Source organism: Macaca nemestrina, chromosome 6, assembly GCF_043159975.1.
Source record: "Macaca nemestrina isolate mMacNem1 chromosome 6, mMacNem.hap1, whole genome shotgun sequence".
In the NCBI taxonomy this organism is placed as follows: Eukaryota; Metazoa; Chordata; class Mammalia; order Primates; family Cercopithecidae; genus Macaca; species Macaca nemestrina.
In genome coordinates, this window is record NC_092130.1 from 6422330 (window position 1) to 6566508 (window position 144179).

Genomic DNA, 144179 nt, shown 5'->3' on the forward strand with positions numbered 1-144179 from the left:
TCGTTAGGCACTGGCCAGCTGGGTTATTTGGGCAAGCCCTTTACCCTCTCTCTCTCCTTTTTCCTTTTTTTTTTTTTTTTTTTTTTTTTTTGAGATGGAGTCTCCCTCTGTCACCCAGGCTGGAGTGCAGTGGTGCGATCTCGGCTCACTGTAACCTCCACGACCCAGGTTCAAGCGGTTCTCCTGCCTCAGCCTCCCGAGTAGCTGGGATTACAAGGATGAGCCACCACACCCCACTTATTTTTGTATTTTTAGTAGAGATCAGGTTTCACCATGTTGGCCAGGCTGGTCTTGAACTCCTAACTTCAGGTGATCCGCCGGCCTTGGCCTCCCAAAGTGCTGGGATTACAGGTGTGAGCCACCGCGCCCAGCCGCTTTCCTTTTCTGAGCCTCCAGTGTCTTCAGATGTAAACTCAGGAGAACTGAGTTGTGAGGATGAATCAAAATAAGGTGTATATTCAGCATCTGGCACACAGCGAGAGATAGTTGTCCATTCAGGACATAACCTGTGAGGTGCATATTGTAATTTCTTTACATTTAAACTTTACAAATAGGTTTCCCACTAACCCTTTCTTCCCGCCCACCCCCCCCCCCCCCCCCGCCTTTGTCAGAGTCTTGCTCTTTCGCCAGTGCTGGAATCCAGTGCCAGGGCTGGAGTCCAGTGATGCAATCTTAGCTCATTGCAATCTCTGCCTCCCATGTTTAAGCGACTCACCTGCCTCAACCTCCGGAGACTGCAGGTGTGCACCACCACACCCAGCTAATTTTTGGCTTGGCTAATTTTTGTATTTTTAGTAGAAATAAGGTTTTGCTATGTTGGTCAAGCTGGTCTTGACCTCCTGGGCTCAAGCAATCTGCCAGCCTTGGCCTCCCAAAATGCTGAGATTAGAGGTGTGAACCACTGCGCCCACCTGACCATCTCTTTAAATTCATGTACCATTTTATGCCAGAGGAACTGGGACTCCAAAATGTGAAGTTACTTCCCCAAAGTAATAGGCAGTGACAGAAACATACTTTCTCAAACATTTGTTATTGAATTATATGCAGAAAGCTGCACAAATCATCACTATGGAGATGGCTGAATCTTTACACAGTGAATATACTTGTGTAAGATCCATCAAGGTTAAGAAATGGTGCACCACAGAAACACCTCATGTCCTCACCCAGTCACCATCCTTTTCCTTTTTTTGGTTTCAGATGTCATCAGTGGCCAGATGCCAGTAATACCAGGACTTTGGGAGGCTGAGGAGGGCGCTTCAGCTATAGAGGTCAAGGCTGCAGTGAGCCCTGATCACACCACATCACTCCCCCTGGGCAATGCAGCAAGACCCTTTCTCCAAAAAAAAAAAAAAAAAAAAAAAAAAAAAGTCGTCAGTTAGGTTTATCCATTTCATTTAGTTTTTTTTTTTTTTTTTGAGACGGAGTCTTGCTGTCGCACAAGCTGGAGTGCAGTGGCGCAATCTCGGCTCACTGCAACCTCCGCCTCCCAGGTTCATGCCATTCTCCTGCCTCAGCCTCCTGAGTAGCTGGTACTGTAGGCACCTGCCACCACGCCCGGCTAATTTTTTGTATTTTTTAGTAGAGACAGGTTTCACCATGATAGCCAGGATGGTCTCCATCTCCTGACCTCATGATCCGCATGCCTTAGCCTCCCAAAGTGCTGGGATTACAGCCGTGAGCCACCGCGCCTGGCCCTAATTTACTTCTTTCACTCAAGTTATGTCAGTGAGATACATGTTATTGTGAAACCGAGAACTAACCTGAATAAACTCACAAAACTTAACCTACCTTGCTTGCTTTACATTGCTTGCTTCTGGTTGTTCTTAAAACGAGGTGGGCAGATCACTTGAGGTCAGGAGTTCAAGATCAGACTGGCCAACATGGTGAAACCCCGTCTCTACTAAAAATACAAAAATTAGTCGGCGTGGTAGTGGGCACCTGTAATCCAAGCTACTCGGAAGGCCAAGGTGGGAGAACTGCTTAAACCCAGGAGGCAGAAGTTGCAGTGAGCCAAGATCATGCCACTGCACTCCAGCCTGAGAGACAGAGCAAGACTCTGTCTCAAAAAAGAACAACAACAACCAAAAAAAAGAAAAACAAAAAAAAACTAATGCTAGCTATGACCTGAGTCCATGGATGAGAAAGAAAAAAAAAAAATCCCACTATTAAGTCATGTAGCCAAACAATACATAACTAAACTCCTACAAGCTTCCTTATAGATAACATCTCTGGATGTTGGTCGCTATAGTAACAGGTGCTTAAAGGTTGTTTTTCAGGAACTGGAAGGTAGCTCTTGGTCATTTCCAGTAGGTTAAGACCACCAGCCCTTCAACTGGGCCTGCATGGATGCCCGAAGAATGACCTTTTGAAGTCAGAGACCCAAAAACCTCACCCTCAGATCATGCCAATGCAGCCATTTTCTGCACACGTGTGAAGAATGATGTAGCTTGATTACACTCTTGCAGAAACCCCAATTACCTAACCTTTCCTCCCTACCAATCATCTTTCCCCACACTTTAAACCACCCTGCTTTCTATTCCTTAAATACCCTCAAGCCCTGTATTTGGGGAGGTGGATTTCAGGTTTGTTCTCCTGTCTTCTCACACAGTAGCCTTGCAAATGAAATCTTTTCTCCCTTGCAAAACCCATCATCACCTCAGTGATTGGCTTGCTGCCTGAGGGCAGAATGAACTTGGTTAGTTAACAACTGTAGAAGTTTGCATATCATTTGACTATGTCACCATTTTTTATCCTTTCCACTTATTGATGGACATTTAGTTGTTTCCAGTTTGGTGCATTATTAGTGTGGCTAAGAAGAATCTCATACATACCTTTTGTGGAAACAGGTTATAGGCTATATATGTTAGTGTGGGGTTGCTTAGGGTGTTCATACATCCAGCTATAGGTGCTGCTGACAAAACAGGTATCCAAAATGGTTGTACCAATTTACACTCCTCCAGCCAAGTATGAGGGTTCCACTTGCTCCACTTGTTCACCCCCACTTGGCATTGTCGTCTTCATTTTAGCTATTCTCATGGATATGCGTATTAGGGTTTTCCAGAGAAGCAGAAGCAAAAGACTGTGTGAGAGAGAGAGAGAGAAACTACAAGGTACACCAGCAAACTAAGAGATCTAGGGAAGAATTGATGCTGCAGTTCCAGTCTAAAGGTCCTCTGCTGGCAGAATTCCCCCCTCTTCAAGTGAGCCCAGTCTGTTTCTTCCAGGCTGATATGGTTTGGTTGTGTCCCCACCCAGTCTCGTCTTGAATTGTTGTTCCCATGATCCCCACATTGTGGGAGAGACCCAGTGGGAAGTAATTCAACTGTGGGGGAAGTTATCCCCATGTTGCTTTTCTCATGATAGTGAGTGAGTTCTCACAAGATTCTGATGGTTTTATCAGGTGCTCTTCCACCTTTTGCTCAGCATTTCTCTTTGCTGCTGTAATGTGAAGAAGGACATGTTTGCTTCTGCTTCCACCATGATTGTAAGTTTTCTGAGGCCTCTCCAACCGTGCCAAACGGTGAGTCAATTAAACCTCTTTCTTTTACAAATTACGCAGTCTTGGATATGTCTTTATGAGCAGTATGAGAATGGACTAATACACAGGCCTTCCAATGATTGGATGAGGCTCACACATATTATGGAGGGTAATCTGCTTTACTCCAAGTCTACTAGCTTAAATGTTAATCTCACTAAGAAAAAAGAAATACCTCACAGAAACACACATCACTGTCTCGTTAGGGTTGGTAACTGGCACTTTGCTTTGTCTGTTTGAGAAGGTCATGGTTCCCTGTTTGCTGTTGTTTGTTGTGGATGTGCATCCATGTCTTTGCATGAAAGGTTATATTTTCCAGTCTTCACATCCAGCTTGTTTTTGTCTTTCTAGGGTATGTTTGCTTAGAGATTCTTTGTAGTCCACCTGTTGAATCCCGTTTCCACTAGGACACTGCCTCCTTTTCCACACTAGATGGCCCCTTAAGCCCAGGTTTGCCTCACTATCACAAGCATTAGTAGCGCTGCCAGACTGGGATGGAGGGTGATGGGTCCCAAATGAAACACCCCAGCCATGTGGGAAGGCTGGGAGGGGGGTCGTGCCCAGGGACCTGTGGAGCATGCCTCTCACAGGGTGGTGCTGCTGGAGAGCCACTGAACTGCCATCCTCCCCTCTTAGTCTCAAGCTGCCCTCAAGGGTTTTTCTCCCTTCAGGCACTCATGACACTTCCTATGGGTTGACACAGGAACCCAGGATAATGTGAAAGCTGCCATCTACTTCACTGTCACCGGTGGAGCAAAAGTGCATGATGTGAGTGTCCACATGCTGTTCGGTTCATCTGAGTGGCAGCTGCAAATTAATCCTGCCTTCTATCTGCCATTTTCCCCCAGTAGGTGTTTTTCTATGTGTCCTATAATAATATTGACAATAACTCTGATCAACATATTCTACAAAATATTCTGAAGAAATTCTGAAAGAGAAAACAGCAAAATGATTCTCAGGGCAATTTTCTGTGTGGTGACTGGCAGCTTGGGGCACAGTCATCAAGGATAAAGAAGTCCATTTCTCTTACCCCCCAGTTGGAGGTTTTTTCACTTCTCTGTGGCCTTGGGGATCATTTCTGCTTCATATTTAAGTTCTAGGATATTGCTGGTGATAACCTTTGCACTGATATTGGTTTTAGTTTTCTGTGGGGGAGAGGGAAGCCAGATTGCTTCTACTCTGCCATTTTGGTGACTCGACTCTCAACTTTTCTTCCTTCCTATGTTTTATGTAAGCGCATATAGAGTTTTTGGTAATTTTATAGCATATTCTAAGCATCATGAGACATCAGTATTACTATTGTTGTATGCGGTCAGGCTTCATTTAGGTTTACTGATATATTTACTCTTTCCATTGCTTTTCATTCTTTTTTTCATTTCATTCATTTTAAACTGTATATGTGTGTGTGTGTGTGTGTATACATACATACACACACATATATATATATATATTTCTGCTGGGTATTGAACTCGTGTTGCCAACTATTTTCTTTCAGCACTTTGAAGATATTCTATTGTCTTCTTGTTTCTAGTATTGCTTTTGAGAAGTCAGCTATTAGTCATATTACTGCCCTTTTCAAAGTAATGTGTCTTTTTTCCTCTGCATGTTTTTCAGATTTTCTTTTTTCATTGCTTTTCAACAGTTTCACCATGAAGTGACTAGGTGTGGAGTTTTTGTCTCTACTGTGTTTGGGCTTATTGGTGCTTCTTGAATATGCAACTTGATAGCACTTGTCAGCTTTGGTAAATTCTAGGCCATTTTTCTTCAGCTATTGCCTCTGTTCTATTCTTTGTCTTCTTTTCTGAGACTCCACTACACATACGTTAAATATGTTTACTCTGCTTCATAGATGTCTTCTGCTCTTCTGTAGTTTCCACACTTCTTTCTCTTAATCTTCTGTCTGATTATTTTCTACTGACTTATATACCAGTTCACTAATCTTCTCTTCAGCACTATCTAATCTGCTATTAAACCCTCTATTAAGTTCTTTTGTTTTGTTATGTTTTTGAGACAGGGTCTCACTCTGTCGCCTAGGCTGGCACGATCATGGCTCACTGCAGCCTTGAACTCCTGGGCTCAAGTAACCCTCCAATCCTGCCTCCTGTATAGTGGGACCACGGGCACGTGCCACCATACCTGGCTTAATTTTTGATTTTTTGTAGAAACAGGGTTTCACTTTGTTGCCAGGTTTGAACTCCTAGGCTCAAGTGGTCTCCTGCCTTTGCCTCCCAAAGTGCTGGGATTACAGGTGTGAGCCACCACACCTAGCCTAAGTTCTTACTTTCAGTTATATGTCCCACTGCTGGAATTTCCATTTCCATTTTGCTAAGTTTCTTTTTTTTTTTTTTTTTTTTTTTGAGACAGAGTCTCACTGTGTCGCCCAGGCTGGAGTGCGGTGGTGCAATCTCAGCTCACTGCAAGCTCCACCTCCCGGATTCATGCCATTCTCCTGTCTCAGCCTCCCCAACAGCTGGGACTACAGGCACCCGCCACCAAGCCCGGCTAATTTTTTTGTATTTTTAGTAGAGATGGGGTTTCACCGTGTTAGCCAGGATGGTCTCAATCTCCTGACCTTGTGATTTGCCTGCCTCAGCCTCCCAAAGTGCTGGGATTACAGGCATGAGCCACCGCGCCTGGCCCATTTTGCTGAGTTTCTTATTCATAATTCCTTCAGAATATTTTCTAGAATATATTGATCAGAGTTATTGTCAATACTATTATGGGACACACAGAAGAAGACCTACTGGGGAAAAAATGACAAGTAGGAGGCAGAACTAACTTGCAGCTCCCACTTAGATGAACAGAGCAGCATGTGGAGACTCACATCATGAACTTTTGCTCCAAGAACTACTGCAGGAACATACCAGGAAAACAGAATTCACAGATCCTTTGAAAGAAGCGCTAGCTGCTGCAAACTCTGTGAGACGGCTGAAAAGCTGTGAGTGCCCAACGTGTGAGAGGGGGAAAGTCCACTTCCAGACACACATCCTCACCGGGAAACCTGGAAATCCAGATCTCAGGAAAAGGATATAACCTTACCTAGAGCTGAAATGAGTTTAGGGAGCTGAGCAAAACTTAAAAGTAGAAGCAGCAGCAGAAAGAGCCCTCAAGGTACTCCTGGTTCCCCGGGAAGCCATTTCTGACTTTCTCTCATGGGGTCCTTGGGGAGGGCTGCCAGTGGAATTGGGGAAGGACCACAGGGAGAAGGAAACTTCCAGCTGAACTTTGTTATACTTTCGACCAAACATGAATCTTCCAGGGCAGAATCAAGCGGGGAGGAGGAGGGCGAATGGGAAGTGCAGATATGAGCACAGAAGCTGCAGCAAGCAGAGAGGGGTAAAGCCTCAAAGCCCTGCTTGTTTTCTTAGCAGAGAGGCTTGCAGTCTGGGGTAAGATCTCAGCCCTGCTCACTGGCCACCTGGATATAAACTTTGTGTGTTGTTGGTGGGGCAGGCAGGGAGTGACACTGGCCTTGCTGACTGCATGGGAGCTGAGTGAGGCCTGTCATGGCCAGCTTCCCCTGACTTCCCTGGCAACCTGGATGATGCAGTGGAGGCAGCCATAATCCCCCTGGGAACATAACTCCATTGGCCTGAGACCTACACCCAATCCCCACAGCAGCCACAGCAAGCCCCTGCCCAAGAAGAGCTCAGACACGCAGGCCCTGCCCCCACCTGATCGTCTTTCTCTACTCACCCTGGTAGCTGAAGACAAAAGACCTTAACTTGTGGGATCTCTTTGACTCCGCCCATTGCCTGAGAAAGCCGAATACTTATCCAGGTGACTTGAGGGCAAGCTTGCATTCCCCTATGCCACCTCCTGGCTGGTAGTCAAGCAACTCATGCTGTTATGGCAACTCATAAAAACCCTTCTCCAAGAAGAGAGAAGACAACAGCTAATTCTACTGTCTGCAACATACTGGATAACCAGAGGTCTTGAGTCTGTCCATGTGACAACTTCACTGCTAATACAACCAGCATTCAAGAGGGCTAGCACACTAAACGAAACTACAGCTAAGGATCCTCACCAAGGACCCTCACCAGAGCAGGAGCTGGTATCCACAGCTGAGAGACCTGAAGACGGATCACATCACGGGACTCTTTGCAGACACTGAGCCTGGCAGCTCAGCTGAGTGGCTAGACCCAGGAGAGCAAAAACAATTACTGCAGTGTGGCTCTCGGAAAGCCCCATCCCTAGGGGAGAGAATACCACATTAAGGGCCCGTGGGACAAAAGAGTCTGAACAGCAGTCCTTGAACCCCATATCTTTCCTCTGACATAGTCTATCCAAGTAAGAAGGAACCAGAAAAACAATTCTGGTCATATGACAAAACAAGGTTTTTTAATGCCCCCCAAAGATCACACTAACTCACCTGCAATGGATCCAAACCAAGAAGAAATCTCTGAATTGCCAGAAAAAGAATTCAGAAGGTCAATTACTGAGCTACTCAAGGAGGCACCAAAGAAAGGTGAAAAATAACTTAAAAATTTTTTTTAATAAATAATACAGGACATGGATATTAAAAACTCCAGAGAAATAAACAGCATAAATAAAAAACAATCACAACTTCTGGAAATGAAAGACACAGAGAAATGCAAAATCCACTGGAAAGTCTCAACATAGAATCAAACAAGTAGGAGAAAGAACTTCAGAACTTGAAGACAGGGCTTTCAAATTAACCCAATCTGACAAAGACAAAGAAAAAAGAATTTTTAAAAAATGGACAAAGCCTCCAAGAAGTTTGAGCTGATGTTAAATGACCAAATCTAAGAATAATTGGTGGTTCCAAGGAAGAAGAGTAATCTGAAAGTTTGGAAAACATGTTTGAGGGAATAATCAAGGAAAACTTCCCTGGCCTTGCCAGGGATCTAGACATCCAAATACAAGAAGCTTAAAGAACACTTGGGAAATTCATCACAAAAAGATCACATAGGCATATAATCATCAGGTTATCTAAAGTCATGATGAAGGAAACAATCTTAAGTGTTGTGAGGCAAAAAGCATCAGGTAGCCTACAAAGGGAAGCCTATCGGATTAACAGCAGATTTCTCAGCAGAAACCCTACAAGCTAGAAGGGATTGGGGTCCTTCCTATCTTTAGCCTCCTTAAACAAAACAAATATCAGCCAAGAATTTTGTATCCAGCAAAACTAAGCTTCATAAATGAAGGAAAAGTATTTCTCAGACAAACAAATGCAGGGAGAATTTGCTACTACCAAGCCAGCAGTACAAGAAATACAAAAAGGAGTTATAAATCTTGAAACAAAACCTCAAAATATGCCAAAATAGAACCTACTTAAAGCATAAATCTCACAGGGCCTATAAACAGTAACACAAAGAAAAACCAAGGTATTCAGGCAACAACTAGCATAATGAATAGAATAGTACCTCACACCCCCATATTAACATTGAATGTAAATGGCTTAAATGCTCCACTTAAAAGATACAAAATGGCAGAATGGGTAAGAATTCACCAACCAAGTATCTTCTGTCTTCAAGAGACTCACCTAATACATAAGGACTCATATAAACCTAAGGTAAAGGAGTGGAAAAAGATATTCCATGCAAATGGACACCAAAAGTCAGCAGGAGTAGCTATTCTTTTAGACAAAACAGACTTAAACAGTTAAAAAAGACAAAGAGGGAAATTATATACTAATAAAAGGACTAGTCCAAAAGGAAAATATCACAATTCTAGATATATATGCACCTAACACTGGAGCTCCCAAATTTATAAACAATTACTACTAGACCTAAGAAATGAGACAGACGGCAACACAACAATAGTGGGGCACTTGAATACTCCACTGATAGCACTAGACAGGTCATCAAGACAAAAAGTCACCAAAGAAACAACAGACTTAAACTATACCCTAGAACAAATGGACTTAACAGATATTTACAGAACATTCTTTCCAACAGCTGCAGAATATATATTATATTCATCAGCACATGGAACATTCTTCAGAATAGCCCATATGATTGCCCACAAAACGAGTCTCAATAAATTTAAGAAAGTCAAAATTATATCAAGTACTCTCTCAGACCACAGTGAAATAAAATTAGAAACTCCAAAGGGAACCCTCAAAACCGTGCAAATACATGGAAATTAAATAATCTGCTCCTGAATGATCACTGAGTCAACAGTCAAATGAAGATAGAAATTAAACATTTTTTTGCACTGAATGATAATAGTGACACAACCTATGAAATTGTCTGGGACTACAGCAAAAGTGGTGCTAAGACGAAAGTTCTTAGCATTAAATGCCTACATCAAAAAGTCTGAAAGGGCACAAATAGACAATCTAAGGTCACCTCAAGGAACTATAGAAACAAGAACAAACTAAACCCAAACCCAGCAGAAGAAAAGAAATAACAAAAATCAGAGCACAACTACATGAAATTGAAACAAAAAAAAATACAAAAGATAAATGAAACAAAAAGCTGGTTCTTTGAAAAGATAAACAGAATTGATAGACCATTAGTGACATTAACCAAGAAGAGAGAAGATCCAGATAAGTTCAATTACAAAAGAAGCAAATGATATTACAGCCTATACCACAGAAATACAAAAGATCATTCAAGGCTACTATGAACACCTTTACATGCACAAACTAGAAAACCTAGAGGAGATGGATAAATTCCTGGAATATACAACCCTACTGGATTAAACCAGGAGGAAATAAAAACTCTGAACAGGCCGGGCACACTGGCTCATGCCTGTAATCCCTGCACTTTGAGAGGCCAAGTCAGGCGGATCACTTGAGGTCAGGAGTTCAAGACCAGCCTGGCCAACATGGCTAAACCCTGTCTCTACTAAAAATACAAAAAATAGCCAGGCATGGTGGCAGGTGCATGTAATCCTAGCTACTTGGGAGGCTGAGGCAGGAGAATCACTTGAATCTGGGAGGCAGAGGTTGCAGTGAGCCAAGATGGCATCACTGCACTGCAGCCTGGGGGGCAGAGTGAGACTGTCTAAAACAAACAAACAAACAAAAAAAAACTGAACAGACTAATAACAAGCAGAAAAATTGAAATGGTAATTTTAAAATGGCCAAGAACAACAACAAAAAGTCCAGGAGCAGATAGTTTCACAACTGAATTCTATCAGACATTCAAAGAAGAATTGGTACCAATGCTATTGACACTTCCAAAACATAGAGAAAGAGGGAATGCTCCCTAAATCATTCTATGAGGCCAGTATTACCCTAACACCAAGACCAGAAAAGGACATAGTAAAAAAAGAAAACTACAGACCAATATTCCTGATAAACATAGATGCAAAAATCCTCAACAAAATACTAGCTAACCAAATCCAACAACATATCAACACGATAATCCACCATGATCAAGTGGGTTTCATACCAGGGATGCAGGGATAGTTTAACATACACAAGTCAATAAATGTGATGCACCACATAAACAGAATTAAAAACAAAAATCACACCATCATCTCAATAGACACAGAAAAAACATTTGACAAAATCCAGCATCACTTTATGATTAAAACCCTCAGCAAAACTGACATAGAAGGGACATACCTTAAGGTAATAAAAGCCATCTATGACAAACTTACAGCCAACATTATACTGAATGGGGGAAGTTGAAAGCATTCCCCTTAAGACCTGGAACAAGACAAGGATGCCCACTTTCACCACTTGTATTCAACATAGTACTAGAAGTCCTAGCCAGAGCAATCAGACAAGAGAAAGAAATAAAGGGCACACAAATTGGTAAAGAAGAAATCAAATTGTCACTGTTCGCCAATGATATGATCATATACCTAGAAAACCCTAAAGACTCATCCGACAAGAACCTAGATCTGATAAATGAATTCAGTAAAGTTTAAGGATATAAAACCAATGTACACAAATTAATAGCACCGCTATACACCAACAGCAACCAAGCTGAGAATCAGAACAAGAACTCAACCCCTTTTACAATTGCTGTAAAAAATAAGTAAAAAATACTTAGGAATACACCAAGGAGGCGAAAGACCTCTACGAGGAAAACTACAAAATGCTACTGAAAGAAATCATAGATGGCACAAACAAATGGAAACACATCACATGCTCATGGATGAGTAGAATCAATATTGTGAAAATGACCATACTGCCAAATTAAATGCAATTCCCATCAAAATACCATCATCATTCTTCACAGAACTAGAAAAAGCAATCCTAAAATTCATATGGAACCAAAAAAAAAAAAAAAAATCTGGAGGCATCACATTACCCAACTTCAAGCTATACTATAAGCGTATAGTTACCAAAACAATATGGTACTGGTAAAAAAAAAAAAGGTACATAGACCAACAGAACAGAATAGAGAACTCAGAAATAAAGTCGAATACAGCCCAGCTGATCTTTGACAAAGCAAACAAAAACATAAAGTGGGGAAAGGACACCCTATTCAACAAATGATGCTGGGATAATTGGCAAGCCACATGTAGAAGAAGGAAACTGGATGCTCATCTCTCACCTTATGCAAAAATCAACTCAAGATGGATCAAGGACTTAAATCTAAGACCTGAAACCATAAATATTCTAGAAGATAACATCGGGAAAAAACCTTGCTAGACATTAGCTTAAGCAAAGACTTCATGACCAAGAACCCTAAAACAAATGCATCAAAGATAAATAGATGGTACTTAAGTAAACTAAAAAGAAAGAAATAATCAGCAGAGTACACAGACAACCCACAGAGTGGGAGAAAATCTTTACAATCTATACTTCAAACAAAGGACTAATATCCGGAATCTACAAGCAACTCAATTCAGCAAGAAAAAATAAACAAATAATCCCATCAAAAAGTGGACTAAGGACATGAAGAAACAGTTGTCAAAAGAAGATGCACAAATGGCCAACAAACATGAAAACATGCTCAACATCACTAGTGATCAGGGAACTGCAAATCAAAACCACAGTGCGATACCACTGTAGTCCTGCAAGAATGGCCATAATTTAAAAATAAATAATGTTGCTGTGGATGTGGTGAAAAGGAAACCGTTTTACATTGCTGATGGGAATGTGAACTAGTACAACCACTATGGAAAACAGTGTGGTGATTTCTTAAAGAACCAAAAGTAGATCTACCATTTGATCCAGCAATCCCACTACTGTATATTTTCCAAAAAGAAAAGAAGTCATTTTATTTAAAAAAAAAAAAAAAAAGACACTTGCACATGCATGTTTATAGCCATACAATTTGCAATTGCAAAAATATGGAACCAGTCCAAATGTCCATTCAACAATGAGTGGGTAAAGAAAATGTGGAATATATATATACCATGGAATGCTACTCAGCCATAAAAAGGAATAAAATAATGGCATTCACGGCAACCTGGATGGAGTTGGAGACCATTATTCTAAGTGAAGTAACTCAGGAATGGAAAACCAAACATTACATATTCTCATTTAGAAATTGGAGCTAAATTATGAGGACAGAGGCATAACGATGATACAGTGCACTTTGGTAACTCAGGGGAAAGGGTGGGAGTGAGGGTGAGGGATAAAATACTACACATTGGGTAGTCTACTACACTGCTCCGGGGGTAGCAGCAACAGTGTACACTGCTTGGGTGATGGATGCACCAAAATCTCAGAAATCACCACTAAAGCACTTATTCATGTAACCAAACACCACCTGTTCCCCAAAAAAACTATTGAAATTTAAAAAATACCATTATGGTAACTGAAGCCGTTTGTTTCTCTTATTTTTTAGTCGTTGGATTTTGAATTCTGGTGTGCTAGAAAATTCTTTAAAATCAAATACCAGATGGTGTGTAATAAAAATTGTAGAGATTATTTGAAGCTCCAGATAATGTTACCGTTCTCCAGAGAGAATTTACTTTTGTTTCTAGTGGGCAGTTGAGGTAGAGGAAGTTCATCTTAATTCCCTATCTGGGATCAAGCTGATTTACAGCTGGGTTCAGACTTTACGAAGGCTAATGTATGTCTTGTTTGGTCTGACTCTCTAGACTCTAGCTCTTAAATGCCCCAATTTAAAGTCCAGGGTGTTTATCAGGGCCCTCTCTGGCCCTGGTCTTATTTTTGTCCCTCACACCCCATGAGGCCATGTCTTAGTCTCTAGGCTGCCACTCACAATCAGCCAATGTCTGGAGGAGAAGTCATGCTGAATATTGCATCACCCTGGTGCTTGTCTTCTGCCTAGACTTGTGCACCACCCGCCTCACGGTTTTACCACCTCAGTAGCTCTTCAGTCCTTTTGAGTATATATTTTTATACTCAAATATATATATTGAGTATATATATTTTATAAAATATCTATTTTTTAATCTAGTGTTCTTTTTTATCTTGGTAGGAGAGACATCAAATCTGATATAACTCTTTCCCTTTAGAAGAATAGGGAAGGAGGAGATGTAGGGAACAGAGGAAACTGAGGCTACTGTGCCTTAAAACCCTGTTTTGGCCGGTCCATGTGGAACAATCACAGCTGTCTCACCGTCCCTGTCACCTGGGGCCTTCCCTGTTCTCCAGTCAGCACGCGGGGCTGCTAACATCCCAGCAGGATGAGGCGAGAGCCTCATGAGCTTGGTGCACCCAGCTCACACCTTCTCACGATTCCGATCTCAGCCTAAAGGCCCCTCCTGGGAGCTGCCACCTTGGACCCGTCTCCAAAGCAGCTCTGTCCTGGCACCCTCCCTCACACATTGACTCTACCATGCTCTGAAATTCTCTCTTATTTACTGTTTACTTCTTTATTGTCACCTTCCCCCACCTCAGCCTCATATCAGCACCCACCCCCCGACCACCAGCCTCTTGGGACTCAAGTGTTCTGGTAAGAGGGGGAGAGGACCGTGGCTCATCTCAACACTTAGACATCATCTCCAGCATCTCCTTCACCTACAGCAAGGGGCCAACCCTCAGTGCCAGGTGCGCCACCTCCACTGTTTCCCCGAAGTCTGCCCACTCCCCAGGTGGGACAGCTCCTGCGGCACTGAATCCCATCCCAGAATATGCTTATTATAAATTCTAATCACCTGTGTTCAGGTCTCCCTCCCCAAGGAGACCACGGGGGCAGGCACCAGCCTTTTCTATTCTTCATTCAAGTGGTCATGCCTGTCTCCCTCACCTGATGAGGCGAGGAGGAATGTTTCTGCTCACTAGTTCTTCCCCCCACTCCCGCCCCCGTGGGCCGCAGAGCACCTGACACCATCCAGAGGTTCCCGTGGCTCCAGGCTTTATGCTACCAGCCAACTTCTGAGCCCTGTCTCTGAGCCAGACCCGTGCTCGGTGTGTACGTGGAGTGCGTCATTCCACCCTTACGACCTAGGAGACAGGGACTGCCATTCTGTGAGCCAGGAGCCGTGAGCCTCATTTTACAGATAAGAAGGACCAGGCACAAGAGAGGTTAAGTCGCTCAGCCAAAGTCACTGCATGGAAGTCCCGGGGCAGGGACTCAAACCCAGGCTGTGTGTGGCTGCAGCATCCACACCCGGAGCCCCTGTTCGAGAGCGCGCCTATCACAGCATCCATGACGCTGTGTGTGGCTGTTTCTCTTTTTCCCTCCCCCGAGCCTCTCCTGAAATGCAGGACGGCTGATTGGAAGGAGGGAGCCTTTGTCTTGCTCAGCTGACATCGTCCAGCAGGTGGCAGTCACAGCTCCCCGATAAAGTCGTCCCCTTTCATTCCCCGCTTCCCCTTTAAGAAGCAAACCCTTTTTTCCCCCCGACGCCGCCTCCCTGAATTTTTATTATTACCAAGAAATGAAGTGAGTAGCCTCAATTCAAAACACGGCTCCCTGCCTGAGCTTTTTGAAAACAGCACTTGGAGAAGGTACGTCTCCAACCCCTTTGAGCCGCGGCGCAAGCGGACCTTGCGGGTGCTTGGGGATGCGCAGCCCGGGAGCCCAGGATCCATGACGCGAGATGGAATTTCAGCCCACAAATGAGGTGACTGGCTCCTCCCTCGCGGCCCCTCATCAGACAGCTGCAGGAGCCCAGAGTTAACCAAACGGTGCATATTCCTAGTCATGAAATCCATTTGGCCAGCAGCAGGTCTGGGACATATGGTCGTCTGAGGACACCTCGGGGATGGCTGTCAGGAAAGGGCCTTCCCGCCTCATCTGCCTGAAACGCTGTTCCTTCACCCTCCGCTGGTTCTGCCACGGCTTCTGGCAGCTTCCAGTGTGTTCCCAAGAGTGGAAAGGGGACTGATTCCGGGGGGGTGGTGGGGAGCTGGAACACACCTTGCTCCTAAGTCCCCCAGCTTGCAAAATGCTAACCCCAGGACTGCTCTGTGAAGGAAGGAGCCCCAGGCCAATTCCATGGGTTGAGGGGAAGAGAGATTTCCTTTCTTATAATAAAGAAATTGAGGGCCGGGCGCGGTGGCTCACGCCTCTAAATCCCGGCACTCTGGGAGACCGAGGCAGGCGGATCACCTGAGGTCAAGAATTCGAGACCAGCCTGGCCAACATGGCGAAACTACGTCTCAACTAAAAATATAAAAATTAGCCAGGTGTGGTGGCACACGCCTGTAATCCCACCTGCTCAGGAGCCTGGGGCGGGAGAATCGCTTGAACCTGGGAGGCAGAGGTTGCAGTGACCCGAGATGGCGCCACTGCATTCCAACCTGGGCGACAGAACAAGGCTCCATCTCAAAACAAAAACAAAAACAAAAAAAAACCCAGAAATTGTGATATATTTTAAATGTGTATGTTAAACAAATAAATGCTATTAAGCCTCAAAGTACAATGTAACATCATTGTGCTCTTCTTGAGGATTAGGGGAAGACCGGATTCTTGGTGGGTTACCGGAGAAGGTGTGATAATGGTACCGCGTTTAAAGGTGTTCAGGGCTCAATTCTATGACACTAGGCAGTGGAGCTCTATGGCTATTGTTTAATGCAGATAATGTCAGCTGTCTCCATTTTCAGTCCTTTGTAATGAAAAGACTCTGGGCCCAGGGGACCTGGCTCAACCCTGAAGCAATGGGAGGGCCCCACCCCTACGGGGAACTGAGATACAATTCTCTAGACCTGGTAGCCGGAAAACTGAGTGCTTCCTCCCTCCCCCTGCTGCCTCCACACCACTAAACCAACACAGACACACACCTTGGCTCCTGGGTTTTGCGCCCAGTCTCTAAATTAATTAAATTGCCTGCATCATCACTTCTATCTCATTTTCCTTCCAGAACCGCCCGCCGCCCCCGCCACATTAGAGCAATGCTTGATCAGAATTAGAGTCTGTTTCATGCAACTCAGTGTGAATACCACTCCTTACTTGTTGAAGCAGGATCTCGTACCCTTTCAGATAAGCAAAGAATTTCAATGAGACTTCAGAGGACAGGGAGGGAACTGGGGTAACAGTCTCCCTTTGTAATCGATACCTTCCTTTTGAAGGTTCTGTGTGTCTAGGCAGGATTAGAACTGGCCTTGTTTCCTTCCGACTTCATGAAGGTTTTGCCTTTGCTGAAGTGTTCCCAGGGAACGAGATGAGTAAGCGTTGTAAATCGTGTTTCCTCCCAAAATAGTAGGGCATGTGGGACTTTGCCAACTCTCAAGTCACGCGCACGTGTCTTCCTCACTGCCCACGTTCTCTCTGACAGGAAGAGCTAACTTGGCCCGGTTCTGCTGCCATCCCCCACTGACACCAGCGACACCAGCGCCACTGCTACCCCCTCCTAAGGGTTTCTCCTGCCCCACTCGGACTCCTTTACAATCTATTCTTCCCACAGTTGTCCCAGTGATCGCAAATCAGTCCTATCCCTCCCCTTGCAGCTACTCTTCACTGACTCTCCCTCTATGTAATTAAAAATAAAATCTTAAGTCTCTACTGGGCTAACAAGGTCTTGTCTTGTGCAGCACCCCCCACCGCCACCCCCCACCCCGCCGCTGACCTCTCTGAGCTCAGCTCCTGGCGCCCCCCTGGCTCACTGTGCCGGGGCCACACTGCTCTTCCCTGCACATTTATCAAGCTCAGTCTTGCCCCAGGACACTTGCACGTGCTATTTCCTCTGTCCAGAATACTTTCCCCTCACACTTCAGCACGGCTTGTGTTTTCTCATTATTCAGATCTGTTTAAATCTCACCTGTCAGGGAGGTCTCCTCTAATCCCCCAGTTAACATAGCCCCACTTCTTCCTAGTCTGCACTGTATTCGCTGTTTTAATTTCCTCAAGGCTTAGCACTAATATTTTCCTACTTATGTACATGTTTACTTGGTGACCATCTGATGGGTTCCCTTTCCCAGGACATAAATGCCAAGGGAACAGGGACTTTGCTGGATTTGTCCCCACAACGTCCCCAGAGCCTGGGACAGTGCAGATACTTGTTGGATGAATGACTGAATGAATAAAGAAACTCCCTGATGCAATGCTCTTTTGCAGATCAACAACTTTGGGTAACAGTTATAAAGTTGGACATTCAGATGGGTGGTTCTATGCAGAACAGTAATGCCTTATCTTTTCAAGGCATTATTTCCCGAGATCTTCCCAATAACACCCATCACATTTCACTAAGGCCCCATTGCTGAAGCTGAAGTGACTCATCAAAATCAGACACAGCAACACACACACACACACACATATACACACACACACACATACACACACACACGCAACACACACACACACATACACACACATACACACACACACACACACACACATACTACACACACACACACACACACACACACATATATATATCCCAGGGCTCAAATCCAGGCCTTTGTTTCCAGGACACAAATGCCAAGAGGACAGAGCCTTTGCCTGTCTTGTCCCCACAGCATCCTCAGGGCCTAAGAATAACAAATACTGATTGAAGAAATAAATAGATGAATGAATGAGCAAACTCCTGATGGAATTCTTTGCCTGGGACTAAGGCAAATTCTAGAAAACAGATTCCAGCCTCATCCGGCTGGTCTGCTCAGGCATAGAGAGGAGCCAGCCCTTCCTTTGCTTTTGTCTTCCCTGCCCCTAGGGCCTGGGTCAGGCAGGAGGCCACCCACAACCCACTCAGGCTCTGCTCTCCCGGCCCCTGCACTCATTCTGACCAACCATGCTACTCCGAGGTCTGAAAGTTCACGGCTTTCTCAAGAACTGACTTCTATGGAGAAGCAGTAGCATGGAGCCCACTGGACAGCTTGTCAGAGATGTAGTCTCAGGCCCCCAGCGCTACTGACTCAGAACCTGTGTTTTGACAAGATCCCCAGGTGAACTTTTTGCCTGTACTTCTCTGAGTGCTCCAAGCTACCTTTATCAGGTATTCTGATCTCCATTTTCCTTGTGAAACATCCAGCCTTGGGGCCCCATAAGCTGTGGGCCTCTACTCCTGAAGCACAAAATTGCCCTCCTCTTAATGGCAATTTTGAAAGCCGGCCTAAGAAAGAGAGCTCACGTAGGGATCCTGTTAGTCACTCATTCAGCAAACATTTAGTAAGCGCTTACCAGGAGCAAGGCACATGATGGGCCCTGAGGACACAGGCAAGCTGGAGAATATGTGTCTCCTCCCCCAAGAAAGGCAAACAAATGATAGGCAGTGACAAGTACACGTAGTATTTAGTGCTGAGTCAGAAGGGGTGCTTCTGATAACAAATAAAAAATGATGACCAGGAGGACTTCAGAGAGACCCAGGAAGTCCTCTCAGAGGGAGGAGGTGGTGGTAACGTGCCAGCTGACTGCAGAAAGAGAAGCGAGGAGCAAGGAAAGGGGAGGGCAGGAGCAGGCAGACACTTTCCTAGGAGGGAGGTGAGAAGACCCTGCACCAGGGAAGGGGACCTACGTTACCAGAACGGTGGCCCAGGCAGAGTGGCAACCACCCATCATCAAGAAGGAGCAATAGAAGGGCAGGTTTTGAGCCAGAGCCAGATATTGCAAAGCCTTGGGGCAGATTTTATTTCCAGGGCAATGAGACGCAGCTGGGGGTGTTTCGCAAGGCAAGGGCAGAGGCAGTCAGGTTTCTGTTCCACCCTAGCTGCAGGGGGTGGAGGCTGGAGGCCACATCTCCATCTCTCGGAGAGGTGAGGGGACTTTCCTTAGGTGCAACAATGGTCAGGTCTGGAGCAATAATGTTTATGATACTGGGGGCCCCTAATGATTATGACTGAAGCACATTTTTCATGAATACCTTGTTGAATCCTAACTTCAAACCAGTGATGAAGATATTATTTGTCCCTTCTAATGCATGGGAAAGCCGATTCTTAGAGGTCACCTAATGTGGTCAAGGTCACTGGGTCAGTCAGCGGTAGTCCAAGGATAAAAACCCCATTGGTGTCACCCCAAAGCCAAGCCCCTAACCACAATGCTTCCTGTCTTTGGCATTTCAGCCCAGCTATGCCTAACTCCCAGACGCAAGTCAGGTCTACTATCCCACATGGTGTCTGGGCTCCCTCCACCCACCTTTTGCAGTTTATAAGGACAAAGGGGAAATAATCGCAGAACTAAAAATTCTGTTTCCTCAAAGGCAGTATCACTGAGTTATCGCTGAAGGACACAGGGCCTAATTTCCAACTCCTCTTCCCATCTCCTGATTCTTTCCCTAAAGGGAAAGATTTGGGGCTTATCCAAAGTTTCCAGAAGACCAGTCCCAGGACACAGCCCCTCTGGAGTTTATGTCCAGTTTGGTAGCACACGTTCAACCCCCTCTGGTGCCACTCATGACTCCCGGACATGGGAAGAATCCACCAGTTCCTAAGATGGAAAGAGGGAGACAGCGAGAGCTGGGCACTGCGGTAGCAGCAGGGCCTGGAGTCACAGAGCCTTCTCGGTCACCATGGCAACTGTTGTAGGCTGGATGGGGTGGGAGCCGGAGAATCCACAGGAGGAAAGGAACGTGGGAGAGGGGCATCCCGGGGTTCCTACTCCCTGCACTGGGCAGTGACCCTGCCACCCACCTCTGCCCTCAACTCAGCACTGGGACTGGCACTTTGTAAGTGGATAGATAACAGTAGCAAACAACAATGATGATGAGTTAACACTTACTGAGTGCTTACTCTGTACTAAACACAGTGCTATGTGCTACCAGAATCAGATGATGGACCCTGACTTCCAACCATTATGGAGCTCCACTCTCCATGTAGAATTCAAAGGAAAGAATATGACAAAACGTGTATAAGGAAAGCCAAGAAAAAATTCCAGTTTTTCCCCATTATGGGTGATAACTGTGCTAATGTAAAATTGCCCCACCCTGGGGAGAGCGATGAGGGTGTGATCAGAAGTGTGAGGAAGGCCTTAGATCCCTAGTTATGGGCCATGTGTATAGAGGGTGCTGTTGCCTCTTCTGGACACAAAATTGCATGCAGCAGTTAAATTCTGCTCCTCTCTCTTCTTGACCTCCTAATTCTCCCTACTCTCTCCCTTAAACTCCCCCTCCTCCCCCTCCGACACCCTTCACGGAGGGCTGCTGATCCTGACTTAAGTACCACACTTAGGAGACTAAATCTGATTTCCCAGGTGCATCTTCTCCAGCTTTAGAATTTCATGTTTGGTCTTTATAGGAGTTGAACTTTGGGAAGGGGCAAAGAAAAAGGAAGTTGCTGATGACTGTATTTGACCATGGTCTTAACGTCTCCTGAGAAGGGTGTTTGCTGCAAATCTAGGTTCAGAGATTCTAAGTTGATTCTTCCACGCTCTACAGCATCACATCTGCTCAAGAACAGCTGTTTAGGCTGCGGCAAGGATCAAAGCCATGCGTAATTCAAAGCTCCGGTGCGCTAAAAATGGCAGACACTGCCTCTCTTTACATATATATGCATACACACACACACACACACACACACACACACATATATAAAATTAGGAATATAAATTCTCCGTAGAAATCTATTTTGATGCTTCTGACATCCGAATCCAAAAGCAAAACGTTCAAGTGCTGTTTTGAAATTCACAAGGACACATCCCTAAGTCTCTCCCCCATTCCTTTGGATTTCAGGACTATTTTTGTGAGATTACATAGACTGTGCAGATATCAAAGGATCAGATGCATGAGAGGAGGCTTGATTTTCTATATAGAGCATGTTGGTCAATTATAGTTCTATAGAAAAAAGTAAAACCCTTTCTTCTTGGTGGGATTTTTCTTTGCATCTAAAAAATATATATCTGAGATGTATGTATATCTATATACACATAGATATGTAGATACACATATAGAGACCCTGTCTCTACAAGAAATAAAAAATTAGCTGGGTGTGGTGATGCTCGTCTGTGGTCCCAGCTACTCAGGAAGCTAAGGTGGGAGGATCACTTAAGCCCAGGAGGTCAAAGCTGCAGTGAGCCATGATGGTACCACTGCACTCCAGCCTGGGTGACAAAGTGAGACCCTGTCTCAAAAAAATATACATATATATATATATTTTTAATATATATATAAATATATATATTTAATATATATTTTTAAATATAAAAAATATATATATCCCTCCATCCACCTATCTATCTATCTGTTCATCCATTTAGCAAGCTGGATAGCCTTCCTCGGCACCCATGTGATTTTGGTTAGTTGGGCCACATCTTAGTCCTTTGATTATTTGGGGATGGTATAACTACAGCACAGATTAGCTGTCACATTTTTCCTTGGTGAGTTTTTAACCAATGCAGGGGGATAAATGAAATTTTAATAAAATTTCTCTTTAGGTTGGACATTTCTAAGGGCTGTGAAACAGGCAGGACCTGTGTGCCTGGATTTGAATCCTGGCTTTGCAGATGAGTTAACATTTTTGAACCTTGGTCACCTTAAAATGAGATACTGTATAATGACAGTATCTATGACATAGGATTGTGGGAAGGTAGAAAGGAGATCCCTATATCAAATGCCTCGCACTTGGAAAGCACTCCACCAGTGTTGTAGTTATTATTATTATTTTGAGATGGTGTCTTGCTCTGTCACCCAGGCTAGAGTGCAGTGGTGCGATCTCAGCTCACTGCAACCTCTGCCTCCTGGGTTCAAGAGATTCTCCTGCCTCAGCCTCCTGAGTAGCTGGGATTATAGGTGTATGCCACCACGCCCAGCTAATTTTTCATTTTTAGTAGACATGGGGTTTCACCATGTTGATCAGGCTGGTCTCGAACTCCTAACCTCGTGATCCACCCACCTTGGCCTCTCAAAGTGCTGGGATTACAGGTGTGAGCCATTGTCCCCAGCCTTATTATTATTATTATTATTATTCTCACTCCTAAAATCGTGTTTCTGGAATTCTTGGGTTTACAATACTAGAGAAAAGGGCCCTCCTTTTTCTTTGTTTCCTACCCCAAACTGATGCGTCTCTCTTGGTGGTTGGATCAAAGAGAAAGAATATGTACTAAGAAGCCTGTACTGTACTTCGTCAAAGTGAATAGAAATGTCATTTCAACTACCTTATCCCTACTCCTAAAACGTCATACCCAGTTCTGGCCTCTGAGCCATACTCATGGGCTTAATGGAGGCCAGTAAGGCAGACAAGAACTGCAGAGGTAGGCCTGCCTGAGCCATCTGAGCTTGACAGAGCTCAAGGGCTTCCCTCTGGCCTCCTTATCCGCCTTCCTACTAACTAATCACACGACCTCGAGCAACTCTCTTAGCTGAGAGGAAATGGCCACATTTTAGGACTCCCAATCAAAACTCACATTTGTTCTTACAAAGTTTTTTATTTTTTAAATTAGAGACAGGGTCTTGCCATGCTGCCCAAACTCGTCTAGAACTCCTAGCCTCAAGGGATCCTCCCAGCTTCCAAAGTTCTGGGATTACAGGCATGAGTCATTGTTCTCAGCCATTGTACAACTTTTGAGGTTTTTTTGGGTTTTCTTTTGTGGTGTTTTTGTTTTAGTTTTATCCCCCAAGACAGGGTCTCACTCTGTTGCTCAGGCTGGAGTGCCATGGTATGATTGTAGCTCACTGCAGCCTCAACCTGCAGCCTCAAGCGATCCTCCAGCAGCTGGAACTACAGGCACACACCACCATGCCCAGCTACGTTTTTTGTTTGTTCGTTTGTTTTTTTGTAGAGACGTGGTTTTGCCATGTTGCCCAGGTTGGTCTTGAACTCCTGGTCTCAACTGATCCTCGCACCTAGGCCTCCTGGAGTGTTGGGATGACAGGCGTGAGCCACCGTGCCCGGCCATCTTACAACTTTTGTTTTATCATCCTATCTCTATACTTTCAAATATGACACTTACATCCAGATTAAGTTTAGGAATGAAACTTCTGTTTTAAAAACAAAACCCAACTTAGATAAAAAGCCCTGATCCTGTTCATTGCTAATCCAGCGGCAAGAAGGTTTAAAGGAGAAGATTTGAGATTAGTAGATGAGAATTGGGACCTTGGCACATCCCAGCCTTGGTCAAATCACCCACCTTCTCCATGAGACAGCTCTATGATCTGTTCAATACCTCATGGAAGTATTATCCTTGCTAATATATGTAAGGCCTGATATGTAACAGGTGATCAGCATTTACTAGTTTCTTCTGAACCAAATCATTCCATCATTGTAGTCAGGAGTGCTGAGAGTCACGTGATGGATGTGACTATTCCACATTCCCACCCCACCCCACCCCACCCCACCCCACCCCACCCTACCCCACCCCACCCTACCCTACCCTCACTCCACCCCACCCCACCCCACCCTACCCTCACTCCACCCCACCCCACCCCACCCCACCCTACCCTCACTCCACCCTACCCCACCCCACCCCACCCTCACCCCACCCCACCCCACCCTCACCCCACCCCACCCTCACCCCACCCCACCCTCACCCCACCCCACGCAGCCTGCTGTTGGAACCAAACCTTCTATCACCAAACACGCAAGGGCCCACAGCACTTTTGCCCCAAACATGAAAGGGGAATTGTGCCTTTGAAGCGGCGTCGTTGTCTGGGGGAAATACCCCAGTTTCGTCATCTCACGCCAGGGAAATCAACAACGCAGACGTACAAGAAGTGAGTTTAACAGTGGAGGTTAAAGAGAATAGCTCGCTCTCTCACAAGCGAGAAGGGCTCCCGAGTGAAATGCGTGGGTTTTATACATGAGCTTGAGGAGGCGTGTCTGATTCACGTAGGGCCAGAGAGATTGGTCGGACCAGGTGTGACACTTGCATCACGCACAAAGAAGCTGGCCATCCCACCCTAATCTTGTATTATGCAGATGGGGTCTCTGCCTGGCCAACGCCATGTTGCCTGCCTTTCTACTGCACACATAGCGACAAAGAAAAGGAAGAGGGAGCCTCCGCGTTGAACATGCCTGGTCCCCAGCTAGCCTTTTCCTGCTGGCACAGCTGCCGGCATTTACCTATGCCGGCTTCCAGCTTGCTTATTTATGTCTGCAGCTCGATTTTACAGGCTGCTCTTTGTTAGAAAAGAAACGATTTTGGGGCTGCGTTTTGTTAAAAGGGAAGCCTTACTGAGGACTCTCTTACCCTCACTCACCGCCTAAATAATTTCCTTTCAGCTCCTGTATCACCTTCATTCCTCCAAATAAGGAAGCGCCGGGTCTTTCCTGGATCCTACCTAAAACATTCTTTGCAGCCTCACATATTTATTTTACCACCACCCCTCCTGGTTCTTTTCCTGGGTAACTTATTTCACGAGTTTAAAATGCTCTATTGCCTTTGGTGGGTTCTGGGGAGTCACTCCTAGGTCTCACAGGGAGGTGAGAGAAGAGTTGAAAATAATCTCTTTAAAATGGTGACATTTGCTTGATCACATTGACATTTTTATGGTATCAAAGCCGGGCTTCCTGAAATAGAACTCCGATGAAAAGGATAAAGAAAGCTCCAGCTTAGCTGCTGGCATTTGCATGCACTGATTCACCACCTCCAGCCCAGCTACCCACAGGCAGTTTTTCCCTGACACTGAATCAAATTACACGCAATACTAAAGGCTGGAGGTTTGCTCACATTCTGATTTGGGATGCTGCTGTTCATTTTTAACTTCCCTGAGACAATGTGTACTTTTCCAACTCTGGTCACCACGCTGAATCACAATAAGACACTTTTTCCAGACAGCCAACAATGACACCCAACTTGACTAGAGAAAGATAACTCAAAATATCCTGGGAAGACTCAAGGCACGGCAAAATAAAATGAGAACGACTGAATTGGTATTGCTAGATAAGAGTTCCGAGTGAGGCGCAAATGTTCATTTTCTAAATTCTTAGAATTTATTCTAAGCCAGTGGCCCCTATTCTCAAGAGAATCGGTGGGTGAGGGGTGCTGAGGGAAGTTTGCAGAAGAAAAATTTGAAGGAGGATATAGGAATAATGAGAAAGGGAGACACAGCAGATCATAGAATGGCAGATTCAAAGCACGAGCTGCTTGTCTGAAGTGGCATTTGAGGCACTCATGAGAAACAAGGGCTGGTCTGAGCCAGGGAAAAGCATAATCAAAATAGCTTTATTGTGCAAAGTAGCTTTTATTTTTCTTTCTTCTGGGATGGGAGTAGAGGGAGGACAGAATTAGGAGGATGCACTGGAACTAGGACAGGGGTTAGAAGCTAGGCAAATACCTAGAACTCCGGTAAAGTATGTGTGGGCAATGAAAACAGCTCTGAATGTGGCTCACAAGTGGCAGGGCCAAGCACCCTTCCAGAACACATGTATGGATGCCAAAAAACAAAATGGGGTTTCAAAGCTTCTTGAAACATACTAAAATGTTACAGTGGTATATCCCAAAGTATGTTCCAGGGGATCCTGTGTTACCCATAAACAGAATCTGTAGTCAGAGAAATTGGGGTAAGGGGGACACTTTCAACAAATAGGTTTCTGGTTGGGCACAGTGGCTCACGCCTGTAATCCCAACACTTTGGGAGGCCAAGGCAGGCGGATCACCTGAGGTCGGGAGTTTGAGACCCGCCTGACCAACATGGAGAAACCCCGTCTTTACTAAAAATACAATAATAATTAGCTGGGCATGGTGGTGTATGCCTGTAATTCCAGCCACTTGGGAGACTGAGGCAGGAGAATGGCTTGAACCCAGGAAGCAGAGGTTGCAGTGAGCCGAGATCGCACCATTGAACTCCAGCCTGGGCAACAAGAGCAAAGCTCCATCTCAAAAACAAAAACAAACAAACAAAAAAGGTTTCTTCATTGTAGAACTTCTCGAAGTCTTAATAAGCTAATGTGCAAATGTGCATTATTTTGACTTTGCAAGATACAAGGTGACCATTTTCTAAGTGTATGTAATGGTAAAACTTCTTATTTTTTGTCTTTTTCTTGTGGCAAGGACTATCCTAGTTCTCTGAAGATCACAGTATGAAATATTAGAGTTTCATCTTGTTTATTATTTGGTTATTACACATTTCAGAAAATAATTACTCCTTAAAAATTTCTAACTCACTTCATTGACACCTTCAATATTCTTCAATTTTTAAAATCAGAGATTACTTTCCCCATGACCTTTGATCAAACTGAGTATTTCCCAAACTTAAAAAAAACAAAAACAAAAACAAAAACCCTAGAAAAATTACTTTCTGACCTAGCTATGGACACAAACCAATTACCAAAAGGGGTTATGAAATAACTTGATTGTTAAGAATGTGGTAGAGAATTTCCATTGTTTATTCATCTGGTTAGATAGTAAAAACAAAAGGTAAAAATAAAAAGAATTTTTCTTGTTGGTAGGTTTAGGCAATCAGTGAATAAAGAAATATAGCCCAGGAAGCCTCTTATACCCTTTCCAGATGCACCATTCTGTGATTTAAAACACCCAACGCAATGCACCTATATAATTTCAAGATAGAGTTGTTATATCAAGCATCATTGATATCTCACTTACCTGAAATAAACATTTCCTAAAATAAATATGCTTGGGCTTTTTTTTTCTTAAAATAGTGAAACCATCCCAGAATGCCTAGGAATATTATAGACGTGGTAACCAAATGCCACCCATATCTCCAGTGTCCCATCCCTGGGGTTTCCTCAAGGCCCTTCATTGAATGCTCAACATAAGGTTTGGGAATTGCCGGATAAGAGAAAGAGGAAGTTGTCCAGCCTGCCCTTTCCCTCAGTAATCTCTACAGTTGGAAGAGCTGCATGTTGGGAAAGACAATTTAGAAGCAAAAGATCTCATAGTCCATTTCTCTCAGGACAAGAACCTCTTCTAGTCTTGAGAATACTATACTCAAGAACAGATACCAAATTAGACAAAACAGGATATTCTCAGTGTTATATTTTGTTACAATAAATCCTTATGTTAAAAGTTTGAGAATGCAGTTTAAAATATAAACACTAACACATTACAGTACTTGGTAGTCCACATGATTAATGGGTCAAATCAAAGATAATATTTTCAATTGACATGCCATAGAGATGATAATCCCGCACACCGTATCCTATGACACTAAGGTCTGGGGAGGAAATGGGAATTGGAAGTCAAAAGAGACGTGTTTTCAAGCCCTTTGGTAGTCTGGTCACAAATCAAGATTCATTGACAAAGACTCAAAACTGAACCTCCCGGATACGGACTTTCGTTATTAACTAAACATTGGGTTTTTCACTTTTGTTGGGCATTTGGCCTTCAACTGATGACTGAATGCTGAGATCCTGGGCTTACAGCCCGTATACATATTGAAGGCTACAAATAAAAAGAACTCTGCGGGGCAGGCAGCAGGTGCACTAACAGTACAGGCCAAAGACACAACCACCCACCAACACTTATAGGCTTACATAAGAATGCACAGTGGCCACAGTACTTATATGACTGAAGATTTTTTCATATTGGTTTGTGCTGCATTAGCTCAACAGTATAGTCCTAATAAAATGTTAATATTCCCAATCAAGAAGGTATAATCTACTTGTGTTAAAAAGAAATAAGTATATTAAAAGAAATCTGAGTTAAAAGTTTTATTCATTCAACATCTCACATTACAAATATTTAAAAATTATATGCATACTGGTATAAATAGTCATTTGCAAACTATTTAATAACATTAATTTTCCACTAGCACTTCAACAAATGAATTCTTTTAAAAAAGGAACTGTGTTATATAACTTAAGAGTAGAACATACAAAAATAGGAACTTAACGTGAAAATGACTTTAATAAAAAATGAATTACCCTTATTTAAAATGCTATAATAAATACTACAACCTCCCCATACACAGTAAAAACTATATGGAAATTCAGCCAAGTAGTACAATTAACTGACATACTTAAATAACTTTTCCTTCTGATAATATGAGCAATACACTGGAAAAAAAAATTAGGGATTAGTAAAAACTAGACAACCACTTGCTAAAAGTTTCACTTCCAAAAAATATAACAAAAATCTGATGAAAATTATAAAAACTAATTATACTTTAAATTTTAAAAATATAAAAAATAAAACAGTTGAATACAATATTGTCCCGATTCTTACAATGCTATCAATCACAGTAGCTTTAAAATAATAAAATAAAGCAAATGACCAAAACCTCTTTTATTCCATTTTTAAAAATAATCTCAAATTTACATTAGTAGAAAGATTGATTTCTGATTCTTTTCTTTAGAAACACCAGCAAGAAAGAGGATTACTCTTAACAGTAGAAAATGACATTTTTAAATGTCTGCAATTAAAAACAAAGAATTACACTGCAAAGATCTTTCAAAAGTTTGAAATAAGTATTGCACATAACTTGAAGTTAACTTGCCACAATTCATCACATTCAAGTTTTAAATCACCTTTTAACAGAAGATTCAACTCTTCAAAACAAAAGGGGTGAATTATCAAGTCTTTCCAACAGCACTCTCATAAAATGCTAAATTCATTCACTGCAAGTTTTATTTTGCATTCTGCAGAGGTCTGTGTATGGAGAAGTATATATATTATACCAAAGCGCGGGGACCAGAGGGGAAAGGAGAGGGTTCCTTTACATAGAAAATAATCAGAAACACTTTATTTTACATTGCAAAAATAACCATGTAATTACTCTGTAACTACATTGTAAGTACATGGCTGGTGCCATGCTAGTGCGCTAGAACTACATGCTTGGTGAATTGAAGTGATGCCCTAAAATCTGTAAACTAATTACATGTTAATTATGTTTGAGTTACATGGTAACTCCCAACTACAATCCCATGTAATCTGAAGAACATGTAATCAATAAAGTTCAGAGTAATAGATAATCATTGTTTATGCCCTGTAAATTGAAGTGTAACCAAATAATCTGTAAACACGCTTGTCACACAATCACAAGTAAATATTAGTAGAATAACAATTTCTTACATTAATCATGCATACTAACATTACAGACCTGTCCCAAGGCAGGCTATTTTTTTTTCCTTATATATAATTTAAAAGAGCAGACATCTCTGAATCAAACACTTAACATCAATTTATTAATATTAAAAATGGCTAAACATTCACCAAAAATGTCTGCGTTTTATGAATAATTTTAAAAACTTAGTAAGAAGCTGTAGACAATTTTGTTATTTTAAATTTCTACCCTATGCTTATGCATTTAGTTTTTTTTTTTTTTAAGGAACTACAGTGTTATCTGTCATTTTCATGCGAATTTTTTTTCATTAATTTGTGACTTTACATAGACTATTTCTTAAATTATAGGTACACCAATAGCTGGTGCTGGGGAAGGATGTTTAAGCAACATGCTTTCTCTTCTCTGCAGACTCTAAAATAGCATTGCCAGTGCACGACATTCATAATTTAAAATGTATGCAGAGCACTGAAATGTATAAAAAGCAGAATATAAGAAAATAAAATTTATTAAAATTATTTATATTAAAAAATGAAGTATATGAAGATCTCTCAGTAATAAAAGTACAAAAAGCTACTCTTTGCAATATGAAAAATTGAGGTATTGCATAAAGAGATATCCCGTCAGTGAAAAGTGTGCCTAAAAATGTTCACTGTTGGAAAAACAAGATATACAAAAGTAGTGCATAACAAATATACATTATGTGCATGACAAAATAAGTTAGCTACAAAAACACTGTACCGAAATTCAGCAGGTCATGTACAAAGGGAAAAATTATTATTCAAAGCTAGTTCTCAAACAGTGTTATTTCTTGTTAACTCATCACACCTGTTTACTGAGTAGGAACAGCACGATAGCACACCCCAAGCCACCTACAAGCATTTAAAAGAGTAAAAAGAGGCAAATGAACATTCCAATTAGAATCATGTAGTTCAGGAGAAAAGAAAAAAAAGTCCCTGACCAGCTACACAAGAGCACCCTCCATTCGCATGACTGCTTTCAATATTTGCAGGGAATTCTTTAAAAGCAGCTCCCTTTCTATGTTTGAATATTAGACAGCAAATGCCTCCATTTTGACCTTTGGAACTTAACAGGTATAGTTCATTAAAGCCTGTATTAAAAATAAAGGGCTGCTTTTCCTAAAGATCGTCCATAGGGGTCATAAGCCAGGTGGTTCCACAGCAGTGCTGGGGCAAGTCTTTGGTTTTGAAGGATCCAAGATGGTACTGTTAGGTAGCACAACTAGCAAGATTGCCATTCGATCATTTTATTTCATGTTTTGCCCACTGATAATAATCCTTTTAATGATGGATAGGGCATTTAATAAGAGAATGTCAATTAAAATAAAAGTTACTTCCATGACTAGGGCTTCAAGAGACTATTTTAAATTTACCCCTGAAGCATACTGTTCAACACATAACGCCTTTCAAAGCTAGAATTTTACTTATAATAAAGCATGCATTACTTGATGAAGTTGGCACTTCAAACACTGACTATGTCCCATGCTAAATTCTGAAACTGTATTGTTATTTTAGTTTATAGGAAGAGTAAGATAAACATACGTACCTTTGCACAGATTTACACAGTTACTTAGTTCAACAGTGCAAAACACTTTGCAACTACTTTTTTTAAACTTTTTTTTTTTTCATTTTCTATGTTACAACTAAATTACAGGATACCCAAAGTAACTTTAAATCTAAAAGTAAGCCAATCAGCAGCCAAATTATATATTGGTTTTGTCTTCCAGTTTTGGCTACAAGTGTACTGTAACACAAAATCAAAAATTATATCCTTGAGGTATCTCTAGATCTGTTGTTTTTTAACGTCAAAATGGAGAGCAAAGGCTGACACCTGATGAGTGTTAGTAAATTAGGATATAGAGTTTATATATAAACATCAAAAATAAAATTTATACATTTGTTCTTCAGGAGAGGAAATGCTAGGTTTCCCACCAGTTGTCATTAATTCTAGCTTTGGTAGGTTTCCTGGGGCTTTGACCAGATAAGTAAATTAAATAAATAAGTGCACTCCTCTCAGTAGTAAATTTACCCAATTTTTACATTCTGAATTTTAAAAATTGTTTAAGAGAAAATAAACCTAGCTCTGCCTACTTTACTTTTTTTGTTGTTGTTGTTTATTTTTTCTGATGTGGTGGTAATTTTTTGAGGGATAATGAAATTATGTTCAGCCTCAAAACCCTGAAAATTAATTATAATGCTGCTCAATCTTGCTTATGCATTTGTTTGCTCTAACATGCTCTTTCCATTAAAAATTGTTAACTTCCTCTATTGCTGTTAAAAAAATTAAAAAGGGATGGAAAAAAGAGAGAGACAAAAAAGATGAAAAAAAAAAAAGAAAGAAAGAAAAAGGCAAAAGCACTTCCCTGGGGGAAAAACTGTCAGATAGACCGATAGTGTTATTGTTGCATGGTTATTTTAATAAAAGTATTCTTATATGTTATATTATTAACAATAATTTAATTAAAAACCCAAAATACTCTATTGTTTCATTTCTCTTTTAATATTTCTCTCTCTCCTCTAAGAAAATGTTGCAGGAAGTTTGGATCCTCTTGGTCTCCAGCAAAACAAGAGAATAAAACTTCCATGCAATCCGATGGCAATACGAAAAAGGAGTTCATATTGTTTGCAGTGACACAAGAATCTACAAAACACCTATATTATAGGTCATTCTTTTCATTATACTATAGTTAAGTTACAGACTGCTACAAAAGGACATGCCAGCGTGAAGAGGTTGAGGAAGGGGTCAGAATTAACAGAAGAGTGCACTTATTCTGAGGCCTGAAAATGAGCACTGTAGTTATCCTTTAGTTCCAGCGGAATGAAATATGCCGAGGGCGGTCACCTCCTTCCTTCACCAGGGGCTTGTGGAATTCCCTGCCAGCGCGAGAATGGATAGCAGCCCAGCAATATTCACAGTAATACTGCAGACAGGTAACATTAGCACAGAAAAATGGAGCAAATTTTCCCCCACAACGGGCCCCCTGACATTCATCACACAGCTGATCATCCAAGACATATGGCTTAACTTCCACCTGCAATCAAAAATAGGAGTTTACATTTTTCAGTGACGAGACCAGCAATGCTCACCACACGTGTACATTTCCACCCACTATTTGAATGAGTCTGTTAGAAGGTGCCCAAAGAGGAAGGACCAATTATCCATTTACTGAAATATGGATAGTTCATCTTTTAAGAACCTAGTAAGGCTTTTATTATCTATCATTTTATATTTTTTTCTTATTAAATAAACATCCTTCAAAGGAAAAAGGATTTCAGCAGACATCATGAAGTGAAGCCAACTGTTGAGACTAGAACGTCATGAGATTAAACCCACAGGAGATTTTTCATAGATACAAACCCTCATTTTAATTAGTGGATCTGGATTTTTGTCATATGTGGAATCATAATTTAAACAAAATCAACCAAGAGGATCCAAGTTCCACACAATTGCACTTCAATATTCAAGTTGGTGGGAAGACGCCTGACTACTGCGTCACAAGATTCTGAGCTGTCGTAAAGCCTGGCTCGTGGTTTCTATTTATAGTGTACACATGTTGGGTTATAATCACAAACCTGGAACTCTGTTAAAAAAAAAAAAAAAGATGCAGCCATAGGATTCACAGTCTAAAACCCTGCTTTGTTCTTTCTCAGTAAGAATATGGTTCACCTGAGTCTAAAAGTCAGAGGTCAATTTCTAAAACTGGGCCTGTTCCAGCGTTCTGTCGGCCAACCTGTCATGTGAACCTTTCAAGCATTAACAGTCACCTGGTTATTAATTCATCAGCTAGAAAAGAGCTGGTTATTTTTAGTCTGGAGAGATTCATGGCTGAAACTCCCTTACAGCAGGCTGTCACCACCACTGGTGGCATCCAGCTCTGACAAGGAATCCCGACCAAGATTAGCCATGAACAAAAGGAGAAGAACAGGCAGTGAGTCATGAGGGTGCCTCTGTGCTCCCGCCTGGGTGACAGAGTGAGACCCTGCCTCTAAAAAAATATTGTTAACTAAAAAAATAAAAGTACAAAAGAAGAAGAGTGCCATGAAGGCCAGGAAGAGCAGGCGTAAGGACAGCACTGGGCTTCTGGCCTCCAGGCTGCTCCATAATGTCTACAGAGTGACAAGAACCCTGGGCAAAGGGTTTCATTGCAGAGGAACACAAATTCAGTCTGAATTTCTAATGGCCACCCCCACAGCTCTGAAACTTATGTTGGAATGAGGCAGTGAGATGTAGGTATTTTTTAGTGTGCATAAAAAACCAAGTAGGCCGGGAGTGGTAGGTGGCTCATACCTGTAATCCCAGCACTTTGGGAAACCGAGGCAGGCAGATCCATTGAGGTCAGGAGTTCGAAACCAGCCTGACCAACATGGTGAAACCCTGTCTCTACTAAAAATACAAAAATTTGGTGGGCATGGTGGTGTGTGCCTGTAATCCCATCTACTCGGAAGGCTAAGACAGGAGAATCACTTGAACCTGGAAGGCAGAGGTTGGAGTGAGTCGAGATTGTACCACTCCACTCCAGCCTGGGTGACGGAGAGAGACTCCATCTCAAAAAACAAACAAACAAACAAAGTTGGTATGTTAACATACTAACCTTGTCCCTCCCCGATGCTTATAATAGAATAGCTACTTTTCTCTTTAATATATTCACAGTTTGTAGGATGACCACCACTATCTTAAATTTTTTTACTGCCAATGAAGTAGACTATACATGACATGAAACATAAAAAGCAGAAACCACTACTGACTTGATCATTTTTACATCTTGAATTGAGAACAACACGATCAAATCAATCTATTTTAGCACAATGCCTCAGAGTGTTGGATATCAAAGTCAGCGTGCATGAAAGTGCCAGTGTGCCATGAAATAAAAAGGAGACACCAAAATATAAAGCAATATATTGCTTCCCTCATCAATAAAGGCTTTCTATGAAAAAAAATTGCCAGCTGGACCAAACATAGTGCCCAGTAATGTAGCGGATTACACATTCTGGTCTAAATTCCTATCTCACTACAAACTGAGTTTGCAGACTGGCGTTCAGTCCACAGGCCACACTTCGAGTAGTAAGGGCAAGTGATATATAGTTCTATCTTCTAGGAAACAAACTCATGAGGACAGGAACTTCTTGCCCTAAGCACTAAAACATTTGTTGAATGCGTGAAACACCAAGCTAAGAAATCAATCAGTGAGAGATGGCGGCTGTGGAAAAAGAAAAAAAAAAAGAGAGAGAAATCTGTGAGTACAATTCATTGAGAAATAGGGGCTTGCTGAGGTCTTCGCTATGTCCCAGGATTGAAAAACAAACAAAAAAAAGGGCAGGAAACCTCAAGGGCATTCCTGTTTGTATACCTGATATAACACAGTACAAAGGATTCCCTAAATATTGATTGAATGAATGACAAACCAAGTGAATGAATGGATGCATGCATTGAGACTGAATGGAAGCTACAGTTTAGAGAAGATTAAATTAACTCAGGTAAATTATAGTGTTCTGATTAGGCTACTCAAAAAACTAAAAGATAAAAGAAATTCATAGGAAATTATTTCATGTATTATAGAGCATAACTAACTCTATAGGCAAAATTGTCAGCTGTCACTTTACTGTCATAAAATTCTCTCATTCTAATATTGGTAATCGCACATTTAGAGGACCATTTCTAGAATTTTCCAAAATGTAGTATAAGGCTTACCCGTTTATCTATCTCTCCATGCTGCAGCTGAACAAAGCGGGCACTGATAGCAGCTATGTAACTCTGTTGATTAGAGAACGCAACTCTCCCAGCTCCTTTTGGGTATTTTAGCTCAGGGTCAGTATCAATCCCAGCGTAGCACACACCTCCATATAGCCGATCCATTATCATCGCAAGCTCCACTAATTAAGAAAGGAGCAAAGAGGATATTTAAAATTAGGAAAATTCATCTGGCTCACCAACTGTTTCATCAAAAGCAATTCATCTGTACTCTCAGCTCACATCATTATAATAATTATTAAAATGAAACATTACTACAACCAGTCATCCATTGTGTTAAGCCTTAATCTTTTAATTGTGGGCAAGGGGTTGCTAGGTGTTTTCTAGTATGTTCTCTTTATTATTCTCACAACTCTATGAAGTAGGCAGTAATTTCCCAAGGAAATTGAGGCGCTGAGGGGCGATCCATCTGTCCAAGGTCACAGGTCATTAAGTGATAGTACTCCCATGTTTGCCTGCTCTATGCCATGTTGCTGCCATAGATTTACCAGTCAATAATGGATTGATTAATGTAATAATTACTTGAACACGAGAAAACTAACTGGTAGATTCTTTGGGGGCCCTCCTGGCTTATTTCCATCAAAACCCTTTCCCCCACAGTCGGTTCACCAATTTTTCATTTAAAAAAACCTTGAAGTAATGACTGCATGTTCTTCTTTATGAAGTGTTAAAATCGTGCAGCTACATTCCTGTTCATGTTATGTTTCTTTTAATCTCATTTACACTATTAAACCTCAAATTACTTGAAGTTAGGAATTTAATTTGTTCTGTAAGTACTACTCTAAAAATACGATGCATTGCTGAGAAGTCTATTATATCCCAGAGCTCAGTCAGTGGCTGCTGAGCAAATGAGGATGTGGGAAACAAATACTGACAATCTCAATACAGAGTCTATTCTTGAAGGGCTTGTTTTCTTTTCAGACAATGATGAGAGTAATAATTAGCATTATGCAGCACTAGACTAAGTACTTTGCACTGGTCATCTCATTCAACCCTCAAAATAACACTAGGAAAAGTGTTTCCCCTACTTGACAGATGGGGAAACTGGGAATTAGAAAAGTCATGGAATTTGTCCAAGGTCACTTAACTATTAGAGCACATGAATTCAAACCCAGATACTTTGATTCTAGAACTCTCACTTTTGGATGTTAACTCAAATTCTTAGGAAAAATTTCTCCCGAAGATCTTTATATTTCTGTGCTATGGGATAGAGAATTTGTTGTCTGTTTCATCATACCAGCTCGTAATGGCCGAGGAACACCACCAACAAATATAGTTTTTCGTGGGTCAAGTGGCTGTGAACCATCCATCACAAAGTCACTGTCACTGAGATTCCAAGGCCGAATCTGGACCTAGGGAACGTGCAAACCAAAACGTCTCATTCTCAATACAGACAATTCATGGGCAAAAAAGTTAAAAATTATTACAAAGCATTTTATTTCTAAAAGCAATAATCCTATCATTACAAGTCAATAAAGCTGGGAAACTAGAAGATTTAAAAATCGTGTATCCCAACCCATCATTTTATTTTTAGGAATAAACTAAACCAAGGTGGAAAGTTCAATTTGATTCTCTATTATAAGCCAAATTACTTAACATGTCCGTAATTATTTGTAAGTTAAATCACTTATTTAGCTTATTTGGGCCTTTAGTCTGTCCAGTGCCCCAATATCTACATAATTTAAATGTTTAGCATGGTATCCAATGCCAATCAATATACAATGCTAAGTAAACTCGAATTGTGTGTCCAATCAGTGTTTTTAAGCTTATTTGGGCCTTTAGTCTGTCCAGTGCCCCAATATCTACATAATTTAAATGTTTAGCATGGTATCCAAGGCCAATCAATATACAATGCTAAGTAAACTCGAATTGTGTGTCCAATCAGTGTATGTCCAGGAAATGCAAACTACTCCTGATACTATCAAATCTGATGCATTATTTCAAAATGGTTTTGAAAGTAAAAATACTGATGATATTTGCAATATTTTTTTTATATGACAAATACTTCAGTGTATCCATTAGATTGGTCAATCAAGAATCATGTACCTCATTTAAAACTGTTTACATTTTCTAACTATCACAAATGCCCACGCCAACGGCTATGGGTTGACAGCGGTGTATACCCAAATACACACACCAATAGAGTCCTAGGTCAAAGGTCCCAAATTCAAATACGGATGGGGATTGGCAGGGAACATAAACAAGTCAAGCAGCAAGAGTCCAGACCACAGGAACTCTTAGAAAGTTTCTGACCTAGACAACCACAAGACATCAAGAGAAGCTCCACAAATGTTATTTGCTTAAGCTGGGCCCACTGACAACTCCTTTCTGCACTATATCCCATCATTCATTGGGTGCTGGCTGAGTGATAATAATCTGCTGCTTTGCCAGATTCATCAAAACATGCCAGTTGCTCCCCTTCCTAAAGGCTAAATTTTATGATAAACTTTTCCAAAAAGAAAAAACAGTATGCTATGCAATGTATCTATACACGTATATACACGATTCACTCTACTTTGGAGAGTACCATATATAAAGTTAAGGACAATATTGGGTAAAATCTTTATCAAAGTGAGGAAAAAGCTAGAAAGACACGCATATAGTATTTGTGATTTGAGTTCTGTTATTCAGAGGCAATTCAGCTATTTTATTAAATGCATTATCAAGTAAAGTCTTTATTTTATTTTATTTTATTTTATTTTTTGAGAAAGAGTCTCACTCTTCACCCAGGCTGGAGTTGCAGCGGTGTGATCTCTGCTCACTGCAATCTCTGCCTCCTGGGTTCAGGTGATTGTCGTGCCTCAGCCTCCCAAGTAGCTGGGACTACAGGAAAAATTAGCCTGGCTAATTTTTGTATTTTCAGTAGAGACTGCATTTCACCATGTTGGCCAGGCTGGTCTCGAACTCCTGACCTCATGTGATCCACCTGCTTCGGCCTCCCAAAGTGCTGGGGTAACAGGTGTGAGCCACCACGCCCAGCCGTGAAGTCTTTTAAAAATAAAGATTTACCAATTATATTTCAACTAACCAAAAATTAAATGTCATATTGATATGTGCAAATATATAGAATGCCAGTGTTAAGAATTTCACAAGACTTTACTTAGTCTGCTTACAAACGTGTCAATTAAGTACCCGAAACACATCAAGTTGTCTATGGGTTTTTCACACAGAATAGATGAATGGAGGCAAAACCAAGAAGCTATTTTATGCGAAACTATACGTACTGGCTTATCCTTGATGGTGGGACTCGATACACAAAGGTAGAGTTTTCCATCTTCTTCAATGCATGCATCAATGAGAGCCTGCACAGAGCTTTCATCTTGAAAAAGCAGAAATGCATAGCCTGAAAAAAAGGGGGAGAGAAGGCTTACATGTTTTCCTATCTTTTGGTAATTCTTCAGGGGAAAGGAATCATGCACTAAAACTAAAGAAAGGAAAAGGGAATAGGAAAAAAAATTAAAACAATATTTATACCAAAAGTCTGATAACATCAACATACAGTTCCTTTTGGTAGTATCTTGAAACATCTTTTAGAGTAAAATTAAATTTGAATTAAAAGAATATTAGGTTGAAATTTTAAAGAGCATTTGGGAAAATGCAAGTTTAACAATGAAACATTTCACAGTGAAGGTGAACATTTATGAAAAGGCTACACATTAAACAATGTAAGAATAAATTACATAAGTATAATGAATCTTGAGAATTACCTTTAGGAGGAAAATACGATTTGCTCTCGGCTTTATGAGGCCAATCCACAATCAAAGGGCCAAAGCGACGAAAACTAGCTGTGATCTCGTCTAATAACAAAGCAAAACAGTAGATTTAAATGTTTTTATGATCATTTTTTGAAAGTTTTTTTTTTAAGTTTCATATCTACTATTTACAAGAACAGTAAAAAGAACTCCTTTATCCCCTTCATCTAGATTCTCCAACTGTTAATAATTTGCACATCTGCCTTCACCCTCTTTCTTCTCTCTTCCTCTTTCTCCCTCTGTCTGTACATATAAATCAATCTTGCCATCCAGCCAGCATCTTTTTCTGAAATGGTGCCCTGTAATCCCAAACATAACTACTGGTATCTGTTCAAAGCAAGGCCACTCCCTTATATAACGATTTTGATATCACACTATTAGTGATTCACAGAGTTCATTTAAATTTCAAAATCCTTTCTGATCCACACTGCTATCCAGAACATAGGTCGTACTTAATTATCATATCCTCAGAGCATCAGTCTTTTTCCGATTTGGAACAGCTCCATGTGCTTTCTTGTCTTTCATAGTCATTCTATAGAATGACTGCTATGGTCTAAACATTTATGTTCCCTCAAAATTCATAAGTTGAAACCTGTTCCCCAGTGTGAGGGTATTTGGAGCTGGGGTCTTTGGTAGGTGATTAGGTCATGGGGGTGGAATCTTTCAGTGGGGTTAGTGCCCTTATAAAAGAGGCTCCGGAGAGACCCTTCACTCCTTCTGCCATGTGAGGGTACAACGAGAAGATTATTCTTTATTGGGAAGCAGGCCCTCAGCAGACACTGAATTTGCTGGCGCCTTGATCTTGGAATTCCCAGCCTCCAGAATGGTGAGAAATAAAAATTTCAGTTGTTTATAAGCCACTAAGTCTATAGTATTTTTTTATAGCAACCTGAACAGATTTAAGATAGTGACCCTCAACCTGGGTCTGTGCTCTGCCTCCTATGACCAGAATCATGCTATGTATTCCAAACTGGAATATCACCCTAATGGTGCAATGCCATCCTGTCCTACCATGTGCATGTTAATCTTTTCTCCCCCCAAGATAAGGGCTCACTATGTTGCTCAGGCTGGTCTTGAACTTAAGTGATCCTGCCGCCTCAACTTCCCAAGTAGCTGGGACTACAGGTGCATACCATCACACCTGGAAGGCGTGTTAATCTTGATCGCCTGGTTTCTCTACCACAAGGAAACCTTTTCTCCTTTTGTACTCAATTAGTGTTTTACAAGAGTATATTGTGTTGCTCACCAATATCCTGTTCCTTCATGAGCCTTGGCATCCATTGAAGACTCCTGCCTATATTAACTACCACAATAATGGTTGCCAAATAATGATTATCTGTTTCCATCATTCCTTCTACATGTATTAGTATTGTGCAGTAGGGAAGAGTTTTCCATCTGTCCCATTGATTTATTCATTTATTGATATCAGTTTGGGTCTATTTTATTCAATGGGTTGTGATCCAATTCACTCATTTATTTTGATGCTCAATTTGTCCCAAAAATTGTCCCTGATTTGGCTCTAATTGTCAAACTGTCAGGGACAATTTGTCCCCGCTTGTCCCATAGGCGTGGGAGGCTCCTATGTCCTTGGTACTTCTTGCCACCATTCTTAAGCACTTTCATGCTTTCTGGCCTAAGAAGATACTCCAGGCTCATATTATTCTTTCCCTGTCCCAGCCCAAGAATCAGTCTTTTTTTTTCAAGATGTATTGATCATCTTAGTGGCAAAAGATATTTAGAAACTAAAATACAGGTGCTCTATATGCTCACTGCTAATGAGTATTCATTATTTCTAAGTCTTCACAGTGAATGAAGCTAGGAAATAAATAAATACACACACAAACACGCATTTATAACTATTTCCATGTCTGTGTATGTACTTACAAAAACTAATGAGTTCATACTGATATTTTCAATATGACTCCAACATCTCATGGCTTTTCTGAGCCTTCCGCCTTTCTATTTTTATATTCTCTTTTTGCAGGGAGAAACTTAGCTCCCAATACCTGTAAAGACATTTACTAATTTGCTCAATGCAACCAATCTTTCCCCTACCCTGCTAGCCTCCTCTACCTTCTACCTTTGTGCCTTGGGTCTTCTCGCCCTTATTTCTTGGATACTATACGTGCTGCTGCTCAGTCCTCTGAGCAAGCCTCCTCCACATACATGTATACACATCCCTCCTCTTGAGACCTCTTCCCTGTCACCAATCCACTTCCTTGACAGCAATATCTCAGCCTTAGAGGAAGGGAGAGGAAAAAGGGACGAATGGGAAAAAATGATAGACAAGGAAGGCCTGACCATATTTTGCTATTAATTTAAATGATACAAATTATGCTACATTATACATTTGGACACTAATGAGATTACGGAAAGATACATTTCAAAGAGACTTCTAGAAAGAGTAGGTAAGCATGTGTAGATAAGACATGATAATAGGGCAGGGTAAAGGAACAGAAAAGAAAGATGAGGAGTATGTCTAAATTCCAGTCTGATAGAGCTGTTTTCATCTTCCCCAGACTGTGAAACAGTCTAATCTGCTCTGCTACGATATCTGTTTCTACGGTAAGTTTAGTTTGTGTGAGTCTAGTAAACAGGGAACAATGTCAGTATAACATGGAAGTTGTACTGGTTCATAAATGATTTTTCCTAGGCAAGGTGAGCTAGCATAGTTTGAGGAAAGAACTATAAACTTCACCAGGAAAGGAAAAAGCCCCCCCACTTGTCTGATGTACAGGTACAAACCCTCCCAGCTCTGTTATAAGAAAATTAAAAATAAGTGCAGCAACCAGAATTCTCTTGTCAGAGAGCTATGCCCCTAACCTTGCGGGGCTCTTATCTCCTGACAGTTTAGTTTGCGCTTCCTCAGGTGTTCAAAGGTCGGTTTCCATCTGCATTGTCTCCATGCTTGCAAGCCAACATTTCTGCTTTACTGGTTTTGTACATTTTCAATATTCCCTGAAGCAGCCCCAAGCATGTTGAGCTACCTGCCTGAATTGTCCAAGTTATCTCCAAGGTACTAATTCTCTTCTTGTTAGTGCTTTAGGTACAAAGTTCATTAGGTTTTAAATGATTTGTCTTTAACCTTATTTTCCCCCATAAACCCTGTAATTTTTAGTGCACAATTCTGCAGAACACAATATTCTTCAAGCTATGCTGAGAGCAGGATGGAGACTGATTCAGACAACCCTGAAATTTCAGCACAGCTTCCACCAAGACATTTTATTGTAGACAAAAAGGAAAAGCAAAAACCTCAGTTTATTTCGATCTTTGGCTTTTTAGAACCACTTGTGTCTCAACCTTCCAAAGGATAAATCATCTTAAAGAAAATGAAGTGACTTGATAAGTTTGATCCCAATCTAAATGTGAAGATACTAAACCTTATTATTTATTAGATCTTATACATGTGTAAAGCAATCTATTCTATTCTCCATAACATGATTTAGTGGATTTCCATTTTCACTCAGGAAATGAAGACAAAAGAAATTAGGAAAGCAATCAAGAATATGTGATTGGTATAAGGTCTGCTACTCTGATTTTTATCAGGGTCACTCAGACCCATGGATGAATAGCATATTCCTGAACAAGTCCCTCTAAGTCTTTGCATGGCTGGCTCCTTATTCAGGTCTCAGCTTAAATATCAATTCCTCAAAGAGGCTTTTCTTATCCACCTAATTTTAAAAAAACCCCTGTGTCACTATTTTACATCATCCTGCTGTGTGCTTTTCAACATTTGCTCTCTAGTATTTTCTGGCATATTTATACATTGTTTATGGGCCTTCTCCCAATAAAATGTAACCTCTATGTAAGCAGGGACCTTCCATCTTGTATGCTTCCTCAAATAAGATTATCTTTGTAGTACAACTGTAGCCTCTATTTTTCAAAAGTTCATGCTTAGTCTAAGATTTTAAACAATGAGCTACACATTTGTGGAGCACTCATAAAAGGTGGGGAAAACAAAGGAAAATACATCACTGAATTTGTCCAAAGTTACCACACACAGACAAAAAGGGAGTTAGTACCCATGTATGCACCCAACAATCAAATCCCTTGGAAGCTTTCCCAGTGATGTTTACTCCTTTTCATATAGTCCAGTCCCTTGCTTTAGTTGGTTGGCACAGCTCTGCTCCCCTCCCTTCTATGAATTAACCTTATATGCCATGATAGGAGGATAGGACAAGAGAATAATGCAATCAGGGCTAACGACTGGAACCAGATAAGACTGTTATTGTAACACTATCTATGAGTTTCCTACTATGTGCCACCATCTGGGCATCCTGCTATAAACAGTTCTAAATATACCTTCATCAATGTCTGGAGGCAATCCGCCTACAAACACCTTGCGAGAATATCGTTCCACTCTTTCCCCATTCTGGTGACTGAAACAGTGAGGTGAACCCAGGCCACTATGAAGAGGTTGATCCCCACGGCCATCATCCAAGAATCCATCTTCCATTGGAAACAGTGAAGACTGACCTGGAATAGAAAGCAGGGAAAAAACGGTAACAGAAAACGTTCCTTGTCACTGATTATAATGCACAAGAAACAAGGAAACAGCAGATTCAATAAAACTGCTGCTTTTGTTTTCTCACTGAATAATAGAAACACTTAGCTATACTCTTGAATTCCCACCAACTTAAAGTCCCAACTGAGTCAGAGAGAAAGCACACGGTTAAATATTAATAGAGGGCGACTCAAGTATCCCACTGGGATCCAGAAACTTCAGTGAAGTGAACTGAAGTACAGGAGGAGAGAGCACGCTTTAGCAAGCAGTCGGCAGCAGACTGTACTCCCTTGGCAGGGCCCCATGGCTATTGGCAACCTAGACATGTACACTAAGTATTAAATTTGGCTATAAGACATTGAATCACTTACATTTCTTTAAAAAATCAAACAATATAGCCTGCACGATTTCCTCTACGAATGTGCTTAAAACGAACAGGTAGATTTTTTTTTTCCTGAGACAGCGTCTCGCTGTTTTACCCAGACTGGAGTACAGTGGTATAATCATAGCTCACTGCAGCCTCAAACTCTTGTGCTCAAGTGATCCTCCCACCTCAACCTCCCAAGTAGCTGGGGCTAGAGGCACATGCCATGACATGTGGCTAACATAACAGGTAGATTTTTAAAGTGACCACTCATTTTTGTTTACCTTAACTAATGGGATATAATCAAAACCCACTTAATGTTACATTCCAACTTCATTGTGTAGTCTTATGGAATTTCAGACTATTAGGCATGCTAAAGATATATTTATTATTAGCTGGGTAAGGGTATTATCAGCTTGCTAAGGGTATTATCTATTTCTAAAAACTAGTCATTAAATTTGCTATTTGAGGCCGGGCGCGGTGGCTCAAGCCTGTAATCCCAGCACTTTGGGAGGCCGAGACGGGCGAATCACGAGGTCAGGAGATCGAGACCATCCTGGCTTACATGGTGAAACCCCGTCTCTACTAAAAAATACAAAAAACTAGCTGGGCGTGGTGGCAGGTGCCTGTAATCCCAGCTACTAGGGAGGCTGAAACAGGAGAATGGCGTGAACCCGGGAGGCGGAGCTTGCAGTGAGCTGAGATCCGGCCATTGCACTCCAGCCTGGGCGACAGAGCGAGACTCTGTCTCAAAAAAAAAAAAAAAAAAAAAATTTGCTATTTGAAAATCTTATCATCCAGAATATATATGCAGGAAACACCAGAGATGCCAATATGTGTAACAGTCCTTACATATTTACCTGAGAGCAAAATATAAACTTTTAAATCATAAGGAAAACACAGAGCTACAAACAGCTGCACAATCTCCCAAGCACTGTTTTATCACTTTTCTGGCTGCCAATTTACTTCTAGGTACTACTTGAGGAATTTGTTAATGGATCCTCTAGAAATGTATCTCAAGTGCTCTTACTTTAATAGAAACATTCCAGGTTTTGCCATACTTGTCTTCAATTTCTATTACTAAACACAAATAATAACAGTATATTTTTTATAAATTTATCCTATAATAGCATATGTCAAGTGAAGACACGAGCTGATTATAAAACTGGAGCTTATTTCGTGAACGATCTTAAAAAATCACTTATCCTTTAAATTTAAGCTCTTTAACTGTCTTACTTTCTTATAAAAAGACAAAATATAGGTGCCAAGAATAAGTTATTCAGGTACCTCTAGGAAATGATTCTTTAGAATTACCTAAAATTTCTAGAGCTTTTCCCCCAAATGTTTGAAATTTATAGGATTAGTCATTTATTTAGCTCATCTCATTTTAAACCACATGTATCGTTTACTTAGTAAAAAAGAAAAAAGAAGTCGACATAAGGCGTGTAAGTATAATTAAACCTCCAAGATAATGAGGTATTTTGGGACTAGTGTGACTGTATTTTTCTTTTTAAAGATTCTTAATTTTTTTCTAAGAAATTCCTTTTAGAAAGGAAAAAAAGCCAATCTTTAGATATAAGTTGAGTTTCTAATATAACACAGGGAAATCATTTTGATTCAAATCCAAATCCCACCATTCTGATAAATTTCTTTAGACCTCCTTAACTCCTTCAAATTATGTCTAAAATGTTAACTGTAACACAAAAATTATGTTAGGATCAAAGCTATGCTTAATTTCCCGTCTCCCCTTCCCCACAAAGGTTAGAAATTAAACAAGCTTGGGTCGTCTCCAAATACAAGTGATACATTTAAAAGTTAAAAACAATGTTACCTCTCCTTCGCCCATATGTCCTTGCTGCATGTCAAATGAGAAAAAAACAAAAACAAAAAAAACAAAACAACCTTTCAAACATTGTCAAAAGAATCAACTGTGATTTCATCTACCAGCTTTTGAAAATGAAAAACTGTGACTACATTCTTCATTTCCTGGTAAATGTCTGAAAAAACAAGGAACTGGATGGTAAGAGGTCAATTTTGTGCATTTTTAAAATTTCTTCAGGGACACTGTAAAACTTTATTGAATCTTATTTGTTTTAGGGGAAGCTTTTTGCTGTAATTGTTGCCCAAGGTTCAAACTATTATGAAACGAAGGCAGTATACAACATGATCAGAACCAACTATTACCATATTAATAACGTTTTCTCTCAGAATTCCCTGCTAACTAGCAACTTAGTAGATATACCCATATTTAATTCATGACTTTTTCACCACCAGAAGAGAAATAACAATTTTACAGTATTCCTCAGTTAATCCTTTATAAGAGAAAATCATAACAAATGAAATCTTTAAGCAATTCATCAACTTTCTTTTAGCCAACAGTTCCCTATGCCTAATTAAGTCTTTTACCAAGTCCTAAATGTTGAAAAGTAAAAGGTTTGGTATTTTTATTGCCAAGTAGGTTGTAGCCAAGTGGCAAAGTAAAGGTAATTAATAATCCACTGGAATACTCAGGAAACGACAGTATAAACTTTAAATCAGAAAACCTTTGAGAAAATGTCTTCCCTGAAACAAATTGGCACTTATAAGCCCAGCCTGTCCAAACACCTCAATTCTATCCAACAAACATTTCTTGAATGCCTGATCTTGTGGATAAATAGTAAATAGAGCATGTCCCTGACCTCCAGAACTAGCAGCTTTTAATGCCAGAAGGCCACATAAGCAAACAACAGTGTGGCATGCCTATTGTTATGCTAGTTACGTGGTAGGCATAACAGGAATAGAGGAGGAAGAACTGGCTCTGATGAAAAAGTTGGGGGTGGGGGTAGGGAATTTGAGGTGGCCCTTAAAGGAAAAACAGAGGAAGGGCTCCAGGCTCAGCAGGGTTACAGGCAGGGGTGCTGCTGTAGCATTCAGGGAAAGGTGGCCAGAACAGAAGCATGTAGAACAAGTGGGGACTTGGCTGGGGATGAGGTTTCAACAGGAAACCGGGATGGGTTTTTTCTTTTTGGAGACAGAATCTAGCTCTCTCACCCAGGCTGCAGTGGTGTGATCTCAGCTCACTGCAGCCTCTACCTCCCGGGTTCAAGCGATTCTCGTGCCTCAACCTTCCCAATACCTGGGACCACAGGGACGTGCCACCACGCCCAGCTAATTTTTGTATTTTTTCGGCAGAGATGGGGTTTCACCATGTTGGCAAGATTGGTCTCGAACTCCTGATCTTAAGTGATCTGCCCACCTCAGCCTCCCAAAGTCCCGGGGTTACTGCCTGGGATAGGTTTTTGAGTTAGAAGGTATAGCTCCTTTAAGAAATCACTACCCAGACTCACAAACTAGTCAAGGTTTGTATTCTTATTCTTCTAGATAAATGCTAAATAAGTATAACTCAGAAATATTATGTGATTATCTTCCAAAGTGAAATTATATCTCAAACCAAAATACATTTCTGCCACACTTAGATAGCCCCAGATTTCACCAAAGTATTTGAGCAAATGGATTCACACAACATACAATCTCCCACAAGCAGTAGTGCTTTCACTTTAATAGGTCTTAAGTTTAGGGGGTTGGGGAGAGGTAGGTATTTTCTGACTTAATCAGACAGAGGTTAGAAAGACAAACAGCATCACAAAAGCAGATGCTTGTTTAAGAACATTCTATTCGGCCGGGCGCGGTGGTTCATGCCTGTAATCCCAGCACTTTGGGAGGCCAAGGCCGGTGGATCACGAGGTCAGGAGATTGAGACCATCCTGGCTAACACGGTGAGACCCCGTCTCTACTAAAAATACAAAAAATTAGCCGGGTGTGGTGGCAGGCGCCTGTAGTCCCAGCCACTTGGGAGGCTGAGGCAGGAGAATGGCGTGAACCCAGGAGGCGGAACTTGCAGTGAGCCGAGATCTCGCCACTGCACTCCAGCCTGGGAGACAGAGCGAGACTCCCGTCTCAAAAAAAAAAAAAAAGAACATTCTATTCATACAACTGCTTCAAAGATAAGGGAGTCTGGGGAAACAAAGTAATGATTTGAAAATCTTAGTGCTGTCAATCTTAAAAAGTTGATTGATGCTGCTTGGATTTCTGAGAAAACAGATATTTGAAAAGAATAAGCTTTTATAATATAGCTACAAAATTAACATGAAAACTCTCATGGCTTCCATTATTTCAAAAATAAATAATTGCCAGAATAGTAAGGGCTGTGGATCAAAAGTTACAATCAAATACTCTTGAAATCTTCAAATGTATACTCTCAAACTTTGATTATATACTATAAAATTAAACTGGTCAATATAAAATAATTCATGGTTAAATTCCGAGATTAAATTCTGAAAGCTACGTAGACATTTTCTCATATTAAGGGAAAACAGGTTATAAGTGAACAATGTTTACAACTATAAAAGTTGCCCAATCAAATCAGGAAATTAATGTAAATTAATACTGAAGAAATAAAAACAATGACATTCTGGAACATTCAAAACGAGCATGTGTCCTTATACATTATTTTTCATGTAAATTTTGACACAAGATACATACACAAAAATAAACAAATCATAATAAGTTCAATGAATTTTCTACAAATTGAACAGATCTATGTAACCGGAACCCAGACATTAATATAATGCTAAATAATGTCACTTTATCTTACATAAAAAAGATGTACTAAGCACTTTTCCTCACTTATTTCAAAGTATATTGGCACACACTTTATGATGAAATTCTTGCAACATAGAACCTCTCTGCTTTCCTGAGGAAAATGTCAGACGGATTTCCAATTTCATGACCAGCAAGTGTTGCTCGTTATTTGATGTTTCTCAAATGTCTGAGGAAGTGTAAGTTAAGAAATGACTTTAATTATGTTCAAAGAAATCTACATTTTGGAAAAGTTCTAAGTCAGCAAAACTAACTCTGTTAGTTACCAAAAAGTAGACTCTTAAAAGATTTTTTAGATGCATGCCATTACCACTGAATAAAAATCTCCTGGTCCCACCAAAGTTTTAATGAATATTATTTATATGTTTATCCACTTTTATTATTTCTTAGTTTTGATTTATTTTATTTTTATTTTTGGAGATGGAGTCTTGCCCAGGCTGGAGTGCAGTGGTGCGATCTCGGCTCACTGCAACCTCTGCCTCCCAGATTCAAGCAATTCTTCTGCCTCAGTCTCCCTGGGACTACAGGTGTATGTCACCACACCCAGCTTTTTTGTTTTTTTTTTTTGTATTTTAGTAGAGACGTGGTTTCACCCTGTTGAACAGGCTGGTCTCAAACTCCTGAGCTCAGGCAATCTGCCCACTTCAGCCTCCCAAAGTGCTAGGATTACAGGCGTGAGCCACCGTGCCCAGCCTAGTTTTGATTTATAAAGTCCTCAATAATTTAACGTTCAGAACTAACAGGATTCAAGAATGTTAAAAAAAAAAAAAAAGGCTCAAAATATTATGGCCATAAATTTTTATAACTTCTGGATACCTGCTATTAGATCTGTTGATATACTTTATTTCTAAAACATCTTTATAGGATTCCATACAAATGCTTCCTTTCTTTGTTATTATCCTTATATACAGAATCAAATTCCCTCTAGCAAAATATTCCATTAATCTGTAATGCCAGACTTACGAAGAAGGTACAGAAAGACTTGTCAGGGCTCCCCCGACTTTCTTCCTCCCCACATACTTTATTATAAAAATAAATTATTATTTATCCCATAAAAAGTACTTTTTTCTCATTTGTTGCAACATTTGTAATAATCAAAAAGAAACAAAGTACCCACACATTCAAAAGAAGAAACATCTAGTATGTGGCATTTTTTATTTTATGTATGTACATATATATGTATGCATTTATTTCAAAGGAGCAACCCTATTAACTGAGCATGTGGCATTTTTAAATGTAGCTCATGTTCATGTACCTAAAGCTCTCTAAGATGTCGGCCTGCATGCAGTGTCTAAGTGTGTATTGTAGAATCCTTATTGTGTACATTTAAAAATAAAGAAAATATAAACAGATATGTAGGAATATGCATAAAATTTTTACTTTTTATTTTATTTTTATTTTTACAGAGATGGGGTTTTGCCATGTTGCCCAGGCTTGTCTCAACACCTGGGCTCAAGCAATCCACCCACCTGGGTCTCTCCAAGTGCTAGGATTGCAGGCATGAGCCATTGTGACTGGCCATGAAATATTTTTTCTAGAAATAACCACAAGAACCTTTGGAGACAGAAACTTCTAGAAAGAGGAAAGAAGGCATTCACTTCTTGTTTTATCCCTTTCTGTACCATTTGAATTTATTATTATTGCATATGCTATATTGCTATATTTGTTAATGAACCCTTTTTGGTTTTCTCCTTGGTACTAATATTAAAAATGAACAAATGACATTATTGCTTTCATACAAAAGCATACTTTGCTACATGAGAGCACCTAATCAATTCTGTCACGAATAGGACTTTAGGCCATGAAGGATCAGATATTACTATGTTTTAGTGGACAATGAAACAATGGATCCTATTCGGGTTACGCTGATCTACCTTAAGCTCTCCATCTGTGCACCTCTCAACGCCCCACGGTGAGAAGACAAATAGCAATGCTATTTGGAAAAAAAGGGGAGGGGTGTAACTCAGATGATAAGATGTTATCAAATAACTGACTTCTGGCTAGGCATGGTGGCTCACACCTATAACCCCAGCACTTTGGGAGGTTGAGGTGGGCGGATCATTTGAGGTCAGGAGTTCAAGACCAGCCTGGTCAATATGATAAAACCTCATCTCTACTAAAAATATAAAAATTAGCTGGGTGTGGTGGTGCACGCCTGTAATTGCAGCTACTTGGTAGGCTAAGGCAGGAGAACTGCTTCAACCCGGGAGGTAAAGGTTGCAGTGAGCTGAGACTGACCACTGCACTCCAGCCTGGGCAACAGAGTGAGACTCAGTCTCCAAACACAAAACAAAACAACCTGACTTTTCCAGGAGGACTAAAAGAAAAATATGGGGAGAGGGGTGGGGAAATTAGCCAAATTAGTAAATCAGCTGAAAATATATAAATCAAAGGTTTGAAGCTAAAAGGAATTAATCTGTGAACAAAAGTATAAAGATGGTAGAACCAAAAAGCAGACACAATCATTACAAAGATCAAAATACACAATTCAACAAAGATGCAAAGAAACATTTTAAATGATTTTATAAATTAATACCTAATTTAATAGGCTCACTGCCACAAAATTAATTTACATTTGCTTTATGGTTAGAAATTCCTATCACTTTGGCTTATGTCTACATTAGTTTGTTGGCACAACAACATTCAAAGAATGCTCCTAAGATATGATAAAGACACTATTCTTTGTAAGGCCTACCTTAGAAAAGAGCAGAGAATGCAACTCTAGTTTCCTTATGTCCCTAACCCTCAGTTTCTTTATTTATAAAAATGGGGAGCAAATGAGAGAATAATGAAAAACACAATGTGTATATGTAGTGGTCAGTCACATACTCAATAAATAATCTCCTCCCTTTCCCAAAAGTAAAGTCATATGCATATATTCTTAGTATGATCTCTTCAACAATTAGCTTTTCATTAGCATTTTAAGGTTAACAATTGTAGAGCACTTTAGAGTTTACAATTTGTTTTCATATTATCTTTTCAACGAAGGGATCTTTCAACATGCTTATTATTGTAGCAACTAGAACCATATTACATACATTTTCGGTAAGTGATCATCATCTACATTTCTCTTGAGTAAATTATACCTTTCTTTTTGATAGATTTCTTCCCCCTCCCAAGCAAACAATCTTCTTCCTTTCATTCCAAAAAACTATAATTAAGAGATGTTGGGCCAGGTGTGGTGGCTTACGCCTGTAATCCCAGCACTTTGGGAGGCCGAGGCAGGCCGATCACTTGAGGTCAGGAGTTCAAGACCAGCCTGGCCAATATAGTGAAACCCCATCTCTGCTAAAAATACTAAAATTAGCTGGGCATGGTGGCAGGTGCCTGTAATCTCAGCTACTTGGGAAGGTGAGGCAGGAGAATTGCTTGAACCTGGGAGGTGGAGGCTACAGTGAGCCGAGATGGAGCCACTGTACTCCAGCCTGGATGACAGAGCAGACTTCATCTCAAAAGAAAAAAAAAGAAAGAAAGAAAGAAAGAAAGAAGTGTTGTTCTGTGCTACCCTTAATAGATCCCTTATTAATCTCTTCCTCAAAGGAAAGAAAATACACGAGTTGTTAAAACTTAACAGGTTTTTTTTGCTCTATAACTTTCTCCTACCACAAGGTTCATTTTTGAAGTAGCTGATCCTGAGGGCTAGAGCAGTGGAGTGAAAGGTTAGAGAAAAAAAAGTATAATGCACAAGCATTTCTATACAGACGTGGTGGTGGTTTCTTGGGTAAAATAAAACTTCAAGCTGGGTTAGAGGAAAATTAATCTTTTAATCCAATGTCTATCTCAGAGCTAAGCCAAGATACTCCAGAGGAATTTGGGGTAACTGGCCTATGTTTAGCACTTCTTGTCACTTAACTGGGAAACTAAGTTTTAGGCTTGCTTCTCATAACCATAAAATGGGCATTTTAACTGTATCCCTACTACATGAAATTTACTAGTAAAAGGCATCTATTACGGGCGGAATTGTGTGGTCACCCTCTACCCCCACCCTCCTGTCCAAATTCATCTGTTGAAGTCCTAACCTCCAGTACCTCAGAATGTGACTATATCTGGAGACAGGGTCTTTACAAAGGTAATTAAGGTTAAATGAGGTCAGTGGGGTGGGCCCTAATCCAATATGACTGGTGTCTTTATAAGGAGAGCTTAGGACATGGACGTGCACAGAGGGAAAACCATGTGGTGACACAGCTATCTATAAGCCACAGAGAGATGCCTCAGAAGAAATGAACCCTGATGACACCTTGCTTTGTACTTTAGCCTCCAGAACTGTGAGGAAATAAATTTCTGTTTAAGCCAGTAGTCAGCAGTACTTATTATAGCAGCCCTAGCAAACTAATGCAGCACCCAAAAAGTAGCTTTAGGGAGTTTGGTTTTAAAAATACACTGAAAATCCAAGAACTCTCCCCAAGATAGCCCCTCAAAAAAATCTCTACAACTATTAACACAGCAATAAATTGAGAAATTCCCTAGAGTGTGAACTGTAACATTCTTAACACAATTACCAATCACTGTTGAATTATATTGGCACTGCCTTTTAACATGAGTGGTACATGAAAGTCACTGTATGAAACTGTAGGAAATTGATGATCGAGCAGGGCAAAAAAATAATTTGATCCATGGATGAATACAACCTATTTATCTTTGTAAAGGCAAATTACAACCTTAGTCCAATATAAGCCACTGAAAACTGGTTGGTGACTCTGACTTTTTTTCTTTTAATTATTGTTATTATTTTTCTAATAAGAGGCTGGTTAGGGGATTTTCTTTTTATTTATTGAGGATTTAAACCTCTTTCTAAAAGCATTGAGGTTGCTCGAAAATTTCAAAATAAAGCATAAAATAAAAATAAGATAGTCAAAATTCAAACATTCATGTGAGAAAGAGAATAAACAGCTGCTCTACATTTTTATCGAAACAAAACAAGAAAGGGCTTTCAACAGATACTTGGAAGAAAAAGCTCTGAAAGTTACCATTGAAACAAAGCAGAGTGGCTATATAATCACCTTATTAAAGGTTTTTAGAAGCCTGAATAGATAATGGTGGACAAGGAAGAACTGCTCCTTACAGCACCTTTCAGTCTTAAAATTAAACAATGACTATAAAGTGACATAATAAATAAGTTAGGCTTTTATTTTCAGTTTTAAGAAAAGGCTGTATGGACACAAGACATGAAGGGAATGCATTTGAAAGTGCATAGTTTTAGATTATCTACCTTAATGACAGACAACGAAAGCATGTTCAACTTTCAACAGTTTTTACAAACTCATATGAATCCTTTGTTCTGTATTTTTTTCCTTATATATTTTCAGCTATTAAGAATCAACACACGAATGAGATTAATTCCTAACCAAAAATATTGCTTATTCTAATTCTCTTATTTTGACTTACTATGTGCCAGGTGCTATGCTAAGTGACTTCCACACATCTTCACCACAACAAAATGTGATGGGTAGTATTTGTAATTCTTTAATTAATCTTCACTAAGCACGATTCATTATGCCAGATTTGCAATACAGGTACCCCCAAAACCTGAGCTAAAGTGAGAGCAAAACTACTAAGAATGAATACATCAATGAGATTAATTTGTCTACAGATGTGATCCACTCTAGAAGATATTTTACAAACATGACTGACAGAATGGACAACGTGCATATCTTGATCAAGGTCACTAAAAAATTGTCTCAACACCTCTCCTCCCTACCTAGATCTAATTTCATGACTTTCAAGCAATCTTCTGCTCTAATCCGGACATTGCTACTGCAGAGAGAATACGTCAGTCGAGCAGTCATCCCCGGTATCTGGTCTACCTGGAAGTTTTATGCTTCGTTATAAATGAATAAATTGGCATCTGGTCCTAACTGGTTGGTTACTAAAAAACTAATCCTTCATCAAATCTGACAAAATCAAGTTTTGGGGCCTCACGAAGCTCAATACCAGACCCGAGACCATGGCAATCGTAGCCCCACGCTCCTGGGTCTTGCTTAAGGAGCCAGCAAGAGATGTTTCTCAAAAGAAAGACATCTCTCTTTGTCCTTTATCTTCATGTCTTTCAGTTTGAGGCAATGTTAACCCAAGTCAGTATGTCTTTATAATAAACAAAATTTCCATGTATGCAACATTAAAAACTATTTAGTCTTCTCTTAGAGTTCATAGACCAGTAAAATTTGAAAACATAAATATTCTGGGAAAAAGTTACTTTTATTTTTTCATTGACAAGATCACTAAAAATAATCTATTTAAGAAAGAAAGGATAGTAATGAAGAAAAAAGGAAAGGCAATCTCATAATAGTATACTTTTTTTCTTTTTTTGAGACAGGGTGTCACTCTGTCACTCTGGCTGGAGTGCAGTGGTGCAATCATGGCTCACTGCACCCTTGACCTCCCCATCCCAAGCAATCCTCCCACCTCAGCCTCCCAAGTAGTTGGGACTACAAGCATGTGCCAACACACCTCGTGAGTTTTTAAAAATCATTTGTAGAGACAAGGTTTCCCCATGTTGCCCAGGCTGCTCTTGAACTCCTGGGCTCAAGGAATCCTCCTGCTTCAACCTCCCAAAGTGCTGACTTTTTTTCCTAGTTAAGTGAATTTAGCTTTAAGGAAAACCCACTAGAGAGAGCTTATTTTTCTTGACAACCCTCAACAAAGATGGGCCCCAGAGGCAACTAATCCAACAGGAACACCTTCATAAGGAAACTCTGACAAAGAAGAGTTGATCACTTTGCCTAAGATGACACAGCAATATCCCAAATCTTGTTTCACTACAATTTCCAGTACCTGGAACTGACTCGAACTAGTTCCAAAGGAAAAGGTAAACTCTTCTACATGTATATATATCCCTTATGTTCTCCTTATCCTGATGCCACTGTCGCCACTGGGTTTGGTTTTCGGCCTAATACATTTATGCTAGAACACTATATTATGGTATTATTTCTGGCAGTGTAGCATGAAAAGACCTACATCTGATGACCAAGTAAGATTTTATAAGCTATTTAGTCTCCAGAAGATCTGATGTACCCAGCAATTTCTAAGTTCTACAACATATTGATTTCAAACACTAGTCAAAAAGGAGATCCAGTGATAAAAATATTTTTTAACTCCTTATTCACAACATACTAAAATCAAGGAATGGAAGAATTTTTATTTTTGTTTTGGGAATGATGAGAATATAGCTATTTAGTCCATAACACTTGTTAGGGGTTGTGGAACTTAAAATGAGCTTTGACAAATGGAAGGCATTTTCTACACACAGAAATTTGAAATCCACATTCCAAAGTAAATTAGTAGAAAGTAAGTAAACAAGACCTCTGTATTTCATCCAATTGTTTTAGACCATGATACTAAAAAAACAGACACTAAAATTCTTGTGAGTGGATGTTCCCTCCTCCTGGTGAAACTTAGCTTGCTTTACTATGCACGTAAAAAGAGAACTCAACAGAACATTAGCACAGGAAAGGAGAATCTAATGAAGGCAATGGAAAGCCAACAAAACTTCATTTTTCTTGTTTTTGTTAGACAGCAAACAGCAAATGACCTTGTCCTATGCAATGTCAAGCACTGTGGTTTTAGACCGCCTTTTTCTGGTTTTAGATCTCTGCTTATCCTTTCCTCTTGGAACATTTTTCCAGCCACGTGGAAATGGCTTTTATGTTAACATTTCAAAGGACACTCTACAGAAGCTAACATTAGATAAAGCCAGTCTTTAGGTATCATTATGGGATTTTCATTTATTCTGATTGTCACCAAGTTCAGGACAGGGAATCAGTTGGCCCTCAAATTAAAAAGAAAAGTTTCTGCCACAATTTTGAGGTAAAAGAATTCTTCTTAAAATAGCTGATAGTTTAATAGCAACTTACAGTTACCATTACGGAACAAACTAATGTCATTTCTCCACTGCTGAAGCACAACTACTGTATCAGCTTTGTGCACTTCACTAGGGTAAATCAATTATCACTTACCATTAATAAGCAGAGAGCTATCGGATCCTGGATATGAATAGTTTAGACGACCTGAAGGTAAAAGAAGGCCGTTACTAAATTTGCTGTTTTCATAGATGGTTTAAACTTATTCAATAACAGAGCTAATTGACTTGCTTTCAAATAGGCAAGGTATTTGAATCAGAGGATATATCAATCAGTATGTTCATCAATATTCGAAAAGGAAAAGTTTGAAAGTAGGAAAAGAAAATATTTCTCATATTTAACTAGGTGCTTCTAATTTGCAAATCCCCATCCAAGGTAATTTTCTTTATACCATTATGTAATAGCAACTCCTCATTATGACAATCTTCACATTTCTGCCCCAATAAATGTGAAAATTTTTCTTCATTTGTGTAGTGTTTTGTTACTTTTGAAAGTATGTAATTGGCAGTAATATTTTCCTATGTGACTCATAAGAAAAGTGCCACGCTTATGCCTACATGTAGAGACAGGCTAATGGGTTTAATTTCAGGTTTGGCGAAATATTCTCAGAGGGAAGAAGAACATTTCACTGAACTTACATATGATGAAAAACATCAAAAGCCCAGGGCACAGTAGGCACTCACTAAATGCTGGGTTACTTTCCTCTGAATTTTGAAGTGTGTCAAAATCTACTTTTGAAACTAAAATGGGCACCCAAGATATCTCTCAAAAAAGAATTTGTGAAGGTACTAAAATTTTTGTCAGATGAACTGTCTTCCAAATTGGTAGCCACAAATAACACATGAGGGGGAATGGCACTGGGATTTCTCTATCTTGAAGGAATTACATTTCTGTTTTGGAAGAGTTTCAACATGTAAGTTGAGTTATCTACACTACAAATCCTTACTGAGTACACATATGGACCTAGTTCTAAACTATAAGTTATAAAATAAGAATCATCATGTAACACTTTTAAGTGTCCAAACCTCATATGCCATCTGCACCCACCTTGAGAAGAATGACTGAAGAACCCTCAACAGGTCTTCCTCATCTAAGGAATGGATAGGGGAACCTGGCTGGTAGTTCTCTATGATAGTCCCGCCCTCTATAAATCAGGATTTAGAACAGGAATTTTAAAGTGACTCAGAACTACAAACATTCCTTTAGGAAACAGCAGTCTGAATTTTGACCCCACAGAACCATGACTCTCAAAGGCTAAGGAAAAACGGATAAACATAGGTTCTCCGATGACTTGCGGCTGGGGCAGGCCTTCCAGGATGCCTGCAAGGACTCCACCTAGTTCCACTGAACACTCTGAGAACCAGAGCTAACAAGGGGTCCCATCAATCCAACAGCTACATATTAACAACTCTTTAGAAAGGAACTTAAGGTCTTCAATGTTTTAAAATGCTGCTTTTTTGAAATAGTCTCATAGTAATGAACTCATGTAATGAAAAGAGGAGACTATTCTCTATTGCCAACAGCTTTAATTAATCCATATCCAAAACTTGAAGTCTGGATAAACTCTAAATTTTATAATTTTCCTACAATTTTAAAACCAAATGAAAGGATTTAAAAGAAATTAAGTTGGTAATTGTTCCATTTAAATTTCAGCTTGTTCCTATATAGGGAGTGGAGGTAGGAATGGAGATGGAAGAAAAAAAGGTAAAAATTAATTTTGATATTTCAATTTATTCCTAAAAATTAGTTTCATTATTTAATGCTAATGTACATAGCCAAGCACCCAAATCTACTGAATTCTATCTTAGGCTGCTTTTTAACTAAAGCCTGGATCTATGGCCTGTCACAAATATATATTTTTAAAAGGATAAACTTGAGATGCTAGGAGCAAGAACATGACCCTGTTAAAAACTTGGGGGATGGAGGGCCAGGTGAAGTGGCTCATGCCTGTAATCCCAGCACTTTGAGAGGCCAAGGTGGGCAGATCACCTGAGGTCAGGAGCTCGAGACCAGCCTGGTCAAGGTGGTGAAACCCCGTCTCTACTAAAAATACAAAAATTAGCCAGGCATAGTGGTGCACGTTTGCAATCATTTCCAGCTACTGGGGAGGCTGAGGCAGGAGAATCGCTTGAACCCGGGAGGTGGGGGTTGCAGTGAGCTGAGATCTCGCTATTGCTCTCCAGCCTGGATGACAAAGACAAAACTCCGTCTCAAAACAAACAAACAAACAAACAAACAAACAAACAAACTTGGGAGGTGGGAACAGAGTACTGTTTCTGAATTACAACTAAAAGTAGAAGCTGATTTTCTGTAATGGAACATATATACAGATTTTATACTTCTAAAACTCTCTAGTAAATGAATAAGAGCTATCACACACTTTCATTTATCATAAAACATTTTCAGAAGAAAGACTAAATCAATATAGAGACAAAAATATATGATAACATTTGTTGAAATGTTAAGAGGAAATGTCTTATTATCTTCAAGAAGATATTCTAATTATTTAATGCTAACATTGCAATAGAAACTAAGGCTGTTCTATATGAACGATAATGCCTCTTATTTGATGCCAAGAAAGGATTATTATTATTATTACTTTAATTTTTGAGACAGGGTCTTACTCTGTCTCCCAGGCTGGAGTGCAGGATGGTGCTATCTCAGTTCCAGCCTTGACGTCCCAGGCTCAAGTGATCCTACCATCTCGAGTCTCCCAAGTAACTGGGACGACAGACGCATGCCACCACGCCTGGCTAATTTTTTATTTTTTGTAGAGATGGGGGTCTCCCTATGTTACCCAGGCTGGTCTTGAACTTTTGGGCTCAAGCAATCCTCCCACCTCAGCCTCTTAAAGTGCTGGGTTTACAGGAATGAGCCACCTCACCCAGCCCTAAGGGAGGATAATGAACAATGAGAATCCAAAAGACAATTACTAAACAGGCTGGTTTCACAATGAAGTTTCACAAATGAAGTTCCACTTTATCACAAACTCATGTTTTGGGTACCTTTTAAAAAGAAAATTTGAACTTGACAGTAACAAAACGGTCCTTTAACTCAATTATGAGATTAACTCATCACATATCTCCTGGAGAGACCTCCCGCAACCAAAGTAGTGACCTTTAACACTTTCGCTGTCCCTTGGCCTTATAAGTTACAGTCATTCTACCCTCCAGCTAAGACACAATGCGACAATGAAGAATTACTGGCAAAGTTCATAGCTGAACTCTGAAAGTGATACTTGTTTTTAATTTTTTTGATCCGGCCTTGTGATATGATTCCTGTTGTCAGGTTAGAATCAATTGTGGGCTCTAGTAGCAAACACACCTGTGAGATTCTGTTAAACAATCAGCTATTCTTTCTACTTAAATTTTAACATATAGGCAGTGACATTAAGAAACTGTTTTTTTTTTTAACTTTCATAATGCTTGCCTAACCTGTGTGCCCTACTCTTCTGTAAATTCTCTCCATAACTAAAATATCTACAGAGCTGTCCATAATCTATTATGGATAACACATATCATTTCCTTTCTGGATATCTTCCAAAAGCTCCTATTAAAAGTGCCATGGGAATTTGGTTATCTACAACCTTTTTGCACTCTCCTTGTACTCTTTCCTTTATTTCTGTTCTAATATCCTTTCTGCTGCATTGGTGTAAATTTCTATAGATTTTCTATTCCATGGCTAGCTAGTTGATAACCCCTCCCATGCCTGAGACAGTGGCCCTCACTCCATGTTCCCAATGAAGGGTGTGTATGTAGTTTATATATAAATATATATTTTTATGTTGATATATAAATGTGTGCTTACATATAAGCATATTTGCATACTTATAAATAAATATATACATGTTATTTTTTAGAGCATTTTAGGTTCACAGAAGAATGGAGAGGAAGATACAGAGATTTCTGATATCCCCCTGCCCCCACATATGCATAGCTTTACCCCATTATCAACATCCCCACCAGAGTGGTATAGGTTGATGGCAAAAACTGCAATTACTTTTGCACCAACCTATACATTTGTTACACCCAAAGTTCATAGTTTACATGAGGGTTCACTCTTGGTGTTCATTCTGTGGGTTTGGACAAATGTATAATGACATGTGTCCACCCATTATGGTATCACACAAAGTAGTTTCATCCCTCTTTGCCAGCCCCCAACCCCTAGCATTTTTATTGTCTCACAGACTTGCCTTTTCCAGACTATCATGCAGTTGGAATCATAAAGTATGCAGCCTTCCAGATTGCCATCTTTCACTTAGTCATATGCATTTAAGGTTCCTCCACATCTTTTCATGGTTTCATAGCTCATTTCTTTGTAGTGCTTGATAACAGTCCATTGTTTGGATGGATCACAGTTTACTAATCTATATGCACCTACTGAAGGGTATCTTGGTTTTTCCAAGTTTTCACAATTATGAATAAAGCTTCCGTAAACATCTATGGGCATGCAGGCTTTTGCGTAGGCATAAATTTTCTCAAGGATTTTTTCAAATGTATTTTTTTTTTAGATTCACCTTTTTCCAAAACAGCTTTCCCAACGATGAAACATCTTTTTTTTTTTTTTTTTTTTTTGAGACAGAGTCTCACTCTGTTGCCCAGGCTGCAGCACAGTAGCGCGATCTTGGCTTACTGCAACCTCTGCCTCCTGGGTTCAAGCGATTCTTCTGCCTCAGCCTCCTGAGTAGCTGGGACTACAGGCACGCGCCACCACACCCAGCTAATTTTTGTATTTTCAGTAGAGACAGGGTTTCACCATATTGGCCAGGCTGGTCTTGAACTCCTGACCTTGTGATCCTCCCGCCTCGGCCTCCCAAAGTGCTAGGATTACAGGTGTGAGCCACCATGCCTGGCCGGAAACATTTTTAACGAACTCACCAAATTTTATTTGTAGCTACAAAGCAACAACTAACTTGCTTACCTAATCATTTCAGCTTCTGGCTAACCTTCTTATCTCTTTTACATTAAAGCCCCCTTTGGAATTAGAGCTTTTAATACCTAGGCATCTTGAGTTTCCTGTTTGGGTACCAGGTGAGCATTTGATGAGTTAATTCCACTGAACTCAAAACATCAGTATTTCATAAATAAAGTATAATAAAATAAAAATTGAGATGTCTGAATATTAATATAACCCAGTACCTGCCTGCTGTTTTGTTTGGTTGGATTTTTGAGAACTCATCTTTATTTTATTTTTTCAGATGGAGTCTCGCTCTGTCTCCCAGGCTGCAATGCAATGGCGTGATCTTGGTTCACTGCAACCTCCGCCTCCCAGGTTCAAGTGATTCCCCCACCTCAGCCTCCTGAGTAGCTGGGATTACTGGCACCCGCCATCATGCCCGGGTAATTTTTTTTTGTATTTTTGTAGAGATGGGATTTCACCATGTTGGCCAGGCTGATCTTGAACTTCTGACCTCAGGTGATGCCCCTGCCTCGGCCTCCCAAAGTGCTGGGATTACAGGCATGAGCCATGGCGCCTGGCCAAGAACTCATCTATCTTTAATCATTAACCAGGTTTGGGCACATTCAGAATTAATTTCTCAAGGGTGAAGGAAAGGATTCGGATTTCAGCATGTGAACCTATTTGATAGGCAAAATTCAATCTTTGAAAGCTCTTGGTATTGACTGTGTTATAAATATAAAAAATACCGCCTGGTCAGCAGCCCTAATCTTAAGGAACATTATGACAGGAAAAGTAGTAGTCTCTGGAGGCCAGCTGCAGAATTTGGAACCAGAAGCCTGGCATACATCATGCCGAAGGCATAGGCTATATTTGGTGACATGACTCAACCTAGCCAAATATAGGCAACAGATACAGAGTGACTCTGGGGATCTACACTACCAAATCCTACAACCTAGAAAAGATCCATACGTCAACTAGGCAATTCTATGCTAAGCATTTGCCAGTTGGAAGAACCAATATTTACCAACAGACTGACTGAGAATAGGTTGGGGGAGGAGGTGCTAAAAAGAACAGTATGTAGTATCACATCCTTTTAAGACACTAACTAAAGTAACCAAGTCAAAAAATAAAAGGAGAAAAGACTAGAGGAAATCCTCCTTTACATTAGCAGTATATATAAGTATTACTTTAATTAATTAGGTAAAATAGGTTATTTTCTAAAGAATAATCCAGATATTACCACTACCGATAATTCAACAGGAAATAATAAAATAAATGCTGCCATTTCAAACACACAAACACCGAAAAGTACCAAATGTATCTGCAGCGCAATTAGATTTCACGCTATCTATAACCTTTTCTCTTCCACAGTCATGACAACAGTGTTGACAACATGGTACAGGCCAAGGAAGGATAATAGGAAATAACTCTGCAAGGTTCTCCAAAACATACAGACAGTCCTATAAAATGACAAGTGGCATAAAAATTTTAAGGATCAACTTTTGATTGATTCACCCTATAAAAATGTGGATACTCCAAAGAAAAGCAGGGTGTTTGCAGAGCAGTCTTCAGTGAGCACCATTAAAAATTTCTAATATACACACAAATATACACACACATACATGTGTTGTTGTTGACTACCTAACTAGAAGTGCTGCTCCCGCCTCTGCTCCTGCTACTTTTGTTTAGCTCACACCTAAGTGAATCAAAACTATACTGTCATAAGTAATATTTTAAAGGAGGTAGTCCTCCTAGCCCTGCACATCTTCTGTTTTTACAAACCCCACTTGAGGCTTGAAGCAAGATGGTGCTGTGGGGACCTGGACACTGGACAGCAAAGCTCAAGAAATGTGTAATAAATCCACTGGTTATGAATGCCAACTTTATACTTACACAAATGCAAAAGACATATCAATATGAACAAAACAGCATTCAATATGTTCTATAACTTAATGGTATAAATTTAATTTTTAATAATTTAGTCTATTGACACAAAAATAACTCCCCAAATCAAAATCAGTAAGCTTATTCTACCCCCTTATCTATCTGTGCTACAACCAACTCCAACAAAGACATTCCCATGCAAAATCACAAAGAAGGAACTGGCTGAAACTGTTATCAACTGAAGAGTCTTGTCCCCTCCCAAAGAGCCACTTAAAATTCACTAAACACACACAGAGTTTAGGCTAAACAAAACCCTTCTCTGCTACAGATTTCGCTTTCAGCTCAAAAGCCAGTGCTTACAAAAATCTTTGAATTAATGGCTTTCTTAACTCTCCACACTGCCATTTCGCTTCCCACATCAGGCACTCCAGCCATTCAGAACTGCTGGCCTGTAACTTCAACTTCTGGGTTACTCCCTCTACCTAGAATGCCCTCCTCTCTCTCTCTGCCCCTCAATGTCTTACCACTCAAGCCTCCACACTTTTGTCCAGGCAGTTCCCCTATTAGGCCTCACATCTTATGAGAAGCCTTCCCTGCCCTACATCATCCTTGCTGTGATTCAGATAACCCTCTGTACTCCTTTCAGTATTCTTCACACTTATTACACTGCATTTACATTACTTGTTTTAATCTCTTGCTGTAGGGCAATGAGATCTTTATGGATTTTGGGTCTGATATCCCAGAGCCTGGAGCAGAGAAAGGTGCTCAATAAACAGCTGTGGAAAACGAATGAAGCAAAGTCAGCAGCTGATGGTCTCTCTGCCATGGAAGATGCAGTGTAACGGGTAGAGTCAAGCTGTATCATCTTGTGACCTAGGTCAAATTATTTAGCTTTGTTGAACCTCAGGAAAACAGAGATAATTCCATCGACTTCACAAAGCTGTTGTGAGACAGTCTTGAGATAATGTTTTCAGAATGCCAAGAAAAGTTTCTCGATATGCAGTAGGTACTTAACCAAATTAATTCCTTTCCCTTCACCAGTAATAAGCCGAAGATAACCAACAGTTTTCCACTTGTAAGAGAAAGGACAGGGAGGATTTCTTTTGGCCAAAAAGTTCCAAACTGGCACCTTGGAGAAGGGAGTGGCAAATCTATGGGATATTTCAGCTTCAGAGAAATGAGAATTTGCTAGTATCCTTGGTTAAAAACAGGGATATAAGTCTTCTCAGGAAGAGAGAAAAGAACAAAACCTTACCCCTTACTTTTATCAAAGCCAAACTGGCAAAGATACAAAAGAATTTTAATAAAAACTTCAAAAATTCAACCTAAATTTTTTCTTTTCAATAAAACCAGGAAAGATCTTCATTTTGAACCAAAACCCCAAATTTAATGTTTCAGTTGTGGTATGATGATTGTAATAGTGGCAAAATAAAATAACACTTATGTGTAAGATGGGTGAGGTCAATGGAGTATGTTTCTACAGATGGGAGGAAGGTTTCATATGAAGGAAGGACTGCTTTGACTACAACTCGGGGCAGGTGTGAAGCTGCAAGATCTAAAAGCATCTAAGAATTTCAGGCAGGAGGGGATGTCTAGAGAGAAACTAGTAAGAAGCCGACCCAATTAAGGAATTCAAAAGATTTCCTACTGCCAGTAAAGCTAACAACAAACCAGCAAGCAGGAAGGCTATTTTTATCCTTGCCAGAAGCCTTCTGACTCTAGATGCTACATTTAGAGGACAGAGCAACAAGATAACTTGCCTTAAGAGGATGTTATGATACCAGTGATTAATGGCAATTTTTTAAGCTCTAAAAAACTCAGCAAAACTAGGTGTAGTTTTTGTCCAAACTAAGCCAGCCAAAGTCAGTTGGAAAAAAAGGGTGAAAAAAATATAATGGAAAGAAAAGTGGAAAAACAGACCGAGTAGTAGAAAAAAATTAAAGCAATCCAGAAAAAAACCCAAGGCAGTAAATTAAAATTCTCCTACCTTGCAAAAAGTTTGATTAAAAGAAGCGCATGTTACAAGATACATATATTAAAAGAACCAATAAATAAACATAAAGAACTGGCCCCAAGGTGAAAATAAGTTTGACAAATGGCTCTCTGTACTGACATGAACATAAAAAAAACACCAAGATAAACTTATGAAGTCTCTAGGGACCACAAGCTAAGTCAGTGTAAATGACTGAGAACTTTAGAGATAAGAGAGAGAAGCCACAAGAAATCTAATTAGACTTTTCTCTGACTACAGAAACTAAAAAGAATTAAGACTGAGTTTCTTATTTATAACCATTATTTTATAAAATATAATACTACTATACTGATAAAAAGCTGCCTTAAAACTGTTTACTGAAGTCCAAACCCCAAAAAGCAATCTGTAAAGTCACTAGTTGGCTTTCTGCATACAGAACTATCATTAACTCTAGTCACTTACTTAACAGGAATTCTGACAACTTTTCTGAACCTTAATGAAGAATGGACTTGCATTTTATATTTGATACAAGAATTTTACCTTTTGTTATTTTTCAGAAGGCCCACTACCTATTTTCTCCTATCAATACTCAGCGTTCTTACTTTTCCTCTTATTAATCTTCTAAATTAAATAATAAACAGGATATTCAAAGATGTCTGGTAATTATTTGGAAAACAAGCTGCATGTAGCCAGGAACCTTTGCTTTTAGTTAGTCCCTGATATATCCCAACAACCATAGTGCCTGGTGCACAGTAGATGCCTGACGTATATTTGTTATATGAATGACCTCAGACAGCTTTTGACTTTACGTATACATCCAAAGCGGTGCAAAAGTGGGGGTGGGAAGGGAAGAAGTGTCTCTGAATCACATGAAGAACACACATGCTTAAGTCCCATGGCAAATCTGGTGAATCAGAATCAGGGAAGAGAACAAGTCAACTTGGAAAAGTTTCCACTCCCAAAAAGGTGCACTTCAGTATGAAACCAGCCAAATGTGAGGTCTGAATCTTTCATAGATTATGATAAAATACAGATTTTTAAATTTTGTACAATCTCCTAAATTGAAATTAAGAAATCTTGGCCAGGCATGATGGCTCATGTCTGTAATCCCAGCACTTTGGGAGGCCAAGGTGGGTGAATTGCTTGAGCCCAGGAGTTTGAGACCAGCCTAGGCAACATGGCAAAGCCCCATTTCTGCAAAAAATACAAAAATTATCCAGGTGCTGGCAGGCACCTGTAGTACCAGCTACTTGGGAGGCTGAAGTGGGAGAAGCATTTGAGCCAGGAGGCGGAGGCTGCAGTGAGCCAAGATTGTGCCACTGCACTCCAGGATGGACAACAGAGCTAGACCCTGTCTCAAAAAAGAAAGAAAGAAAGAAAAAGAGGAAAAAAAAAATTGAATGCCTACCCTCTGTCAAAGCATACTAGACAAAAATGTTTACGTTTTCTTATGTTTGTTTCCTTCTCAGAGGCTACACAATAAATACTCAGGCCATTGAACCAGGAGCCAGAAGCTGTGTGTTCCTCCTGTATTGACCCTTGGAGGTACCAGGAATCTGAGTGACTTTACAGAAGCTGTTGCATCTCTGGGATCTCCAATTTTTTTCAACTATAAAATGAAGACCACAAAACTCACATAAAAGTTTACTATAAGGATCTGGGTAAGAAATCATTCTCAGAAGGGTCACTGAATAAAAGAGAAATGGTATCAGAAGTAAGCAGCCTTTCACTTGATACTGGTTGTTAACGCTGCTTCCCATACAGAAGGTCCAAGTCTACCTTGAAAAGGAAAAACGCAGCCCAGCATCAAAACTATCCTTCAACCCACCTGACATATCGAATATGTTCAAATATTTGTGCAGGTGGAGTATAAGCAGAAGCTAAAATATAAGACTCTTCCAAACCACGTGGCTTAAAGAGGCTTTAGGAGCACCTGCTTTCCCTGCCTAACAAGAGCTGCCATGTTATACTACGTGAAGCGCACCCATCTCGTCAGATGGCTCCCTCTACCCCCGGCATCATGGAGGATAGAGCCTCAGCAGCCCATATTCTTAACCCTGCCACAAAGGAATAAAGATGGCTTCAGAGGTCAGGAAGCTTCAAAATGCTACTTGGTGGAGAGGACAATCTGGGAGAGGGTAAGTAGCCTCCTCACTCCTCCCTGTCCTCCTCCTCCTCACCAATTCCTCTGTTAAATTCCTTTTTTATGTTATGTTCTTTTTTGTAAAGAGGAGCATTCTAATGGCAGGAGTACAAAGCAGAAAAATTAGGGAAGTTCTCTAGAGTAGTATTTCATAATCTGTTATAACAACTATTAAAATCTACTTTGATCAAAATATTTCAGAGAGGCTTTCCTCCATAATAGTAACTGAAGACTCCTACCCCTACCTCTACCCTAATGAATGCTACAAGTAAAACAGAACAACAACAAAAATCTTAATATCAGAAGGCTACTATGAATTCAGCAACACCTTTAAATGTATTTTAATTGCATTACATCAGCATCCACATGCTTTTGGAAGATAATCATGCATACATAAGTGACATCTATCATCTAACTGGAATGCCTGGTCACTAATGGGTTCACAGGCTCTATCAAATAATTCCCACGGCTGAAGAGGCACATGGTTCACAAATGGAGAACAAAAACATTTCATGAGGCCAAGTTTAAACAACTGTTTTCTAAACATAATATTTTTAGGTCTATCTCAAAAAGAAAAGATGTAGTTTAGACCCAAAGCCTTCACACAACCAACTAAATCTGATTTCTGATTATATCCCTTACACAAACTACTCCATATGAAATACTGCCACACCCAGACTCACATGATATTCATGGGCTACTTTCAGTCATTACACCATAAAAACCTTCAGTTTTAAAATGTAAAACTGTACCTTCAGTTTTGTAATGTAAGACTGAATTGCTGATGGTAATGTAAAGATCGTTAAGTTCAACCCCTCCGTTTACAGGTGAGGAAATAGAGGTCTAGAGAGAAGTGAGCAACCTAAGGCACTACTAGTGGCCAAACCAGGTTTGAATACAACCCTAAACACTTCTCCTTTTATTTCATAACATTTGGAAAAGTCTGTTATATGCTAACAACTTCGGATCCTTACAATAAAGAAATCAGGCAGCTGGTTTAAATACCTCTATTTAGTCAACCATGCCAGACATTTATTATTTGGAATATTATAGCCGGCAGAAGTTAGATTTTTAAAAAGTTATTTATATTTCAATTAATCACGGCTGCTCTTCAGAATTAAGACTTGCTCTTTATCGTTGGTTTCTCAGGGCACTAAAAGGGAACCCTAATTGGTTGATTCCTCCTTCTCTTTTCCAATATACAGCAACTGGCATCAGCCCAACTGGATTCCAAAGAGATTATGGAACTGCTTTCCCTTCAGAGTTCCACTAATGTTCTTAATTGACTGGTTACCAGGTAATACCCAGAATAAAACAAAGCCTTGCTTTTAGAACTGAGTGCACTGGTGTAGGACTGAATTTAGAATCAGTGAGTTAGACAAAATAATGAAGCCCAGAGGCAGTCTGACCATCTCAATGTCTGATTCAAAAAGTAGTAACTAGTTTAAACCTTCTTAAAAAGTATTCCTTTTACAAATTGTATGACTAATTGTACAGGGCTAGCAAGAACAATTTCAGAGTTTTCTCTCCCCCCTTTTTAGTTTTGGTAGTGAGGATAATGGGAATGTGAGGGGGAAAACAAGAAATTCACAATTCAGGCACATACAGCTGATAAATGAATCAACTGCATACAATATTCAGGTAGAAAGTCCATGCAGGAGTTTTGGGAAGTAATAATTCTGTGGCACAATTGTGAACTGTTCCCTCCTTCCTGTTGCTAAACTAAATGCAGAGAATCTTGGATATTTTTATGACAACTATGAATCAGGCAGCATTTCTTCCCCTCCCCCAAAGTCAGCAAATAACATAGTCATGGATTATATAACAGGATCAAGGAAAGCCTTAAGACCTTCATAGAAAACGAAGGGCTTTTTTATTAAGCAGATATTTGGGCTGTTTTTGTAGCTGTCAGGAAATGAGACAGCAAGAGTCACCTCTACAGAATTTTACTATAGAAGGAAAACATAGAAAAACAAAGTGACATTATTAAAGGTGCACAATACACTCTATTAATTGAGATGTGGCACATGAATGGCATGGATCACCATAAATGTTGTGGGCCCCCTTCTCTTTTTTACAGTAGGAAGGTCCCTAATATTTATCATTGACAAACTGTGGACAAAGTCTGATAATCTTACTACTTAATTGTCATTCTGATTTCATTTCTGAGTGGAGATTACTATTTTTGCCTGTCCAGATGGTAAAACATAAGCTTAAATTGTACACAAAACTTAACATGACAAAGTAAAACATTAAAGAAAAGTACTTGTTAATTTGTTACCTGATTGTTGCTTGTTTTCTGATTTATCTCTAAGTTTTTAACTACCACACGTAGTTAAATCCCTGCCCTGAATGGATGTCAAACAATATTAAGTCATAATAACCATAGAATAAGAGAGCTTTACTACAACTGAAAAGAAAAAATAATGTTAATGGGTTAAAAAATCTTTTAAATGTGTGTTTAACCTTCTAATAACATAAAAAGTTTACTATAATACTTCCCCCACCCACCCACCGTTACCCTCACCTCTCACTCAGGTAACAAAGAATAAAACGATAACCAATTGTCATGGCCTCAAGATAGGATTCCTTATGTTCAATGTTCAGGATTAAGATAAAGGGGCTGCTTAAGTAATTACGGACCCACATCATGAATGACATAAGACAAACTCCCCCTTTGTGGCAACTGCTTATTTGATTTTCAGACCAAATAAAAACAAGGGTTAAATATTCAGTCACAAACGTGTAGCAGATAGAGGGCAGAGGATCACTATTTTCGATGGACTAGTATGTGTTATGTAAGTAAACGGGGCAGATGAGGATCTGGCCCACACACAAGATGCATTTAGTTTGAACCGAGTTGATTTCCATTCAGAGGCTAGAGCGAGGAAGACTTCAGTCCGATCCTATGACCACGTCGGCATTCACATACATCACATGATTTTCTTTCCTAGGCATTTCCCCTTCCCCTCCCCCGCTTATAAAAACCCAAAAGACAAAAACAACAGCAACCCCAAATCCGAAAGGGGGTAATCACACTGCTCAAAATCCACATCTTTGTAAGCTCAACCTACACAGTACAGTGAGGAATCCAACAAATCCGGATCAAAAGTAAAACAGAAAGCAGGCAGTTGTTCAAAATTAAGAATAGACCCTTCACTTTTCATACAAAAAAATCATGCCACACAACTTCGCCCTCTTCTTCCTCACAATAGAAGTTACCTCAACACAGAAGCCCAGGTCCCATCCTACAGCACAGCTAAGCCAAGGCAAGAGAAAGACTGTTTAGGATGTTCCATTTCCACAGTCAAGAGAGGGAGAGTACAGGAGGAGAGGAAACACACTTCATTCCTATATAGCCACACACGCAATTAATTGTAGCCCAGTGTAAATTATACTCTTTGCTATTTAACGTCCTACATTACTATGAGGCTTTGAGAAGTAAGGCAACTTTTTAATTCTTAGGAGACTTAAGTCACTCCCCTGTTACGCTACTTTGAATTACTTGGTATCATCCAAACCGAGCGAGGAAGAGCCAGCCAGGTTCAGGAAAGCTTCAGCCAGACACGCAGGCAGCTGCCGGCCAACTCTGAATCCTAAAGACTTAATGATATTTAAAGATCCCTCGATTCGCCAGACACATTTGGTACCACATACTAATAATTTACTTGGAAGGAGAAATTTGATTATAAATCCAAGTAAAATTAACCGGTTTGCATTATCCATTTCTTCATTTCTTTGAGATGGAGTTTCACTCTTGTCGCCCAGGCTGGAGTGCAATGGCTTGATCTTGGCTCACTGCAACCTTCGCCTGCCAGGTTCAAGTGGTTCTCCTGCCTCAGCCTCCAAAGTAGCTGGGATTACAGGCGCCCGCCACTGCACCCAGCTAATTTTTACATTTTTAGTAGAGACGGGCTTCACCACGTTGGCCAGGCTGGTCTTGAACTCCTGACCTCAGGTGATCCACCTGCTTTGGCCTCCCAAAGCCCTGGGATTACAGGTGTAAGCCACCATGCCTGGCCTATCCATTTCTTCCTTATGGTACTTTGAATCATGCCCCATTAAATGTCCCTTAAAGGAAAATGTCCATCTAATCCTTTAAAAAAGTTGGAGGTTAGGGTACCAGTAATCTGTTCTTATTTTGCCATAGGCAAACCAATTTAAATAGAAAAAGCTTAAATACTGTAAGAAATTATAGACCCTCCCCACCATTCCTACCTGAAATAAATCATTCTAATATTAAAGCAACAGAACCTATTTTAGTAGGACTTCCTTTTGTTTTGAAAAAATTGTACTTATTCCCAAATTACTTCAAATTTATAACATATGAAATAAATAAGTGACAACATTTAGCAACTCTCATAGCAGGTTTCTAGAGCTATTTCAGCCTGCATCAAGTCAGTATCTGTATAAAATACTTGTTCTAATGTCTCTGTACCAGGGTACAACATGTGTTCTCTAAGTCAACTAAGTGACTGCAATTTGGAATATAGGAATATTAGTAAAATGGTGTATCAAAAGAAAAGTTAAGGTTTCCTATTATTTATTACATATTTTTAAGTAGCACTAAATTAATTCTACCCCAACTGTAAAGATACAGAATTTAAATAATCCCAACAGCCACTCTCTTACAATGATATAAAAAAAAAACTTTTATAAAACTGATGAAACAAGTTTTGTGTACTAAACTTTCAACTTGAGTTTCATGATCTTCTTCTAGAAAGGCTATTATAAATTCTTTTGCTTAGCAACAAAGAAAAGAAGCACAGATGGAATCATCACTTGCCCACTCATTTAAGCATTTGTTTCAAACAAATTTACAGCAATGAAAAATAGTCAGCGAAGGGTCTCTAAATTTAACATGTAGATAAAGCAAGAAAAATATGAAAGTGTTTTAAAATGCAAGGTCACACCACCTTTGGCAGTCAGGAATTAAATACATAGCATTTCTGGAGCAGATCCACAGCTCTTAAAGCAATGCATGAAACACATGAGGCAGTGATGTATAACATGCTTCCACTACTTACTCTACATATGCAATAGGTTTCCTGGGCACCATGGGGATATGTAAAAGACTGGCACTTTAAACAACTTGCATTTCTGAATGCAATCATTATTGCTTACATTCAAATGAAGTACTTGAAATGTCTGAAACTCAGAGGAATTGCAGTGGATATGTTGAGCCTTCCCTTTCAAAAACGGAAAGCAAGATACATTCTACAACAATATGAAGAGAAAAAGACTCCATTTTCACACTATTCAAAGGAATAATATGATATCTGAGTCATAATTTAATATCTGAAGAACAACTATAATGTTTTGACAGTCTGTAGATTGCCTTTGTTCTCTCAATAATTTTGCTGTCTCATTTTGGCTTTCTAGTGAAATGAAGCAAATTGAATATTATGTTGTTTTCATATATTGGATATAAAATACTCAACCACTATCATGAAACTGTGGATTGTTATATTCTGTGTGACATCTGATAATTTTTAAGCACTATTTTTGTCTCTTTATTCCCTTCACACACAGAAAAGAAAAAAGGCTCCCTAATTTTCAGAGTTCTCTCTATACACTGAATGTAACACTGCCTCATGAATCTTTATTTCACTATATCCAACCTGTGCTTCAGAAGGCTGAAAACAGATGTACTCGCATGTGGTTTTAATCTGTTTCATGCTGCTCCATTTCTAAGTAACAAGTACCAATTTCACAAGCGAGAAAAAACATGAATAACAATAAGATACAATATTCCCCAAATAATCATCTAGGCATCTACAGTAGTAAAAAGTTTTGCTGTCCAGGTGAAGAAAAAACTTGATAAGCCTAATAATATTGTAGCAATGCACAAGCTGCCACCTGGGGGATCAAAATTCAAAATCAGCCTGTAGCTCAGGCTCTAGGCTTATGAGACTGGGTGTGCAGTAAAGAAAATGAATTCGGTCTCTAGGGAAGAGAATTGTCACTGGTGTTGGTTATGGAGAAGGCAATACACAATTTCGTGGATAAAAATAACATCCAGACTTGCCAGCTGACCAGAGAAAGGACAGGGAGATAAGGAATGAGGAGAACCGTTTCCCCCAGCACAAAGAGCTAAATCCCTGTACATAGAAAAAATCGTAGTAGCCTCAAAATTCTTAGAAAAGCAATTAAAAATAAATTATAAGAAAACCTAATTGAATTATGAAAGCTAGGTACTCCTTTGAACATTTGTTTAAAAAAACGTAAGTTTTCCAACAAAGCAGTTGGAATCAATAACACATTCATAAAGAAATTCAAAAGCTGTACTTGAAGGTTCCTAGGCCTGTTAAGCATTTTGTTGATAGTAAAAATAAAATTTTTTAACTCCATTACAGCAAGGGAGATTTTTTGTTCCCAAATGAAAAATACAAATTAAATTTTCTAGCTCTTTTGAAAATTTAAGTTAATAATAGCCACACCAATAGATTCAACTTGTAGTTCCCGTAGCAATTTTAGGCGTTGTTATTTAAACATACACACACAAACTGCATACCTACGAGGAACTAGAAATGAAAGAGAAAAACAAATGAGGTCATTCATAATTTATGAAATTATTTTTAAGATTATTAAAGTTGTCTTTGAATTGTGAAGTCTTTAAAACAATCAAATCTTTTTTTTTTTTTTTCTGAGAGGTATATTGTTCTTTACTAATCTCAGAATTAATACGAATTTTCTTTTCTTTTCTTTTGGGGGGGCGGTGACAGAGTCTCTCTCTTCTGTCACCCAGGTTGGAGTGCAGTGGCCCGATCTCGACTCATTGCAACCTCTGCCTGCCAGATTCAAGCAATTCTCCTGCCTCAGCCTCTGGAGTAGCTGGGACTACAAGTGCACACCACTACACCCGGATAATTTTTCTATTTTTAGTAGAGATGGGGTTTTGCCATATTGGCCAGGCTGGTCTCGAACTCCTAATCTCAGGTGATCCACCTACCTCAGCCTCCCAAAGTGCTAGGGTTACTGGTATACGCTACCACACCTGGCTAATGTCAATTTTCTATTTTCTGTTTCTAAGGAAGCAGACCACTGGAAAAGTATTTTATTTATTTTCAAAATGAATTGGTAGGTGTTAGACACCTATTTCAAAATGATAATTTTGTTATTCAAATTTTATTTTTATTACCTTTAAACAAAATTTCACAATAGAATGAACCACTGTTAAAATCAAGCATAGTATTCCTAAAATAGCTATCTAAATCAGAAGGTAGTTCGACAAGAAATGAAATGCTGCCCTGAGCAAAAACAATGTCTTGGCAGTGATAGGCTATGGTGATACAAAGGTCGTGATCTTGTTTGAAAAAGAAAACAAGCATAACTATAATCTGGCATTTTAGGTCCATGCACTCATCTGTGAATTCTTCACTGCTCTTTGTAGGAAAAAACACACAAGGTTCCTGTAATATACTCAAGTCAGACTGGCACCTAAACTTAAACTGAAGCTGGCTTTTTTGATGAGCATGAAAGCGGACTTAGATGTTTAGTAATAATACATGTAATTTCTTTAGTGTCTTCTATGAACTAGGCAATATGCTGAAATCTGTAGCTGCATCATATCATGTCATCCTCACAGCCACCAGAGACTGTAGTGACAGAGTGGCAGTTTAACCAGATCTGATTCCAAAACCCACTGTCTTTCTATTCCGTCATGCTGCAGTCTATAAATCACTATTTTACAAAATCTGTATGTTCCCAGATTAGATCAATCAGACTTAATTTATTCTGTCATCAGACCTAACTTTTGATTATCCCTATAATATCAGCTTAAAGAAACTTAACTTAGTAAAAATTGGTAAGGAGAACTTAAAAAGAGAATATAGAATAAAGGCAGAACTTTAAACAATTACCCGTTGAGCAAACTAGAAGAAAAAAATCTGATAGAGATGTCCTGGCTAAAACTGATGGCCAAGGAAATTCTATTGTCAATCGTATCAGAATACCGTGTGCTGGCCGGGCACAGTGGCTCACACCTGTAATCCCAGCACTTTGAGAGGCCAAGGCGGGTGGATCACCTGAAGTTAGGAGTTCAAGACCAGCCCAACCAACAAGGTGAAACTCCATCTCTACTAAAAATACAAAAATTAGCCAGGCGTGGTGGCAGGCGCCTGTAGTCCCAGCTACTCAGGAGGCTGAGACAGGAGAATTGCTTAAACCCAGGAGGCAGAGGTTGCAGTGAGCTGACATCGCGCCACTGCACTCCAGCCTGCGCAACAGACCAAGACTCTGTCTCAAAAAATAAAATAAAATAAAATAATAATAATAATAATGTGTGCCAACTCTTTTATCTAACCTAAGTATTAGTTAGAGGCTTGCTTCTTAAAATGTCACATAACAAGTTGTTTCTATCACTGCTGTTTGTAGCCTATGTTTTCTGTGATAAAAAACATAGGCACTTAGAAAATGATTTCTAATTACTTATTATCTGTAGTACCTAGTGTATGGGAAGCTCTTTTAAAATTTGCTGAAAGAATTAAACACATTAAGAATATACAAATGTTCTTTAACCACTTTTTCCATATTTTTTTTTTTTTGAGACAGGGTCTTGAAGAGCAGGAACACAGCTCACTGCAGCCTCAACCTTCCCGGCCCAAGTGATCCTCCTGCCTCAGCATCCCATGTAACTGGGAACATAGATGTGGGTTGCCACAACTGGCTAATTTTTTATTTTTATTTTTTTAATGTTTGTAGCGACCAGGTCTCACCATCTTGCCCAGGCTGGTCTTGAACTCCTGGGCTCCAGCCACCCTCCACCTTGGCCTCCCAAAGTGCTGGGATTACAAGTGTGAGCGACCACACCAGACCTTAACTTTAAAAAAAAAAAAAAATTACTTTATTATATAAAGACAGGGTCTCACCATGTTTTCTCCTTTTTCAAATTACTTTATTATATAGAGACAGGGTCCTGTCACGTTGCCCAGGCTGGTCTCGAACTCCTGGGCTCAAGTGATTCTCCCTCCTTTCCCTCCCAAAGTGCTATAGATTCACAGCAAGTTGGAAAAGTAGTACAGAGAAAGCCTCATGTACCCTTTATCCAGTGTTCTCAAAAGGTAACATTTTACATAACTATAATACAAAACCAGGAAATTGACATTGGTACAACCCACAGACCTTATTCATATTTTTCCTTTAGCTATTTTTTAAGAGTGTACAATTTTTCTGGTGCTAGAAATAGCACCTTAGACTCTCCGTTTTTCTGAAGAGAAAACAAAGGGTCCAAGAGGCTGAAGACTAGCCAAAGTCAGAGTGCTAAAAAGTAGCAAAAATAAAGCCAATTCTGAGTGAGAGATCATCTCTCCACAGCTATTTAGCATGCATCTGCACTAGAGTCATCCACCAGAATTCCATGAGAAATTCAGTAAAGACCTTCCAAATAATTCTTATTTCAAAGGTATCACATCAGATAGATGCCTACTTTTTACACATTATTTTATTTTCCCTCTCTCCAGACACCTAAAAGCTTTCCTCATTAAAAAAAATTGTCACCATTGGTCTACTGAAAAATACATAAAATGTTTTTCTGCATCAGTAACATGATAAGCCAAACTCAAAGGGAAACTAGGCTAAGCGGGTCACCAGTTGAAACAACAGGCTGCCTTGTCACCTTTGACCTCAGTGCAAAGTTCTATGTCTGGCACAAAGCAGTGTCATAAACATTGAATCACTGAATGAATGAATCAGCCAACAACTTAAGTGGGATGACCAAATAAACCAAACATTCTCAGTTTCTAAAAAAAACAAAACAAAAAAAAACACCTGCTTTCTAATAAACTGATATTTTTATCCAGAAAAATGTTTTGTGAGATACTTTTCCCAACGTCAGAGGAAAGGCCCTTAGGAAATATCTAGTCTTGTAATTTTCATTCCTGGCTAGACGTTAGCATCACCTAAGATATTAAAAAAATACCATGCTAAGCCCGCACCCCATGTATGGAATGGGGTCCAGACATCTACATTTTATTTTTAAAGTACCCGAGGTAACTCTATGTCTTTACAAAGATGAAGAAATTGAGGCCTAGTCAAATAGAATGTCTTATTCAAGGTAACACAACTTGTCAGTAACATGAGACCAGAATCCATGTAGAAATAGTACTTTTTTTTAACATAATACATAGAAAAAAATTCTGAGAACTACGAAACTTCATTTTAACTTTGAAACTATTGGTTATTTTTTAAAATATGAAACTAGGCAAAAATTCTACCAACATGTGAACTCTTCCTGGGATATAATCACTGTCATAAGTAGGTAGACATAAACAATCGAGGCACTGAGAAGTTATTGCCTGAGATATTAAAAAAATAATAATAATAAGGGATGTGGTTGGTATCTTTGAGCTAATTGCCCATTCTTGGCAATTAGTATGAATGTAGTACTCTTAACTGGTATCACGATGGCTCCACTGTAGAGGTTCATCAAATATGTTGGATATTTTAACAAAAAGAGGTATATGTGTAAAATTGATAGAACTTACTGCATACAAAGTGACTCCATAATATTTGCCATACTGTGTATCAGATTAAATAGTTAATACACATTTAAAGCTATTGTCTAAAATCAATTGGGTATATTTCTAAACTTACCTTTAATGGTATCATTTTCAGCTCTCATTATGTCAATGAGTGAACTCTCCAGTGAGTGCATGTCGAATGTCCTGGGGCGATCCTGTAGACACAAACAGCCACAAACCACTTTTTAAAATAGCATTTAAATATAAAACAGGACAGTAAGTTTCATTAGATGGGACACAGATCACAAAGTAGCAATTTTACTCTCTATATAAGGCACATTATTACTAAATGTTATTATTAACACCAAACATCAAAAACCACAAAAGTGCATGCACAGGGCTCAGCAAAGAGTGATTTGATTTCTAATAATAATTTCAACAAAAGCATCACGTCTATTCAGAAAGCCAAAACCATTAAAACTATTTTCTGTATTAGTTAAGAACACTACATAAATGTAAAAAGAAAAAAAAATCATTATTCTTTCCCATCACTTAAGATTGCAAAAACGTGGCAAAGCTTTCCAAACTTGTCCCATTAGTTATCTGCTAGACTGGTACCTATATGTGCCGTTCAAAATAGCTATATTTTCTTATAAGGCAAGGTTTAAAAACAGTCATCAAATGATTGTAAGACTACTAAATGGTAAAGTATACAAAAACAAATGAGAGAAATCTTTTTTTTTTTTTTTTTTTTTTTTTGAGACAGAGTTTCACGCTGTTCTGGGCTGGAGTATTGTGGTGTAATCTCAGCTCACTACAACCTCTGCCTCCCAGGTTCAAGTGATTCTTGTGCCTCAGCCTCCAGAGCAGCTGGGATTACCGGCACCCGCCATCATGCCCAGCTAATTTTTTGTATTTTTAGTAGAAATGGGGTTTCATCATGTTGTCCAGGCTGGTCTTGAACTCCTGACCTCAAGGGATCCACCTGCCTCAGCCTCCCAAAGTGCTAGGATTACAGGCATGAGCCACTGGATCCAGCCAAGATAAATTATATACTTATTTTATGAAAATAAAAATATTGATTTATCCATCTCTATGTATTATCAAAGTTGTTCTTGACTATTAATGATTTGCCTTCTCTGAAGATTTGTTTTTAAAACTAATAATGTATATAGAAAGTTCAAAAAAAACCTCCTTCCTTCCAAAAAACATGTAAAAAAAATTTTTGGTAGACTCTCCCTTCCCCCAACATAAAAATAAATCTGGAATAATGAAGCACAGAAGCTGCTCTCATTACTGTCACGAGGCTTTCTCTAAGGAGAAGGATGAGAATAGCAATAGAGAACTGCTGAAGCATGTTCTGTCCCTCCCTGCCCCTAATGCAACATGTTATTAGGTCCCCAAACAACCCAGTCATTACTTTTGGTAAATAAAGGATAAAAGGATCAGAGTTAGAATAAGAGTTAGAACCTAGATGAGAAAGCAAAACAAAACAAAACAAAATCTCAATTCTTATTTACTCTCAACTTGCAAAATTAGGCTTGATTTTGTTGCCATTAAAATTAAAAGGAAGGAAGAGTGTGGGGTACATTGCTGACCTAAACCCCTGGCTTAACCAAGTGCATTTCGAGAGTGGGAATGGAATCCTAAAATATACAACATCCCAAGTGCTCTGACATTCCTCAGGATGAAGAGTACTAGAGACAACTAAAATTAAGGTTTAGCTTGATAAATTAGAAGTAGGAGATGAAAACATTTTAAAATTAAACTGAGACGAAGCAATAATACATGTTCTGACCCACCTTAAGGATACTGTACATAAACACACAAAGGCCGCTGCAAGAATATTAAAGAAAAAGGGGATCCCAAAGGAATCTGCAAGGAGATTTCTAAAAGCTTCTATTCAATTATGTTTCCTTTTACATTACTATTTAAATTCAAAGCTTTGACTTTTCTTTAAAAAAAATCACCTCCTAATTGTATCCCCTTCATTTTTCTACTTTCCTAGCTAACTTCTAGAACCTCTAAGCTGACAGAGGATGTCCTCCACTTGAGAGCATTTTTATTCTTTTTGGATGGACCTAACATTTCTCCTCTGTGCTTTTATAACACATCTTACCCACAGGATTATTCTGCTTCCCTGAAATAGGGACCAATCCTCCTGATCCCATCTCATCATGCAGATATTCAGTAATGTGCACTGAGTGGTTTTATAATACAACTGCAACTTGAGGAGTCCAAGGACAGTATATTTAGGTAGAATCCAATATTACAGGTAAGAGACAGTATTTCAAGTTCTCCCCCAGGGGTTGGAAGGTTAGGGTGAGGATGAGGATGGGGAAGAGTGAACAGGTGCCTTACCATCCTATACTGCTCTAAACTGGTATGACTCCCTCCAGAACATCTTTGCCTCACCTCTTCCACCAGATTCTTTCCTCATTATCCTCATCTCCTGAAAAAGATCTATCTAACGAGAGGCAGGAGTACACATGGCCAGGATCAGACTAAGGGTTAGTATTCCCAAAAGAGAGAAGCTGTTCTGTGTTTACACTTCCTCATCTCAAGCACTAAATTAAATCAAAACCTGCATATTCTTTCAGAAGCCAAGTAGACTTGAGGCATAATTTGAGGTTTAGAAGTTAATATAAAATTACACTATCTCATTCTGTAGTTGCTGGATATGTTATCTTTCAGCAATGAACCACACCTTTAAAAGGACCATCCATTTCCATCTCCAATACAAACCGGTCTTGGAGGCACTAATTCCTGGTGTCCGTTCACTGACTGTGAGCTTCCCAAGAACAGGAACTATGTCTCACATCAAATATTTCCAGTGTGCCTACCACAGCGGGGTGATGGTGTGCCAAGTCAGTCATGTCCTAAGCCCACGAGACTACCCAAAAGATCCTGAGGTGGCAGGAGCTTCCTGGCAGATGATCTCTGTTTAAAAATTATCATTTTCTATGTGTGTCATGCTGTAAAACAGGTTAAGAAGCACTGTCCTGTATTTCTGTATCACTCTGCCTCACATAGGTCTTGGCAGGTAGAAAGCACGCAAATGTTTGCTAAATCAATGAATGGATGTATTCCTTCATGTAATTTCTAAACATTTAAAATCTTTATTCTCTGCTACTTCCTTAAGATTTGTCTTTATATTTCCTCCTTTCCCTCTAAAGAGCTGTCTGTTTTCTTTTGGGGGAGGGGAGGAATTAAGTTTAGTGTTGTTTTTCATGCAACTAACAGAGTAAGCAACCTTATGAAGTTCTGAAACATGCATTTTGTCAATCACTGAATGACAAGAGCACTGAAAAGAAGCAATTGATAAAAAATATAACACAGACTATTTTTGTTTGGTTTGCTTTATAAGAACTATTTCCAGTAAGTCAAGAAGCCTCCATTTTACCTGTAAGTTTTTGTTTTTGTTTTTTTACCTATAGGTTTGTTTTTTTTTTTTTTTTTTTGAGACAGAGTCTCGCTCTGTCGCCAGGCTTGAGTGCAGTGACATGATCTCGCTCACTGCAACCTCCGTCTCTCGGGTTCAAGCGATACTCCTGCCTCAGCCTCCTGAGTAGCTGGGACTAAAGGTGTGTGCCACCATGTTCAGGTAATTTCTATATTTTTTAGTAGAGATGGGGTTTCACTATGTTGGCCAGCATGGTCTTGATCTCTTCACCTCGTGATCCGCCTACCTTGGCCAAAGTGCTGGGATTGCAGGTGTAAGCCACTGCACCTGGCAACCTACAGGTTTTTAAACGTGGTATTATGAATGGAATTTAGTAAACGATTCCACACCTTCCTCCCACTAGCCTGCCCCATGGGCACCCCAAGCATATTGCGGGAAACAAAGATTTTTGCTGACCTCTAACTGGTAAAGTACATTAAAACTAAAATCCTAAATTAAATTTTAAATTTTCAGTAATGTTTTATGAAATGAAAAAAAAATTTATTCACCCTTTTTACACTAACTTTTAGTAATGATACTAATTTTTTCCTATAATTTGTTACAATACAGGGACGACAAGTAAAAACAAATACATAAAGTTTGTTCAATTGGTACTGACTATTAGATGCAAGGTGTTTTGAGAAGGATTCTCAGACTCCACAGGGACTCAGAAGGAAACTGCCTCCACAGACTGCTACAAGGTAGAAGGTCCAACGGCACAAGTACTTCATTCTTGCCAAATCTAGTCTAATATGTATTCTTCCCCACGACCCAAACTTATTAGCAAGTATAGCTACTATAAACATTTTGTTTATGATGCTTTGGTAATTCAAAGAGTGCAAAAGCCACATATTTTGTCAAGTAAGCATTCTGTTCTCAGAGCAGGTTTTAAGGTTGTCATTCTTGATTTACTCCCTCACTGATCTTTTCTGTCCATTTTTAACATCTAATTTAAAAAATCCTAAAATGTGTCTGTACCATTAGGAAATAGGTAAGGGGGACACAGATAAATAAACCCAAAGTATAAGAACAGTACAAACAATGCTGGTTTTCCTAGGCAACAATTAAAGAGTCAAATCAAAAGTGTAAGAGTGCTTTGATTTCCATATTTCATTCTTCGATTTTGCCTTTTTAAACTGTTAATTGGATCAAATATAACCACTGACCTATTTTCTAGGCTCCATTTCCCAAAGATTCCAAAGATTAAACTAACTGTAAAATAGAAACCTTGTTAGGTGATGCTCTTCTTGATTGAACTTGAGCTAATGACCAAAACATGAACATTAGCATAAATGAATGGAATGGGCATTACACACTAGGAAGCTTCAACTCTGCCTGTCGTATTATATGAGCTTGGGCACTTTCGTCCTTCAGACCTCTTTCCTGGTCCATAAAAGGAGTGGTTTGATTGGATCTCTAATGTCCCTGTCCTAATTCCAAAATACATTTGTATTCTAGCTTTTTGATATCCTAACATATCTTGCTCTTTCAAGATTTACAGTTTAAATTATGACAATTATGGCAGGAACCAAAAATAAGGATGAGAATTTATTAATCAAAGTCCATCACTTTTGTCCACAAAAAGGCAAGGGTCAGTGATCAATTAGCAAGAAAATGATCACTTAGAGTCTTAAAAGGACAATCATGGCCAGGTGCGGTGGCTCACACCTGTAATCCCAGCACTTTGGGAGGCCGAGGCGGGCAGATCATGAGGTCTGGAGTTCGAGACCAGCCTGCCTAACATGGTGAAAAAATACAAAAATTAGCTGGGCTTGGTGGCAGGCACCTGTAATCCCAGCTACTTGGGAGGCTGAGGCAGGAGAATCATTTGAACCTGGGAGGCGGAGGTTGTAGTGAGCTGAGATCACACCGTTGCACTCCAGCCTGGTGACAGAGCAAGACTCTGTCTCAAAAAAAAAAAGAGAGAAAAAAAAAAAGGACAATCATGGCATTTTAATTACGCTACACAAAACATAAAATAAGCTGCTCTCAAAAAAAAAAAAAATCTACTTAAAAAATTCGCTGGGGAAAGTTAAGTGTGGTTTCAGATAGATGATTAAAGAATCTCTTATAAAACAAAAGATACTGACAACTAAGTTTGCTTCAACCCCACTGCCAGTTTCTCCTGGCACCCTAAAGGGAGAAATTAGAAAAGCAGATCCACCTTTTATTGAGCATCTACTAAGCACTTTATTAATACTGTCTTAATTAATCCTCAAACCTCCTAAGTTACATTATTATTATTATTCCTTTTTTTTTTTTTTGAGACAGGGTCTCACTCTGTCGCCCAAGCTGGAGTGCAGTGGCACAATCACAGCTCACCACAGCATCAAACTCCTGGGCTCCAGTGATCCTCTGGCCTCAGCCTCCCAAGTAGCTGGCACGACAGGCATGAGCTACTGCACCCAGCCTATTATTCCTATTTCAATAATAAAAACTGAGACTAAAGAAAACTCACACAATTTACTACACAGATTCGTTACTGCATAGTTTAGTGGCATAGTCAGGATTCAAACCCAAGTCTTACTATAAACCAAGTGATCCTTCCTTGGGTAGGGTAATGATCATGGCAGTCAAAGAACCACACTAATTAAGACATACATTTGAATAAAGGAGGCACTCTAAGGATTCTGAGGGTATGAACATGCTGGCTAGTGCCTGGCAAACAGTAGGCACTCAAATGTTACTTATATTTTACTTATACAAATGTTACCTTTTATATTTTACCTATACAAATGATATATATCAGAGGTACTAAAACCATAAGAAGAGAAAGAGAAACCTTATCTTCCTTCTCCCCACTGAGATGACAGAGTGGCACACAAATTAGAAATCTATCATAAATGCATCTCTGGGTTATCTATTAACCACAGTAGTACTGGTGGTAGTAACAGTAATAATAGGATTGCTATCAGCAGCTGACATTATGGGTTACATTCATAAGCTCATTTATTCCTCACAAAACCCTGATACAATTAGGTATGTTCAGTTATTATCCCACTTCACAGATGAAGAAACTGAAGCTTCGAGTAATTAAATAATTCCATCAATGTCAGGTAAGTGGAGGCAGAATGTGCACCCAGGCCTTCTGACTCTAGAACATGTGAGCTTAGTAATCATGAAGGAAAATATAAGATCACCAATGATTTTCAAAGCTAAGCAAAGCAAACTTTATCACAATGCTTAAACCTTATCTTATTTTGTAGTCTTAATTATTATATTTAATATACTGAGTTGAATGTCAGTAACTGGTTAGTTTCAGTTTCTGTCATCCCTACTTCACAGGACAATTTCTAAAGGAAAAGCCTTATGATACCACTATGAAAATCAAAGTTGATAAAAATAAACTTCTGACAAAACAAAATGAACGTTTCAGAGAGGACCCTTGTTTTTAGTATACACCTGAATGATACTGCCCGCCAGGGCAAAATGGGAAGACCCACATCAGTACATAACTAATGACAACGCTTTTCATCACATTCCAGAAGCTGCCACAAGCAGCACGTGAACCTGCTGGTCTGTCCTATCAGGAAAAACAACTACATTGTAATTATACCACAGACCCAAATAATCATTTGTGGCCTTTTTTTTTTTTTTTTTTTTTTAACATCCAGATGGTTGATCTAAGCCAGCATTTCTCATACTTGAGAGTACGTCAGAATCACCTGGAGGTCTTGTTAAAATACAGATGACTGGGTCCATCCCCACAGTCTCATTCAGCATGGGTCGGGTTCAAGGTTTCGCATTTCTGACAAGTTTCCAAATGACACCAGGGATTACTCTTTGAGAACCACTGAGTTAAGCAAATCCATTCAACAGGTTAACTTCATTAGATCCTTAGGGGTGTGCTCTATAGCTTGTATCCTAGTTGGCCAGCTATGATGTAGTCCAGTTTAAATATTCTACAGGAACTATTTTAAGATTTCCTTATGAAGAGAAGGGCTTTGCTCTCAAAACCTGAAACAGCTCTGTCTTTCAAGTTCTGAGGTCCATACCTTTGGAAAGATTAAAATAAAGTTCAATTTCACCAAAACAAAATTCCTTGAGAAAAAGCATCAAGAGGTGAGTGGCTCACCATTAAGAACAAACAAAATACAAATTTGGTGCTTGAATTTTCACAATAATGGGGTAGCTGGCATTCATATACCCCATATCTTAAGAATATAGCCTTTTTATTTTTCATTCAGCGACATGGAATACCTGCCCTTCAGGTATTTACTACTGACAGGTCTTCTCTCTCTCACAACTGGTCAAATGCCCTATAAGCCAAGATAAACAGTCTAAACAAAGGACATGCTAATTACTCATTCCTTCAGATTCAAACTATTTATCAAGTCACATCATCAGAAAATACATAGTATATACTGGTCCCTTTTGACTTGCTTTTATAGAACTATGGCTTAACAGCGTGATCTCAGATTTTAATAAGCAAAAAATATTAGTAACTGCCATTTGTTAAACATCTATGAATTTTCTTGTAAAATTTGTCAGCAACAGAAAAATTCATTGTCTGTCAATGCCCCATGATTAGAAACCTGCGAGGCAAATTTCTCTCAAAACTATTTCACTCTTGTTTAAAAGTATGCTTATTTTCATTAGAGAATGAGATTTACATCACCCATCATGTTACATTTTTCTCTTGGATACTGGGATGTTCACAGTTAGGTTATGTGCTCAGAGGCAATAACTGTACTGAGCTTAAATGTTCTCATCTAAATATAACCCATGCTACCCACCACCACCACCCTATTATTGCTTCTTTTTATACTTGAGCTAGTATGTTTTGGCATTACCAGACTGAGTCTAAAACACAAAATGTAATTAACTGAATGTAACCACATTATTAAGAACCGAAGCCAAAATTCAGCTATCCCTTGACTCATTCTATTTCTATAAAAACATCTATTACTGTGATCATCACTTCTCAGACTGCTATATATCTGTACCAGGCTATGGAAGTTTCTCTTTCTGGCTTAAACTTTCCCTGGTAAAGAAGGGAGGGAAAATATTTTGGTTTGAAAGGAAAGTGTACGCCAGTGTGTCAGCTGCCAAAATAAATAGAAATTTTGAGATGCCAGTAGAGCCCATAATTAATCAAAGGTAACTATGGAAGTTTCAGTTCAAGGTTTGCCAAAATGTAAATATTCCTCTTGAATTAAATAATATGTAAATTCACAGATTATCAAGAGTGGACGATCCAGTCAGGTTTCAAGTTTCCACTTCCAAATGACCCTCACATCCCTACGCAGGCAGCAAATCCCTTTTCCCTTATGTCTCCCTAGCATTCTGACATCCCACAAGACAGTGATAAGCTCTGTTATACAGAGCTTATCGCTATCACCACGCACCATGAGCTTCGCTCATTTTCATATCCACAGCTTGTAGCATGCCATAAAGCCATCATCACCAATATAGAAAGCGGCTAATATGTTCCTCCTAGCTCTGTGTTGTGCATCTTACATGAATTACATAACATTTACATATATTCGTTCCTCACAACCATCACGTGAAGTCAGTACTGTCATTTATTATCCCCATTGTAGGAAATGAAGCTAGGAGAAGTTAACTAATTGCCCTACAAAGTCACACAGTAAGTGGTAGAGTCTGACTTCAGAGCAGATGCTCAGGAAAAGTGGTTTAAGTGAAGTTTTGTTTGGGCCTAGAATTTTTGCTCTATTGTTACCTGCAAGGTATGAAATCCTTCACTATATATACGTGGCCTGAATGAAGACAACGAGCATCAGAGATTAAAGTTAAAGCAGTAATTATCTGAAGCAGCAGGGACCACATTTAACAGCATCTCATATTTCTTAGCAAGTTCCCTCTTCAATCAGTACTTTTTCATTATGACTCCTGTAATGAAGGTAGAGTCTAACAGATCTTAGGTTACCACATGTTCCCTAATAGAATTATAACCTATAACTAAATGAACGAATGTCTTCAGTATATTACCTTGGATCAACAGCTCCATTTGGTTGCCATGTGAATTGACAAATAAGCTCTCTACAGAAAGCCTCTGAGAACATTTTTTATTTTTTGCACCTTCACTAAATAAATCACATTCATTTTGAGCATTATAAATCCTTAAAATGATAAACATTTCTTGTCATCACTTATTTGTATTAAAAAACCAAATGACCATTGTAGGCTTGATTAGTCAGTTCCTGAATCAACAGACCTTTTCTTCTTCTTGACAATTTGTTCATACTAATCTTGCCTAGCAGAGAGAAATAATTAAAATCTATCACAAGCTTTGATACTTGTGATACTAAGTATCAAACATACTAAGCAAGTGATCTTGATGCTGCAACATCATTGAACCTTAATTTCATCAGCAAAATGAGGATAACAGCACCTCCCTTATAAAACTGTGGTGAAAAGCCAATGAGATAAGGTATAAGGGCAGCAGGAGCACAAGGCATGGCAGCTGGTGAACTCATTCAATAAACATTTCTCTGCCCCTTCTCTCTATGGTGCAATGAAAAAAGCAGGAAACTCACATTTTAAATTAGATATCAGTTATATCCGAATAAGTCAGCCATTCTGTGCTATTTCCTATAACCTCTTTTCATAGAGATAATCAAAATAAGTTCAAACCTATGACCCCAAAACTATCAGTATAAGACTTCTTCTCTCTAATAAGCTATTCAGGGCAAGAAGTCATTAGTTCAAGGAAAGCAGGCAAGCAGGTAAACAATATTAACACTCAGTCTTGAGGAATGAAGTCATTTGACCTCAGCTGGCTGTCAGAGTTCCTCTTCTCCATGTCTGCTAGGCCTGAGCAAGGTACAGAGTCAGCAGGCAGAAGAGTCCACCCTAATGCACAACCTTTTTTTTTTTTTTTTTTTTTGAGACAGAGTTTTGCTGTTGCTGTCAAGGCTGGAGTGCAGTGGCGCAATCTCGGCTCACCGCAACCTCTGTCTCCTGGGTTCAAGTGATTCTTCTGCCTCAGTCTCCCGAGTAGCTGAAACTACAGGCGCCCGCCACCACACCAGGCTAATTTTGTATTTTTAGTAGAGACGGGGTTTCTCCATTTTGGTCAGGTTGGTCTCTTAACTCCCGACCTCAGGTGATCCGCCCACCTTGGCCTCTTGAAGTGCTGGGATGACAGGTGTGAGCCACGCCTGGCCAATGCACAATCTGTATTCCTAAACTGAAGCTTATGTCTTGTAACCCTCGGCATCTCTTCTCTTTTGTGAGCCTTGACAGTGATCTCAAAAAGCATCCTGTGCCCAGCCTCCACATTTCCAGACTCTCACAACCCACCCCCCCGACCCCCATCCATAGTTCTCCAGAATCTCCTGGGCAGAAGGCACTCCCCAACACTCAGGCACAAAGAGGAGGTCACCGGCCAGTACACTTCAGGAGCAGAAGGATCACGTTTGCCATAGTTAAGTATCCTCAGCCCATGGCCCTTCAAAAGCATCAAACATTTGTGCACTGAAAGCAAACAAGAAATTTAAAAAGTTGACTCAGTCTAAAAGTCTGCAAAGGACCCCAAACCTCTACATTCCTCTTAAAAAACAGAAAAACAAAAAAGACAACAACCATAAAAGCTCAGTCCTGTCCTGTTATCTCTCTCATCTTTCCTTTCAGAGGTCTTACCCACAAGTCCACAGAAGTGTGAACCTAGAGAAAGGGTAAGATGAAGGGAGGAAAATGGTATACTCTCCTCCCAAATTTCGAATCACCAGGTGGTATTTGGGTGCTTTACCTGGATCTCCTATTTTTCTATGTTACAGAAGGAGGAGATGAAGCCAATAGTGGTCCACCACTGTTGGCAGCAGGTTGAGCAGTGAAACAGGCTGAGCAGGTACAACAGAAACGTGGGCCTTGCTTCATTTTCTCACTACCCTTCTTTAAAAAAACGACTTGAAAAAATCGTTAATGTTTTCTTTTAAAGACTCCTCCTACAGACACATACTAAATCATTTACAGATGAAATAATGTATGAGGCAACTGCTTCAAAATAATACAAAAGGGGAGAGAGAAGGTTAAGGGTATAGATGAAACAGGGCTGTCCAGGAGCTGGTAATTGTTGAAGCCAGGTGACATGTACATGGGAGTTCACCAGACTATTCTATCTACCATGGAATATGTTTAAATTTTTCCATAATAAAAATTTAAGAAGACATGGGTCAGGGGGTGCTTTACCAACAGAGAAAAAAAGATATCACCAGTTGGTCACTTTCAGCAGTGTTCAAGAAAATCAGTGTGTCATCTTGCCTCAGTCCCACTATTATTTAAGTATAGTGACTTTAGGAATTGTATTTTATTTTTTTAAAATTAAGTTCAGGCCAGGTGCAGTGGCTCACGCCTATAATCCCAGCACTTCCAGAGGCCAAAGCGAGTGAATCACCTGAGGTCAAGAGTTCGAGACCAGCCTGGCCAACATGGTGAACTAAAAAGTACAAAAATTAGATGGGCCTGGTGGCACATGCCTGTAGTTCCAGCTACTGGAGAGGCTGAGGAACGAGAATTGCTTGAACCTGGGAGGTGGTGGTTGCAGTGAACCAAGATCGCGCTACTGTACTCCAGTCTGAGTGACAGAATGAGACCTTGTCTCAAAAAAAAAAATTAAGTTCAAATTATCACACACCAGTTATACATGGGTTTTCAGATTTTAAGAAATTGTGCTATACTTTGAATAAAACTGTGACTTAATATTTCTGTTTGACGACTTGCTTTCTTAAAACAATAGAATCTTCTAGAAGTCAAACATTAGACATATCTCATTTTATCCTCAAAAATACCAGACAAAAGAAATGAGAAAATAAAGGACCCGGAAGGTGGTGTAGCTTGCCTAGGTCACATAGCTAATGAGTGGCCGAGCCATACCTGGAACCCAGATCTGACTTCCATTAACTAAGATATTTTTCTAATAACATTTTTTCAGAGTATATGAACATTCTGAGTCACGTTCTTATATTGAGTTTTATTTTTTTAAGGTCTCATAGACAATAAAATGGCGGCAACTATTTTACTGACTAGTACCATGATCCTATTGACTAGATGCATTCCTCAAGAATACCTGGAAGAATTATTATTTAAATTGTTACACGGTATTTTTAAATAAATATAGACTTAAAATATATAATACTGAGAAACTAATTATAACTTAGCTTTGGTCTACTAAAAAATGATTGGAATATATCTGATAAATCTTCAGCAAATAGAAATTGCCCAACCAAAATACCTACAATATAAAATGTGCTTGTACAGCTTAGAGCTTTGAACTTGAATAATTCCATTTGTAAACATGAATAAGCACCTATAGATAGCCGATGGAGTTTTTCTTTGGCATGTAATGGGACCAGAATTCTGCTATCCAAGTTAAAGTTTGCCTTTTGTAGTACCATTTTGTCATAGAATGTAAATAAGCACGCTATATATAAATATACAGGTAACTTATACAAGTGTGTATTTGTAATTGATAATTACACTTTCCAAATATTTTTCCAAAAAAATCATAAATTTTCTAAAAATTTAAAATTTCCAAATATAAGCATACATTTATAAACACATTAATGACTACATTAATAAAAGTGTTTGGAAATGCCATTTATACAATTTTTTGTTATAGCTAAAATTGAATCTGTTAGTTTGCCTTAAAGATTAAACAACTTATAGATTAAAATGAAATGAAACTATTGGGCTAGTTGATAATTTGTTTATAATGAGAAAAAAATGCATGTTCAGTCTTACTCAAAGATTAGCACAGGTCAAAAACACATTACAAACCATGTTACTAATTTATTTTTTATGACAGTCCTGTGCCTAGTCTATAACATAGTAGGTGCTCCAATAAATGTGTGCTAAATACATTACAATATATTTTTTTAAACTCTTGATTCCAGGATAAAAGCCAAACTATTCTCAATTCAAAACTATGGCACCCTTTCATATCTCTTACTGAAAAATCATAAATTCTCCATTAAAATGTAGTCTCCTCTAATGTATGCAAAAGCAATCACATGTTCTAAAGTTCTTAATAAAACAACTGTAGCCAAAATCTTTCAAAATACTGAAAGAAACAGGCTGTCAATGCTAATCAAAGTTTAAGCTTATATTGAATTAGAAAACTTCTCTTCAAGAAAATCGACAATTCTGCTAAATATTTTATCTGTCTGGGGTTGTATCTATAGCTTATTCAATAAAGCATATACAGCAAGATAAGCATGACTAAAATATTTCACAGTAACACAGCTATATTTGTAACTAATTTCATAACTTTATTCAATATTAGAAAGCCATATTTTAAATTTAAAAAGTTAACCAACCTAATATGGCCACATACATAAGGGGCCTCACATTACCTTTCACTGTTAGGTATTATTATATTTTAGAAAAAGTATTTGTATTTTTTGTAGAGACGGGGTCTGACCATGTTGCCCAGGCCTGGTCTCAAATTCCTGGGCTCAAGTGATCTGCCCACCTCAGCCTCCCAAAGTGCTAGGATTACAGGTGTGAGCCACCATGCCTGGTCAGGTATTATTTTCTTGATATTGTATTTTCTTCTGGAATTTAAAAGATTTACTCAAGGTCACACTGCTCATTAGAGCTCAGAGACAAATTTTTAAAGCTTTATATATGCATTTTGTTTATTTTTACAACAGCTTCATACAGTAAATAATTATATTCAAATTCAGAGTCAAACTTAAGTCTGAGTCCACAGCCTATGCTTCACTCTACATTTTTGGGCTCACAAAATTGCCTTTCTCAATAATTATTCACTTTTCACCTTCAGAAATTGATCGAAAATAGTATCAACACCTTTATCTTTCTATCTACTAAGTATTTTTTAAAAACTTAAAGGTGGAACTCATTCTGTTTCAATAAGATAAAATGTGATGAGAAAAAAATGGATGGGAATCTACAATAAAATCGAATTTTAAAAAATATACTGCTCTAAATTTATCATGGTAAAATGTACTTTTAATTTCTGCAAGGCAGTTTTGAACAATTAAACATAAAATAAAATGAATTTTGTCACAAAAAGTTAAAATGCTCACATTATAGGTTCTCTGCCTTAAAGAGAAACACATTATTCACATTATCTTATGTGTGATGAAACCAAAAACTGAGGTACAATACAGCACTGAAGAAATACGACAGTGAATTATCAAGCTTATTTTCCTCCTAGCAAAACAGAGAAAAAGTCATAAGGAAAATAAACTGAGACTGTCAAATCCAAACCGAGGCATATATTAATTTAAAAACTACGTTCCCCATTTCTTTCTTATGAACACCAACAAGGATGACTTTCAAAAACTTAAACTCATGAAGTAAGTAGCATCTTTCTAGTTGCAATTAGCAACAACCACATTCATTAGGCTTGCAATAAACAGGTTTTTCCTGAAAGGTGTTGGAACAATGTGCTGATCATATGCCATGCTTCTCTGAACATAAAAAAAAATAAAAAAAAACTCTACCCTGGAATTAGTTTTAATTTCATCAGAAAAGCTATCTAACCTAGTTAAACAACCTTCTACAAAGAGGAAGATTTTTCCAATATGTCAATTCTGCTAGATCTAGAACATCCGACCCATAATTTACTGTGAAAAAATTGGTTTCTCCCTTTCTAAGTCAAAGAAAATGTTTCCTATGCAAAGATCCATCTTGGAACGATACTGTATTAAGAAACAAGAAAATGTAATGAGGTTGCACATTAGACAATTTTAATAATCCACCATGACTTTCAGAACTGAAGCACTGCAGCGGTGTTCCGTTTGCAAATATAAGATGCAGTATATAAGTCTGAGGATCTATACACTTGTTTCCCTATCAAACAAATTTTAGGATAGTCTTTGTGACATACAGATTTTGTCTTTTTCCTTCCTACCTGACTCTTAGCTAATGAAAGTGGCAACATAATTGAGCTGCAGTTAAGAGGATGTCAGCACATATACTAAGTAATTCTCCTTTACTTTCCTGTAAGGACAGAAGATCTAGGCACCCCTCCAAAGAAATGCTATATTCAAATATAATTACTGGCAGGTGCCCCAATATATTATCTGCTTTGGATGTCAGAATTCTAAGATATGTTTGGTAAGACAGGATTTTTTTTTTCTGCTTACGGTAAGGGTCAAATCATGCCTGTAGTCGCATGAATATAGACCTTCATTTTGAAATTGGAACAATAAAACCACATGTCACAGGGCTGAGAAATCCTACATAGGAAGTGAAATAACATATTTGAAAGCACCTAGCCCAGTGCCTGGTATATAACATGTGCTCAAAATGTAAAACAAAAGCATTGATCTAAATATTATCTAAGTTTAACATTTAAAGTTGATAAACAAGTATACTCAATTATTTTCCCCTTTCAATACCCTATCTACAATCAGCCTTTGATCATCATGTATCACTGTAAAATTTTTCCTCTCATCTTACATGCATCTGGGAGGTACTCTCCCTTCCGGTCCCACCTGCACCCACTATCCCCCTGCCATATTATCATTATGTGAAGAGGCACTGTAGTCTAATGATTAACAGCCAAATCTTGTCTGTGAATAAAAATAATAATTTCTGCTCCATAGGATTGTTGAACGAATTAAATGAATCAATACACGTAAAACATTTAGAACACAGGAGGCATGTTAGATTTTTTTTTTTTTTTTTTTTGAGATGGAGTCTCACTCTGTCCCCTGGGCTAGGGAGCAGTGGCATGATCTCAGCTCACTGCAACCTCTGCCTCCAGGGATCAAGTGATTCTGCCTCAGCCTCTGGAGTAGCTGGGATTACAGGCAACCACCACGACGCCCGGCTAACTTTTGTATTTTCAGTAGAGACAGGGTTTCACCATGTTGGCCAAGCCGGTCTTGAACTCTTGACCTCAAGTGATCTGCCCACCTCAGCCTCCCAAAGTGCTGGGATTACAGGCGTGAGCTACCACACCCGGCCACATGTTAGCTATTATTATATACATATTACTTTAGCTGTGTCTAAAAACAGGATTTCGGCCAGGCACAGTGGCTCACACCTGTAATCTCAGCACGGCAAGTGGGTTGCTTGAGCTCAGGAGTTTGAAACCAGCCTGGACAACATGGTGAAACCCTGTCTCTAAATACAAAAAGTAGCCAGACATAGTAGTGTGTGCCTATAGTCCCAGCTACTGGGGAAGCTGAGGTGGGAGGATCTCTTGAGCCCAGGGAGGTCAAGGCTGCAGTGAGCTGTGATTATGTCACTGCACTCTAGCCTGAGTGACAAAGCGAGACCCTGTCTCAAAAAAACAAACAAAATCAGGATTTGAGGGATGCCCTCTGAATTCATGTAATGAAGCTTTAAGCTAAGCAAAAATAACTTAGAAACACATTTTAATATACAAAAATCCTCCAAATAAAATGTCTTCCCCTATCAGTTATTGGGAGGGGGGGATTATGAATTTAAAAGGTTATTAATTCTAATTTATTATATATGCCCAAACTGCAGTAAACAAATGTAAAAATCATTCTGGTTCATCTCAAATTAAAATAAACATTGCCTACTATCGGTTACACTTCAGGTAAATTATTTCCTTTTAATATAACAATAACGTGCTGGCCTCTGATTGAATACCATTATTATAATGTACTCATGTGAGCACTATCCTTTAATGTCTGTGGTAAGTTTCAAGATTTCTCTATCACACCTAAGGAATTCTTTTTATTCTTTTTTTTCCCTATGAGAAATATTGCAGAAGAAAGGAATTCTTTTTAATAGTAATTAAATTGAAGTGGTAATATCTATAAAATTTCTTTCCTAAAATTAGTAGTGTTTAAGTTATAAATTATTTATTTTTTTGAGACAGGGGTCTCACTATGTTGCCCAGGTTGGTCCCAAACTCCTGGGCTCATGTAATCCTCCTGCCTCAGCCTCCCAAGCAGCTGGGATTACTTACAGGCATGTGCCTATAAGTTATAAATTTAAATAAGACAAATTTAACCAAGTTACTTATACCAACTTAAAATGATACTTTTTCTCAAAAATAACTAATTCAGAAGAATTATTGGTTTTTAAAAAGCAAAATGAACAGCATTCATTTAAGTAAGAATCACAGTAGTCAGTTTACTTACTTCTTTAGACTTTCAAAACCCTATTAGGAGTTTCTTGTCATATTTTTTTCAAACCACTTATTTCTCTTGTGACTTTCAAATCACCCCACTGCTAGCTCTCTCTCCTCAAACGTGTGTGCATGCACTCTGTCTCTCTCTCTCTCTCTCTCACACACACACACACACACACACACACACAGCTACAAATGGTGGGGATGGGGAGCAGAATTAACAATTTATTTTTGAATCTTACCATATTTGAAGTCAGGTACACTGACCCATCCTTTTCCCATAATCAATATAAAAGACAGCAATTCTAAGGGAAGAGTTAGTTTCTAACAATATATTTAGTATCAATCTTAGTCTAACTATTATTTCATAAATCAACGTAATCTCCAAAGAAACTGTTCAAAAAGATTTCACACATAACACACACTCTATTAGCCCAACAGAAAAAAATATTAATGTGCATACATGTATATTTTATTCATTGTCTGAACTTTTCATTTTTCCTAAAGCAATCTTTATCAAAAGTCAGTAAGCTGAGAATGGGAACCAAACCGTGAGGCCACATAAATTCACTGTGCCAGCATATGGCAGCAAAATAAGAAAAAAAGGTGTATTTTTTCTTATTTTGATTTTGAGTCAAATCTTAATCCAGTTAAAATGTATTGAATGTTAACTTACATTTTTTAAAATTAGCAGTATAAGAATAATTCATAAAACTTACCTTTGCATTAAATTTTCTTTAAATTTATGTTCAAAGGAATATCAAAGACAACTTTTTAAAAACGGACTTCTTAAACAGCCTTTTTACCTGACCACTAAAGCACAGTAATTGATCTTTGGTTTTAACAACTGAAACTCTTTAAAGCAAATGCCAATAGCTTTTTGATAGGAAAAAAAAAATCATTTTTAAAAGTCAAAAACTAAATATACCCACATATTTTAAGATGCACTGCACCTGAATCCTCAGGGAAGGAATGATATAGGATTCTCTTAGCAAACCTCCCCTGCCTCTCAGCCAATTATTAATTAAAACAGATAATTCTGCTAGGGCTAACATCATATTTGGGAACAGTGCAATGATTCTGTAATCTGTTTTAGCCTTTGCAGAAATATTTCTAAAGCAACCCTCTAGCTATAGCATATGTGTATGTGCACACATGTATGTATACATATTTTCAATCCTTGTCTTTTTTTTTTAACTTAGAATTTGTACTCCGCAGCTGTGTACCCTTGGCTAAGTTATTATATATTTCTCATACTCAATTTCTGCATCTGTAAAATCGGGATAATAACAGAATTCACCCTGTGAGGTTGCTGGGAAAACTAGATTCAATGCTAGATTCTTACTCCTTATAAATTTCCTAAACACATACAATCATATCCTCAAAGTATACACATTTAGTGGAGCATCTGACATTCAACCACCTATGAAATTCCCTTTATCTTGTTCATATCAGCCTAACTTGCTGCTCCTTAATTCAAAAACATCAATGACTCTTGCCAGAATAAAGATATTCTGGTAGCAAGAAAGACAAATGATCTTTGCCTGGATCTATTTTTAGGAATGGTTTAATTATCTATACCACCAATGTTAACATTGGAAAATAAGCAAATGGGTGAAAGGCATAAAGAGTCACTCTGAGATGAACAGTTTCACAGTGTTCAAAAATAAATGGGGATGAAGAAAACATTTAGATAATTTCTCTCACTAGATAGTCCTTACTCATGCAAGGTAGGCCAAAATTTGAAGAGGTTTAAGAGGAATTGCCAAATCCATCAATTCAGGCTGTTCAGACCTACAAGGTTCAGAGAGTTTCCAGTTTTAAAATGCAACCAACCAGAGAGAAAACTGTAATTCAATAGCTGGTTGTCAGTGAGTCACTACCTTACAGTGTCAAAAGAAATTTGTTTAGTTATATAGTTACTTCAGAAAACATTCATTAGTTTCTGCAATAAAATATATTTATATCTACATATTATTTATTCTCATCTAAATAAGTAGGGAAAAAACTGACCCTGATTCTCATGTCAGGCAAGAAAGGTATTAGAGTTAATAATTATTACATCACCAGCTACTAGGTATTCATAATTATCTATGACAAGATTAAGGCTACAATTTAGAAAACTGCCAAAGAAACAGCTGAATATTTTGTTCCAATTACACTCCTGCTAAAATAAAGTCTGGTGATTGAATCCTTTTCGATCTAAGAAAAGCTCTGATGTGAATACGGGCACTTCAAACTCTAGTTACACAGATATCACACCATGCTATTTCCTTATTCATCCTAATCTATTAACGGAACATAATCTTACCGGAAAAGGAAAAATGTTGTCAGCCCTGTTCAAGCTATCTTCCATCCAGGATTTAGGTGCAAAGGCAGAGCTGGGGCGAGCATACTTCTGGAGCTGAATATGATTGCTTGCAAAATTTTTCTTCAAAGGCGAGATGGAGTTCAGGGGCGTTATTCCACCATTCAGCCCTCTGCGGTGATCTCGGCCTTGGGAACCTCCCCAGCCACCATATCCACCACCGCCCGGGCTCCAGGAAGAGGAGGGTGTTGGTGACGGACTCTGGTAACTGCTCCAAGGAGACGGGGGTTTGTTAAGATTATTCGCCAAATGAGGCAGCTGGTTAAAAGCAGCATTCCTATGTGTGAAGGGTGGGGGATGGGGACTGGCAGGAGACCTCCTTTGCTGCTGATGCTGGCTGTGATGATGCTGGAAATGAGGGTGATGTGGGTGGTGCTGTGAGAGAGGCCCGATCTGAGGAGAGAAGCTGCCTCCAAAGCCAGGGCTGACATGATGGGGAAAATTTTGAAACAACAGAGCACCGTTATTAGCCGAAGCAGCAGGGACCCCTCCCTGGTGAAAGAAACTTGCATCTTCATTGATTATTGTAGAGGAGGAAGGCGCTATCGCTGCTGACCAGTTGCTGAAACCAGTAAGAGACGATGCACTAGATGTCAAGGGTTGGGTTGAAGTACCCAGCCCAGTGGCTTCTTGATAGTCAAACCCTGTCAACACTGGAGATTCGATTCTTATTTTCTCCTTCCCATTGCCATTTTCCGAGGAATTGTCCCCTTGATTTTCTTCTGATTTTGCCTTCTCGGTTTCAGGCAGTATTCCAGCTTCCTGACCTGGACTGGGGGAAAGCTGCTGCTTTTCTAAAGGGTCTTGCTGTTCCTGTTGCTGACTTTTTGCTTTTTCTGACCCCAAGATCTCATCCTGAATGTTATGGGTAGCTGGAGCAGGAAAAAGCCACGCTGACCCAGCACTGCTGCCATTGGCAGCTGTGTTATTATTTATAAAAGCAGCAGGGCTGGGGGTGGCATTTTGGTGATGGTGTGGAGGCTGCAGATGTGGATGGAATCTGACTGGAAAAGCAGATTTATTCCCAGTATTGCTTTGCACTAGCACTCCAAACCCGTAATCCCCCATTTATTATTTTTGGGAGCAGAATCTCACAATAAAAAATGACAACGTGATGCCTCACGCCTTTTTTTCCTCTACCCAAAATTTAAGTTGTTTGCTTGCCTGCTTGAAATGTCTTATTTATAGCTAGCTCAAAGATCGCAGCTTATCACCTTAAATTGTTCTGATTTGGAATTCTGGTCTCTGACAGAAAAAAACAACTCAAAAAAATCTCTTAAAACATTGACATGGATCCAATTGGGCTTATTTTTAGGAGGGAATAAAAATGAAGAGGGTAAAAATCAAGTCTTTGGTTAGTAAAATAGGCGCTTTCTTTTTCCAAAGGAAAATGTACATGAATGACAAAAACAGAGCTTCTCAAGCATCTATGGATGTAGAAGAATAAGCCTTGCGCGGAGTAAAAATATAGATATATATAATTTAACAATCACATATGGTTTTCCTCAGCAGTTTAGATTCACTCACATAAAAATTAGAATAGGGCTAAGAGGGGAATACGTTCTTTTCTTGGCAGCTTGGTTAAAAAAAATCAGGAATAATTTAAGAACATTATATATTATATATTTATATATATAGATTATATTAGGTTATCTGGGGTGGGAAGTGAATTCCTGGTTTCGGGAGAGGAAATCAGCATTGACTAATGGAAAGATGATCGCAGGGAGGTTTCTGCTGTTTCTGGTCCTGTTTTCTGCTCTTTCGCAGGGTGCAGTTTTGGCCTCTGGGGCTGTTCCTGAGGCTCCGGGTGCAGATCTTGCTGCGGTCGCTGTTCCTGGGCTCCCCGCGGCTTCCTCTCCCCCATGAAAGGGGTTGGAAACACCCGTTTCTCCCTCTTGTGGGGGTCGCGATCAGGAGGGGTTAGCGAGACTCGACGAGGGGGAGCGGGCGGCCCGGGGGTGCGGGGACCGAGGGGGCGACCTGGAAGGTCCTGCGGTTTCTGCCTCTTCCCCTCTCTGCGGCTCCGGGGTTTTTTTCCCTCATGGGACCCAGGGGCGGTTTGTTCAGTTCCCTCAGTTCGATTCTCCGCAGAGAGGGAAAAAAGAGGAAAAAAAGGAAAAACCCACTACCGTAGTTATTTTAAAGGAGAAGGGCCTCCCCCCTCGGCTTTCTCTCTCTTTCTCCCAGAATTTTTTTTAAACTATAATTTAGAAGGCTTTTGTTTCTCCTCACGGTTGCTGGGCCGTCGCCGCCGTCGCCGCTTTACCCTGGTCCCGCAGTCCCCGCTGTCGTTGTTGAGGACTCCTCCTGGTTCTTCTTTTTCTTTCCTTCTTCCTCCTCTTCCTCCTCTGCTGTCGCCGCTGCTGCTGCTGCCGCCGCCGCCGCCACCGCCTCCCGGTGCCCGGGTCCCGCAGCCGCGGCTGAGTCCTTCTCCTCAGGACCGAGCCGAGTGAAATGACAACCAGCTGGAAAGACCCAGAGACACTTCCGGTTCGAAGAGAGAGGGGTGGGGTAGCGCGCATACCCCACCTACCTGCCGGAAGACCAATCATCTGTTAGAACTCAGACTAGACCACGCCCCCTCGCTTCAGAGCTACTCCCAGGAAGGTCGAAAAGTTACCTCCAGAGACGCCTCTTCCGTCTGCGCCTCGCCTAGTGAGGCCGGGCGCCTGGAACCCGCTCTCCCCACCCAGAGTGAGCGCAGCAGGTCGCCATCTTTTGTGTGGGCAAGGGACTTCTTTGATATTTCTCTTCCCTAACTGGGCTTTGCAGGAGGAGTAATAGGGACGTGTCAAGGAGAACGGATTCCTCGCTCACGAAGGCATACGGTCAAGGTGTTGGAGATCGAAGTGGTGGCCCGTGAAACCGCGGATGAATGAGAAGAGTGCCCACAGTAAAGGTGGTGCTCCAAGCATCACGTGCTCTGGCCCGAGCTCCGCCCCAGAGGGATCTGGAAGGGGAGGCGGGTCTTCCCAGCAGCTGTGCGGTGCCTAGAACTGCGTTTGCCCTTGCCCAGAATGTAGACCTCAGGAGGGACTCTCCCTTAACCTTCCAAGCACTCACCCGCACCTCCCACTCTCCCATTCAGCTAGGCTCGCATGTGGTGCCGTCTCCCAGGCGCAGAGATGCAGCTGAGGCGTCTGTGGCTAAGCCCCGGTATCATCTCGTTCTAGTACACCTTACACGCAATACCAAAGGGAAAATTCCAAAACTAAAATTTTATCTTGGCCCTCATATGCTCCTATTTCTTCTATGGTTGCCCATTATTTCGAAGATAAAGGCCAAACTTGTTAGTCTGGTATTCAAGTCTTTCTACCTAATGGGTAATATATCTTAGTGCCTCATCCCCCTCCAAACACACTCTTAATGCCTTTTTACATGCCTTTTCCACTCTTCTCCTTCGGTAATTTCCTATTTATTTTTAGGAATCAGTTCAAAAGCCACCAACAGTATCTTCTGAATTCTCTCTTATAAGCCTCCACGGCCCTGTTTAGGTCTCGTGCTTATTTCTCACACTACATTGTGATGGTTTATGTCTTCCAGACCTGTGCTGGACTGTGGGCTCTTTGAGGAGCAGACACTGTAGATAGGAGACATCAGTGAATGAATCCTGAAGATGTGAATGAACAAACCAGCAACAATGAAGTCTTTCCTGGTGACAGTCCCCCACCCCACCACCACGCCTTCCACCCATCACCCATCCCCCACCCCTCACCCCTGTTTCCAAGTCTGAATTAATTATTTCCTTACTTTTGCCATTTGGTTTGGAGCTCACATATCAGACTTTTCATTATTTGTTTGCTACTCAAGGGCTTTAATGTCTTGTTTATCTTTGTACATTTCCAATGCTATGACCACCATCAGGGCTTAGGATAATACTTTGCTCTCAGCACAGCTTTAAAGATGTTAATAAGTATTTTCCTTTAGCAGGAAGGAAAATGAACCAAGAAATCAGGGTAGAGCCAGAAGTAACTGGCAAAACTAGAGGGAAAAGTAAGATACCAAGATTAATGAAGAATAGTGTGAACAAAGGTGGCTTCCATTTCATTTTCCATAGCCTTCCTCTAATGGTCTCAACTTCTGCCTCAGTCTGTCAATCCTCCATCACTTCCATGTAGAACACCTGAGGGCCTTCAATTGGTGATTTTATTCTCTTTCATTGTGTCATGAGCATGAGTCGTGTCTCTGTAACTCTTCTATGGATTCTTTGAGCATAGAGATTGGGTCTTACCTGCTGTTTATTCCCTACAACTGGACATGCCTGGAAACTTAGCTGGTTCCGTCAGGCGTCATTTCCTCCAGAATGGTTTCCTTGACTGGCCCTCTCTCTAATATCTTGTAGATTCCTCTCTTTTAATTACTGCTCGTTGTCAGTGGATTAGTTTCTTAAGGGCAGAGGTTGTGTCTGATTTAGCTTTATGTCCCCAGTGGCCAGAAGAGGGTCTGGCACAGAGCAGACTCAAAATACATTTATCGAATGAACAAATGAATGTTCCATGCCCCGTAGATGGTTGAGGGTCCCTCAGAGCTACTAATTATCAGTGGCTAAAATGGCAGCCATGATTTGGAAAAAAGAGCACCTTTGGAACCAAACAGCCCTGAATTTGAATACCAGCTCTGCTGCTTCCTAGCTGTGCAGACCTGGGCATCACCTCTATAAGCCCTTGGTTCCTCCTAGATAAAATGTGAATGATATTTCCTCTCTTGCTAAGTTTGTAAATTACATGAGATACATGTGAAGTGCTAGACTCCTAAAAAGTTTTATTAGTCCATTTTCACACTGCTATAAAGAAATACTCAAGACTGGGTAATTTATAAACGAAAGAGGTTTAATTCACTCACAGTTCCACATGACTGGGGAAGCCTCAGGAAACTTACAATCATGCCGGAAGGTGAAGAGGAAGCAAGCACTTTCTTCACAAGGCGGCAGGAGAGACCAGAGTGAAAGAAGAACTGTCAAACACTTATAAAACCATCAGATCTCATAAGAACTCACTATCAAGAGAACAGCATGGGGAAACTGCCCCCTTGATCCAATCACTTCCCTCTCTCTACGCGTAGGGATTACAATTTGCGATAAGATTTGGGTGGGGACACAGAGCCAAACCATATCAGAGGTGTTCAAAAATATCACTTCCTTTGTAACACATTAAATGCAGGGAATTCCTTCGCAAGTGTCTTTTGCCTAGAAGCAGCTGCCTGCACAAGGGAATCCAGGAACTTGTCTTGGTTGATAAAAGGTGGAGACACCCAGGGCCACAGTCAGGTGCTGCCAGGTCAGGCTAATCTTTTAAGGCTAAGTCAGGTGTGGGTAGTAGATTTGGGATGGTTTGGAGCTAGGATGACCACTGAGACATCAGACTTTTGCTTAGGGACTGGAAATATGGAAGAAGGAAGGGGAAACCTATTATTTTCTTTCTTTCTTTCTTTCTTTCTTTCTTTCTTTCTTTCTTTCTTTCTTTCTTTCTTTCTTTCTTTCTTTCTTTCTTTCTTTCTTTCTTTCTTTTTTTTTTTTTTTTTTTTGCATCAGTTGCCTACTCAGGAACCCAGGATACCCAGAGCCCAGGGCTGCGCTCCTTTTAAACATTCTGACCTCAGAAACTTCCCATGGTAACTATGACAACAATTCAGCAGCTCCATTTAGGATCTCCAAAAGGATCTACAGATGTAGGTGAGCGCTGGCTTGAGCACTCTGCTGGCAGAAGAGAACCCTTCTCATGAGGTGTGCTCACCAGAAAGTTTTTGGGTTGCAGGGAAAGCAAGTTCTGCCCAAACATTAAGGTGCTACTAGTTAAAAAATAATAATAATAAACAGCTTCATCCCTATCTAGTACAGTGAGGGCTAACACACCTTCAGAGAAGTTGTAGGCTGGGGAATGCCTGTAACCTGCTGGCTACTGCCCAGCCCCCTCTGGGGTTTAAGGTCAACCACACCCAGAACCTACAGCCTCCCAGGAAGCAGGGCATTAATATCTCCTTCATCAGCCTTTTTTAAAGCTTGGCAAGCAGTATAAATCCCACCCCATCATCACACAGGGTGAACTCTGCCCCAATCCAGCTCTAATGTCCCCCCTACTTTCCTTGAAGCATACATTGTCAGCCTTCTCCCAATAGCCCACACCCAAGCTCCCCAGAGGCCTGTCTAATGATCAACAATCAGGACCACTACCCAAGGCTGCCCGGGTTGTGCACTGTGCAACTCTGTAAGGCACCACAGACTAGTATGTGTATGCATCCAGTGGAGTTCTACAAGGCAGTGGCCTTGTTTCAGTTCCTTTACATCAGACACAGGGGCACATTATACAAATTTGACACACATATAAAAAAGGCTCATTACATGAGCCATGCTTATTGCATGAAGAAATATTTAAAGCACTCGATCCTCTTAGAGTTAGCGGCCCAGGAACTTTCTGTAATTGAATTGAAGGACACTGTGTCCTTGGTGTTGGTTTTGGTTAGTGAGCTGTACTGAGAAGACAAGTCTGGACAAGCATATGGTCCAGGCCTCCAAGAGATTAATACCCAGCAGTTACTTTGCCTGGCAACGTTAATAAGCATTCCGATGTAGTGGTGGAATATATGTTTAATGAAACTAAAAAAATAATAATAATATTCAAAGGCAGGGCCTCTGAAGGTAGGGGAAGAAATTACCTTTGGAATATCCTCTTCTCCAAGAGTACCTGGAAGCTCACTACCATAAGGCAAGCTTGATAGAAACAAAACCAAGTCGTGAAAGCAGGTTTTATTAAACCCCACTTCTGATCTTCACTCTCTTTCAGTATTGGAAAGTATGCATATTTACTTAGAAATAACCAATTTTTTTTTTTTTACAACTAATGCTGGGTCGTGTGTTTTTCTTTTGTTTGTTGTTTTGCAACCTGTTTAAGCCCTTTGCATTTTAAACATGATTTTCTTCCTGCCTTCCCATTTGAGGTATTATCATTAACACAGAGTGAATAGTTAACAAACTATTTTGATAGTGAGTTGTGAAGCCAGTCCCTCCAATGCATTGTTATTGAATAAATGGTTTGGAAAGGTCCAGGACACAGATATGCTTCACTTGAAATTGTCGTATGCTGGCAAAGATTTAGGTGAGCAAGAGCAGGGAGTTGACCCTCCAAACTGTGACACGCATCACTTTGGGATGAGTTGGATTCTTTTGTGGCTCCAGCCACCTATGTGGCCAGGCTGCTGACCTAGATTACCCTTTGCTGTTTTGATTGGACATACTTCGCTTTCTCTATCAAAACTGTGGCCATGCTGCTGAACAGCTGCCCTGTAACACTTTGTGGCTAGGCTGGAGGATTTTCACCTGCAATGCTGGGAAAAAAGTAACTTTTCAGAGATTGCAGGGAAGCTGCAGGGTTCAGAGGTCAGATAGCTGGGAGTCAGGGATCAAAATTCTAGCCCTAACATAGCCATAAGCTCACAGGCACTGGTCCAGTTTGTCTGATGGTTTCCTTATGGCCAGAATTTGTACTATAAAGAGTTTCAATTCTGAACCCCTAAGCAAAAGAAGTGCAAAGAAAGTCATCAATATGTGCAAAAACAAAAACCAAAATAATCTTTTTAATATCCAAATTTCTTACTCTCTTGTCCTTGGAGTATATATATATTACTATAAAACAATAATATTAGTTAATTCCTAGGCACCCAACCTCAAACTTTAGAGTTCATCAGTTCCCAAGGGAGGTCATCAAATGCAGATTCCTAGGCCCTGCTCCCAAATATTCTGATTCAGCTTTCTCATAGTATTTTTTAATAAAAGTGTAAGGTACAAGGGATTTTCTAGTAATAATGTAAGAGCAGAGAAAGTCAAAAATAAAAATGGCTAGAATAAAATATTTCCTTTCTCACTTTAAAAAATTTTAGAAGAGTTAACATAGAGCCAGTGGGTGGTTTCAATGAGTCATCAGAAACCCAGCTTCCTTCTAACTCATTGCTCTTCTCTCCTCCAAGTATGATTTCTCCCTCATGATACAAGATGGCTGATCAAGCTCCAGCCATTATGTCTGCATTCCAGACCAGAGGACAGAGGAAAAGATGAAAAAGGACAGAACTGTTCTCTTTGAGGGAACGTTTCAGACGACACACACATTACTTCCATTCTCTGCACATCGGTCATAACTTCGTCACATACCTAGTGGCAAAAGAGATTGGAAAGTATGGTCTTTATTCTGGACTCCCAAGTACTTAGTTAAAAATTGGGGTTCTATTACTAAAGAAGAAGGGGGAGATGGTAATTTAGGTGTAAAGTACTGAGACCCAGTGAAGTTTGGTGACTTACTGGAGATCTTATAGCGCAGTCAATCCCTCATTTTGCAACTGAGGAAACTGAGGCCCAAGGAAAGGCTTTGTCTAAAATAATCGAGGTTTTTTTTTTTGTCCAGGTATCTTGACTCAGAATTCTGTCTCCTGCCCAGTGGTCCTTGAATTTTAATCATGCATCAGAATCACCTGAAGAGCTAGTGAAACCAGACTAGAATTTCTCATTCAATAAGTATGGGTGGCGCCAAAACTTTGCATTTCTAGCAAGTTTCCAGGCTATACTGATGGTTTGGTGAACACACTTTGAGAACCATTGGTCTACAGCACCATCTGGGTTTAATGAGAGGCCAATGAATTCAATGTGGCCCACTGCACCCATCACCCTCCCTCCAGCCCTAGTCCTCCTCCCATTTTCTCTAGCTCATTTAATGGTGCCATGATTCATTCTTTCGGTTACCTAAGCCAAACTGTGGAATCATCCCAAACTCCTCCCTCTCTCTCTCCATCCTTTTACTGTTGGTCCCTAAGTTTTCCTCCTTTTCCCGCCTTAGCATCTCCTTTTCTCCCTGTCTCGAGCTTTGCTTTAAGTCTGATCATTTCTCATCTGAAAAAAATTTTTTTTTTCAAAAGTCATTTTCAGGCTTAATGTCTGGCCTTGTCCACTGAATCTTTGTAAATGGGGAGTCTAATTACATCACTCCATTGCTTAAACAGTTTTGAGTGGCTCCCTGATGTACTCAACTGTATTTTTCAAACTTCAGTGTTTTCCATTACAGCGTTGCCGTTTTTGCCATGTAGGTGTAGCTCCTGCACTATCACCTATTCAATATTTTTCAGTAAGTTGGCTCACTTTTTAAAAAATTTGAATAAGTATACATTCAAGGAAACTTGATTCACCAACCAAAATGAAAAACAGCTACCACTTGCTATAACCAAAAGGTAATTATCAAAATTATTTCTCTTTGTTGAAAAGGAAGATTAATAAGGTTGGAGAGAGTAAAGACTTCCTAAGTCAATTTCTTTTTCCTTTTCTTAACAGACAGGGTCTCTGTCACCCAGAGAGAGTACAACGGCTCTCTCACCTTGTCTCACTGCTGCCTCCCCTTCCCAGGCTCAAGCCATCCTCTCACCTCAACCTCCCGAGTAGCTGGAACCACAGGTGTGCATCACCATGCCCGCTAATAATTTTTTAATTTTTTTGTAGAGGCAGAGTCTCACCATATTGCACAGGTTGGTCTTGAACTCCTGGGCTCAAGTGATCCTTCCACCTTGGCCTCCCAAACTGTTGGGATTAAGACATGAGCCACGGTGGCCAGACCCTAGGCCAATTTTGAAAGATCTTCTTTATGTAATTAGGACTGAAAGAAAATGGGGACAGAGCTAAATGTCTTGTATGATTCAAGATTATGCATTGCCTTATATGTGTGCTGCCTCCAGTCATCTCATGTATCCCACTGGGAAAGGACCCATTGCCTGGAAAGCACTGCTAAACTCCTTTAATGTGGCATCAGGGCCATCAACAGCCTGGCACCTGCTTGACGTCTCAGCATCATCTCTTGCAACCTTTTAAGAGTATTGCTCCAAGCACATTGAAAAACGTGTGTTCCCACAAACTTGCAATAAGTCATGAATGCTATTTGCAGCAAGTAACACAGTGCCTTAAACAATGGGAGGTTACTTCTCTCACACACCAAGAAGACTGGAGGTGGGTGGTTGCTGGTGCTGGCAGGCCAGTGATGTCAGGGATCTAGGTTGGAATCTGTAGATGTTTTTGGTCTTCCCTCCAAGGTCTTAAGAAATCTGCCACAGTCCCTGTCATCATACAGGCATTCAGAAGCTAGAGGAAAAGGGCTGCAAAGAGCCTAGAGTTTCTCATCATGAACATTCCTCTGATGAGATAGGAAAGGCCTTTTCCACTTGCTCACTCCCTGTTACATCTTTTTGGTCAGAGCTGGGTCACATTCCTTGATCTAGATCAGACATGGACCCACCTTCCCTGAGACCAAAGGAGCTCCACCTAAAACATAAACCAAATCACGACTCAGCTAGCAAAGGAGGAGGGAAAGGCTCTGGAGGAATCAACAAGTGTATTGCATGCCCACCATAAAATTACCGTAGGTCTCACCTGCTTTGTTTGCCCAGGGAGCTCCTACTTAAGCATGCATGGCCTTCTCTGCCCTTTGAACAGAAGGTTCTCCTAGGTTGGCATGGACACTTAGCTGCTTAATTGGCAATTATGGAATTGACCATTTAGCTCCTACCTACTGGAGTTGCTCCTCCACCAGGTCAGGAACTCTTTTCTTTTCTCTTTGGTGTTCCCTGGGCCCAGCATTGTGTCCAGCACATAGTAAATCTTTAATGAGTGTTTGTTGAATTAAGGCTGAATTAATTAATGTGTTTCTTCTTCTATGCAAGTCACAAAAAAAGTCCAAATACTAAATGTTAGGGTGAATTACAAGCATGCTTTGGAACATTTGATAAACAGTGCTCTCTATTTCATTGCTGTTTTGTGTTGTTTTGGAAGAAAATATAGCAATTTCCTAAGAGCATATGTGAAGTTACTGTTAAAATAAAACTTCTACCACACTGCTGATCTTACAGCAAATCAGTCACTGTAAATCCTGGAGAGTGATTTTATAAACTTAGTAAACCATTTCCATCTTGTGTAAAACACATTATACGGGTAATAGCTTCATTTGGCCGACTCATCTTAGGTACAGTTCCACGATTGCATTAAGCTAGTTTTTATTGATGTACCCTCAATGTTAAACAGCTTCTTAATGAAGTGGATTGCCTTGAAGCTTTTGTATAGTGCATGCACACACATACACACACACACACACATAAAGTTATCACCACCCAAAACAACTGCTGAGGCAGTAATGATAGAATATTAATGAGCAATATCACGTGCAATTGGATGTGCTAGTTTCTAATGTTGTTGAGTTGATTCTTAGTAATGGGCTTCTTGAAATGACCTGGCCCCTGAAGAAGTACCTTCAGGTTCAGCAGTCCATGTAAAATATAATAAATGCATAAATAATTTAGCAAGGGAAATAGGTAGCATTATGGCCACAATTCTGTGCTGCTGTTATTTAAAAGGCTGGCAGCTTGGTAGTTAGAAACCACTATGACCAGGGGTGTTGTAATTCACCATTTGCTCAGAGTTCAAATGAGACAGAGGAGAGCTCCAGGCCCCTGGCTCATTTTTTATTTAGAGGCAATTTTTAAAAATCCATTCAGCCATTTAAGTTCCAGAAATAGAAACAGGAAAAAGAAATAAACACGCTTCAAAGTTAGAAGTTTAGAGACTGCTTGGAGTCTTCATTAGGCAGGGTCTGGAATATTTTTTTTAAGCAACATTCTGCAAACTTGGAAATGCAAGTTCCAAGTGAGAGTGGTGAGAGTTTAAATATTAGTTTCATTGTGTGTGTGTTTCTTTTAAACCCATATATGGTGGTTTCTGAGGCAGGATTTTTCAAATCCTAGTCCTTTGTATATACTTAGATACATAATTTGTATTGTATTATTGTACTACATATCATATTTATTATTCATTCAACATTGCTTATAAATGGACTCAATATTTTAGAACCTAAGTAAATGTTAAAAGGAAAATTCTGTATTACTAATGTAAATGAAAAATCAATATATGCCATAAGAAGTTACTGTTATTTATTTTTCCTAATATACACTGAAATAAATGCATATCGAGTGGAACAAATGTCTAGAAATCAAAATAAGAGACAGTTCCTCTGTGTACTATCCGAAAGAGCTCAAGGACATTTAGGGAAGCGTTGACTTCCTGGTTAAGAACACAGACCTTTCAGAGCAGGCAGGATTGGCTCAAGTCCCACGTCTCCCATTTGCCAGCTGAGAGACTTGTGAGCAGGTCTTTTTGTCTTTCTGAACCTCAGATTCAGCATCTGGAAAATGAGGATAAAATTTTTTGAGCAGTTAGTTGAAAGGATTATATGAAGTAATACGTATAAAGCTCTTAGCATAGCACCTAGCCCACAGCAAATGTCCAAGAGCTATCAGTTATAATTATTATTCATTTGTGATTGGGGAGATGTGGGTCATCGTGGAGAACAAAACACCAATGAATTCAGTTCCAGAACAAACAAAATGTACTAGGTGTCTACCACATGACGGGCTCTGTGGTAGGCCCTGGGGACATGGAGATAATTTTCAAAGTAACAGCCATGTAAGGAGATAATGGTATTTAAGCAGCCACGTAAAGAGATACGTGCAGTGCAGTGAGATCTTTGTGTGCAGGTTAAGATGGAAGGTTAGAGAGGAGAGCATGATCAAAGTCAGCATCAGGGAAGACAAATGTGTGGATCCATACATCAGATCTTTTCTGATGGCTCACAGGGACATACATCAGTACTGGAAGGTGCCAGGTAAATTGAATTTCTGCTGGGGAACAAGATATGCATGAAATTCAAACCTATATACAGCCATGGAGCCATCATCATTTACTTATGGGCTCAAATGACATTAATGAGTTGGAGAATATCATTTTCAAAACTAAATGGTGGTCAAGCAACGTGTAAACAGAATTTTGGTTTGCTTTCCTTCCATAGAAGTCACAGACAGGTGGTTCACAGATATTTTTAGTTTGGCCTGCAGAGTAATTTACATTTTTATTCTTATTACCTGCTAACATATAAAAATTATGCAATTTCATAAGAAAACCCAGATTTGTGTCTTTTCTTCAAAAAGTATAAGATGTGGCTATCTGGATACCTGTTCCTACGTATGATAATTTGGGGCTGGAGTTGAGCAGCTGCTGCTGTTGTAAGATGGGGCGTTTGGCCTGTAATCCCAGCACTTTGGGAGGCCGAGACGGGCGGATCACGAGGTCGGGAGATCGAGACCATCCTGGCTAACACGGTGAAACCCCGTCTCTACTAAAAAAATACAAAAAACTAGCCGGGCGAGGTGGCGGGTGCCTGTAGTCCCAGCTACTCGGGAGGCTGAGGCAGGAGAATGGCGTGAACCTGGGAGGCGGAGCTTGCAGTGAGCTGAGATCCGGCCACTGCACTCCAGCCTGGGCGACAGAGCGAGACTCTGTCTCAAAAAAAAAAAAAAAAAAAAAAAGATGGGGCGTTTGTTCTCCAATTCTCCGTAGTCTCTATCCAGTCTTTGGTGTTGACCAAAGGCCCAGAGAAGTGGGGCCCCTGCCCTTGGCCTGCTTTAGAGGGTCCACCCTGGACCTTCTCCATGCTGCAAGAAGTCTGAGGAGCCAATAGAGGCCTGCACTGCCTCTTCTACACCATACTGCAGGTACCAAGAGACCCTGAATGCCCAGCCCACATAAGCCGAGCCTGCTTCTGGAGCCTGCAGAGACCTATTTTCTTGGTTAATTCACCCAGCACTGCCAGGGTGCACACCCTGGGACCCAAGGGGTGGCAATGAAAAGCTGTTTTATTATTATTATTATTATTATTATTATTATTATTATTATTATCTGGTGAGGAAGAGGATGATGCTTGGATGTGCAGGCCAGAGTGTCCACCCACCTGCGCAAAGCCCCCTGCTGTGTGAAATGGAGTCAAACATGAGAAGAGAAGAAGAGCAGATGGTGTGTTGAAGAGGGAGGACCCTAGACTGGGGACCAGTTTTTCCTAAGTCATCATCTTTAGGCAAGGGAGAATTCTAAATTTGAACTTGACCTTCCGGGTGGTTATAAAGGTATATTTGTCAAGATAAGAGATTACTTAAATTTGGCCAGGCACAATGGCTCACACCTGTAATCCCAGCACTTTTAGAGGCCGAGGTGGGCAGATCACCTGAGATCAGGAGTTCGAGACCAGCCTGACCCACATGGAGAAACCCTGACTCTACTAAAAATATAAAACTAGCTGGGCATGGTGGTGCATGCCTGTAATCCCAGCTACTTGGGAGGTTGAGGCAGGAGAATTGCTTGAACCCGGGAGGCGGAGGTTGCAGTGAGCCGAAATCGTGCCATTGTACTCCAGCCTGGGCAACAAGAGCGAAACTCCATCTCAAAAAAAAAAAATTAATTAATTAAATTTGATAACTTGATTTAGAGCTTGTAAGTATTTAGACTATGTTGAGCGGGCTTCCATTTATATTCTTTCCCTGGACCTGCAAATATTAGGAAATATTGAGAATGGGCCTGTTGGTGGATTTCACTGCTTTCCCCTTGCTGCCTGGCATCTGTTGATATTTGAGTTTGTGACTTTTACTAAATTATGAGCTTCCTGAGGGTGAGAAGAGCACTTGACTTGTTTAGCGCTATACCCTTTCCCCCAGTATAGTCCCTGGCACGTCACAGGGTACCCAGTAAATCCTGAATGAGTGACTATCTAATCTGAGAGTTGATATTTTTGACTAGTTCTCTTGGAATTATTTTATCCTGTCATATATGTATGCAAATCAGAGTATGTAAACTTTTCTCTTTAGAAGCTTGATTAATTGCTGAAAAAATTTTTGGTTATTTCTATTTATGGCTGGGCATGGTGGCTTGAGCCTATAAATCCTAGCACTTTGGGAGGCCGAGGCAGGTGAATCGCTTGAGCCCAGGAGTTCGAGACCAGCTTGAGCAACACAGCAAAACCCAGTCTCTACGAAAAATACAAAAATTAGCTGGGCATGGTGGTGTGCCTGTAGTTCCAGCTACTCAGGTGGCTGAAGTGGGAGGATCATTTGCACCCTGGAGGTTGAGGCTGCAGTGAGCCATGATTACACCCCTGCACTCCAGCCTGAGTGACACAGTGACACCTTGTCTCCAAAAAAATAGAAAATTAATACAAAATGAATTTATGTTCATGGTAAAATAATCACAAAAGTTTGAAAAAAAAAAAGAAAAGAAAAGAAATTTGCACAGCATCCCAGTCCCACTGGAGCAACCATTATTAACATTTTGTAATATTTATTTCCAGTCTTTTTTTCATACGTTTGTTTTCATAATTGAGATTCTACCAAGAGATTTATGACAATACAATCACCATATTCCAACTATTTGAGTGGCTTTCTTGCTGCTATTTATCATTCCCTGTGATGCATTTTAAAAAATAAGTTGCATAAAAAGCTTCTAGATTTCATGAAGAAATATTGAAGCAAGAAGTGATATAAACACTTTCCAGAGAGGAGAATATGGTTCTCAATTTTTGTACGTGTGAGAGTTTGTGATTTACTTTACTCACCAACTGTTTATCATTTTTATTAAGATCATGGTCACCATGAAGGGTCCATTATTAGCCATCTAATGTTTTTGCAGACTTTTTTCTGTTAAGCTCTCTATGAAAAAAACTGCATGTGCTCGGTCCCTTCCCTTTGAAAACCGACAGACTGCCATTCGAGCACATTTGTCATTCAGTCAGTGGTCCACATTCATCAGTTGACACCCGAATGCTGCACCATTGAAAGCCCAAGACTGTCCATTTTAACAGAATAGAGGTGACTAAATTCCAAATCGCAATAAGCATGACAAGCCAATAAATAAGGGTGCCATGGGGACACTGAAGAGAGGTTGCTTTACATAGCCTGCACTCTAGGGAGGCTTCCAAGAAGATGGGACATGTGAGCTCTATCTAGAAAGATGAGCAGGGTCTTGGCAGGTGCTGAAGGGAATCAGATGTCAGGTTGGGGCTCTGAAAGGGTGGGGCTGGGTGAAGGGGAACGTGCCTAACCCACATTCATTGACTGTGTACTCCAGGTAAGTGGCCACCCTGGGCCTGCAGCAGATGGAGATGGAGGGAATGAATGCAGACATGAAAAGACCTTTGGGTGACGTCCTACATAATAGAACACAGAACTACATCCTTGATAATTAGGCCCCAATCCACAGCATTCTAGAATATCCTAATAAAAGTAATTTAAAATGTCCTCTATGACGTGGCCTCTATGATTTTTTTTTTTTTTTGGATGGAATTTCGCTCTGTTGCCCAGGCTGGAGTGCAGTGGCACGATCTCGGCTCACTGCAATCTCCTCCTCCTGGGTTCAAGTGATCTTCCTGCCTCAGCCTCCTGAGCAGCTGGGATTACAGGTGCGCACCACCATGCCTGGCTAATTTTGGCATTTTTAGTAGAGGCAGGGTTTCACCATGTTGGCCAGGCAGGTCTCAAACTCCTGACCTGAAGTGATCTGCTCGCCTCAGCCTCCCAAAGTGCTGGGATTACAGGTGTGAGCCACCATGCCCAGCCTAATTTGGCATCTATTAAAATTAAAAGTGTGCATATCCCATGACCCAGAAATTCTACCATTTGGTTTCAAGTAGAGAAAAATCTTATTCAAATCGCTTGTGTAGAAGTGTAAATATTGCATCACTGTTTGTAAACGTGAAAAAATTGGGAGGATCCAAATATGTAGGCTATATGTAGTCCATGGAAACATATGGAAAGTTAGACAGCATGAGGTAGATTTATATGTACAAAGGAAGAACTCCAAGACAGAGAGCAGAAGGCAAAAAACAAGTCACATAATACTTATACATTATGACACCATTTATGTAAAAAATTCACACAGAAAAATACTGTTTTCTACGGTTATAGAAGTATGCAAGCTTTTAATACTTTATAGATAATGCAATTTTATATGAGAACACAGATAACTAAATAAATGCATTGTTAGAGGACTTTAGTTCAGCTGAAAACTGTGGCTACCTCAGGGATTAGAGGGGGTGGTTAAAAGAGACTTAGGCCTTACTTTCTTAAATTTTGTACAAGGAGAGTGTATTCCTGTGAATTGCTTGTGCAATTAGAGACTAATTAAAAAAGTGTAAATGTTCTAACTTTCAGGATAAATCAGTAGCACCTATTTGGAAACAAATCGAGCAACATGAAACAAGATACTCTTAGATGTTCCTACCCTGTGGTCCATTCGTTTTCCTTTTAGGACTCCATCCAAAGGAAATAACCCCAGAGGCTGCAAAGATTTTCACAGAAAGATGTTTAATGCAGTATTATTTATAATGGTGAAAAAATAGAGCCATTTGAAATGTTCAATAATGGGCGAAAGCTTAGGTAGTAAGTTTACATAGTAGAATGCTGAGTACCCACTAAAAGTTTGTTGTGGAAGAATTTTTATTAAAGTGTAAAAAGGTTAACAAAATAATACTAAGTCAGAATATAAAAATATGAAGGCAGTATGATCTCCAATGTGATGTAAGTACAAATGCCCATGGGGTTATGGGAAGGGATCCAGGAGAGCCATTTGACCAGGTCTCATGTTCACTAATTAAGACTTTGGATGTGACCTGTAAATGCAGTTATACAATCATCACAGGAATACTCTACACACTGTTTCACACAGTCACAGATATACTGTTGTAAGAGTCACGTGATAAATGGCAAGAGTATATCTGTGCACAGTATATCAAGAGTATACACATTTAAAATACAGCACAATGGTTTTCATTCTGTTTTAGTATTGCGTCACACCCAGAGATTCACAAATAGAGGAAGCCCAGGTCACTGTCCCTCTTGGAGAAGACCTGTTCTGCTGCAGGCGCAAGCGGCCAGAAGCAAACACCGCAAATGTCAGTGCGCGCGCAGGTGGTCTCTTGGTAATGGGATTGTAGATTTAATTTTAATGGATAGCTTTCTGCTTTTTCTAAATCTTCTACAATGAGCATGCGTATTTCTTTCAGAATGTAAAAAGAGCTTCTACAGTGAAAAAAAACAAACCAAACCAAACCAAAACAAAAACAGAAGAGGAAGTGTCCACCTTTAAAACACAAAAGCAGTGCCTGGCTCTAAAATGTGCCGCATCAGGATGTGTCTGGGTGGAGACCTCAGCAGGCTGGCACCAGGGCTGGACAAAAAACACGCAGCTGGACCCTGCTCCAGGGTGTCACAGAAAGGCCAGCGGTGACTCATGCCCCACATTGCCCTTCTAGGTGAGGCCAGGGCAATGCCATCGGCCAGGGGGGCAAGATGATTCAGGTTCAAAGCTGGGCCGAATGTTTGCAGGGGTCTGGGAGATAACACAGGCTCCCGACAGGCTGGGGGAACCTGAGGCCGTGGCTTGGTGGCTCTAAACCAGCGTGTGTGACAGCTCAGAGGCAAGGAGGAACCACACATTTGCAGGAGCAAATGGGATAACCAGTTCAGGCTGGTAAATAAATCCCTTTATCAAGGGATTTCAGAACAGAGGACGTATTTGCATGGTAGACAAGCTGTACGTGGATGATGGGCACAACAGAGTCAGAAGACACAAGAATCACTAGATTATGGTGGAATCTCTTATTAGTGGAGTTGGGCCTCTGGGAGCGTGTGTGTGTGTGTGTGTGTGTGTGTGTGTGTGTGTGTGTGTGTGTGTGAGATAACCCCTTCCAACCACCACTCTCCGCCCCGCCCCCATGCTTTTTCTTCCCACTAACAAAGCGGGTGTAACTGGTTCTATCAGCAGAACAAACACAAGGCCTTTGGTTTTTCTGCTTGTGAGGAAATCACTCCTGCCTCCTCACCAGAGAAGCGCAAACGCTGACGGGTCAGCGAGCAAACTGAGTTTCTAGTGCCGAGCAGCTGGGGCCAGGAGCCAGAACCCTCATTAGAGGAAGCTGCTACTATTTCCAGGCTGTGTCTATTCAGTGAAAGCAGGTCATTACAAACACAGCACGTTTTTGCATATTAACCAAATTAAAATAATAATATGTTCTCTCCTTTCATGTGCTATACTGATAAATCCCAATTTATGAATGAAACATGCTGATTAGTTAGTTAAAAAATAATTAGTCGCAGAATGTGCCTCTAAGTTGGAGACTTAATGAATGCACACAAATACGTTCTTCCAAGTCCTCAGCAGATTAGTCTTTTAAAGGAAAATATTCATAAGATGCATTCATGAGAGACAAATGATGAAGTAGCCCGATTTTATTTTTCTTTCTTTCTCCCTCTGTGGGATAATATTTGGATGTTATTTAGCGCCTTGTCAGGCTGAGTCACCTTAGAAATATGGGTCCAAGCAGCGGTCCTCATACTTGATTAGGTTCTGATGTTCAGATGTCAAGAGAAAGGTCTCATCTCAGCAGCTCCTTCTTGCCCAGAAGAGAACTTTCCAGCTCCGTTATGGAGCCTTCCTTTCTGGGAGCCAAAAATTAATTACAGAAAGACCACAGTGGTGGAAAGCCAAGGGACGGCATCCACAATACCAGAGTGTAGTCTATTTGGTCTTCATCATGTTCCCATAGCTGAGAAAACCACTCTTGGGTTTCAGATAAAATCCGGATGCTTTGGCCATTGAGAATCAGAAGACACTTGGCAATCCAAGCACAAAAGAGCACGAAGATGGCTGCCAAGGCAAGGGTCTTTAACCCACAGACTAGCTGGCCATTCCTAACCTGGAGGCTGCCCTGGGCATAATTGCACTGGGGTTAGTACATTCCAAAGACAACATGGACCGCATTGATATTGTAAAAATCACCTTCAAAAATTTCCTAACTTGTCCATCACTGTGCATGATATAGGAAGAGTGATTGTTTAACATCCATGGTTGGCTGAGATACATCACTGTTTCTTCGATTGAGCCCCAGTAAAGTAGTGGGCTTGCATTTAGGAACCTTGTTGTATGGAAATCATGTGGGCACCTACACACATTGGCCATGAGAAGCCCAAAGGAACAGAGAGGAATGAAGGCAACCTTTTTAGATTCAGACTCTGCCCCACATGCACTCCATGGCATAAATCATGATGAGAAGAATGGCCCATGTTCTTAAAATTTCCTTTCCCACCAACGCCCAAAATGTGTATAGTGAAATTCACATAAGTTAAATGGCCCTACTCTCCTCTAGGATTTGGGATAAGAGAATGAGATTTGGGGTCAGAAAGACCTGGCTGTACAAACTGTTACCTTATTTCTCTGAGTTTCAACTTGCATATCTGTAACTCTGGAGTAATACTAATACCTATATAATACTCTCTCTGTGCCTGGGACTGCTCTAGGTTCTTCACTCATCCAACATAAACAATTTAGCTAGCCCTGATTGGAAGGAGGGAATAATATAATTTGTGTAAAGTTCTGGCACATCTCAGACTGCAATAAATGGTAGCTATCTTATTGCCTCCCTGCTGCCCTTCAGCCTCACCCTCCATGCCTCCCAACCACACTTTCTCCACTTCATCCATTCACTCATTATTCTTTTATTAATTCAACAGATATCTACTGACCACTCTGGGTCTCCGAGGGATCAGAGGTGGAGAGGTCCTGATAGATCCCCTAATGGACTTTCTCTCCTGCCTCTCTGCCTTTACTCTTCCCTTGGCCTGAAACTGCCACATCTCAAATATGTCTGCCTCACAAACATGTCCTTTGCAACTCAGCTCAGTCTTTACCTCCTCCATGAAGCTTTCTCTTATTCTACCATGAGCTGATAGTCACCAAATCCCATGTAAAGGCTGGAGTCCATTCCAATGGGTCAGGTAATCATTCTCTCTGGTCAGTTAGTACCAGTGGTAACATATTGTGAAAATCCCCTGTGATCCCACCTGCCCCCTCCCCACTCTATGTATATTTCCTTTGCTCTATTAGTGTCTTGTCTTTTTTTTTTTTTTTCTTTTTTGAGACAGAGTCTTGCTCTGTCACCCAGGCTGGAGTGCAATGATGTGATCTCCACTCACTGCAACCTCTGCCTCCTGGGTTCAAGTGATTCTCCCATCTCAGCCTTCCAAGTAGCTGGGATTACAAGTGTCCGCCACCATGCCCAGCTAATTTTTATATTTTTAGTAGAGACGGGATTTCACCATGTTGGTCAGGCTGGTCTCGAACTCCTGATCACTCAGGTGATCCACCCGCCTCGGCCTCCCAAAGTGCTGGGATTACAGGCGTGAGCCATCACGCCCAGGCCTCTTCTGTATTTTCATTGTTCGCTTTTCTTGTCTGTCTCCCCTACCTGACCATAGGGCCCTGAGGCAGGCTTGAATAGCTCATCTCTGTGGTTACTAAAAGGTAGCTGGCCAGGGCTGGCCACTGAAAGGGATCAAAAACGAAAAGGGGAAAAGGAGAAAGAAGATGGGTGGAAAATGAGAAATATGGGGGAAACAGAGCCGGGGTATTTTCAGCCCATGAAGAAGTGGCCACAGGCTATAAATCTGTCTTTATGAACACCCCCCCAGCCATCTGCCCCCAAAACTTTGGCACAAGAAATCTCTGCCTTTTCTATAAAAAATTCAGCTCATATGAAAATTGTATATACATGTTGAGTATTATCTGGGCTTTGCATTTAGAAAAGAAAAAAAAAATCTTTAGCTATTGCCTGTGTCTGTTTCTTTGTCCGGCCCTTTGAGGCTCTGGTCTGTGAGTGTCTGTGCCAGTGTGCATGGCTGAGAATGGATGCTTTATGTGCAAAGGAAACACGGCTTTTCTTTGGCTGGTTCTCTGAACTCAGCTGCCTGTCACAGGGCTGGCTGCCTCGATCCGCTTCAAGGAAGTCTCACGTTTGTATTTTAGTTCTGTATTGAGGAGGCTGCTGCCTTTCCAGGGAGTCTTCTGGGAGGGCCTGGGGGCCATGGAAGTCTCAAGGCCCAAGTGCCAGGCCTCACAGAGCAATCTTTCCCCTGGGGAGGTTATCTGTGGCAGTGAAAAGTGAAAAGGAGTCAGGTAGACATGGGTGCAAATCTGACTCTCAGTTCCCAGACATGTGACCTTGAACAAGCTCCTTGACCTCTCTATGCCTCAGTTTCCTCATCTGAAAAATGGAGAGAGCAGAATTGCCACCTCAATAGAGCTGCAGTGCAGAATAGGTAAGATAATGCATACGACTACATTTTGGGCTCTGAAAGGATAAGTGCACATGTTGATTTTTTATTAATGTAACGGGAAGTTAAAATTGAAGTTTTAGCTGAGGAACCAAGGTATGACAGCTGCTGCAAGCCACAGGTGGGCTGAGGCCAGCCCAAGAGTGCAGGATTTACAAAAGTAAAATGCAAAAACCAGTTGCACACTTATTGAAGCTTGCCACCTCTTTGGAAGACAGAAAAGGGTTGGGCTGTGGAAATTTCAGAAAGATTTTGTGAAGACTTCTTTGGAAAAGGAGTTTGTGCCTTGACTCTTAGCCCTAGTTCCTAGTGACTCCCAGAGAGCTTGTTTTGTGTGCTTGTAACTGGGTGATTGTGGTGGGCTGGGGTCTGACTCAGGCTTAAGGAAGCTGTAGTTGGTGGCAGCAGAGGAGAGGAAGTAGGGACATGGCCTACGATGGTTGGGCAATGATAGATGAGGCGGAGGGCAGGGGAAGGGGGTGTTACACTCCTAGTAGGAATGTCAGCCTGGGGTCATTGTGAAAGGGATTCTGTTCAGAAGGAAGTACCTGGAGAGGCCAAGAAGGGGAATGGCGAGTTACTGGGCAAACAAAAAGCTCACCTGCATCGAGGGAGTTGTAATCATTGGTGGGGCAGCAGGGCTCTCCCCAAATAACCTATAGAGCATTCAGGAGGGAAATTGTCAACTTAAAACATCTATCAGACTCAGAGAGGACAAAGCCAGTCTTTGATAGTCCCATCCAATTAAGAACTTCCCCATCCCCTTTGCCTCCCTTCTCTATCCCCATGTGATTCTTGGAAGGACCAGAAAACAGGTTAGCAAGCTAGTGGAGAAGCAGAAAAGCCAGACCCACAGGTTTCTTTTGGCAGCAGGCCTTAGGGGAAAGAGGGAAGAAAATGTAAATAATGAATTGAAGCAACATCCCTGATTTAAAGCTACCACAGGATGCTTTATTACTTAACAATGATTAGAAAACTCAAGAATCTGTCCGTATTCTCATTCTAGGGCAAAGAATGGACTGAACAAAATGAAGAGTTTTAAAGAGAAATGGGAGACAAAAATAAAGTTGCTTTAATGAGTCCTGCTTATTCAATGTATTGGATACATGATTACTTATCTAGCACTAACCATGTGCTAAACACTGTACAAAGCACTTTATATTTTCAAAATAAGCCATGGAGATGGATGCTATTCTAATTTCATTTTGCAAAGGAAAAAATTCAGAAGGGTTAGATAACCTGAGTTGGGTTTCAGGGAGGATGGGCAGGAGCCAGGATTGGGGTCAGGCAGTGAGGCCCCAGAACTGGCCACCCTATCACTTTCCCTCTGAGGTGTCTCAGCTGGCAAATCAGACAAGGTATTTGAGGAAGGACTAAAGTTGGGCCTCATGCCTCCAAGTGCACTAAGCTAAAAATATTTCAAGAGTTCATGGGACTTTTCACCAATCCTTTTGGGAAAGGATTTCAGGGAGACATGCTGTTTGGGCTAGAATGACTTGGTTTTAAATGTGAAGACCCACTCCAGCTAACTTAAGGAAGAACATTATCATAAGGATACTGGGATGTATTCGGGAAGCCTGTCACCACTCTCTCTGCCTCCATTCTTCTTGCTCATTCTCCTCCTTCTTTTCCCATTGCACACCCTGAAGTCCATTTTGCAGAGCAGGACTACCCCAGTTTCCCAGTTAAGGGAACTTCAGTTCCAGTTCGAGGGAGACCAGTTGGCTGAATCCTGACTTGAAGTGTAGAGCATGATTCAGTTAAATATATACTGAGCAACTACTAGGTTCTGGGTTTTATTTTAGGCATTTAAGATATAGCAGTGCACAAAATAGATAAAAAGGGCGGGGAAGAACAAACACCAAAACAAAAGGGCCTTCCCCTTGTGGTGTTGAGAGGCGGGTGGTCCCACTGGAAGAGTGGGTTTCTGATTGGTCTTTCTTGGTCAGCTGACCTCTTCTAGCTCAATCATCCGTGCCCAGGGCCGGGGCCACAGGGTACGGCGGAGGTGGCTGCATGCCGGTACCTGGGACTGAGCTGGGATTGGCGTCGTGGGCTGCATGTCCCTGAAACTGTCGGTCCGAGCCAGAAGACTGCAGGCACAGTCCAGTTGGTCCTAGCAAAAGCCCTTGAACAGTGGTGGCGACCGGCTGCTAGATCCTATTGACGTTCTCTCTCGTGTGGGCCACCACTCATTAGCCTTGCCCCAGTATCTTTCATACTGGGTTTGACACACAATTGTCCTTTATTTCACCCCCTTTTGTGTTGCCTGAAGCTAAACCTTATTTTACCCGTTGCTTTTTGCTCTTCTTTCCTTCCTGAGTGAGCCTTTTAAAGGAGGAAATGGGGAAGTCTGGCCCTGGCCTGGTGCGGGCAGCAGCTGAGGCGGAGCCTGGGGGTGACAGAGCACACAGAGAGAGGACAGACTATCCCGGAACTGTTGTCCCCCAGATGGTCTCCTCTGAGGCAGTGACCCTGCTTTGTACAGCTGCGCCTGGCTGAGGGAGCTGGCTGAAAGGGCCTTGTCAGAGTGCCCTCAGCCTTCCTTGTCCGGCTGGCTGGGATTGGCGAGGACCTGGGCAGCCGGGGTCCTCGCCTGCTTCCTGTTTGATGGGCACTGCCATCAACGTTAGTAATGCCAGCTGCTGCTTTTCAATTGGCCAGGTTCTGGGCCTCCCCGCCTTCCAACCATTTCTACAGAGGTTTTTTTTCTTTTTTCTTTTTTTTTCGTTCCTTTTTTCTTCTCTTTTTAAAACATGAGCTACTGCACATTCAGTAATGCAATAGATTACATCAGATGCTGCATTTGCCGGCCTCAGCACTGCGCTACGCTCCTCACTGCTGCAGTAAGGATGCAAACCAGGTTTATGTTAGGATGGAGTTCACGGTGCAGAATCCCTAGACAGGTTTCTGTGGGATCCTTGGTTTGTCGGTTGAGCAGCATGCTACTCTGTCTTTTCTTGGTGGTTAAGAGCATGAAATTCTGAGTGGAGAGACCAAGATTCAATCCTGCCAGGGCCACTTTCTGTATGTGTGACCCTAGGCATGGAACTTAAACCTTGGTGCCCCAGTTTCTCGCGTAAAATGAAGGTGATATGGTTTCCTCTCTGCATCATTGTGAGTTGAAATCGGGATGATATACACAAAATGCTTACCATGATTCCTGGCACAGAGTACCCACCCAACACACGGCAGCCATTGTTAATGTATTTGTTACAGACCTCCTTGAACTCTGTTCCCCAACATAATCTCCCACTAGCTGGGATTGTGGAGGGCCCAGACAGACAGGGTCCTTGCCTGCTTCCTGTTTCATGGGCACTGTGATCGGCTTTGGTAACGGCAGCTGCTTCTGGCCATAATGACAGTGTGCTGAAACCAGGCTTTGTAGTCAGACAGACCTGCAAATTTGTGACAATCACACATACCTCTAGGGTTATGAGAATTAAATGAAATAATGGGTATAATCATAATACATGTATATAAGCACTTTACACATCTTATTCACTTAATCCTCCCAGCGACTCTAAGATGTAGGTAATATTATTATGTGTATTTTACACATAGGGAAACTAAGACATTAACGAAGGTGTTAAGTAATGGGTTCAGGCTACAAGCTAGTAGGTGAATAAAGGAAGAAGTGGGTAGGGTAAGCCTGCCTGCTCACTGTACCAATTGCCACCCTCTACCTTACTGCCTGAAGCGCCTGGCACCCACTAGGAGTTCCAAAACTGTGAATTACATTTCTATACGTTGCAGGTGTATAAATGAGAAGGCTGCAGAGCAGAGTGGATGTTTGGGATAATATCCATGGGAATCACTGGGGAGTAAAGTCAAGCCAATGATACGATCTAATGAAGTTAAGAGGACCTACTCTGTGCCAGACGTTGTCCTGGAAGATTGGCATTGTGTAATTCAAATTCATCCTGAGATCACGGTGTGTGGTAGATGAATTGGTTCCTTCAGTTAATGTGAATTTTGTCCACACGTATCTCTGAGCTTCCTGATTTCAGATTACTCCAGAAAAATCACTTTTCCTAAGGACTGGGAGGAAAAGTGACTCTTACAACCAGCCCAAACTGAAGAGCAAAGAGGATGTGCAAAGATTTGGAAGGACAACCTTGTCACAGCCAAATTTGCAGCCTTATTTTCCACTGGTCCAGAAAAAGATATGCACAGTGCAAAGCAGTCTCCAGGCTGAGAACCTGGAGGTGTCAGTCAGGGGCTGGGAGGAAACAGATGGCATGCTCAAATTAGGCAATTTGAGGAATGTTTAATAAAGGAGCTATTTACAAAGGTATGGGCAACCCACAAGATACGGTGCAGTTTCCTGGGGCTGGTAATAGCTGAGTGCTGTCAAGTCTCCTAGGCCTGAGAGGACAAGAGACAGAGTGCTGACCTGGACCCTGAGATAGAGAGCCCGGTGTGCAGGATCTGTAGCCTTTGGTGGAGGGACTCAGCCAACCGATAGTGGCCCAGCAAGTGGAGGCAGGGGAATAAATACTCCAACCTCACTTTCTATCTCCTGCCCCACCCCCTGTTGTTTGAGCCCAACCAAGAACCAGACAGCAAACGGGCACCATTGATTCTGGTCACTGAAATGAGCTCCCAGAATCACAGAGCAGTTCCCAAGAGGCTAGACTGTGGGTCTAGAGAGGCAAAGGGAAGATTTCTGAAACCCTGTTTCTCAACTGGAACCCTAGAGAGGCTGTTGTCCCCCAGGACTGGAGATTTAGAGGAAAAGTCAAGTTTGGAATCCCAGTGATAGTGACCTGTTTCTGGGATTGTGGAGACGGGTGGCAGGGCTAAGACTAGGTTTGTGCTGGCTGAGCTGGAAGGCTGACATGACCTCTAACCCTCTATACTAGGGATGTGGGCTCTTTACCTATTCAAACTGAAGTTAGTACTCAACCTAGGTTTTCTCTATGGCTATACTCTTAAATGCCACAGATAGCCAAAGGGAACCTTCCAAGATCAGGAGTGACTCTGATTGCAAATTCCTTCACGTCCTTCAAATCTTGCTTCATTTCTTCTGTGGTGTCTTCCCTGATGTTTCCATATGCCTGTTCCACATACACAAATAAAATGAAAATACAGATCTAACATGTAGACTCCCGACAATGGTATGTTTTACTCATTTCCACATGCCGGGAACCTGACACAAGGCTGACATATTGTAGAATACCAATAAATATTTGTTAAATCTTTATGTCTCTGTAGTCCTTAGCAGATTCCAATTTAGCCGGCATTTATTAAGCCCCCGCTACATTCCAAGTACTATATCAGGCCATTTTCATATCAATTTGCTCATTTAATATTCCTGACAACCCTGGTTATATTTTACTCATTTTTTACAAATGAGGAAACTGAGGCTCAGAGAGATGAAAGAGGCAGACAAGAATTTGAAATAGAGTTCTGCTTCCCTGGTATAATGCTCTTTCCTTTTCTGCTCAGGAGCTGTCCCTTGATTGGCCGCTGAACAGTTACTTTATCCATATGCATGAACTGGCTGCATGAATGAGCCCAGCAGAGCCTCTGTATGTGTGTGTATGCTTTGTGAATCTCTGAACCTATCAATTGATGGTGCTGGCCTGCTCATAGGGCTCGTCCCACTTTGATGGTTGCTGCCAAGTACTCATGGATATTCTCCCTTCAAGTCTACGTTAAACCCATTGTTCAATATGAGATGGGGTCAGATGGATGCTGTGCTGAACTCACGTCTAAATTGGATGCAGGGATCTGGCTCCTGCTTGTCTCTATTAATTCAACACACATATTTCAAACAGTTTCCTCTGTTGAACAGTAAAAACATAAAATTGTCAAGGGCCTACCCTTTCGTTTTTCTACAATGGAGCTGCCAAAATTCTAACTGGCCAATAAAATGCACCTGCCATAGAAGAGCCCCAAACACACCCCACTTAGCAAAAAGAGAACAAAAGCTAAAAGTTGTTCCTTATTATATAGATTCCATATGCCCTGAGCTTGCATACGTTGCTTTCCATCAATCCTCCTAATGGCTCTGAAGATAGAAGCTATTGTGAGTTTTTGTTTGTTTGTTTGTTTATTTTTGAGACAGTCTCACTCTGTCACCCAGGCTGGAGTACAGTGGTGCAATCTCAGCTCACTGCAAGCTCTGCCTCCTGGGTTCAAGCGATTCTCATGCCTCAGCCTCCCATGTAGCTGGGATTACAGGCACCCACTACCACACCCGGAGTTTTGTATTTTAGTAGAGACAGGGTTTCACCATGTTGACCAGGCTGGTCTCGAACTCCTACCTTAGGTGATCCACCCTCTTCGGCCTCTCAAAGTGCTGGGATTCCAGGCCTGAGCCACCACACCCGGCCTTAGTTGTATTTTACAGGTGATGGGCCTGAGGCTTCGGGGTGTTGGGGGACATTTTTCCAAACGTAGCTTGGAAGTGGCAAAGCCAGGATGCGAGGCAGACCCAGATGTCTGGCTCTTGCCACGGATGGGACTAGCCAAGGGTTGCTTTCTACTGCTTCTAAGCCACTGGCCTCAATCACAGATCTTGTCATCTCCACTCTTTCTCATCACCTTGTGCCCTATTTTGCCGAGGATTCAGGGCAGATTCAGATCTGGCCTAGAAAAGCATCCTCCTGACCCCTCAGAGAGAGGGAGAGACAGGAATGTGTTTCTAGGTTGTTCTGTGGAACCTAAGGTACTCTCATGACAAGTATTTCTCCTTCCTGTTAGTCCTCAGGACTCTTTATCTGCCCCTTTGTATGACCTTGTCACGGGTTGCCTCACTCATTTCTGCCTCTCTCCCTTTGTAGGCAGGAACCTATTCAAGGGCAGGGCCTGTGTCTGACTCTTCTTCTCTTCCTTCCCACCTGAATTCTCAATGTTCATCAAACATGTACTGAGCACCAATTATGCGCCAAGCTTCATGTCAGGTACTTGCACAACTGTGGCTTTGTTTTCTGTTTGTGGCAACTCATGAGGAGTAGATTGTAGGATCTGCCCATTTTACAGATGAGGATGCTGAGGCTGGGAGGGGTGAAAGAACTTGCCCACGGCCACGGAGCTGGTATCTGATCATAGGCCTATTTTGCTCCACTGTGATGGTCTTTCTGCAACATTGTACTGCTAAGTAGGTGCTCAGCAAAAGTTGGTTGTCTGAAAAAGGAAGACAGCAAGGAAGAGAAGAAGGCAAACGGCTGAACAAATTTCAAAGACAAGAAAATAAAAGGAAGTAATTGAATATTTCAAAGCAGTAAATTGGTGGAAGATTAGAGAAACGGGTTTAGGGTGTAACTTCCTCTCTTCTAAGGTCACAGAAAGAAGAGCACCCACCCATGACCAGAAAATAAGCAAGGTGGCAGCAGCTGGAGTGTTAGCTACAGAGTGGATCTTTCACTGGGCTTTCTGTGAGGATGGAAATACTCAGATGGTCATCACAACATGAGGTTGGACCGTGTAGCATGTGTGCTCTATGTGGGAACATTAATGTTCTTTTCAGGGAATGTGCGTAATTTATATACACAGTATATGCATATACCTATATGTGGAGTAAAGTCAGAACTCACTGCTCTTGGTGTTAAATGACCAATGTTCAAATTTCAGGTTAGTTATTTCCAAGCTGCCCAGTCTTTGGTGAAACCTCTCATCTCTCTTAACCTTAGTTTTCTCCTCTATAAAATAGGTATGAGCAGATTCCTCACTGTACAGAGGGTTAGTAAAGTGGTGAATATTTGCACTGAATAGGGGTTTAGTTCAATGTTGCCCACAGCATTCTAATATCTAACTTATTTATTTCAAATGCAGAAAGGTAAAATAGGCCTCTCTGCTACTAGCTCCCCCTCCCCACCTGGGTTATTACCTGGAAGCAGTTCAGAGAAGCAGAGGACACCACAGACTTTGGAGCCAGACTGCTGCACCATTTCCAAGCTGGGTGACCTAAGGAGGCAATTTATTTAACCTCCCTTTGCCTCAATTTTTCCATGTGTAACATGGGAATAATTATAGGACCTCCATCTTAGAGTTCTTAAGAAGAGTTCCAAGATTCCGGGGTTCCAAGCTTTCTTGGAACCCTGCCTGGCACACAGCAAGGGCTCAGAAAATGTAAGTAATTACAGCGTTGTTATTATTTTTGTGTGCTGAGTGTTTTCTTGTGGCTGCGTTTCAAGGGTTGCTTTGGCCCCTGCCCCCGTCATATTCCAGCTACCAAGCCGAGGAACCCAGATGTGCAGGGCAGCGAGGAGAGAGGGTTGTTGTCTTTCAGTGATGTCAGGAGAGTTCCTTATCAATAATTGAACAGTTTTTCCAGGAACCCAATCTAGAGCATGCAGTGCCCTGGCTGCAGCAAGGCCTGGCTGGCCGGCGTTCCCGGAAGGCTCTGGGCAGAGGGGATTGTTATCTCGGTGCTGGTCCTGCCTGCTCTGTGGGGGAAGGGATCTTGCTGCCGGTGGCAGGGCTTCTGCTGGAGGGTGGGACTCAAGACTCAAGCCTGGGACAGCGTTCTTAATCTTCACCCAGGCCCTCCCGCACAGTCCTGTTCCAGTAGTCCTTAGACTAGCCCTATTCTTCACCCAGTTTGCTCAAGCCAGGAGCCTGGAAGTCATTCTGAACACCTCCCTTCCCTTGCTACTCACTTTTAAGCTGTTGACAAGTCTGCATTATTTTGCTCTTAAACATGTCCCAAATTTGCCCCATTCTTCCTTTCTCATTGCCACTGCCCTCATTCAGCTGTGTCTGGCCTTCTACAGCACCCCACTGGCTTCCCAGGTCCCCATCCTGCAACCCTTCCCCACTCCCCTCTTTCTAAAACACATACAACACACACACACACACACACACACACACACACACACACACACACACACACACAGAGAATAATCTTTCTAAAATGCAAATCCGGTCATGTCACCTCCATACCTAAACCCTTCAATGCCTCTGTGTTGCCCTTAGGAAAATATATTCAACCCCTTTATGTGATCCTCAAGATCTGTTGCCAGCCTCTGTCCAACTTCATCTTGAGCCCTTCTGGTCTTCATTTGTGACCTTCTGGCCACATTGCCCTGTGTTATTCCCTGTCCTGGGCGAGCTACATCTCACCTCTAGGTCCTTGCCCTTCTTGTTCTCCCTACCATGACTGGCTCCTACACATCCTGCAGTTCTCAGATAATGTCACCTCCTCATAGAAGCTTTTCCTGATCCTCCTGTCTAAAGCAGTGACCACATACCCCACCCTTTTCCCCTGCTCCAGCCCTTGCATATTTCCACCGTGAGATAATCCCAACAAGAATAACCTTTTCAATCTACCGGCTTTCTTATTTATCATCTGTCTCTCGCACTAGAAGGTGAGCTCCTTGGGGACACACAGATCCTGCCTGACTTGCTCATAGCTACATCCTCAGGACATCCAATAGCCCCTGGTGTCTGGCAGGTGGCCAGCAAATATTTATTCGTCGGGCAAATGCAAGCGGGGAGGTTGTGTGGTGGAGTGGGGTGAGTGCTGGACTTGGTTCCCCAGCTCTGTCACCTGTTCCCTATGTGCAATGAGGCACGTCATCATCATTACTCTCTGAAGCTTGCAGCTGGAGTCAGGGGATCTTGGGTCTAGTCAGACTCTGCCACTTCCCTGCTGTGTGAGCTTGGGCAGCTCAACCTATCTCTCTGAGCCTCCTTTATTCCTCATCTGTCAAATGAGGATTGGACTGCCTGCCTCGCAGAAGAGCTGTCAAGATTCCATGAGATGAAGAAGGTGGAATCCATCCTCGTAGATGGAATCTGGCACATTTGGGGGTCTGCCAAATCCCACCAGCTTCTTGCGCTAAGTGGGACAGACAGATCCTATGTTCACCCCACAGAAGTCACAGCCAAAGAGGCTGAAAAGCAAACATCCAGCCAAGAGCCTGGCTAGACAGCACCCCACTTCAAAGGAACCAAGCCAAAGCAACAGCACCCAGAGTGTTTTCTTCCTCCTTTCGGGGAAGGAGGGCTCCCTCTAAATTTCACTGTATTTCCCTTCGGGAAGGGACTGCCAAGGAGCTCAGAAAGACCTTGGACACTCAACCACAAGCTTTTCTTCTGCAGTGGGAGTGCCCATCATGCCAATTGGATAACCTGATGGATTATTATGGGATACAATTGGCCTTACAGGGTCCCCCTGCTGAGAGAGCCACAAGGACAATAGGTCAAATGGCTTTGCCGTGGTAACATTCACTTTGTTTGCAAGACTTTATCATAACACTGGCTGGAAAAGATGATAAAAAGGATTAGAAAATGCGTAAGATGCTTTGCACCAATGTCAGAGCTGGTGGTGATAAGGAAGGTGCCACGTGATCCTACCCTGTAGGAGCTGGTGACTTTAGGTTTTGTGGTTATGAACTCCCAGCTATAAAAACACCTTTACTGTTGGGACTCCTACAGGAAAAATTATCTCTGTTATTGGGACTATAGAGTTCTCTAGTATAAACTTCCCCTTTTGTCGGTCCCATCGCAACAATTTATTTTACAACCGTGACCTAGAAGTCAGGGTTGCTCTGGCATTAAAGCCAGAAAGGGCCATTGATGCTTAGCAGATAGCCTTCTGCCTGCTTGCCAGGGTGCTGTATTTAAGAAAAATAATGTGAGGTAGGGGCACTTTGCACAGTACCTGCTATAGAGTAAGCCCTATAAACATTAGCTGCTCTTACTCCGACTCCTATTTTGTTAACAGTAATATGTGTAAGTGCACTCTGGAGCCGCAGATCCTTTTTTGGAATGAAGTCTCTGTTAAAGAAATTCTAGGAGTCTGGAATGTGTTCTAACAGCCCAGATGAAGTGAATTTGGTTCCAGTGCAGGTGACCCTTAAACTGTCATCCTATATCCATCCAGATACCTAGTTATCTCTCATTCCTAAGGCTGACCCAGATAAGAAACTCCCGATTGAGGGGAAGGAGGGAACTCACATAATGTAAACACCTGTCAGCTACCTCCAAACACCTTATTGCATTTAAGTCTCATGGCAAGCTGGAGGAGAACGGCGGTTTTCCTCAACTTACAGAGAGAGAAACTGAGTCTCAGCACAATTTAGTTACTCACAAGAGGACTATAGCTAGAAAGCAGCCAGGCTGACTTGAACTCATGTCTTGATGCCTCTAAAGGCTGAAATTCTCTACTGTCAGGAATGGATTCTCACACCTTGGCTACTTCTTTATAAGCCAGGAGCAAATTTGAGCTTGCAAAGTTTGTATTTGTTTAAAAAGTGGCATCCTTAGTCCTGGCCAACGTGGTGAAACCCCATCTCTACTAAAAATACAAAAATTAGCTGGGCGTGGTGACACGTGCCTGTAGTCTCAGCTACGCGTGAGGCTGAGGCAGGAGAATTACTTGAACCAGGGAGGCGGAGGTTGCAGTGAACTGAGATCGCGCCACTGCCCTCCAGCCTGGTGACAGAGCGACACTCCGTCTCAAAAAAAAAAAAAGTGGCATCCTTAGCTGCAATTTATTTTCCAGTGTCCATTCCCCATTTTAAGGGCAGCCCTGCACCAGGCCTTTAACTTCTCTGCCTTAGCTGGTCAGGCTTCTCATCTGTAACCCAACCCACAGCCAAAGCAGAATCCAGTCAGAGTAAGTTATCTGCTGTCAGGGCTGCTTAAATATTTCATGGCGGCCTGGATCGCTCTGCTCTGGGGCAGGCAACGCAGCTAATGGATCAGCTGTAGGCACCAGATGTCCAGGGGATGGGGATAGATGGGCTGGAGGAGGAAGCCGGCAGACGATAGATGCTCAGGCCAAGCATCTTGTTAAGGACGAAGCTGTGTGTTTATAAGGGGTCAAATTTTAAAATGCTGGATTTAGATGGGCCCTCGAACCTGAACTTAGGGGAAAGGCTGCTTTAGTGTTTTTATGGCCTTTATATCAGCCCTTGCATGATCTTCTAAGAAACACACACACGCCCACACACACACACACACACACACACCCTGTGAAGAAAATGGCTGAGTGCCTCAATCTGCAGATTAGTAAGTTGAGGCTCACAGAATTGAAACAGCCGACAGGTTTGACTCACATGAAGGGATGAGAGAAGCCACATGGGCTGGACGTGGTGACTCATGCCTGTAATCCCAACACTTTGGGAAGTAGAGGTGGGGGGATGGACTGAGCCCAGGAGTTCGAGACACGCCTGGGCAACATTGGCAGATGCTCTAGGTCACCTTGGACGTAACGACAACTTTCAGTTTACTGTGTCTCTATCTAAAAAGAAGTAACGGGTTACTGGAAAGATCCTGGAACCTGTAGAGAGAGGAAAGTTGTGTTCTCTTCCCGTGTCTTCCAACTACTGCCTATGACCAGATCACTTCCCCTGTCTGAGCCTAAATTTCTAAGTTCTGAGGAATTCTTGGGATCCATGGTGCCATCACATCATAACTATTGCTCCCCACCCCCAATCCCGCAGCAGATTAGGTGGGGGCTACTGGCAGAGAAAGCGAGAAGGTGGAGTAGAGGGATGATAAGGCCATTCCAATTCCGTGCCCAGGATTCTGGTCTAGAGAAAACAGCCATCAATCCTGAGCTGAGAAATGGAGGGCAGGGCAGGCAGCTGCTTATGTGTTGGTTGTCTCTTTTCTAAGAGTTCAACTGCAAAGAGAGAATGCTGATGCTGATGGGGAAATGGCAGGGAGGTGAATTCACTGGAAGTTGTACCTGTGAGCTAAGGAGCAGGGCCTCGCTAGGGAAACAAGGAGCCTGAATCCTAAAACAGGGAGGTAAAGAGTTCTGAAAGGTGGTATCTAGCAAGATGTAAAATGTCTGGGTTTAAAATGCCAGCTGTCCGCTTCTTGATCACTCAGAGATGATTTATTGAGCGCCTACTATATGGCAGGCACTAAGCTAAGTCCTAGAGTCCTGGAGTGAATAAGACAGACATGTTCCTGCTGTCTTGGGGCCTATGTTCTAGTGTGAGGGAGTCAAGTGCTGTCCCTAAACAAGATGAGTTTCATGAGTCCCACGGACTCTGCGGGAAACAGAACAGAATGAGATGGAGTGACTGGAGGGAGCACCTCCAACAGGGAGGTGACAGGAGTGACCTCTGAGTTGGGCCTGAAGAATGAGGTGGAGCCAGCCAGGGGGAGTGGGTCGAGCAGAAAAACAGTGAGAGGAAAGCCCTGAGGCTGCCTGTAAATAAGGAGACCTTCTGTAAATGAGGGAGGCCTTCAGCTGAAAGTCACAGAAAAGGCGGACTCAAGGTGGCTTCTACGATAAGCACATTTTTATCTCACTAAGCTGGGAGTTCTCAAGTAAAAGGGTGGAAAATGGGGAACACAGCACTGCTCCACCACGTCATCAGGGCCTGGGTTCCTTCTGTGTCTCTGCCCATCCCAAGACTGGGTCCCTTCATGGTGCCTGTAGTGCCAGGCACATCCAGACATAACAGTGCCTAGCGGAACAAAGAAAACTTCTGTATCTTTTCTCAAAGAGAATAAGCTTTCCCCAGGAGTCCCCAGCACACTTTTCCTTAGACCGCAAGTGACTCACAAGCCCAGCCCGAACTACACAAGTGAGAGAAATGGTATTTTCCATGATTACATTGGGTATCTAATTGATACTGGGTAAGATAACCTATCTTGATCAGTGGACACTTCTATCAAATCAGAGTCCTGTTGGCCAGGAGGGAAAAAGGAAAGAGTGTTAACAAGGCAGCCCACAGGGCCCAGTACAAATAGGAACAAGACGGTGGTTAGAGGGAGGAAGAGAGGGCAAATGTAGAAAGAATCAGGTGTTGGCCAGGTGCAGTGGCTCACGCCTGTAATCCCAGCACTTTGGGAGGCCGAGGCAGGGGCATCACCTGAGGTCAGGAGTTCAAGACCAGCCTGGCCAATATGGCGAAACCCCGTCTCTGCAAAAATATAAAAATTAGCTGGGCATGATGGCAGGTGCATGTAATCCCAGCTACTCAGGAGACTGAGGCAGGAGAATTGCTTGAATCCAGGAGATGGAAGCTACAGTGAGCCCAGAGCCTGGGCAACAGAGTGAGACTGAAAAAAAAAAGAAAGAAAGGAAGACAGAAGGAAGGAAGGAAGGAAGGAAGGAAGGAAGGAAGGAAGGAAGGAAGGAAGGAAGGAAGGAAGGAAGGAAGGAAGGAAGGAAAGAAAATAAAGAATCAGGTGTCCTAGGAGGAGGTGAGGTCAGAGAGACGGGCAGGGAAGCACCGATTTGCTTGTGAACAGGCTGCGTTCCTCATCTGTAAAAAATGAAGCTGATAATAATATATTTCATAAATGTACCAACAATACATGATAAGGCTCACCATTGTGTAATGTGCCATCAAGAAAGAATAACAACTGTCAATTAAACTCTGATATGCCGTCAATTGTAAAATATACTCTGATCTTTGAGATGTTAAAATGTGAAAAAGAAAACAAAAAATGTGTGTGGTAGAACCATTGAAATGTGGTAGTAGCAAACTACAGGGCAGAGGCAGAACTGGAATTTCCCTGCAGGATCCCTCTTTCTGTTCTTCCCTTGTTGTTTGATATTTGTTTTTCTTCCAGTATGGTGAAATTGTTTCTGTAGTTTGTTAGGACCATATCTTGAGAGTGGAGCCAAGAGGTTTGACTCACATGATGAGATGGAAAGTCACATGGGCTGGGTGCGGTGGTTCACACCGGTGATCTCAGCACTTTGGGAGGCAGAGGTGGGAGGATCACTTGTGTCCAGGAATTTGAGATCAGCCTGGGCAAAATAAGGAGACCTGCTCTGTACAAAAGCAATTAAAAGTCACCCTGGCTTGGTGGTTTGTGCCTGTAGTCCCAGCTACTCATGATGCTGAGGCAGGAGGATTGTTTGAGCCCAGGAGGTTGAGGCTGCAGCAGTGAGCTATGATTGTACACTACCCTCTAGTCTGGATGATGGAGTGAAACCCTGTCTAAAAAAAGAAAAAAAGAAACAAAGAAAAAGAAAAGGAAAAGGAAAAAAAAATCACATGGTATCACGTGAAAACAACATAAGTTTGAATTCCTCTTGGGTCCCCCAGCTTTGCTGGGACTTTGGGCAAGGCTCCTGCCTTCCCTGAGCCTGTTGCCTCTTCTCGCTCTCCTGGTTGCTGTGAGGATTTGCCGAAGTGGTGTGCAGGAGCCTTCCATCTCATATTCAGCACACAGTAGGTGCTCTATCCATTCCCTTCCTTGAAAGTGGGGAGAGATTGGAAAACAGCTCCCCCGAGAAAAAAATAACCTTTGTCTCAACTCTCCTTCAAAACCCACCTGCCCTAATGAAGCTCCATCTTGCCTTTTGCCTTTTGCCTTTGAGTCAACAGTTCCTAGAAATGGACACAACTTCGCAGTACTCTACATGGTGGCTGCATCAGCTTTCACCAATCTATCACCTGCAGCCGGACGTACTTGCTATTTCAGTCACACTCGCTAAGTGCTTCCATCTAAACCTCTTGAGGCTACAAGGTACCAAATGTTTTGAATTAATTGGCTTCTATTTTCCTTTCTGTACATGTGCCTCAGTGTCTTTTTAGGGTGAGATTGACTTGCAGAGTCCTTCCTGAATTCTGGCAGCCCTGATTCAACTTGGAGTTAATTATCTCTAATATGCTGTACAATTCCCTCTGTACCTTTTATGACATGGAGTTGAGACATAATTTATCCAAGTCTATCACTGGAGAATTTTTTTTTTTTTTAAAGAATGATGTGTTTGCCTTGTAAGAAAACCCACTCAGCCCATTAATTGTTTATTCACTGGGTGTTTCTCCAGGACAATCCTCTTTGCCCAGCATTGCGCTAGGTCCCTTATAATTCATGACCAAGCGATAGGCATCTCACAAGCCTAGCAGTCAGTATTCTTACTCCCATTTGGCCAGGGAAATAGTTAGGAACGGAGAATGGCTTGCTGTAGTAGTTCTCCATTTGCTCTCTCTGCCCTCTCTTTGTGTTGGGCTCCTTGTCCTCTGGGCTTCCTGCTGAACCCAGGAAGGAAGCCCAGAGGACACTAGCAGGAGAAGAGAGGCACTAGCAGGAGAAGAGAGAAGGTGAAGTCTTTCTTCCAGCTCCCTACCTAGTTAGGTGCCACCTGTCTGCCAGTCATTGGGTCCTTCCATGAGTGTAATGCCTGATAGATGCCAATCCCACTGTTTCTTCCCTCTGTCCCCTCTGCTCTGGAGCGGGTAACAACTCCTCCCTGTTACTCTTCTTTGCATGCTTCATCATTCCTGGTTTGCTTCCTCATCCTCCCAGCACCTGTGTGGTCCCTTCCCTCTTTTTTTATTTTTATTTTTTTTTATTTTAGAGTAGAGATAGGGTTTCACTCTGTCACCCGGGCTGGAGTGCAGTGGTGCAATCATAGCTCACTGCAGCCTTGAACTCCTGGGCTCATGTGATCCTCCCACCTTGGCCTCCCAAGTAGCTGGGATGATAGGTGGGAGCCACAGCACACAGCACGTGGTCCCTTCCTTAAATTCTCTTCACCTGACCCATCTGCGGTGAGTGGCATTTCCTCCAGGACCCTGACTGACACACTCCATTAAGACCACACAGCTGATAGCCACATGGTGGGCCCGGGATTCCACATTCTGCACCAGTCCACCATCTCCTGAGATCTGCCCTCCCGTGTCTGTTATCCTGAGAACTTGGGGTTTTCTTGGATAAGGAAAAGGAAGGTGTGTTTTATCTTCAAACATCTTTATATTTTTGATAGGACACTTAGAGGAAATCAGGCTTTTTTAGAATTCAGTGAGAGCACATGTGTTTCACTCTCAAAACTCAAATCAAATTCATCCCATTGAAATCAAACCCCTAGTTCCTTTTGAAAGACTGTTGTCCGGCTGTAGCTTCAAAGGCAACAGCGGAAAGCTATACCAACCTGTTAGGGCTGCCATAACAAAGTACCACAAACTGGGTGGCTGAAAACAATGGCAACGCGTTCTCCCACAGCTCTGGAGGCCAGGGTTGGAAAATCATGGTGTCAGTAGGGCCCTGCTCCTCTGAAACTCTGGGCAGATGCATCCTTGCCTCTCCTCGCTTCTGGTGGTTTGCTGGCGATCTTTGATGTTCCCTGGCCTGTAGCTGCATCACTCCAGCCCCTTCCTCTGGTGTCATATGGTGTGCTTCCCTTATGTGACTGCATGTATGTGTCTCTTCTCCTCTTCTGGGAAGGCACCAGTCATATTCGATTAAGGGCCCACCCTACTCCAGTATGACCTCATCTTAACTAAGGACATCTTCAACAGCCCTACTGTCAAAGAAGGTCACACTCCAAGGTATGGGGGTCAGGGCTTCAACATATCTTTTTGGGTGACACAGTTTTACCCATAACAGAGCCACCAATGAAGACGGTGTTGACTTGGCGCAAGGAGGGTCTGTCTGTCACTTGGAGCTAAACCAGTCTCCAAGTGGCCATCAGACCCTCCTTGACCTAAGTCAAAAAAGAAAAAGATTTAAGAAAAGAAAAAATCAGGAGCTATGATAAACATTTCAGGGTGGGCAGACCTTTTTTTCTTAATGGCCACAGGCAACATTGTTTTCTGAGCAAAGCCATCTTTATATGAATTTCTCATCTGGAGTGACAGGGATGGAGTGGTAGGGACTTAGAGAAGTGAATGATTGGATAGTTCATCATTTTCACAGAGCTGAGAGGACCTGTGGAGGCATTCAATGTGTGTGTGTGTGTGTATTGGTGGCTGGGCAGTGGGGAGCTGGGGAATGAAGCAGATGTTTAAAACAAATTCCTTTTCTGTCTTTCAGAGCAACATTTCTCAGTCTGCACCAGCCTGTACAGTATGCAGGAGCGGGAGACTGCAAGGGTAGAGAGGGCAAGAGAATCCCAGGGCAAGGGGAGAAAGGGGCGTGGAGGAAAAGAGACTTTGGAGAGGTTCTAGAAAATTGCAAGAATCAGCACCTCTTCCTTCCTCTTTCCTCCCTCCCTTCCTGCCCTCCTTTCATCTATTCCTCTTCCAGACTTCCCCTCCCATCCTTGACTGACTCCCAATGCATCCCATATCATAATCTTGCTAAATAAAGATTAGGAATTAGGCTGTCTGGAATCTGCAAATTAAATGATTGAGCCAAACAGAAGTGAAGGCCACCGAGGGGGCATGTGGCAAGGAGGCTGTGACAGTATATGGAACACGTCATGTCCAGCAATGACAGGACATTGCCTGAGCCATCTCCAGTCTGAGCAGGCATTTAATGAACAAATGCAGAAGCACCCCAAGGATCCGAGAGGAAACTGCCACGCGGGTGGAGAGATAAGCCTCAGAGCCCCCGTCCAGGTGCTCTTTTCAAGGCTCCTTGTTATAGGGAAAATGTGATTTACATCTTTTTTTTTTTTGTGGCTGTGAATTATATTAATGAACAGCTATGTGCTCACTGAAGTTACTGTGACCCAGAAGAAATGGTTTCAACAGTATTTGAATTTCTCATGTTTAAATTCTGTCTCTCTCTCTCTCTCTTTTTGGAGAGAGAGACATGTAAGAGAAATCTCTGTTTGGAGAGAGAGACATTTAAGAAAAATCTTCACAGAGTGCCAACAAGTACAGAGTAAAGCAGGCATTTCCCTTCCATCTCTGATTCCTGGTTCCCCAGAGGCCACCTCTATTACTCATTTTCTTCAATTAATTATCTCCAAAAAACAAAAAGTGTATGTCTTGTTTGTTTGTAGTGTTATAACTGTTTCAAATGAAAATGCTCTAAAGTAACACAAGAGAGTCCCCCACCCCCGCACCACTAAAATAAAACTTGTTTCTCTGGGGAGTAAGTTTTTCTTCTACTGGGTCATATCACCTCAAAGTGAACAAGTAGGGCTAGAATACATGACCAATTAAATCTGGAAATACCCTGTGAGGTGGGTGTTGTTACTCTCATCTGTAGGCATAATTATCCCCATTTTACTGATGAGGAAACTGAGTTCCAAAGACTAAGCAACTTACCAAGACAAAGTCTGACCATAGGTCTGGGGGGACTCTTTTCAGTGCATTTAGCTGCCTTATAGTGTTTTCCAAGACTACTGGTCTATTTCATGGTCAATTATTCCCAAATAAGTGAATAAATAAATGATTAAATCAGGCTGGACGCGGTGGCTCATGCCTGTTATCCCAGCACTTTGGGAGGCTGAGGCGGGTGGATCACTTGAGGTCAGGGTTCCAGACCAACCTAGCCAACATGGCAAAACCCTGTCTCTACTAAAAATACAAAAAAAATTAGCTGGGCGTGGTGGCGGGTGCCTGTAGTTCTAGCTACTAGGGAGGCTGAGACAGGAGAATTGCTTGAACCCAGGAGGTGGAGGTCGCAATGAGCTGAGATTGCATCACTGCACTCCAGCCACCATCTCTAAATAAATAATTGAATAAATTGATCCCCAACAAATTTTTATTAAGCACCTATTATGTATCCTACTAGGTGATTTAGGAGCATATACAAGTAAGGGATGGTTCATATAAGGATGGCTGCACATTTTGAGTCTATTTTGAATCTGAACTGGCCCTCTTGCTTTGCTTTGACAAAAAGAATGCAATAGAAGTGCTTCTGTGTAACTCCCAAAGCTGGGCCATAGGAGATCTGCAGCTTTCATTTTCACACCCTTTGAATATTCCTTTTTAGAATCCAGCTGCACATGCCACATAGAAAGACCACAGGGAGAACTGAGAAGCTCAGTTGACAGCTTCAGCTGAGTTCCCACCTGACAGCTAGGACCAACCGCCAGTCATGAGAATGAGCTGTCTCAGCTGAGTTGAGCCTCCAGGAGACTACAGCTCCTGCCAAAACCGTGAGGACCAGTAGAACTGCCCAGCAGAGCCCAGTCAGCCCTGAGTCATGGTATACAATTGGTGTTTTTTTAAGACACTAAATTTTGAGATGGTTTATGACACAACAGATGACTGAAACATAAGGCACATCATTTGCCAAACAAAAGGAGCTTACAAACGAAATTCTGATGATTTGCCGTGCTGCTGTATATCCTTTTTATGCATCTATTTTCTGTTTAAATAGTTAGGGTTCTAATTGCAGTAGGAATCCTGACTGACACAGGAGACACTGAAGGGCTTTAAAAAACTTTTTTTTCTGCTAAGAAATGCCAAGATTAAGTCTGTACTTTAGGAAGACCATGGCTGTGATGTAGAGAATAGCTAGAAGAGGAAGAAGCTGGAGGCAGGGGAACATTACGAGGCCATTGGATATTATGATGGCGGGGAAGTTGGAGGATGAGCATGTTGGAGAGATACTGAGAATGCAGACTCTGTAAGTCTTGGTGATATTGAGGGTAAGAGAGAGGCAGGTGTTAAGGAGTATGTCCCTGACTTGATCAACTGGGTAGATGGCAGTGTCATTTCCAGAGATTGTAAACCCTGGAGAAGGAGGGCAAATATGAGTTTCCTTCTTTCCTTAGTGGGCAATAGCACAGAGTAGTCGCTGGGCTCCTATCCACCCTCCAATCATCTGGTCATGTCACATCTCTCCTTAAGGCCCTTCACGGTGTCTCCATTCTTTCAGGATGAAGCCCACCATCCTCACTGACTTGCTTCTTACTCCCACAGCCTCATCCACAGCCTTCCTCTTTGGTTCCAGGGACATGTCAGTCCACACATACACCACGTTCTTGCCTACTTCCAGGTCTTTGCTCCTGCTGTTCCTTTTGCCTGGATTGCCCTTCTTTTCTTTGTTTGGCTGATTCTTATTTCAAGATTCAGTCATCACCTCCTCCAGAAACTTCCCCATCTCAGGATAGGTGCCAGTCCTCCGAGACCCAAAAACACCCTATGTTTAACTACGGAGCTGCCCTGATCAGATTCCATGGTCATAACCTGTTTCTCTCATGGCTCCCCTGCCAGACTGAGAGTTCCCTGAGTTTAGATCTTCAGAGCTGGCACAGAGCTGGGATAGGGCTTTTCCCATGCATGACCTGACTTCTCAGCTATACTATTATCAGCACTGTTCTTCTTGTTGTTGCTTCTACTTTGCAGTGACGTGCTTCTGGGGCAATACTGTCCACATGAATTAATACATGGACTTAAAGAGCAGAAGAGGGGATGATATGGTCTGGATGTTTATTCCCTCCTAATTGCATGCTGAAATGTAGTCCCCAGTATTGGAGGTGGGGCCTAGGGGAAGGTGTTTGGGTCATGGTCAGATGCCTCATGAATAGCTTGGTGCCCTCCCCATGGTAATGAGTTCACATGATTGCTGATAGTCTTTTGTTTTCATTTTTGTTTTTCTGAGGCAAGGTCTCACTCTATTACCCAGGCTGGAGTGCAGTGGCATGATCTCAGCTTACTGCAGCCTTGACCTCCTAGGCTCGGGCCTCCCATCTCAGCCTCCCAAGTATCTGGGACCACAGGCGTGTGCCATACCTGGCTAATTTTATTTTTTTGTAGAGATGGGGTCTCACTTTGTTGCCCTGGCTGGTCTCAAACTCCTGGGTTCAAGTGATCCTCCTACCTTGGCCTCCCACAGTGTTGGGATTACAGGCATGAGAGAACTGGTTGTTTAAAACTGTGTAGCATCTCTTTCTCCCTCTTTTGCCCCCTTTCTTGACACATGATATGCCTACTCCCCCTTCATCTTCCACCAGGATTGTAAGTTTCCTGAGGCCTCATCAGAAGCAGATGCCAGCACCATGCTACTCGTTCAGACTGCAGAACTGTGAGCCAAATAAACCTCTTTTCTTTATAAATTACCCAGCCTCAGGTATTTCCTTATAGCATTGCAAATGAACGAACATAGGGGACCAGCATTTCAGAGTTGAAAAGTAAGATAAAGAAACAGGTGCAAAGTTTATACACAACTTCTTCTGGTAGTGACTTAAGCTGGAGGACAATTAGTCCCCAGGTGGCATTTTACAACTACAAGTCTCAGAGGGCATACGGAGACTGAAGAATATAAAATTGCAAAGGAAAATTGGGGATCTTCAGGAGAAGCTAGCTTCTGGGAAGTAAAGCAGCCTGGCTTGTCCCTACCTCCTTAATTCCAGACCTTATCCCAAACTGCTCGCTGGTTCAGGACCCTCAAATGATACCCAGAGTTGTATATCCCAGTCCTGCCTTCTGGAGTCATGTCACAAACCGCAGAGCAGTGACTATAGAATAGTCATAGGCAGTTACAGCACTGTAGGCCCGGCAGGAAAATTCAAATTCATTCTGAAAGCTCCTACTATCTTTTCTCTTTCTGTGGAACACTTGGCTGCAGGTTTTGGGGGCTAGAGAAGGGAATAGATGCTATTGGACCTTACCGTTGGCATTGCCGTATTAGACACATGGGCACAAGATTCAGGTTGGGGGACAACATGCCAGCTAGGACAAGGCAAGTGATACAAATAGGTGAACTGGGCCAGGTGTAAGGCCATAGAGAATGATGGGAAATGAGTAAAATTAGGATGTCTCGCTCCATCCAAAGGGAGCAGGCATCACTCAGCTCCCACAGATTCTTGCCATGAAGGCGTATCTGCATTAGAAGTCAGAATTTGTAGGTGAAGACTTCCAATATCAAACATGGGACATGAATTTTTAAAAAAAAATTTAGGCCGGGCGCGGTGGCTCAAGCCTGTAATCCCAGCACTTTGGGAGGCCGAGACGGGTGGATCACAAGGTCAGGAGATCGAGACCATCCTGGCTAACCCGGTGAAACGCCGTCTCTACTAAAAAATACAAAAAACTAGCCGGGCGAGGTGGCGGGCGCCTGTAGTCCCAGCTACTCAGGAGGCTGAGGCGGGAGAATGGCGTGAACCCGGGAGGCGGAGCTTGCAGTGAGCTGAGATCCGGCCACTGCACTCCAGCCTGGGTGACAGAGCGAGACCCTGTCTCAAAAAAAAAAAAAAAAAAAAAAATTTAAACTTTTTACCAAATGAAGCACACAGCCCACAGGTGTCCAGATGGTGGCCTCTCTTCTACTGACATCCTGTGCTCCAACTTGTGGTCCATATCTCAATGTTCGCTACTGCATAAAGTCACAGAATCTACCTCTCACGCTTTCCAGCATTTGGGTCACTGGTAAATTTGCGGGTGAAGTAAGGTAGCAGAAAGATTTTGGGAGCCAGAAAAAAAGTGAGCTTGAATCTCAGCTGCCCTATTTCCTAGCTATGTGGTCTTCACTGAGCCTTACTTTCCACATCTGTAAACCGGGGACAATAATTGTAGTAGACACTGTTAGTTGCATGCAAACAACCATTCCCTATCCCCACGCCCTGATCCTTCATAGTAAAAGGAAATCATTTTGTTCAGGCATTGGAGGAGCAGCAGTGAGCTCAAAGGGATGAATTGTGCTCTGTTTAAGTCTTCGTGGGGACCAGTGATTTGCCTAGGGACAGCCATGAGACCGACCTTGGAGAATGAGTTGGGAAAGGAAGTCTGCTGACAAGGTTCCTGAGATATATTTTCCTCTCAATAAAAGAGAAAGTCTAAATGAAGAAGAGTCCCCTTTCTGCCGTCACCCTGACCTTCCTGTTTGAGATGCTGCAAGGTGAGAATGTGATGCTTAAAAGCGGTGGCAGCCATTTTGTGACCATGAGGGAAAGCTCAAAAGAATCCCAGAGATGCTGAGCCGGAGTGCTGGCCGTGTACAGCTGCTTCTGAGCATTTTGTCGAGAAATGTTAGCGTCTCTATTGTTGAAACCGCTTTTCTCAAACCTCCACATGCACCAGAATCATCTGGAGGACTTGTTCGAACACAGATTGCTGCCCTCACTCCCCAAGTTTCTTATTCAGTAGGTCTAGGGTAGAGCCCAAGAATGTGTATTTCTGACAAGTTCCTGGGTGATGCCGATGATGCCAGTGAACAATTTATTTTGTTTTATTTTGTTTTTTTGAGACAGTATCACTCTGTCACCCAGGTTGAGTGTAGTGGTATGATCATAGCTTACTGCAGCCTTGATCTCCTAGGCGCAAGTGATCCTTCTGCCTCAGCCTCCTGAGTAGTTGGGACTATAGGCACGCACCACCACACTCGGCTAATTTTTGTTTTTTAATTTCTTTTGTAGAGACAAGGTCTTGCTATATTGCCCAGGCTGGTCTCCAACTCCTGGATGCAAGCTATCCTCCTGTCTCGGCCTCCCAAAGTGCTGTGATTATAGGTGTGAGCTACCACGCCTGGCCTGAACCATGTTTTGAGAGACATTTTTTAAGCCACTGTTAGCTGAGATGTCCTATTGGTTGCTGCTGAACACCTCCTGACTGATGTAACGACACTTACCTGAGAGAGGCATGGTGGACATGAATGGAGATATCATATGTATCAAGCAAAAGCATAGTGTTTATTTGCATATACTTTAGCTTTTTTCTGCCTCTCCTTTTCATCTGAAGGTGCTGTTGTCCATTCAATCTCGCCTAGCTGGAGCCAACAGTGAAATGAACCTAGAGAGCTGCTCTCTCTCTCCCCCACCAAAAAAAAAAATACATGATGTCAGTGATAAACACAATGAAGTTTCCACAATGTAACTTCTAGCAGAATATCTCACCTCCAGCATGTCTGAGAAATCTCAGCAAAAAGCACATTATGGGACTGGCT

At 41.1% G+C, this 144179-nt stretch overlaps 1 protein-coding gene across 4 annotated transcripts; it reads right to left on the bottom strand.

The window, feature by feature from the left end:
• Positions 1–32307: 32307 nt before the first annotated feature.
• On the bottom strand, positions 32308–100194 carry LOC105480900 (cytoplasmic polyadenylation element binding protein 4). 4 transcript variants are annotated; one of them, XM_011740096.2, is made up of 10 exons: positions 97686–100194; positions 78022–78103; positions 56627–56677; positions 45868–45891; positions 43471–43644; positions 39124–39213; positions 38641–38759; positions 36654–36768; positions 35357–35538; positions 32308–32699 (listed from the first exon to the last, which is right to left on the bottom strand). In XM_011740096.2, exons 1-10 carry the CDS (start codon positions 98808–98810, stop codon positions 32472–32474), a joined length of 2190 nt encoding a protein of 729 aa, XP_011738398.1. In that variant the 5' UTR covers positions 98811–100194; the 3' UTR covers positions 32308–32471. The 4 variants fall into 4 exon arrangements, with proteins under 4 accessions (XP_011738398.1, XP_011738400.1, XP_011738399.1 ...); XM_011740098.2 differs by lacking the exon at positions 56627–56677; XM_011740097.2 differs by lacking the exon at positions 45868–45891 and having other exon boundaries at positions 97686–100192.
• Between the last annotated feature and the right edge of the window lie 43985 nt (positions 100195–144179).

Bases quoted from the DNA above. Each gene is read 5' to 3' on its own strand.
- LOC105480900 (XM_011740096.2), bottom strand. From the start codon at position 98,810: ATGGGGGATTACGGGTTTGGAGTGCTAGTGCAAAGCAATACTGGGAAT. The intron at 38,760-39,123 runs GTAATTCTCAAG...CCTTTTTTTCAG, and splicing joins ATCGTATTTTCCTCCTAAAG to GCTATGCATTTCTGCTTTTT. The intron at 36,769-38,640 runs GTACGTATAGTT...CACGTTCCCTAG, and splicing joins CCACCATCAAGGATAAGCCA to GTCCAGATTCGGCCTTGGAA.